Consider the following 144,179-nt stretch of genomic DNA (forward strand, 5'->3'; position numbering starts at 1 on the left):
ACTGACATAATTTAAGCTTGTTGTTAATTTCATTAAGTCACAGAATTTTAAAGAAAACACCCTCGGCATGTAGTCACAAAGCTCGACATTGGGAAAAGACCTACTCCCACATCCCACTGTACAAGTTTGAATCGGAATTCTGCCTTTGGCAATATTTTCTTTGAATCAAAAGTTTTGAAAGACATGAAAATAACTGGTCTAGTAATGGGTATTGAATCTGGACAGTTCAGATGTACTAGAGCATGCTAAAATTTTCAGAAAAATTACACTGAAAAGCTCCATAAGAAAAATTGCTTAGCAAAGAACAAATAGCTTTTAATATCTTATTTCATTTTTAATTAGAAAATTACCAGTGTTGTAAGTGATGAAACATCTTTCTACAGTGTCTTGCTGGATTTAGTCAAAATGTAGGAATATCCAGTTAACTCACAACTTTATTGATGTGTATACAGGAATTATAGATATGAACTACCCTATAGATATGAACTAACCATAAGTATGGTTACTTATAATTCAGCAAATAAAGATGTTTTCCACTGTAATAGCAGTGTTATTTGAAAACCATCTTCTCGGCACTTATATATTACCTATATCCTATATTACCTGATATTTTTTATATCAATGTTTTAAAATGCTTTTATTCAATAACCTATGTACAGAATAGGACTCCAGAATAGAGGCTGATAGAGAAAATTTGTGATTGGCATACAAAGGCACAAAGAAAGGAAGGAATGTGAAAGGTACATATGTTTAAATACAGGTTTTCTTTGGTTTAATGCAAACGACTGTGACAACAGATAGTACCAGACTCTGTACGTATCCATACTTTTTACTGTGTTTCTCCAGTGTTTCAATGAATGTGATATGAAAAATCTCCTATTGTTTTCAACTGAATAATTGTGTAGTCACTGTGTCAAGCCTCACTCATAAGATGTCACACAGTAAGTTATTTTCAAACTAAAATGGAGAAGTGGAGACTAGCTTCCTCTCTGTTATTGTCTTTTCTTTGAAGAAAACGGGTTGTGCTGATGATATATCAGACTGAAGAGGCTGCAGACTGAGTTCTTATAATTAGACACTGGATCGGCATGAATACTGCTCACCTGTCTTGGACAGAACTGCTTAAACCACAAGGCTGGTTCTTCCTCCATAGCTTTTCTTTCTGGAAGATTTTTGCTGGTAGCATCAGGAAAGGATCTGGTTAGTCACAGCTTCTGCAATGGTTTCCCAATATGTCATCCTGTTTACTGGAAATGCAGGTCTTTAAGAAGTGGTCAGAAAGAATTTCTCGTAGAATTTCTTTAGGTTTCTTTAGGTAGGAGAAAAGTAACAAAAATCTGGGCTAGGAGTTTCTAAGGTGAGACCGAATCTCTTTGAAATGCCTACAATGATATATTTATCGGAATAGTTTTACATTGCTGGGCTGAGTTGTAGCATTCCTCCTGCTCTGTATTAACATAAAAGGAAAAGATCAGAAAAGGATTAACCTTGTCTCTGGTCCTCATGGTCCAGTTTTCAGTTTCTTATACTTGCGTTTGATGATCTACTGAAGACTGTTTTAGCAACCAGTCCAGGAACTGAGTTTCACAATATTAACCACATTTTCCTCTTTCTGTCATATTTATAGGTTTTAGGGCAGAAAAGAAGTAAATAAATCCCTAAAAAGGAGAAAAGGAAATGCTGATTATAGAAACTAGCTCACTGTAAGGGCTCTGTTGCAATAGTTTGCAGCTACATATGCATATTACACACTGGTCAAAAAATCTGAGTGGCTCAGCACAAGTCTATATTCCCAGGCTTGCTTTCTAACAGCTTTTTACATTATGGAGCTGTAAGATCCTCATGGAGTTTTAAAAAACAGTGAATTAGAGTATTATGCTAAATGGCTAGTGATATTTTTTAGGTCTGGGGATGCTAAGTTTGGGGACTCAAGTTCAGGCAGAAGTTCATACCCATGCAATTTTTTTGTTTTGCTATATCAGGGTCTAATAGAGGGTTCTTGAATTTGGGGCTGCAGGTACAGGAAATGAGGTCTTGATTTCTAGATGTAAGCTTCTATCTGCCCAGCAAAAACTTTCATGACTGGGGAAGTTTGGTTCAGGAGCTCAGGCGGAATTGAGGACTGTGGCATCAGATGCTAGGTAAAGAGAAGGACACCCACATTTGATCAGCTCTCTAGGCTCTCATTGATTAGATCTCCCTGTGGACACCTATATTAGGTTTAGACATCAAATCAAGTATTTGAAGCTGGAGCTCCAAACCAGCTTAGGGATGAGGTTCAGTTGTCCACACATAGGTACGTAAGGACATCTGAGGTGCAGTATCTCAATTGACTTCTGGGAGCTTCGCCATAAGGACATGGGCCTCCTGTATATTTTGTCATGTTTCCCTGTTCTGCATGGATGTTTTGGGTGCCAGCAGACCTGGGTACTTTGGCATTAAGTACATGGCACTGCGCACCCAGGTGTAGGCAACTAAATCCTGCCCCAGGTGTTTGACTTCTAAATAGAGAATGTTTGATTCAGTTGCCCAAACACAAGCATCAAGTGCTACTTGAAAGGCCCTGGGGGAAATTGCCTGGCCTTCAGGTGCCTGTCTAGAAGGCATGGGCTTACCATATGTCCTGTCTCATATCTGCCAGCCCCATATGGGTTTTTTGGATATCCTCAGACCTTGAATTCCTAAAGTTAGACAGGCTGAACGTAATACTCATAATCAAACCAGGGTCTGACCTGGTTTAATGTAGCTCTGTAGTCTACTCTGGTTGCAGTGTAGCTCAAAGACAGCCAAGTCGGCTTTAAACTGAATTGCCAGGGTACCATTAAACATGTAAAACAGTAGTTTGGAGCTCAGTGTAGCTAAAGATTTACCCTGTTCCTCTAGCATGCCTTGCAGGTTGTGCTGAGTTCAGTGCTGCTGCAAATCTAGGCTGTTCCTGAGGTGCTTCATCTAAACGTAGTTTGAATGCCAATGATATGTTTGGGGAAGGACAGACAATTTCTCTCTCATGCATCTTTAAATTGCTGTCATGAAGAAGAATCTTAGCGAAGAATTTCTGGGATCAAATCCCATTCTTGCCACATCCCATCCTTACTCACACAATGCTCCCACTGCTATCTGCAGGCTAAAACATCTGTTGGCAAAACCACATGTATGTATTTGTTGTTGAGTTATTGAGAAGGGTTTCACAATCACCGCTAGACAGAGCTCCCAGAAGCAGTTCCTGCTGTGGCCCATTGGAGAGTTTGAGGTGTGAACCTTGGTGAGCACCAACTGATGTTGACTGATTGATACCTGTAAACATCTGAAGAGTATTTTATGTGTTGGATGCACATGAACAACTATTGCTACCTGCCACAGGAAAAACTATGTTCCCTTGGCTCTGACTGATAGTCTCCAGTCTTTTATCTCTTCAGCATTTTCATGCTCTGTACAACCACAAAGTCATTAATATATAGATTTAAAAAAATTATCTGCTCTTAGCTAAACTCTTTCTTTTGGCTAAGGGTTGTTCATTTTATAGACTTTCAATCTGGGAGATCCTTGACTACTCCTTCACTGCAGTGGTGGCCATCACCTAACTACCTTGCCTCAGAGACTGAAGTTAGACAGCTAGCCATCATTCAAATCTGTGATGCCCAACCACAGTTTTATTAATAGCTGGGCTGTTGACAGGTAGCGGTCACAGGTAGCACAGGCTTGGTTTCCCAGGCTGCACTACCAGTAGCACAGATACATTCATTGTCAATCAACCCTTTTGATTATAAAATGCTGGTAACACTCAAAATGAACAACTTCTTATTAACATCTGTGGGGGTTCAGTGTTGACCAGCCACTTCTTTGTTTGTTATAGTAACTCTTACACCAAGAAAAATGTAAAGTCTGATATTTGCGATTAGAAGCTTCCCTGCTGGAGCTATATGTGCATGAGATTTTCAAGTCATTTTCAAGGTTCTCTTGTTCAAAAAAGGCAAAATTTCCAATCATACAATAAAAATGTATACTACTTTTTCCTAATTGGAACCTGATAGTTTTTGCACGCTGTACCCTTTCAGCAGAAAACTGAAGAGAGAGAATATTAAGTTTTCCTCAGCAGTTTACAACTAAAATGGAGACAAATGTAAAATTAAATGCAGTGAAATCATATGATAACTTAATAGCACAGATCTGAAACTGATATATTCCAGAGTCTCTGTTAAAACAGCTATATGGGAAGTCTACTTCAACTTCTTCACAAAAATCAAGCAATAAAGATGTTATTTTTAGAAACAGACATTGTGTTTATATTACATTCCTTGCTTTCACAAGGGATTAACTGGCAGGGTCAGGCCTGTTTGCTGTGTAGTTAAATATTCACCATTCACCTCTACTGCAGCATCTATTTTGCTGCTGATTCCTACAAATTCTTCACCAATATGCTTTGGACAGTCTTTTCCCATCTTTCTTGTGTCATTATAGCTTTGGAAGAAGAGACAACTGTTAAATGAGATCTAAACAGTGCTTTTGATACAGAGCTTTGGATATGGGATATCAGCAAGTGGGCATGAGCAGCTCTTTTCTGTCTTTTGCTGGTGAATGAGGAGGAATAGGGCTGCTAAATAACCTCCTCCGGCCTCTGCTTGCTGACTTGCCCCCAGGATAGCATGCAACCCTCACACTTATGCACTCCCTGTAGGCCTAATATGGTTGCCTGACTAACATATGGGAGCCTTTACTCCTCATCCATGCAACTGGATTAAGAGAGTCTTACTTGGATTGGGTTGTATGTATCCATATAGTCTGTATGAATGCAGTGAGACATTCTAGTACCTTACACAAACGGACTGCATAGGCCAGAAGAGGAAATATTTGAAGATTTAGGTTACACGGTGAGTAGAAAATCTACAGGAAGTCATAAGAAACTGCTTGATCAAAAGAGTTGTAGAAATCTTAAGTAAGAAACATCATTAGCTTTAGGACAATGGAAATTTCAAGGACAGGTAGAAAAGACTCATCAAAATCAACTCAGTGTCCATTTCTCCAAGATCGGTGGACTAGTATCCACTAATCTTAAGGAAATGGACACTGAGTTGACGTCAAGTCAATAAAACAGATGTCAAGTCAATAAAATAGAAAATCAGGTTAAAAGCTTTAGTGTTACTTTTAATATTAGTCTTCATGGAAAGTCAAATGCACTTCACAGAATGAATAAGTTTAGTAAGTACTAGCTGCAGTAGCATAGACATTTGATTTGGTTCCATCCTTATTTATTTTATTACCCATGTCTGTGCCAGAAAATACATATGCTCTTTATTTGTCAAGTCAAATGACTTTAATACCTCCTATGAGGATTTTACAGCTTTTCCATATGTGGTTTCTTTAGAATGAATCAATGTGTTTGCTTAGTGGTTTGAGCAGCTGTAACAATATTGCATTCACTCTGTCTCCTTATTTTATATGCTTACTAAGTGTGAACTGATTTTAAGATAGATGGGTCAGAATTCTCCAGGAAACTTGTCTTGGAAATGTTGTGGATTTTTTATTGACTTTTTTTGAGTATCTACCTCTTTATTCAGTTTTCAGTTACCATTTCCCCACCATTATATTAGGAAACAGGAAGAGAAAACAAATTAAATTATTTAGACAGATGAGAAAGATCTCGATTCATTAGATAAAAGAAATAAATAATAAAAATTGTTTAGAAAGGCAATGACATCTGAAAATATTTCATTGTCTTCCTACTGGGATTCTCTTATCATTTTACCAGTTTTAAGACATTTTTATTATTCATTTCCTTAACTATGAGCATTTCAAATTCATTTCTACTAAAACAAGGCCAGACAATTTTAAGGATGATTGATACTATGTTAAGCTCAGGTTTGATCAGACTGGCTTCTAGGCTGTTCACATTACTCCCCAGCATCTTCCTAGAGAGAGAACAAGCAGTATGAGGGAGGAAGAGAAGCTCATGTTAAGGAATCTACTGTATGAATCTAACAAATTCTTAGCTGTTTAGGACCTAGGACTTAGGAGATCCTTATGAAGTCTCTTGCCATCTTCCTCTGTTGCAGTTTGATTTTTATGAAAGATCTTAACCTGAATAGTTTATTACAGCACTGTTTGGTGCCTTGAACTACTTGGAGGTGTGTGGAATAAGTATTTTGTGGATTCTTCTTAACATCAACCCTTAGTTGCCTGAAACTGGAGGAACCAAGATCTGATGAATCAGGTAGCTCCCATCTGTCCTTTGCTTTGTGTTTAGCTGTGACATCTGAGTGTATCTCACTCTGCTTCTGAAATTGGTAGCCCTGGGGAAGCCTGGCAGATGGCAGAACAATCTCTATTTGGCTTTAGCTCTGCTCAGTGGAGGCACACTTCACATCATTATTATTCTGAAGTCAGAGGAAGTCACAGATCAAGACTGATTATAATGGGAGCCTTGCATGAACAATTCAGATGTGGACATATACATTGCAGACATCTACATTTTGTCAGATGTATCCTACTCTTCTAGCGTTTTTTATTTTGTCTGTGTTTCTGTAGTGGAGAATAAGATATTTGTTTTCCCATAGAACCCAGAGTCCAAAAGTGTCAGACAGTAGTGAATGCACCTGTAATATTCATCTCCCACAAAGAAGAGTGTCTCTTTTTCATCCTTTAGGTAGACTATTGCATCAATGAACTGCATTTTTCTTGAAAACCCGAAGTCAGACATGGTGCAAGGTGGGCCCTGCATTTGAGTCACTCACTAATGAAGACCTGAAAAAAGGGAAAGGCATTATACAAAAATTGTCACTTTCCCAGAAATGGAGTTACATATACAATTATTGAATCTGAACTTGAAGAAAAATGGCATGACTGCTACGGTTCAGCAGAAGTGAAAATAAAACTGCTATATGATCCAACTGGTGGAATGATATCTTGTGTGACCAGTGCAGTCTGCACTGGTGCTCTTATATAGCCCTAGGATCTGACTGATAATATCTAAAGCCCCAAATGGCCTTGGATTTGATTAAAGAAGTTTTACTTTTCTATGAAAATTAATAGAGAATAGTTCAAATACTAAAGCATCTAATATAAAGAATTAGGAAATTCTCTGTCACTTGATGTCTTTAGATAAAGATTGGACCCCTTGGATCCATTGGACCCATTGAACCCATATATAAAACATATACTCAGTGGTAAAGCTTCTTGGGTTGAAAATAGAAACTACTGGAGGAATTCTATATAGGAATTTTGTGGAGGAATTCCCCAGGCTAAATGAAATGACAGAATAGTCCCTTTTATATGTAAATACTCTCACAAATGATTTCTTCCTTAAAAAGCCATTCTTCAGTAATCCTCTCATCTGCAGTAAGTTCTCCTCTGCAGGAATAATGTTGCTAGAGAGAGACAAAGCTTCTGTGCAAGACACAAAGTTCTAGCTCAAATATAACTCTTCCAGTAACAGTTTAGGAAACTTTAGTATATTGCTATAAATTAGCTAAGCGTGGACAAAAGTTCTTAGCTAATATGGATAAACAGTAACCTAAAATAAGGAAGGATTTGCTTTAATTTCCTGTTGTGATTGCTAAATATAACCTTTACTGTCAGATCTTTCTCCATCTCTAGCTGATACACACAAGAAGACATTGAATTGACAGTTTAGCTCTAGAGATTCCTACTTTCAGTGCTGGATCTGTTCTTCAGGTATTCTAGCAATCCAAACGCATGATCTAAGCTATGGACAATTGTGCTCATCTTTCAAGAGGCTGGTAGGCTTGAAAGCTTTTTTGCTCCTATACAATTTTACTCAGTTTTTTCAGAAACGACTGATCTTTGAAAAAATAAGCCACACTCCTCTCAACAACTTCATAAGCAGCATCAACCTTTACATGAGCTTAGTCCCTTGTATTTCTTAAGTTTATTTTAGCCAAGGGAGGTTTGGGAAGGTTGGTAGCTTGTATCTAGGTTGCTCTGTAGTTCTGCCTGCTAGAGGCTTGTTTGTAATGGCCTTGTTCAAGAAGCCTGTCAGAGTTGCACCACTGGACTAGCAATAAGGCAGACACTAATGTAGATTATCTTTTTGTCATACTGTCATAAGGAAGTTTTGACATCAAGGATGGCTTCATCTGTCCTAATTTTAACTATCTGCTTTAGAAAGAAATGACTGACTCCCCAAAAGTGCTGGCATTAAGGTGTAGATGATTAACTTTCATGTAATCGCGTATATAATACATATCTAATGGTTAGGTGAAATGGATGTCACCTTCTAATGTCCTCTCTGTTCTACACCATCTGCTGCTAGAACAGTCTAGGCCAAGGCTCTTAATCATAGATAACCTGGGGCAGCACAAGGTTCAGGTCCAGAAAGCATCCTCTTCCATGCTTGAATCTGAACATGTGATGCAAGTAGATTCATGGAGTCATATGTGAAGGACTGATTTTGTAAGGCCTTCCTGATGACAGAAAACAGGATTTACCCTATAGAGAATCCATAGAGAGGATTCCACAGAGAATCCTCAGTATATTTGTCACTACCAAGACTGTAGCCTTGGTCATAGCAAACCCATGCACACCAAGATGAAGTCTGGGTGGAGTGGGAGGAGAAGGAACAGAAGAGGGCTACCGCGACACACCACTAGAGGGGCGTCCGGGAGCCTTTCGGATTCTGGGGTTAGTTGCACTGAACTCAAGAGATCATCATTTGTCAAACATAAGAATTTATTAGAACTAAGCCGTTCTACACATATGATGGACACTGGACAACACTAAACAATTAACACCAGACAATCTACCAGTATAACAAAGCTAAAAGGGATAGTAAAGAACTAGAAATCTAACAGAACTAAAAATAGAATACACATATCAGAGCTCTATGGTTAAGCCACGGATGCACGGTACAACGACCACTCTTGACCTCTCCTTGTCCTTATTGGCCATGCCTCCGGTGTAGTTTTCCCCGGATTATTTTCATCACACTTGAGCTGCATCAAGATGATTCTTGTTCTCCCTGGCTGTTGGCATCAGGGGCCTCCCCGCTGATGGGTGGGTTGTCGGGTCTGCAGGCCAGCTGACGGTGAGTCCAACTGCACACAGAGGTATGTGGCTTACTTTCTTTTATCCTTCCCGGGCTTAGTTCATTATCCAGTCGATCAGTGTCAGACCACAGTTACACTATAGAACAGATGGCCTCAGTTGATAACGGTATGGATCCCAACAGGATGCTCACCAGGATGCTCAACGGTATGGTTACCAGATAACAGTATGCATAGTCAACAGATAACAGTATGGATGTTCAACAGATAACCCCCTGTAAAATTCCACAGTGCAGAGGTGGTTACGGTGTGAGTCTGCGGTGTCACTTCTCCTTTGCTGACTAGGTTCGCTCAGCAATCGCGGGGTCATTGGAAGGCTACAGTAACCCCACGGTGGGGTGACTCTGGCCGTGGTGTACCCGGGGTTCCTTAACTCTTGGGGAGCACCCCAGAGCAAACCCCTCTTCCATGGGCTGCACCATCCTGAGTCCCATGCTTGCCTGTGTGGCACCTATCACTTCACCCCTTGACATGGTCAGACACACACATTTTTATTTTCAGAGCCAGTGACTTGCGCTTGATGTGCAGCAGAAGGCTTTCTTGTAAGCACAGTGTACTGGGGACCGCGCACTGTTGTCAATGGACGTTGAAAGCAAAGCATCCTTATTTGTAGTAACATGTAAACAACTGTTAAAATTAATAATCCTAATCCTAATAGCAACAAGATTCATTTAGTCCTTTGAAATTCGGTGTCAAGGATGTCAGCCAGTTCCATGCATCATGAAATCCTGAGGCAATGTCAGGGAAGGTAAGAGGATGTTCCTCCCCCATGGTATGCAAAACTTTAGTGAGGTTGGCTATACGGTATATATCAGTAGTGGTTTGTTGGGAATGATCCACATAAAAACAGCAACTTTCATGACTTAAGGCACACACTCCTCCTTGAAAGGCTAGCAAATAATTGAGTGCGAAACGATTTTGTACAGCAATTTGACCAATATTATGTACATCTCGATTTAAAAGTGTTAAGGCAGCGATGGTTCTGTGTTCTGTTGCTTCTGTGGTTACAGAGAGATTCACAATTGCTTTTTCTAGTTCAGCTACTCTCTGCCAGGGAATGAAGGCTCGCGTAAATGTGTGAAAGGTAGTAGGTCGTTCCACGAGTGGCTTCGAAGAACGTTTATGTCGGAGCAGATAGTGATTATGCATAAGGGTTGCAATCAGTGGATTGTCCCTGCCCATCCTGGATTAGACAGTGACAGCAGGTATTATGGCCCCCAGGGTGCAGGTGCCCCACCATCCCTCAGGGAGTGCCTTATATGCAGTGGTATTACACAACCAGAACCAACCTTGGCCCTGAGGAACGGGCCATGGGGAACTACAATATGGTCCTGGAGACCCCATTCATGGTGGTATTGCATTTGGTATAATTTCCAACAAAGACTGTGTAATTCTTACTGGGATTGCTGCCTTTCCTGCTTTGGGATACACGCTTGGTGTACTCTCCTCCTTTAGGTGTCACGATGGGGCAAGGCAAGGGGTTAGAGGAAGTATGGAAAGTCAAATTAAAGATGGTATTTGTCCACAGGCCTACCCAAGAGGTGTTATGAGGCAGGGGAATCCCCAACCAAGGAAGTCCTTGTGAGAGATAGTTAGGGCCTTGGACACAGATCCAGCAATCAGAATGACTGAACTGTTTGGCAGCTGCTTGCATGGTTTGTATAGCAGCATTATGGGACCACAACCCATATGCTATTTTCAATTGGAGTACAAAGATTATACTAACATAGAGATAACAGGGAACACAGCATCCCAAAAATGAATTTTGGAACACTATTGATCTTGTTAGGTGTCACCTCCTAGTGACCTTAAAACCTTGGTTTGCAAACAATCATAAAAAGAAAGAACAATGAAACCACAGTGATAAGAAATAATCACTCCTTGTGTCTACTCCAGTTCGGTGTAGTCCTGAGGCTCAGTCCACATGCGATTCATGAGTCTAGAAGGGGGAAAAAAAAGAAAGAACACAGGTCTTGGACAGGTGTTCAAGCCAAAAAGGTTAGTGGCATATCAGTTTAATGACCATGAGAGGATCCACCTCCCTGATAATCCAAACTTTGTTTCTGGGTTTATATAACCCTTGCAGTTGAGTTTTAGGGTTATTCAGCCCTTGTAGTTAGGCTTAGATTTTAGAGAGGGGGAGGGGAGAGAGGTTATGTGAGTTTGTCAGTAATTTCTCTCTCTTAACATTGTTCAGCTTCTTTTGTAAAATACATAGTGATACTTATAAGTACACAGATATGCATGGACATAACATACATATATCAGTTATCTATAAGATTAGAATGTGATACTCAGTTTCCTGTGTTACTTATTGAAGATAAGAGATAAAAGATTGTTATTAATAGTTATCTTTCTTCTCCAGGCTGAAATATTTCCCTTCATAGAAACTTCAAATATGGTTGGTATAGTTGGTCACCTTTTTTTTTTTCAATTCTTCCATATCTCCCTGTCTTCTCTATAATAAACAGTCAACTTTAACTGTAATCAGCAATTGTTACACATATGCATAGATTTTACCATCTTCTTTTTCTTTCTTTTCCTTTTATTGAGGGAAGGTGTTAGCACCTTACTTAGGATCATGAATTTTTGTAAACACTAGAATATAGTCGTTAAGTTTGGTTATCAGCCTTGTATGAGTATCCTCTCATACTTACATATGCCATCTTCCTTTGATATTATTTCTGTTCTGGTTCCTAGATTCATTGTGTTACTTACACAGGTAAGAACCCCCCCCCCTCCCCCCCCCCCCCATTACTCAGCCCAACAATTCTATCACTACTTCTGGCTGTTTCTTTTCAAGTTGTTGTTCCTCAGAGGATCACTCTGTAAAACCCAAACAAACAAACAAACAAAAGGCCTACCAAGGCCATAAAATTGTTATAGTTTGGCTTCAACTGTGACTGTTGAAACCATTTATCTTAAGATTACTCAGTTACATCCATCTATTAACAGTTTCTTTGCATTGACTTTTCTTTGTGATCAGAAACTTTTGCTACATCTTGGGGCATTTTCCAGCCTCTTCTGGTTTCTTGTGTAATTAAAAATGCTGGCTTTCACATTATAGGTCTTTTTTTGTTTCGTAACTGTGCTCCTAGGGCTTTTATCTGTTTCTCACATCCTTGTGATTAGCCTCTGCAGCAGCACGGCATGCAACAGCTGTCACCTCTCCAGGAGCTTTGACTCTACCCTCAAACATTTAACTCTTCCATCTCTGCTCTCCATTCCAGTAAGCAACTCTTTATCATTGCATTTTTTTTCTGCACTCATGCTACCTTCTTTCATAGGGTTATAGAATTAAGCTTTGTACCTTTTTCCTCCCAAAGGCATGGTTTTCAACACAACTGGGAGTTTTGATTTCCTCAATTAGAAGGAAAAGTTAACCTATATGGGACAAGGCATTCCTTCTGCAATTTTTATTTCTTATGTAACTGTTTATCCAATTTCTAGTGAGCAGAGTACAGGGGGTTTGGCCTTAGCCTATTTTTTTGGGCCTTTGCTTGCTCTGTGGCCAATACAGTTGGCTGGTTCAATAGTTGGGGTGTTCCCGAATATATTCCTTAAGTGAGTTATACAGTTTGCTCATCTGTTGTAACATTTTAGGTACATTTGCAAAAGCATGACTCCCTCATGCTCTCACACTGAGCTCTGTCCCCGCAGTCTCAGGGACGCTCTCAGCTGCGCTGTCAGGGAGCGGCAAGTGGGACAGACTGCAGGACCCAGGGAATCCCCTTCCCCTTGCAGCCCACTGCTGCCCTTTCATTTAAACACCTTGGTTAGGTTCAAGCTGGTTTACAGGTTGGCTAGGGGTCGGACCCAGTTGTAATGTGAGGTTCAAGCGTAATGGTTACGTTCATGCACACACAAGAATTCTGGTGAGGCTCTGATGGACCCCGACTAGTTGGTAGACTCGTGTGCTTGCTGCCCAAAGGTGTAATGGTTATCAGTGTTACAATGCAGCGCCTGACACACACACTCACACACTCTCCTGCTGGGGGGACTACTTAATAGGATTAGGGCTTTTGCCCTATTTGATTTTTTTCACACACTCACTTTCCCACATTAGCCATTGCCCTAGTTTTTGCCAGTAAGCTTCAGCAATGGTTTGCAGTTCTCCTTGGGTGCAATCTCACACAGACATCCTGCGCTGAGGCTGCCCAGGGGACCCCTTTGCTTTGTTCATGACTGATGGTCCCATGGTCCAGGATCCCAGGCTTTGCCTTGTACTTGCTGCCCATGAGCCACACACTGCCTACCCTGCCCCCAGATGGCATGGCCAACAGCGGGGTCCTTTGACAGCGTTTCCTGGTGCTGGGACACCCGCACTAGTTCTTTTCAGGTTTTATTAGTCTTTTTTAATGTCTCATATTTGTTTTCCGCCTGTGTGATGATTAAAGGCTGTAATTTCTTTTCTAAATGCTTAATGTGGTGGCCCTGCTTGGCCAACTTTTTTTCCCAAAACATTTTCTCCATTTTGGCTTCCCTCCTGCCACTGTGGGCTTCTTCTAGGATGTTTTTAGCCTCCTCTAATTTTTCCAAGGCTGCTCTAAGGCAGCTACCTAGTAGCCAGTATATGGCATATTTGCCTCTTCCTTTCTTTAATTTATTTATATTTCTCCACTTATCGTACTCATTCCAAATTGCATCTGGATCCCTGCAATGGTTCTCTACCCACTGCGAGTCCCACTTCTGTTTTTTCCACCCCTCTCTCTGGGAGCGCTCAGCAAGCTGTTCCCAGGCTTCTTGTGCATTATGAACTTGGGAGGACAGCATGACTAACGTCTCGGAATCCCACTTCCGACGCCAAATATGTGATGCGCCACTAGAGGGGCGTCCGGGAGCCTTTCGTATTCTGGGGTTAGTTGCACTGAACTCAAGAGATCATCATTTGTCAAACATAAGAATTTATTAGAACTAAGCCGTTCTACACATATGATGGACACTGGACAACACTAAACAATTAACACCAGACAATCTACCAGTATAACAAAGCTAAAAGGGATAGTAAAGAACTAGAAATCTAACAGAACTAAAAATAGAATACACATATCAGAGCTCTATGGTTAAGCCACGGATGCACGGTACAACGACCACTCTTGACCTCTCCTTGTCCTTATTGGCCATGCCTCCGGTGTAGTTTTCCCCGGATTATTTTCATCACACTTGAGCTGCATCAAGATGATTCTTGTTCTCCCTGGCTGTTGGCATCAGGGGCCTCCCCGCTGATGGGTGGGTTGTCGGGTCTGCAGGCCAGCTGACGGTGAGTCCAACTGCACACAGAGGTATGTGGCTTACTTTCTTTTATCCTTCCCGGGCTTAGTTCATTATCCAGTCGATCAGTGTCAGACCACAGTTACACTATAGAACAGATGGCCTCAGTTGATAACGGTATGGATCCCAACAGGATGCTCACCAGGATGCTCAACGGTATGGTTACCAGATAACAGTATGCATAGTCAACAGATAACAGTATGGATGTTCAACAGATAACCCCCTGTAAAATTCCACAGTGCAGAGGTGGTTACGGTGTGAGTCTGCGGTGTCACTTCTCCTTTGCTGACTAGGTTCGCTCAGCAATCGCGGGGTCATTGGAAGGCTACAGTAACCCCACGGTGGGGTGACTCTGGCCGTGGTGTACCCGGGGTTCCTTAACTCTTGGGGAGCACCCCAGAGCAAACCCCTCTTCCATGGGCTGCACCATCCTGAGTCCCATGCTTGCCTGTGTGGCACCTATCAATCAGCTACAGATTTGCCTAGTATGTAGCTTGCCAGTGTGCAGCTACCACACACAGAGCACCTCGGCAATACAGCTGGGTCACCCTTAAACATATTGTTGTGGTTCTAGTAACACATTGTGTCCAGCACTTGTTTGCAGGCATATATATATATATATATATATATACACACACACACACCCCTATTTGCATTTATATGTAAAAGCATATATACATAAAAATATGCATATATATAAAAATGTATGTGTGTGTGTGTGTGTGTGTATATGTACACATACATACATGCATATGTTCATGTGTGTGTATAAAAGATCCTGTGCAATCTTTCTGGGCCAGATCTTCAGAGTAATCTTGTGTCTATTCATCCTACCACTAGATGTATGTGTTTCACTTCTGTTTGAGTAAGCAGTAGCATTCTCCAAAAGATATCCCCCTTTATAAGTTCTTCCCTTTTTTTGTGGTCTTGTGGCTTCATGTGAGCAACTGTTATTTTGCCTCTTGTGAAATGGTTGCAGCAGCTGCCGCTCTGATTCAGATTCTTGTTGAAGTCATCTAAATTCTCTTGTGTGACTTCCATGCATAAAATTAAATAAGAACATGCTAAAAGAAAGAAGGCTAGGTGAGAAGAAAGAAAACAGGAGAAGGTACTTTGCCTTGTGAGCCTCAGTGGAAGCTACTAAACTGGCAACTGTGGTTTTGGTGTTCAAAGGAGTTTGAGAGAGACAGATGGATGCTCAAGCTATATCTAGTATTAGTAAATGTTGTGATGCCAAGAACAGAACTCAATCCTGGGTACTGTTAGATTGAAGGTTTTGTTTTGGGCCAACCCTCCAAATAATTCCCAGGCCCTATTCAGTACTTGTCATGGATCAGGGATCATTCCCAATAACCAGGTGGCTGTAGCAACCCTGTTTTGGAGGATAAGACAGGTTAGCAGTGTAAGCACGAACTGCTACGTGCATGTTGGCCTCAGTGTCAGAAAATGGTCTCCAGAATATTTTATTTGCTGCTGTAGATGTTACCTTAGGTTTCAGGCTCCATTTGAAATGCTATCTTATGTACCACAAACCAGCAACCTCAATATATCAGTCCTATTATTTTTGTTTGATCTGGTCGTATCAGTTATACCTATATCAGGAGATTATTCCCAGCAGTGATTAATGCATTAGTCTAGCAACAGTCATGTTACTTCTGGTTTGTCAGGCACTTTTCACAGGAAGTAACTCCTCTATTAGCCCCGGTATGAGAAACTGGGTGATAGCAACAACCAGAATTATTTTTTCAAAGTCTTCCTGCCACAGTTCTAGGAGATGACTCACAGGCCACAAACGATACAGAAAACATTTTATGAAATCTGGGACATTTTTCAGTTCCTTTATAAAAAGATGAAATGAAAAGTAATATTAAATCACATTTTATTTTATGAAGTTTCCTTGTTTTCCAAAATAGGATTTCATGGCAACATGACAATTCCTCAAAACAAGAACATTGTGCTGACAACCATTACTTTTGGCAAGCTGCTGTTAAGGCACAAGTCCAATGAAATCCTGCCTAACTCCCTGCCGACTCACGATAGGCTGTGGTGAATTGTGCCTTGCACAGTTCATGGCTCTGTGTCACGCTGTCTAAATTGCTCAGAACCTGAAGTATCTAGGATTTCAGTGGGCTGTTGCTCTAAAATGGTACTAATATACTGACTGCTTTAAGTATGGAAAGCCCAAGGGGCACAGTGATAACCACACTTTGAGCAGACTTCTGTTCTACTGTTATCTGAAGGAACTTGAGAATTTTTCGCAGAACAGATTCCTGGTTCCATTCAGTCCCTGGTTTTGCACTAGCCAAAGTGTCAGGGCAGCAGAGAGGGAAAAGTCACAGCTCAGAAGAGGAACTGGGGTTTGACCAACTCCACTGTAAACTTGGGCTGAAATAGATCCAAGCAATAATTTGCAGCACCTTTCTTCTAAGTGATAACTTACTTCAGGCAGAAAGGGAGTGCATTGGTCCTCATCCTCCGTAGCCTGTGAAGTGTCTGCTGTGCAGATAACTAGACCAAGTGAAACTGTGGGCTTGCTTTCAAAGGACTCCTTATAATGAGGAATGCTCACCTGTCTCATGGTTCATATGCCATAGGCTCAGATAGATACAATTTTTAGTCAAGACATAGTAACCGTGTGCAAGCAAAGTCTCTTCCCTGATCTAAAGGAATTTATGACTGACTTTAGCAAAGTCATGATTTATACCTGTTTTGGTGAAAAAAGTGTTCATCTCCTCTATCACAGCTGGATAACAAGGTCTTAAGAAAACACACAGCTTTTGTCTCTACAAAAAGCTTGTTGACAACAAAGAAACTCAGAGTTCAACTATCCCAAGGTGAAACTCTCTTTTAGAAACTTTTCTTGAGTCAGGACTGTCACAGATATTAACACTGGATGGCAGAGTGTAAACCTTACCTGTCTCTGAAGAAGATAATTTCTTTTCCCAGCACAGTAACAGCACTGAAAGAGGTGCTAGGATCACAGCAGCCTGGGTTTGATGGCTTGGTAGGGTGCTGCAGCAATTGGGGTTTCCCCAGTCCTGATTTCCTACGACCTGGAACACCACATTTTTTTTATTGCAAGGCTGAAAACTACTATATATGAGCAAGACCAGGTTCATCTCACCTAATTTCAGCTACCTAACAGTCAAACATCTATCTGAGCTATTTGTCAGGGTTTGTTCTACAGACTCTGGAGGGAGACAGGCAGAGGGCAAGTAGGTATATAAAGTGTGTGGAATGAAATGCCCTGAAGAGGTATCTGTTTCTCCATTGAAGCTTAGATTGGTAGACTAGACCTTGTGCCTTACACCTTACACTTTATGCCTTCTGCCTTTTGTTTAAATTTCTAAAGTTTTCAGCTTATTTACTCATTCTTGGTAGTTTCCCTCCCTTCCTCTCCACCCCAAACCAAATTAATAGAGTGTCAGGGTGCTACTGCAACTTCATAGCTGCAGTAGCTACCTAGTGCTATTGTACTTCTAGGACAAGTAATTTTGGCCTTTTTAAACAGAGTCATAGCTTCATCTGCTTCAGTGAGTTAAGGCATGATGAAGATGGCATCATTCTTCATTCTTGTCCAGCAAACAGTAAAATATATTTCCTTTTCTAAGGCGAAATGTTACAGTGTTTCTGTCTGTGCATGAATACTGACTGTCAAGTTCTCTCTGCTTCTGTGCCCCTAGCCATGTTTCCCTCAGTGCATGCTCTGGCCAAAATATGTTTGCCATTTTCTCTTCTGTTCCTCATTCACATCATCTTTCGCTGACTTTTCTTTATGCCCTGTCTGAACAGAGCATAGAGCGTTGTCTGTGTAAGGTGGTCAAAGAATGAAAAAGTTAAGCTATGAAAGAAGTAGAAGTGTGCATATGTGTTCCTAAGCACTAGGAAGACATTGTTCCTGGTGTGTACACCAGGGCAGTGAATACAAGAACAGATAGAAGCCATATATCAGTTTCTCAGCCACAGAAATGGTATTTAGAGAAATGGAAAGGTCTGCTACTGCTTACCATTTGGTTCTTAAATGAAATTAGCAGTGTTGGAATTGCATGTATTCACCTGACCCTCTTATCAGATAGTTCTTTTTTAGTGTCCTGGAAGAAAAGGAACCCTGGGATGCCATATCCAGAGAAGAAAATTTTTTCAACAGTTTTTAGTAGTAGGTTTTTCTATTAATATCTAAAAGGAGAAGGCTGATGTATTCATTACTATATTAGTAAAAAATGATGTACGTCAAACATGACATCTGTTAACTCCCTGTTAGGTTAACACCTGTTAGATTAATAACTGTTAATCTAACCAGGTCAGAAACTGCCTGCAATTCTTTTCATTTCATTCATAGCTTGTTCATTAAGAGATATATAGACAATACCATACAGTGCCTGGGTCCTTTTCACATTGCCCTTTGGTAGATGAAATCCAGATGGAGACCGGTATTTGTAAGCAGGATACATAAAAGCAGATGGATCGGTGGAGTGGCCAAGGCCCAGAACATGACCGAATTCATGGGTCAGGATTGTAAGTTAACATAGATTTTTGGAAAATTTTCCCCAGTGACAAACTATCTCAGAAAACCCAATTCAGTGAACATTTCCAGAAACGTAGAGGAGAGAGTGGCAACTTGTGCAAGTGGTGATGTTTGTGGTCTTGGGAGCGCTTTCACTTGAGTCAGTTATCTATGACTGCATTTGGATCTATCTGGTAAACTGAACGCCTGGAGAAATAAAGTGGGACTAGTCTCCTAAATGGAGCCTATAGATGGAACAATCTATATGGATGCTGGAATTAGACAGGTGAAAGCTGAGTCTCTGGGCTAGACTAGGAAAAAGATAGTCTAGGGCTTCAAAGAACATGAGACTTGTCAGACAGGTTTATAGACAGAGGCTTGTCAAATGTCTTGGACAGCTTTGATGGGTTGTTGTTTTGACTAAAGTCCAAGAGTTAGAAGTGACACAGTGATAGAAGACGTTAGTCTTAAATCTACCTTACAGAGAAGGGGTTTATAAAGAGGGGGTGGCTAGCAGCCACTGAACAGGGCCTCCCATGGCAATAGGTTTCAGTGACACTGTTCAGTTAATCCAGCCAAATGTGACTGAAATTAATGTGAGGGTATGCTTTCAAAAAAGCTAGGTATGAAGCAAGGGAATACCAGGAAAAAAGGCTTTTGTATTGGGGTCTGTAGGTTGGACCTCTGACTTCTAACTAAGGGTCACATTTGTTTTCCCTGCAAGTCCTAAGAAGAAGGGTTACTGAAAACTGGACATGCTACCACATGCCAACCTGAAGGGGAAAAGATTATGTAAGACCTATCAGGTGGGAACTAAAGCTGATGGTATAAACAAGAAAACAGGGCCAGGCATGTCACATTTACCCACAAGAGCGTGGCAAGACATCAAAGTGTGAAGAGCAAACACTGTCTCTGTACCAGTAAAGTAAATAGGCCTGGAACCATTCTCTGGCACTGAGGCCAAGTGGCCTGGGATAGCCAGCATCCAAGCTCTTACACTGTCTTATCTTTCCAAACAAGGCAGCCACATGCTGACTGCTCCTTGAGAATGGTCCCTGAACTGTGCTGACTCCTGAGTCATATCCAAATGCTAGTTTGTATGGGACAAAACTATGCCAGGGACCAAGTTAATAATTTAACGGTACAGATTATCAGTTCTCTGACACTGCTTAGTTTACTAGTACAGATAAAGAGCCAGTAAGTCCCACAGATATTTCAGGATTTTTCTCCTCAACACTACAAGCTGATAAGCATTCTAGCTGTGATCCAGCAAAGCTCTTAGCACAGGCTTAGCATGAAACCAGCCATCAGTCACATTATCATCATACAGCCTCATATCACACAACAGGGAAATTGTTATTGTATCCAGTGTCTCCTTAGCAAAGGCACAAAAATAAGCAATGCAAAGAGGTTGTACATATGTGGTGATCCTTAGTGGCCAGTAAAAAAACCTGTGCTATTTTATTAAGTTATTGTCATAGACAATACTATAGACCAAACTGTATACTTCCACCTCTCATTATACAAGGATAGGTCAGAAGTAGCACTTTCAGAAGCTGCTGAGTTAGTCCAATTTTGAAAGAGCAAAAGTAGATCCTTTGTTTTTCATATTTGTTTCAATGAGTTTGCTTGGGTTTATGGCTTATCAGTCTGTTTATGTAGTATGTACTTTCCAAATTAAACTCAAATTTACCCCCTAATGGAGGATTTCACATTTCACACTTCCATGTTTTAAACTGTTCTGATATCCCTCATTGTTATGCTGTTTCTCCCCATGCACCTCAGGAAAGGGCTGATTTCTGGATGTTGATTTCAAGGATTGTTTCACAGGCAATCCTTGAATCTTCAGAATTTATACGCTATTTCCATGTACCATGTGTTCCCATGGTCCACTTCTCTGCATTGTCAAAATGAGTGTCCCCTCCTAATCCTTCACCGGGGCAAAAGTGTGTGCCACAGTCCCACATGGGCTGTTAAAGGGATAAGAGTCACCATGATATAGCAAATAAAAGCAGAAGAAAGAAAAAAAAATTAGGTTTCAGAAACCATAGCCCATACAAATACCAAGGATATTCTTTCTGGGAAGGAAAGCAGGGATAGCATCAACCTCGGAAGCAGACTGGTGTGAGAAAGTTCCTTTTCAGAACTGTGGCTGTGAACAGGGACTGAAGGACCCCATGACAAAGGGCTTACTTAGATACTTTTCAGAAGGGGACTGAACACCACCTGATGTGGAACCAGGAGAGAATTCAGGGAGAAAGGTAAGGGGGCACAAAGGAGAAACAGTACCTGGCAGACAAAACATACCACCCTTTTGCAACATGAGTAACAAACTAGCTGGTGAAGGCCAGAAAGTTTTATCCGGTTGCATGGCAGAGGAGGGAGCAATATGAAGGTATCACGGTCCGCCCCTGATTGCATAGGGTTGCATACCAAAAAATTTGCTGATCACAGACTAAATGTTGACCTGTAGTGCCCCCAGCCTCATTATCCCTGATTATCATATTAAAAAACATGCCCTTCACTGCATAAGAATATGTAAATGGGGGGGGCGTACCCCACAACAACCACACAAATGGCAATCTAGCCATGAAGTATGACTGCCACACTTCCACATCCCACCTTCAGCAACTATAAAAGAGAGGACAGCCCACTAAAGTTTTTGGAAGGGAAGAAAACTGAACCCCCGAACTGTTCACTGGAGATTGCTGACGAGCAAGGCTCCTTCTTTCCTCCCCCAAACAAGGACACCTCTTTGGCAAGATTTGCACCTCCGGCAACGTCGGACGTTACCTGGGGAAATATATTATTATTGAAAGCACTTAATTGTTAGTTTGAGCTCACAGAAAGAAAATTTGTAGCAGCAAGTGCATTTATCAGTGGCAATTCCAAACCTGTTGTATCTGTTGCTTTAATAAAATCTTATTCTTTTTGCTTTGTGAAACTGACTCAGTGAAAGTCCTCAAACAGGGGGCTCTGGCAGGCAAACCTAAATTACCGAGATAAGGAAGGGTCTTCCTTCCCTCCCTTTCAGGCGACACCACCTTTAGAAAAACAGGTCATATCCCCAGTAGCACAAACACAATGATTCATGTTCACTTACAAGCTGAAGGTATAAGGCTGTGCAGTGTCATAAAATAACGTTGCAGTGTGGTTCTAATGCAATTTGAAGCCCCTTTGTCATTCTCAGTAATTGACTCATGATTTCAGTGTTTTATGCATTCTGTCCCAGGGCTTTCCTTCTAGAGCTAGGAAGGGATAAGTCTGATATCACCTGTGGTTTCTTATGGCTTAGATAGTTACCTCCAATCTCAAACAATATCATAATATCTGCTTCTCCCGTGCTTGTTCTGATGAAGTTCAACAGGGCCAGATTACTCCTATCTCTACTGCCATGCCCACCTCTTCATGACTCAGGTTGGAAGTGTGCTTTGCTATCCTATAATGATAAGAAATATGTTAGTGTGGCTTCTATGGTTTTGTGTAGTTCTTCAAGGCTAAGCATTCAAAAAATAGAGTAAAACAGTTTTATAAAAGTGATGGCCTTCTACTTGTAATTAGTATAAGGTTCTGTAACTGATTTGTTTTTCAAAAGCAATCGGAATCTGATGGTGTTTCTCAGCAATTTCAGTTACTTTTTCCATGATTGGCAACTTCTAGTCATTTCTGAGTGCTACGCGGCAATGTCAAGTGTTCCCATAAAATCAATGCAGTCCTCATTGATTTATTTCAACCTCCTGATATAATAGTGAAAGTCTTGGGGTTTAGGACTGATTTTTAAGACTCTTCCCAAATGTATTAGGCCCCAGAAAAAAAGGATTCTGCAGGGTTTCTTGTTCACTATGTCTGTCAATGAGAAATGTCCTGTTCTTTTTTTTTTTTTTGGGGGGGGGGGGATGTCATCTGGCAACTCAGGATGTAGAGCGGGAAGAAAGAATATTTTTTTCCAGTTGTTAAAGGAAATATAGCCTCAATTTTTTGACAATACTGGAACAAAATTCTCAGACACAGTCTGCACTGAATTTCAGTGTTTATGCAGCATACAGACTGGGGACAAAGATACAAGCAAAAGCAAAAGGAAAAAGAAGCCTTCTGAGCATGCTCATGAGATATCCACTAAGAATTTACCACTGCATAATGAATCCCTTTCGCTTTTGGGTATAATTGCACAGTCTCTATGTCTAGGATGCCAGTTATGTTGAAATGCTGTTGAGAGAGCTTGCATGGACATCCACATTTATATGTGCTGCTTGGATCCTCTTAAGCTGTAAGAGAAAAATCAGTGTGAAGGGAAGCGAAAAAGTTGCAAATAAAACATAGCCACTACATGCTATGAGGGAGCAGGGAAAATTGGGGGTAGGGGAACAGGAGCTGACCATGTATTTCAGTGTTTTTTTTGTAAATTTTGCTCCATTCACTATGTTCTTCATATTAAAAGACTTAACAGTACTTTAGTTTCATTTACTGGTCAAAATTCATTTGCACCATTTCAGTTTACACAAAGTAATAGAGGAGAATGAAACTCTTTGAAGCACACATTTTTAATTTAAATATTATTATATTTAACAAATAGATAGAACAACCAGATTTGATTGGCTAAATCACAGAATACAGAGCTTGTCCCTGTATCCTGATGAAAGTGGGACATTTTTTGTTTTGTACTTCTATTCAGAATATTGTCTTTTCCCCATCTCTCCCCCTCTCTAGCTCTGGCCCTGGAAAGTCGTTAACCCCATGACAGAGGAGCAGGATTCAGGATCCAAGGCTTGGTTCTTCTGCTGGGTCCCAGGATCCAACCCAGGAGCTTGATCTTTGCACCAGACCCCTTAAGCTGCTGTGCAGAGTATTCACCAACTCCTTGAGGTGGCATAGAGGGTATACCCAGTCCTCTTTCCTTTATAGTATCCAGTTTGCCATCTTGCTCGGATGTAATCGTAACATGATATTTCATCACCAGACCCTGTTGTTACTATAATTTAACTGTGAGCACAGGGCTGAATGGCAAGGCCATTGAGCCAGTGGAATTGAAAATATTGGTAAGTCTATGACGATCGAAGGAACCAGATTTGATCCTTTATTTTTTCTGTATATGATTTTAATTTGCATTGGGTTTTTCAGCATTTCTATTTTCCATCTTTATTTAGTGGTATTTATAATTGTGGTAATGCCTAGGAGCTCCCATTATGAATCAGGATCCATTTTGAAAGATGCTTTAAAAACACTGTAAAAAAAAACAAAAGAAGGTGGTTTCATGATCTTTCCTGTATTCTTGGGTCACAACTGTAGATTCTTCATAAAAGACCCATCATTTCATACTGCCAAGATCTAAGGATCAATAATGTTACCTCTTTTCAGACATTTCACTTATAATACCCTGTGCAATACTTGCCTCATTCTTCATTTAACCAGTCAAGCATTTGTGGGAAATAATGGAGTCTTTTTATAATGTGACATCTAGTGGCAGTACTCTGTAATAGCAACTGGGTGAAAAAACCTGAAGTCAGAGGTCAGAAATGTTATATCATGGAAAAATTTTAGCCATTAGCATATCATCATTTTGTGATCCAACATACTTTTTTTAAAATGTAGTTTTCTTAACGTAATGCAGTGTACTTAATAGTATAATAACAGAATGTACTTAATAGTGTAGTAACAAGTCTTTGCTTCTCACTGAAAACAGATGAAGAATTCTTTATTTAAACTTGTGACACGTCCTTTTATAACACAGACTTCTCTTAATTCCAAGTATAGTACCTTCTGGAATAATCATACAGACTCACTATGAAGTCTTTGTGCTGAATTCATAATGGAGATAAGAGATTTAAATACAAACAGGAGAGAATATTGATAAAAAATTAAAAATGCTTAATGGTCCATTTAAGTTATCCAAGCAATCTCTATTGACTTCCAAAGCCAGAAATCCCAGAACTCATTACTTGCATGTTAAGGTATCCTTTTTCTATTTGGGCTCTCCTGGAAAGAGGTAGCATTTTGCTACGTCAAGAGCTCTGCATCATGGTCTCTGAATTACCTTCACCGTGCTGGAGTCTAGTTTCCTGGTAGCCTGGAGGTCTAAGGATGCCTGCATGTCTCTAAGCTTCCTTGTCACAGGTGAGCCATTGCCGTCTTCTCAGCCTGCTGCCTCTGTGGATAATATTTGTCAAGGTACTCGTAAAAACCCAGAAAAATCCAATCAAATATTGATGACATGTCAATATATTAATTAACATAAATGGCTTAATTTCACATTTTATATTGTATGAAATGCTGATAAAAAAATAACAGCTGAACATATGGTTAATAGAAAAGTCTGGCAATGAAAGCAGACCTATCGGCACAAAGAGAGTATAGGTTGTTATGCTAAAATTAAGCCCTGGATTAAAAGCATCAATACTCTCTTTAAAACCCCTTGCCATAGACCAAATTTCATCATACAGGATTTAGCTTGTATCACTAATCCTCCCCTTTCCCTTAAAATCTAGAAATACTTTCTTTGGGGAAAGACATATAAACACTTCCTTCCTTTCAGATATGCTACAAACTCCTTTAATCATCCTATCAAACTGATGGAAAATGAAGGGCAACATTTATGCTGCTGACCTATTTCAATTTCCATTGGAATACATTGTTTTCAGCTGAAGTGAAATTTGTGGTGTGTCAAATCATTCAGTCATTTTAATGTGTCCCTGCTTTCCTGTCTCTGTCTTACCTGGTACCTGTGTGATGGTGGCCGCCTTGCATGCTGCACCCTGGGAGATGTGCTTCAGCCAGGAGGCCTCATTCTTAGAGCAGAAAAGAGACATGTTATGTTGCATTCAGTCTCCATCTCCCAGCTGGCAAGAAGATTTAAAATTATTGCTTAACTTAGCCACACTCTGCAGAAATTTGGAAATATTTTTCTCCTAATGGAAATATCACAATGAAAAATGTAGACATGCCTAATAAGATGTGATTATATTTTATTTTCGTTATATGGCATTCATAATGTTTTCACTTTTTGGTTCAGTTCAGAACCAAGAAAAAAAAAGAAAAAAGAAATTGAAATTTTGGAGTTTCCTATGAAATCAAATTTTGAGGTTTTGACCAGCTTCTCATTTGATTTACAGGAGTTTTCTCTAAGGCAAGTAGAATTTGGGCGAGGGAGAAGGAGATCTAAGCAATAATTTCGTTCTAGTTTGTTGAGCGATTAGCAGCGTGTAGACAATTACTGCACTGCTTTCCTATTTCAAATAAACAAACCTGTTTGAAGGGATGGAAGTGGAGTTTATTTGTAGAATCATCTTGCAGGGAAACAGATGAGTTGAACTGATGAGGTTTATTTATCTCCCTTCCATAAGACTTTTAGTTAGGTTAGAGCATAGTGACTAGAGCTTAGGCTGGGAATAAAGAACAGCAGATTCTCTCTTTTCACTATTATTACTGTGGGAACTTGCAAAGCTCACTTCCCTGAAAGTCAGCAGAAGTCACTTCACTGCTCTTTGTCCATCTTTCTCATTTGGACTACAAACACTTTGGAGGGGAGATGTTCTTCTACCATTTTTCTGCATAGAAATTAGCACAACAGAGCCTTACTGTAAGATGGAACTGATAAAATAATAAAAATAATATAAATGGAATTTGTACTGAAATTAATATATATCTTATATTACTAAGGAACATTTTATATTTCTGGAATATTTTATGCATGTTATTAAAAAGAAGCAAGACTCATTGAAATCTTACATCAATATCTTTCCCCGTAAGTCACTGATTCGTCTGATGAAATGTAGCTATCTACAGTGAATACTTCTCTGTCAGAGCTAGTCACCACAGATTCACTTTATATTCAGTGAAGAGAAATAACTGCAGGGTGTATTCCATCTCATCCTGAAGTAGGTATTTGAAAAAATGCTTATTTCTTTTCACTGATTATGAAGGGAATCCTGCATAATTAGCTGAGATGTAGTCATCTGCACGGAAGATTTCTAAAGGCAGGTGGCATGAATCAAAGTCTGATTTTTTCCTACTACTGGAGTATCCTGGTTGTAAAACTTCTGCTGAGGTACCAAGCACTAAGGTATTCACTCTCATTTTGGATTAAATTGTTCTCTTGGTGACAGCTGTGCAGTACGGGAGAGGGAAAAGGGGAAAGAGGAATGGGAAATGAAGCAGCTGAAAGCAGAACCTCAAAGCCAAGCTGAAGCTTTCTAGGAAAGAACAGCAGAAAGAAAACTAAAAATGGTCAGCACAGAATTATACAGGTAAATAGAGTGTCTTAGAGTGGCACAATGCCATCTTTGATTTTTGTTTTTCTCCTCTGAAGAGAGGGCATGATAACTTTTTTCTCAGAGGAGGAAAAAGGAAGGAGGTTGATGGCAGAAGGGTCTTTTCTCTGAAGGACTCCTCTCCTCCCATTTTATTGAAGTAGCTTCAAAATGTGACAGGTTACAAACCTCACCTCTACTTCCAGGTTTCTAGTAGAAGGAAACAGTGGAAAGAGCATGTGTGTGGGATCTTATTGCTCAGGGAGAGGTAGGACTGAGCTGATATTCATTGTAGTAATTCAGTGGAGGTGTGATGAGAATGAAAGGTTGAACATTGCTAAAGACTAAAGACCCAGAAAGAAACCTACTGCTTGTGTGTATAAGTCTAAATCAGTAATTGCACAGCTGTATACAAGCATGATGTGAAATCCAGTGAAATTGTTTGGAGTGTGGCCAGCCATAATATTCACTGGTATAGCAAGTTTTGTAAATAGAAATTAGTTATGCTATAACCTACCCCGTGACTTGCACAGGCCCTTATGCAGCTGTAGCACAGGAAAGATACTGCTATTATTTCTGCCACATATTCTGTCAAAAGAGTGAGATTAACTTATTACTATACATGGTGATGAAATAAGACCTTAGCGTCTTTAGAAGATATCATACCACCCTGTGCAATTCCAGCTGCCAGTCAGGTGGTTGTACTGATAAATGGTTCCTTATTACTGCTGGATAATGATGAATGGACTTAGTCTGATGAGAGAAAAATTATGAACTGCAGTGTCCTGCACACTGATGACACATAGCTGTGCAATAGATTAACAGTACACCGTTTTCTTCAGACTCCAAAAAAAGTAACCCAGTATGTATTAAACCCAGAAGATTTCTCTTAAAAAATCAGCTCAGCTTTTCAGACTACCAGTAGGAGCAGAGCCAAGGTTTTAGGCTGTCAGTGCTTCCCTGAGCACAGTTCCTGGCTGGCTGTGCCCTTGGAGGGAAAGGCATCCGTAAGAGAGCAGTAGACAGCTCTGTTCTGCTGCTTTGGGTGGTGTTGCAGAAGCAGATTGAAATAACTGGCTTTTGTCCAGCAAATGATGAGTATATATTTCATTTAGGGAGTCAGATGAATTGTCTTTATTAATAGCCCGATGACTGTAATGAATAGATATTGTGTTCACAAAGCGCTAAGTTCTGTGCAAATGCAAACAAGAGAATGGCTTACTTGGAAAAGCTTTTTGTAATATATCATATGAAGGAAATGAATCCATTTCCACTGTGGAAGTGGAGTGAATATTCTGAAGAGAAGCTCTAGACTTTGCTTTGGTGAATTTTCCCTAAAGAACAAATCACTGTTTGTTAAGGACCTTGCCGACAGTGCCCTGTATGGAGTGTGTGGTCACAGTCAATACCATTTTTCTTATGTTTTAAGAGAATCTGCAATGACTTCTCTTTTTCTTTCCACTTTAGCCCCTTAACAGTAAGAGTCTTTCACATGTGGTAATTCTAAAGAGTGCTATGAAATTTTGGACAATTGTATATTTTATGTAATTTGTCTATATCTTTCTCCCAGGAATATTCTATGTTTCATACCCCATGGTTCGTTTCAGGCAATGAAATAATTGCCTTTATTACAAGCATATACATAGTTACAACGCTGAATAATGGAACTATGATTATGAAAATGATATTGGAATCCAATCAATCTGCATTTCTTCCTTAGCCATCTCCCTTCATTGTCTCATTTTGATTATATCTGCTACCTTAAGGTATTATCTGCCTTTTAAAAGCTAGTACAGTAAATATCCCATCATCTGAATTAACAGTTTACCTGTCTCCCTTGTTCAGATGCATTTAGCTGTACACAGCTTTGCTCCGCTGCTCACATGGAAGACAATTCTTTAGTGTGACTGATGAATTACAAGAGCAAACAATTTTATAGACACTTCTGAAGAGTAACACTATTTTAGGTACATATGGGATTTGGTTAGAGCTTTATGGTCCAACTGTGGCCTAAATATTGGATTTAGATGCTTGCAGACTGAGTTTCTGGGAAACTGCCTTGGGAGCACGCAGGAAAACAGCTCAGTCTCAAGGGCTGCCTTATTTCTAGAAGGACGTGTTAGCAGTTATTAGGCATGGTCAGTACTTGTCTCTAAAGCTATAGGGGAATTTCCCATGAGGGCAGTCTTGCATGTTGTGTACGTTCATTATCAGAGAACTGAGCCAGTTGGAGTCCATAGAGTAAAAGGCTTAAAGGCAGTCATAGAAACCAGCTCCATGAATTTGGCAGCTTGCTTTCTTACCAGAAATGAAGAGCAATTCAGCCCTTAGCTCAATAAATGGGACTGTCTTTCCAGTCACTTTTGCTGACAAGATTATGCAGGGTAGGGGAGAGATGTGACAGGCTACCACTGAGTCTGGTTTTCTGCTCAGTATAGGGAAAAAGCGCATGCAGTGAAGCCATTACATCAGATCAGAAGGGTCAGTATTTGTATACCAAAACACAAGCCAGAATACTTCTGTTAAAAACTAGTATCCAGCCATGAGGAAGTTTATGCAAGATCACAAAGAGACAGACAATTATGTGTAAGAGTTAGCAGGAAGTCTCCTAAAGGACTCTCAGACTGTGTCTACCCCACAGGGTGTCAGAGTTTCTTTCCAGCTTTCAGACTTAAATTCTCAGTGTGAGGGAATGAGGCATACTATGATCCCTCTCCAATGTACAGTCCACATAATGCCAAGATGCCCTTCCAGACTTAACAGTGTGGAACAGCTTTTGCACTTCATAGTAAAGACATAGTCTTATAATCAATAACATTATGGTAGTTTTCAGCTCCAGATGCAGACACTCAATGTAGGTGTCTATAGTGCAGGCATTTACATCTGAGGAAGGTCTCAGACGTCCTGTTATAGCCAGTAGAGGTCTAGGCAGTGCAGGCAGTAGGGGCTTTGAATCAGATGCCCACATGTAGGAACCTAGGAACATTTGAGATTCCCTAGTATATCTCACCTGGACTCCAACTGCCAGTCCAGAAGAGTATAAAACTCCCATAAGTCCTGTGTCCTTCCCACCTACCAGCATTTTGAAGAAGTCTTGGATGCCTTAATGTATGTCAGATAATGCTAGACACCTGTGTTTAGGTAATTGAATTGAGCCCAGACTGGAGAGAGTAGATCAGCTGACCAAACACAGACATTTTTTGAGATGAATCTCTCTCTAGATCTCCACTGACTACAACAGGACATTAGGTAACTAGGTAACTAACATATAGCCATTTATATGTAGAAACCAATACTTACACATCCTAAATTGAATTCTTCCCTTAAATTTAGGTGGCTGACCATGGAGGTAAATCTCATCCCTACATTCAATATTTTTTGTATTATACTTACTTTTTTCTTCTCAAAAGTCCCGGGAAGGCAGAATTCTGATTTTTGCAGTAGGACAGAGGTAAACTGAGGAACGCAAAAGAGGAATACACAAAAGAGGACGTTACTGCAGCATCTTCCAGCTGCAAAAGCTGTGTTCATGTAGTTGTGCCCTTACGTAAATCTCTCAGAACAAAAGGAAGAATTTAAATCCCGACCAAAGTCATGTCTATAACTGATGGAAGAATGATACAGCAGCGTGAGGGCTCACCGGCATATGTCCCATCTGTCTGTCTTCCAGCGTATTGAACTATATGACAGTCTTTTGTGTTTAATGGTGGCAGGGGAAGCTTAGGCAAATCTTCCATCTGTTTATTGTTCTGACATACTTATAGCTTCATTAATTACAGTAAAGGTAGGTTCACTGATTTAAACTTTGATGGGTGTTTGGGAGAGATCTTTCTTGCTAGGGTGAAATATTAGAAAAAAGACATTAAGACCACATTTTAGTCAAATAGGAGACTTCCACATTGTTTTAACTTAACAGTTTGGCAAATTAGAGGGTAATCTAAGCTAAGATCTCAATACGTTCTAGGAGTCAAAGTTAGAGTTTTCTACTGTATCATTAGCCTATGTTTTTAAAGTAAAAATTGGAAACAAGCTATTTAATTCCCCTATGAGTGCTGAATATAGTTACTTCTCAGTATTTGTGACATGTATGATAGATTCGCAGTTATAATAAATTATAATAAAATGTACAGTGTTAAAATCTGTTCAGTTCATTAGGAACCTGTTTTCATCAGGAACTCACACTTTAAAAATACAGGCTTCTGTCTTGTTTTTCTTGCATCATACTCACACAGCTTGAAGTGCATATTCTTCCTGCTGCTTTTATTTTAGCTGCCCTATTATGCATGTTTTTATGCCCTGGAAGTTTTGTTTTAAATGAGCCAGTATTTTAAGCTACCTTTGCAATAAAAAGGAAAATAAAATTTTGGATGAGTGCTAGCCTCTTCGCCATTGATTTAGAGAAAACCAGATATTTTTGCTTGGGTTGAAGATGTTTTCAATAATTTCAGTGAGAAAAATACAGTTCTCAGGGAGAGGTTTCTAAATGCCATAATAGAACTATTTCCCATCAGAATAGGAGGTCTGCCTTTCCAGGGAAAAACAACTACTTAGGATATTGCTGTGGGAAGCAGAAGGCCCCACTTAACCTTATTGGAGGCATGGATTAATTGTGTGTTTTCCACAGTCCAGGTCAGGCTTTGAGCAAATAGGTTAGGAGTCAGCATCTATTAGAGCTACTTCAGCTTGTACATGTTCAGTATTCATGAGCCCAGAAAGAGAGACTATTGTTACTGAGAGCTGACATCCAGCTCTGTCCAATAATTTCCTAACTACAGGCCCTTCTGCAGAGTTTCACAAACCATTTCCAGAATAACTGTGTTAGATCAGTGCAGAAAAAACATGGAATTTTCACTGATTTTCATAAAATGTAAATTCTGTTTTCTGTACAGCTCTAGATCTGCAAGTAGTTAAGAACATTTGAACTTACTTCTGGAATAACAACTCTCTAAGCAGGACTGAAATGGAAGTGATCTAGAATTTGAGTGCTCTATCTCCAGAATACCATGTCCTGTGTGGTATGTAGTTCATAACTATTTTATCGATCCTTTGTACACAGCTAAGCCTTTTCTGCTTTCTTCTGTTAATCAATAAAAAAGACAAAAATAAATCACAGAATCACAGAATGGTTGAGGTTGGAAGGGACCTCTGGAGATCATCTAGTCCAACCCCCCTGCTCAAGCAGTGTCATCCAGAGCCGGTTGCCCAGGACCATGTCAAGCTGGGTTTTGAATATCTCCAAGGATGGAGACTCCACAACCTTTCTGAAAAACCTGTTCCAGTGCTCTGTCACCCTCACACTGAAGAAGTTTTTTTGTTATGTTCAGATGGAATTGTCTGTGTTTCAGTTTGTGCCCGTTGCCTTGCGTCCTATCGCTGGGCACCACTGAGAAGAGTCTGGCCCCATCCTCTTGACACCCTCCCTTCAGGTACTTATACACATTGATAAGATCTCCCTCTCAGCCTTTCCTCATAAGAGAGATGCTCCAGTCCCCTAATCATCTTTGTAGCCCTTTGCTGGACTTGCTCCAGTAGTGCCACATCCCTCTTGTACTGGGGAGCCCAGAACTGGATGCAGTACTCCAGATGGGGCCTCACCAGGGCTGAGGAGAGGGGGAGGATCACCTCCCTCAACCTGCTGGCAATGTTCTTCCCAATGCACCCCAGGATACCATTGGCCTTCTTGGCCACAAGAGCACATTGCTGGCTCATGGTCAACTTATTGTCCTCCAGGACCTCCAGGTCCTTCTCTGCAGAGCTGCTTTCCAGCAGGTCAACCCCCAACCTGTACTGGTGCATGGGGTTATTCCTCCCCAGGTGCAGGATCCTGCACTTGCCTTTGTTGAACTTCATGAGGTTCCTCTCCGCCCATCTTTCCAGCCTGTCCAGGTCTCTCTGAATGGCAGCACAGCCCTCTGGTGTATTGGCCACTCCTCCCAGTTTTGTATTATCAGCAAACTTGCTGAGGATGCCCTTAGTCCCTTCATCCAGGTCATAAATGTTCCCATATTTTAGCAATATTATTGTATATGTTATGGAGTTGCTATTTCATGTGATAGTTGTGTATATTTTATTCTCTAAAGTGCATCTTACACTTCTAATAATGAAACTTTATTACTCTGAAAGTGAGAAAGGGATATATATCTATAAATGCCTACATTCAGATGCCCTTGCCCCTTCCTCCTGCTGCATTCAGATCCTCATCCGCAGTAATCTTCAGTGCCTTCCTTAGTCACTGCCCTACTTTGCTGGTAACGTGGGCTGGGTTTGCGGTGGAAAACAGATAGAAAAGGTAAACCAGCTGGAAAGGGACTGATAATCTCCATGACACTCAAATTCTGAGAAAGGGAAGGGGTTGTCAATAAATTGGGGTGGATCTGAACTCTGGGAAGTGCTAAGGGACAAGGATATCAGCCATCCATTGATTATAACAAACACTGTTATGCTTTGTCTGACAGCCAAGGCAAAAACGCTGAAGTTTTATTTTTCAACCTTACACATTGATTTTTGGGGAGGGGAGCAGCTTTGATTCACAGTTTTCAAGGTCTGTGGATACCAAGCGCTAGCTGCAGTGTTTGAGGTCTTGTAATTAAACTCTGAAGAATGTTTTTGTTACTTATCTCAAGCCTAGTCATGATCCTGGGAACTCTACTGTTATTCCGAAACCCTGTGATTTATTTAGTCGGTGGTGTACTTTCTCTTGCTGTTTTTCTTGTGATTAAGCATGGTGAAGGGTGGGCTGCACAGGTAATTTTGAAAAGGAGCCTCCAAATCAGCACAGCCCTTTGTCAAAATCAGGACAGGACAGATCTGGGGTTTGGACAGCTTTCCCAATGAAGGATGCGAGCTTGGTAGGCAGGGGAAGAGGTGCTGGGTGCTCCGGGACGGGCAGCCCTGGCGCTGCACAGGCCAGCTCCCTCCTGGCCTGCGAAGACAGGGAGGGAGGGGCAGGGAGGGAAAGCACAGAGGGAGCAGCCGAGGAGAGCGAGGTGGTAAGTGGAAGTGGCCCATGAAAGAAGTAGACCCAATCTTTGACCCAATAAAAACTTTTAGAGAGAAGTCTGCTAAGCTGGATCAGGGGAGTGACCATAGGAATGGGGAAGGAACATGGGATTCCCAGGTCCGGGTTTCTTACACAGATTTCGGCAAGCCACTTCACTTTCCTTTGGCTCAGTTCCCTTCTGTGTAAAAATGAGTGCAATCCCTTAATTCTCCAGTAGGGTTATAAAAGTGGATTTAGCTAACCCTTGTACAGTGTTTGAATAATGACGCAGTACTCAGTGCTATTCTTATGACTTTAAATTTGGATCGGAAATAACCTTTTAAAGCACAGCACTGAAATGAAGCTGTGGGGCTCCAGATAGCCATAGGCAACCCATGTGGGGTTGTTACACTGCCTGACTGCAGGCAGACTTCAGTTTTCCACATTTCTCTTACCAGCTTAGCACAGGCTAAGCACCTGTGCCTTACACTGAATATTTACTCCTACCAGACACTTCAGAGTCATGTGGCTGCAAAGATGACTTTGATTTTGTAATTTCTAAGCAAATAGAAATAAACTTGGAGATTTATACACATGATATCAATTTAGGTGATTGTGGTTGTCATCAGCAAACAAAACCAAAATGTTTTGTCAGGAAAAGCTGCCCAGGCCACGTATTCATCTGTTAGCCTTGAATACCACAAACATATTTCAGCCTGATTCAAGTCATGCACAATTACATTTACGTAACTGCTGCTGATAGAAACATTATCAGAGGGCCAAATCTATTCTGTTTATGACTCCCTGCTGTTGGCTACACACAGGCAAAGCACTCAATTGGAGACCTGGGACTGACTTCCAGTGCTAAAATAGTTTCCTTTGTGTATGTCAACACTATGAAATAATTCAGTGCAAAAGAAGCAGATCAGTAGGTCTAAACAGTTGGTGCTGTGGCATGTGGCACACCTGCGGTAGAGCTTCAGGGCAGTTTTCTCTAAAAGGAATCTAATTTTTTTATCCCCAAACTGCTCTGCAAACTGAAACAATACATGGGAAAGTGGAGGCAACCAGGAGGCTGGCTTCAAAAGCACACTAAAGCTCTGAACCAAGATGCTAATGTGGATGCAGCCTCTCCAGGCACATTTATCCATTTACACGAGCCAGCAACGCACCCTCGTGGCAAAAGAGGCCAATGGTATCCTGGGCTGCAATAGGCAGAACATTGCCAGCAGGTCGAGGGAGGTGATCCTTCCCTCTACTCAGCCCTGGTGAGGTCACATCTTGAGTGCTGGGTCCACGCTCGGCTCCCCAATACAAGAGAGACACAGAGCTGCTAGAATGAGTCCTGCAAAGGGCTACTAAGATGATGAAGGGACTGGAGCATCTCTCGCATGAGGAAAGGCTGAAAGGGCTGGGACTCTTCAGCCTGGAGAAGAAAAGACCGAGGTGGGATCTTATCAATGTGTGTAAGTATCAGAAGGAAGAGTGTAAAGAGAATGGGGCCAGACTCTTCTTAGTGGTGCCCAGTGACAGGAGAAGAGGCAACGGGCACAAACTGAAACACAGGAAGCTCCATCTGAACATAAGAAAACACTTTTTCACTGTAAAGGTCCTCGAATACTGGAACAGGTTGCCCAGAGAGACTGTGGAGTCTCAATCCTTGGAGATATTCAAAACCCAATTTGACACGTTCCTGGGCAACGTGCTCTAGGTGACCCTGCTTGAGCAGGGGTTTGGACCAGATGATCTCCAGAAGTCCCTTTCAACCCCAGCTATTCTGTGATTCTGTCCCAGTTTATCAAAATTTACAATTCCATTGTGTCTTACCCCCAATAAACTCTCTAAGAGATAAAAATCTTTATTCCTGTCCATTGTCACTGTATTTCCAGTCAAAGTTCAGGATCTTTTTTCTGTGAGTGTTTTGTTTCACATTTGCTTAAAAGTTGTCAGGATGGGGTCTTGATGGTCAAAATCCCCCTGAATTGCTGAGACACATATTTTCCTGATGATTAAGCATCTTTGAAGGCTCAGATCCAGTCAACAGAAAACCCAGACACAAGGATGTAGGTGGAATTTGGCTAATCAGAACTTGGCTTGAATGGTCTGAACAAATTCTTAAAGCAATACAAGTGTGCAAAACTTTCACATAGCATAATCAAAAAAAAAAATTCTATATTGCACTGTCTATGATCTGCATTTTATTTAGCCTTCCGACTTTAAATAGCACAGGTTCTCGAAAATGTAACCTCAGATAACATGCAGCTGATGATATCCTGTTCAAAACCAGAAGCAGAGGCAGAAGGGTTAGTGGGGTGGGGGTCAAGCAATGGGGATGAGAGTCAATGGCGGAGAAGATGGGGGGTCCATTTCTTTTCATGCACCATCAAATAACCCTGTGCTGCTGAATTCAGTCTTATAAAGCCAGTAAGTAGTTCTCTAGCTACTACCATCCTCCTAGATTTTTTGTAGAAATTTAGCACTACATTTTATCTCCTTTTCTCAATATGAAGAATTCAAAGGATATTGAAGGAAATCAGAATTTGGTAACTTCATTCTGAACAGACTCTGTAACATATTTTGACATTTGCCTATGTTGATAAAATATCTTCCAAGCAAGTCATTAAAATGACAAAACTCTTCTCACTGTTGGTTGGCGTAAAGATAATTCAGAACATAACTGTTTGTGAACACTGATGGGAGTGTACATTTGTTCAGCCAAATACTTGGGGAATGGCAGTGCTTTGTACAAGCTTTGTTATGGCAGGACATTTCTGTGGTCGTAATGAGCACAGATGGCCTCATCAGGACTCTGACTGAGGAAAGGATTTCAAAAGCAGTATTACTAGAATAAAGGTTTGAATTTGCCATGCACTTGAAGGCTTTGCTGAATCAGGACCTTGACCTTATCCTCTATTTAAAACCCATCCTCTTGCTTATAATGATGTACACAGACTGCACGGGGATCCTGGAAATGGGGAAAGAGTTTGTCACTCTTGGAAATAAATTAAAAAAAATCTTTAATTATAACAATCTTCCCTCCATATTCTACGTATGTTAAAATACATGTCACAGTGATGCTTGTGTATATTTCTAGTATTGTTGATTTGCAAAATTTTGCTACAGAACATACATGTAGAAGTTTAATTCCCTCCTAAGGTCAGTGTAGTCTCTCCCTGCTTCCTTAAAGAGTATTTCTTTTGTACTAAGAGTGTAGTCTGCTAACAGTAATCTTTGCAAGACAATAGTATAAAGTGCTAAATACACTGTTCAGCTACTAAACAAAGTATAATAGCCTAAGCTAAATTATACCATGATTTAAAGAAAAGGGTTCTTATATTTATTGTATAAATCACTTCCTCTATACTCGAGTGAAAATCAAAAACAGTGCTTGTAAAAGTAACTAGGATAGTCTGAGATATAGCTAGAGGTAAAAAAAAAATTATTTATATATATAGTGTATATTTGTACTATATATACATATACACACATTACTGAAAAATATTTTCCAGTGCTGTTTGTAAACTATATATTTTTCATTTGTATTGCCAAGTTCTCCTCTTTAATAAATAACCATTTACCATATGTCCGTACATTTTTTTTCCAAAATACCTTCAGTTTTAAATATTGATTTTTCATCTTCATGAGTGCAACCTTAGCAATCTAAAGCAAAACAGCTTTTAGCACTACCCACGCTCCCTGCTGACCATTGGGAGGATTTAATCCTTCAGGGTATAATTTCTGATATCCCATTTACATTTTTGTGCATGTTTTCTCCGCGGCGGCTTTGAATCACCCCTTATATGGTAAACACCCTGTGTTTATTTTCTTTGAAACGGCAGTGCTAAGCAGCCTTAAGGAAGCGTTTTCGGTGTGAGAAGGTCTGTCGCCGGGCGCCCGTGAGGCGGCGCCGCAGCGCGCGGCGCTCAGCGCGACCCGGCCCGGCCCGGGCAGCGGCAGCGGCAGCGGCGCGTCTCCGCCGCGGACCCGTCGCCTCCCTGGCCGGCCCTGCTGAGCGCTGAAGGCTCGCTGCGGCCTTTTGCCATGGGATGTGTACGCCAAATTCTCTGTACGAGGTCTGTAGCTCTATCATATTGCAAGAATCAGTGTTTCCTGATGGCCAGTTTTGATGGCCAGTGTTAATCTTACATATAACCAGTAACTGCTCAGTAGGGCATTTGTCAGTACAGGGTCAAACAGCAGCCCCTATTCATGTAAGGTATTGAAAGCCTGAGTTACCCACTTCCCACCTCATCCTCACGCTTTCATGTTCATTTTCTGATTGTCATGCTGTTTTAAACCGTTAAAACCTTGTGTTGTTCACTTATAAGGGAGCTCTATTTCCTTAAGGCCCAAAAGCAGCAGTTGTTTGTAAAATATATAACAGCCCTTGCCATTAAGTTGGTGATCCCCCTAGTCCGGCCCGCCCACAGAGCCACACAGGGGTTGCACAGACCCACACACCTGTGGGCGAGGTGGTCCGGTAGGGATGTGCACACACACACACACGCACACGCACACACAGTCTCTTACATACTGAAAGGCAGCAGGGCACAGTATTTTCAGGTCATAAAAGCACATGATGCTTGAGGAAAAGCCCCACCAGACCCACCAGCAGAAGTTGATCAATTAATGAATGCAGACCGACCATGAATGACTGTTTCACAGCCAGAACCATGTCTCAAACCTTTAGGTCCTGTCTGCAAAGTAGGTGTTCAGGACACACTGGATAACATCACTGAGATGGTTATCATGCAAAGCGGCAGCTGGCAAGGGTCTCTGCCTCTGGTTGCAGCCCTTGGAGAGTGCTCTCCCCTGTTTTAGCAGGGCATGTTATGCAGTTCTCGTGCGAGGGCCTGAGTTTCTTGCCTGCACCTAGTCTCAGCGTCTGCAGTAGCTGTGCTGAATTACAGCCCTCCGCCTTGGCATGGTTCTGGCATTCTTGGAGGTTTGGCATTCAAATGGTTAATTGCATTAAGCTGTTCAAAGAGCTTGTTGGCTCTGATTGCTTAAATATAGGCCCAGCAGCTTCCTTTTCTGTTATAATTTGGACAATTCACAGCACCAGGCATGAAATCGTGACTGAGTGCAGGGACGAGTGGTTACATATGTCCAGGGAGTAAGCTCTAGTGATGACATTTTTCTGTTTGCATTGATGTGAGGGGGAGGCAAAACTGCATCAGATCAGAACATCATTACATCACATCACACCAGAAAATAATGTGCCCTGTGCAGCACTGGGGTGGCAAAGGTACAGTTCCTTGGGATACACATTATACTGGGACTGCTAGTGTCTACACTGCTCTTTATAGCGTTCCCATGAGCTTGCCCCCATGACAGTGATGCTGGATGAAGCCCTGCAGCTGTGTCCACTCAACAGACCCCAGGAGGTGTCAAGAGGCCCAGCTGCACTGCCTGCCTGCGTAACCCCCAAGGGACAGGATGAGTCTCCCTGCAGGCGTGACCTCAGTCAGCATCCCTGCCTTAGGCATCACCGCCTGGGTGTAAGATGCTCCTACACCGTTGGAGCAGCCACCCATGAGAAACCTGATGGTCTTTGCCTGTGCCATACCTGGCTGCCCGCTTTACACTCTCCTCCTTTCTTCATTGCTTAAATATAGACCATGCATCTTCCTTTTAAGTTATTAGAATTTGGACATTTAACAGGCCTGGGCATGAAACTGTGACTGAGTGCAGGGAAGAGTGGTTACATGCCTCCAGGGGTCAGCCAGTACTTTCTTCATAGGTAGGCTCCGATGCATGTCTTTGCTCTGCTTTTAAGGCACCAAATCCTTACAAAGATTCAGTATAAGTTTTCTCAAGTATTTGGAGTCTGAGTATCTTCCTTTTACCCCAGAGCTCAGAGGTTAGGTAATTCATCTGAAAGTGTAAAGGAAAAAGGTGAGTTTAAAGCCTTTCTCTAGTGAATATTTGACTTTATATAGTTCCTGCCCCAGTCTGGTAGCTAGAGCACTCCCAGCCAAGTGCTGTGAGTCCATGTTCCTGCAAGTAGAGGAGGGAGCAGGACTATTTATGACAACCTACCAGAGATGTGGTATTTTTTTTATATATGTCTCAGCAACACAGTAGGATGCAGAATGTCTTCATTTCCTAACCCAGTCTCAACATCACCGTCTTATGGTCTGTTTAAAAAATAGCTGTTAAAACAAACATTAAATATGATTTGGTAGAGAAACAAATGACCATTGTTTCTTTGTGACATGAAGGAATTGGAAAGACAAGTGTGGATTTGCTTTCTCCTTGTTTTATATACGTTTTCTGCCCTGTCTTCCCTTCCAGACTCCTCTGGTTAACAGTTTGGGGAATATAACAGTACAAAAGCCAATGGAAATGTGCAGTGGAGAGCAAGAGAGATGTTTAGTGAAAACACTGAGAAAACTGTTTTAGCCTGATCACCTGAAATCGTGTTTTCTCTAACACTCCAATAGTAACTTTTGAACATAACAACCAATTTCAGCCAAGACCAACCTAGACATTGAAGTTCCTACCAGCTTTGTGAAAATGAGCAGCTGTTAATGGACCTGCTGAAGAGAGAAGGGGAGGAACCCATCGCTGCCCAGGGACCGTCTGGCCAGGCAACCTGCAGCAGCCACAGCATTACCCAGCTGGCAATCTAAATGCAGCATGGGGATGTAGTAAGAAACTATATGCATTTTGAGGAGTTATAGGTGATATAAGGGAGTGCTGAGAATGTGATACTGGGAGTTCACTAGGGTTATGGGAGGGTATGAGGATACAGTGAGCTACAAGACCTAACCCATTGTAGCCACACTCTTGGCAAAGAGTTTGGGGAAAGGATCACCAGCAAACATTCGTCACTTATTCTTCTCCTGCTATGACACTCCTATTTCAGTTTCTATTTCTCTAGAGAAACACTGAAGAGGGAAAAAAAAGTGATCATGCTGATATGCATATGTAAAGATTAAGCTCTTTTGTGTCGCAAGTGACTTTTCAGGCTCTCTTTGAAGATAAAAGAAAAATAGTACTCATTGATTTATTTATCTTTGCAGATGACCTGTTAACATGCACCCTATTGATAGACTATCAAAGCCGCCAGTAGGAAAATGCTGTGAATAGCATTTTACTGTTAAAGATGAACTTTTCTGAAGACAAGGGATTTTTTCAAGTTAGAAAACAGTGTTTCACCTGAGAAAAGAAGGGAGTAGAGAATAATTATGATTTTTTTTATGCACTTGAAGATAGAGGAACTTGCCAATATACTACGAAACACTGATTAATTTCCCTCATGATTCAATGATTAAACTTGTCTTGTAGCTACAGTTACTATTGTATTACGCACCAAGCAGCATGTGTGTAAAAGAATAACCTTGCCTCTGAGGGTAAACATTTGGGTGTAACTGGCTTGGCAGCTTCTGTGAACTAACTGTTAAGCTGTGTGCTCTAGACGGTCATCGAATGAATTATGCTAGAGAAGAGTTTTAGCAGGCTGCAAATGCAGAAACAGAAAGGCACCCTTGCGGTGTTCTGCTCTTGTCTCATGAGATACCGCAGCCACTCCAGGGGCAGTGTCAATCCAAACAGGTGCCTTCAAACAGCTTTATCATTGGCTTGTGATGATATATAAAGCTTCTGGTATCTTGCCAAGAGGGAACATGAGAGAGAATAAAAAGCGGATGCCCTTCTATTCTGGATCACATGAAAACTAACAGGTAGCTAGCAAAGACACTGTAAATGTCACCAGATTTTAGCTGTCTGAAAGTAAGTTACTCTAGGCTAGCTGTTTAGACTTCTTCTGCAAAGAGACGTTTTCTCCAAGGGGTGGCTCATCCCGAGTAGCCCAGCCATAGTCTTTGAATGAGCTGAGTAACTTTGTGCAAGGACATCTGCCCTTTGGTTTGTCCACTCAGATAGAGCAGATATGTTACTGTCAGACAGATGGCTAAAGTGAGGTCAGATGAAGCTCACCCTAGTGTTGACCATTTTACCCCATTTTAAGTTTAAATTTTGTTAGGGGTCTGGAGTGTGAAGGTGTTCACCATGACTACTTTTGTAGACCAGTGAAATAAAATACATGAGCCTCTATTTTGATTTCCTGGTGGGACACAGGCCAATGGGCTTCTCATAGTGATGGCAATGACATAATGATACTCTCATTGTTTATATTAAATTAGGCTGGTAAGGTTCAGATTGGGATCACTGCATTGCTCTATCTGGTTGTGCAAAAAGAAACTCAAGCATGCAACAGGTGGATAAAACATCCAGATATATGAGAATTAGGGAGTAGGAGGACAAGCCAATATTAATTAGAGCATGTTCTCATATATGTCCAGCTGTGCACATAATATAACTATCCATTTTGCAGTGTGTTCTGGACCTCATTCCAGAATTAAATTTAATGGAAATATTTGAAGAGGATAGAGTTGTGACTTTATAGATTCTGTTTGTTTCTGTGAGGATTTTGTTCCATGTGCAATGGTAGCATGTAATAAATCTCAGATATATTTGCACTTGTGATACATGCTTTTGCTAGCAGAGCACAGATTGTGCTCCACAACATGACAAGACCACTGTCAAATGAATATATTTCTTGAATAGGACAGGGCTGATTTGTGAATGGATGTCATTCATAGATTCACAGTGATTTGTGAATTGATTCAAAATATCCACTGATGGAGCACTAGTTGATGCACTGGAAAGACAGATCAGGATCAGAGAATCTATTTGGAGCATTAGGGCAGGAAGATGATTTTCGTGGCAACATACTGACTTAATGTGAAGAGGGCAAGGTTGCAATTGTCAAAGATGAACAGGAGAAGATGACAGGAGAGATGACATGGAAAAATAAACGATTAATGAAAAGCCTAGCTCTTGAAGATGCTATGAAAGAAAAGAAGCAGAATGAGAGTATCATATGTTGGAAGCATATTTTAAAATTATAGTCAGCTTATTAATGTGAAGTCTTTCACACATCTTTGGAAATATGAAACATCTTCAACAGATGAAGCAGAAAATAGTTAACACCAAACTTAAAACTGTTTATTACCAAAACATTTGAAAGCCCAATTGGAGTATAAAACAATAAATTATGTTGGACATTCTGCATTTAGTCACTTTGCAATTTGTTCTGGACTTTGGAGGTAAAATAGAGCTGACATGCTCATTTACTGAAAACATAGACATACATGAAAACTAATCCTGTTGTCTCTCTCATACAGCAGCAAATGTATGAACAACCTTTGAGAAATCTAGTGTGATTTTTATTCCTACTGGCAGAAAGTTTAATGATACTAACATTTAAACCAACTGTTACTCTTTATCTCACGGATAACTTTTTTAGCATTAGGGTCAAACTCCTGCTGCTTTGATCCGTGGAAGAAGTAGAAGAACCCTGGAAATAAAAAAAGCGAAATTTTATCTTGTGCAAACAAGAAGCAGCTTCATTCTAACAAACAAAGCTGGGAACATCAGCTTCTACACATAAGGAGAGCATCTATTTGGTTCCATTTTTTGCAGAATACAGCAATAATGACATTAATAATAACTCTAAAATATATGCTGTTTACAAATAAACTGATTTTACTTAAAAGTTCATTTAATTTACCTTTATGTTGGAAAACAGCATCAACCTTCTGGCTAATTCCTGGGAAGTCATCTACTATCTGTCTAGGATAACCCTTCTCTATGGATTGGCTGTTTTCATCATACCTAAATCATATGAAAGGAGACATTTAATTTGACAGAGTTTAGACATCAATTCTGCAAAGAATTAAGCAGATGCTGAATTGTATCCACCATCTGTAGTTTGACTGACTTCAATGGGACTGCAGCGAGTAACGTTAGCTGCACACATAAATGTTTGCTGGACTCTGGCCTTAGTGATTGCTGTAAGGAGGTTAGTTCTTTGCTGATAGAGGCTGGCACAGCTCCAAAGAAGTGTCTGAAGTGAGGCCAACTGAAGTAAGACACACATTTTTAATAGCAGGGTTGAGATTTACCTCCCGTAACTTCAGTACTATGAATGTTAGGTTGCCCATGGAAACTGGTTGGGTAGATTCCCTGTATAATGAGCAAATGAATTTATTGCATGAATCTTAAACACCTCTTAGACTCTGATATAGTGTTACACATTGTCATCTCCTGGCTGATGGATTTAGAAGGAAGAAAGGAAACTGACTTATTTCTAGTCAAATCAAGTTCCTGACAGAGCCAGGAGATTTGTTACAGGATGGGGCTGAATTTGTGGGCTGAAAAGGGGACCTAAACCTTCTTGAAGATTTGAGGAACCCTCCCATGAAAAAAAAGGAAACAAACAAACCTTTGTTTTACTTCTTCAATACAAGAAATACTTTTCACAGGGACTCGAGATTGAGAAAATCACTGTTGTTACATAAAGAAATGCATGCTGTGGCTTTCTTGCATGCCTTTGTCTTGTGACCAAGGCAGTAAAATAGCAGGGCAAGATATTGTAAGTACTCTTTCCAAAACTATCAAAAACAAAGGACAGGAAACCACATACAGCTGAAAATCCAGCTGACAATGTATGCCTCACTGAGGAACCCCACAATTAATCACCATAAAGTATCTTTAACCCACACTGTGCTCCTGGTTGCCTGCAGAAGGTCTTCGCAGCAGTTGTCCTTGCACACAGAAGCAATCTATCAGCTTGCCAAAGCTGATTTTTTTTTGTTTCTGTTTGCCTGGTATTTGGGTACTAACAGTCACTCATACCAGAGGGTGAACAGGATTTAGAAGAAGCGTGTTGCAAATCCAATACTAACCAGCGAAAGAAAGGGAAATAAACTCATTTGCACCTTTCTGGGAGAGATAAGTTGTCTAGAACTTTTCAGAAATTCCAGAAAACCCACATAGGCTGTCCAAACCAGCCTTCTGCCAAAGAAGATTAGCTCTCAGTTCATTATTTTCTATAGATGCTTTTGTCTGTTTTATTTATAAAAATTATATATATGCTGGAACTTTTTCAGCTTCCAGGTATAATGTATTAAAATGAGTCTGTATTTTGAATGACTGTTTTAGCACACCATTAAACTCTCAAAAGTCACAGCTATATTCTCCTCCTAGTGCAGGAGTCAGGTAAACAAACACTTTCTTTGAAAAGTAGGATTAATATATTTGTGTAGTTACCTATAGTTACCTAAAGTCCTAATTTTTCCTTTATGACATGGATGATTTTAGTTGCATGCAGGCTACATTGGGGTCAATCATAAGAAAATGCTCATCATTTTTTCTTACCTCCAATACTTATCACCTGTGAAAAAGTATGTCTTCCCAGTATTTTTATTACAAACAGCTGCATCAATTTTCTTCACACCTTTAGGGAAGCCCAATGTGTTGATATTCTTTGGGTAACCAGGCAATACCTGATATCCACTGATAACCCAGAAATTATTGCCTATTCAAAAAAAAAAAAAAAGTTTGTGAAGTTTCACCAGTGATTTTGACAAGCTAAATGAAAAAGATGCACTTTCTCAGTGTAGACTGTAGAAACTAAGTGAAATGTCCTATAATTTTTTTATTTGAAAAGTTAATTTTATGCACATATAGCTACCCTTCTTCTCTCCCATTTCCCCTCAAATTTAAAGATAAGAAGAATTTAAAGAAAGCCTTATACATCACCTTTGAAAAATAGGATCTGGTCTTTAATATTCTCATATGCAGCTTGAATACCGGATGGAAGAGATGGCCAGAAGGCAGAAATTAATTCAAGTTCAACTTCTGAGGTATCAGGATACAGACGCCACAAGTGTCTGATTTAAATATGAAACAATTTTTGTAGTAAATAATAAACCACAGATATTTCTATATATTTATAAGAATGTGAACAACATTGTGACTTACAAGCTCTTTCTTGTCAGTGGAACTACCTGGATCAATGTGTCAGAAAGTGAAACGCTAGCCTCAGTGGGAAGAAAAATCATGTTCTGTCTTACAGTGAGCTGTACTGACTTTTTTCTGGAAACACCCTTTTCATTGGTATTGACTGATTAATGATAGCTAGAAGCTTCAGCTAGAAGCAGCAGAAAAATTCAGATTGTTCCTGTATCATATTATAAGAATAAAAGAGTTATAGGGTCCCAGATGAATTTGACTGTAAGCTATTCCCTGTATACCCAGCTGACTTCCAACTTGCATAGGTGACTGGAGGAGAGATTGGTCCAAATGCATTGTAGAGCATATTGATTTCTTAGGAAAAGGCTGCAGTATTTATTCATGTCACTACTCGGTGTGACCACCTATACATTCGGGAATAAAACTTTGTTGGGACTGGGATGTTTTCTGGAAAAAAAATGAAGCGTATTTTGCATGGAAAAACATTAATAAAACTCCTATTTGCTAACAGTTTTGTTTCCATGGAGAGTTGTTTTTGAAATTTATCCACCGGTCCCACTATAAATTCCATTGATCATGCTAACCACTGCAGTGTTCAATCTTTGTAGAAATCACGAACAGATAAACCTCACAAAGACAAATGTCATATCAAAAGGGATTATATTTACCTGCCTTTCAGAAACATGACTTCACGTCGGAGTGTAGTTACAGCATCGAAAGACATTTGGGAGCCGCAGGTTTTAGGTGATGTAGGGGTGGCTGGCCTCTTATCTGGGGCATTTGGTGGAGATCCTAAGGAAGACATTTTTAAAAAGAATATATAAAATTTATGGAAACATTATGTTTTTCACTTATACACTTATGATATTTTGAGAATATAATGATTTTAATGGTCTAACTTTGTGAAAGAGGTTGCTTCTCTCTTGTTCTGTTCTTTTTTTAAACAATAGATTCTACTCACCATAAATGGACTGAATGCCACTTATGTCATCTGGAGAGAGGGGAAATTCACTGGGGTTGACATAGGCATAGTTGGGGAACATCAAGGCCCTCTGGTCGCTGGAATGGGAGAGACCCAATGCATGGCCCACCTCATGAGCAGCAACAAGGAACAAGTTGAATCCTTAAAAAAAATGTATATAGAGAAAAAATCAGTCTAATTTTGGTCTGAAAATGGCTAGTATACTGTGAACACACCAGGGCCATTACGCAGTGGTGGTTTTCATACAATATACTGAAATTCATTAGGGTATGCATATACATATATTTTATATAGGACACCCACAGGAAGGGAGTGTCTCTTGGCCATCTTTCTTGCTGTTATCTCTGTTAACAACTGAAAGTATGTCTGTGGTGTGAGTAGATGGCTGGGGGTGAGCGTGGGTGCGGTGCTGAGGAATGTCCTGGCAGCATTTCCCAGCTGAGCTAGAATGGATTGGATGTGAGTCAGAACAGACTAATAGGAGAAGAGAACATGCTCCATGATGCTTGAGGTACCAAGCTGTCATTCTGTGTGTCACACTCCTCCATACAAACCAAAGAAAGATGAGACCACAAATAAACAAAGAAAAAATAATATCAGCAGGATGGTTTCCCTTTTTATTAATAGGACTTTTAAACTTATGGTTTCTTTAAAGCCTTGTCAAATAAAGTATCTTTTTAAATATTGTGCCTGTGCATGCTTATCTCCAGTAACATATGGTAGCACTGCAAATAGGTAAAAATGGGATTTCCTCCAACGCATATTTAATTGCTTGAGTTCATCAAGGTAGCACACCTTTCTGGATTGGGGAAGAATGATCATCTGTCCTACAGCAATAACAAGAGCCAGCGATATCAACAGACTTTGGCAAGATCTCAAGTCTGTTGCACAGCAGAGAACTGGATACCGATTTCCCAAGACGGGCCAACTGAAGCCAAGAACTCCATTTCTCAAAAACAAAACAAAGCATCAAGTTTTCCACATATATTTCCATTCCTTCCCTCTCATGAGTCCTCTGAGTTCTCCAAAGAATTCTGTAATACCTCGCTGATGGAGTCATGGTGCTGAAGAGCAACACTAAAATTGGGGGTTGACCCATTCAACCCCAGTGTGGGGGAAACATTACATTTTATCAGCATGACAAGTTCACCCCTGATCCCTTATTTTTTTCTGGCACACTAAACCCACATCTCTCTTCCTCATACAGCACTCTTACAACACCTTCCTGTTTTTTAACTCCCTGCCTTTCCTGCTTTGTGACCAAGACTCTCCTGCTGCAGTTCCCCTCTGTTGTTTCCCCTCCCAAAAACCACGGATAAGAAAAGGGTCTAAAGTACAACAGGGTGATTTTCTTGCATACTGACAGATCTGTTGGAGGAAGTATATGCTGTATGGCCCACCTGGGGGGCTGAGGAGACTGCATAGGTCCCAGCCAGATGGTTGAGCACTTGACATTTGTCTGTCTTCTGGCCTGAAGGCATGCATTTGTAGTCAGCTCTCCATGCTGCATCTCAGCCCATGGGTGGCCCAAACAGCACGTTCAGACTCCCAGCTGCTAGCAGGAAGCTCACATTGCTTTGAGAACACTTTCATATACAAGCTAATTCTAGCATGAACGTAGGGTAAAGCTACAGAAACCTCTATTTGGACCTATCTTGACATTATTAGTGAGGCCACTCTGTAATTGCTGGCAGCTCTAATGTTTTTTATCCACTGAGGATCTCTGCTGAAGGCTACTACACAGGCACAGTATACTTCCTTTGCTGTGTGTGGAAGTGCCATGCTTGGCGCTATGCACTCTTAGCAAACAAAGAAAATAAGAGTCAGAAAGATTTTACCAAAGATTGTGAATTTCTGGTGTGGATGGGCCCCACTGTCCCCAAGGTAAGAGCTGCCCCTGTCTGTAATGTTCATATTTGAAAAGGGTTTTCCCACTGATATATTTATGAGTGATAAATATCTTCCAGAGTGGATCAGGCCAGTTTTTATATCATCATCACTGTAAATATCCTAGCTTGAGGATGCCCTCTAAAATCCTTAAGCTATTCTTAGTGTTAATGTTGTGCTTCATCTCAGTGTATTCTTTCACCTAAATAAAATCAGAAAGAAATTTATGCATCTGCAAAATGCTCTAGAAACCTTTTGTTACCTACCAGCTGAGCCTGTTGTCCAGTCTTCATCCTCGTCAAAGTGCACATCACCACCAAAACCAGTGCCAGGTGGAAAGGCATGAGCAAGCACACCAAGGGGGCCATCAAAATAACGAGGACAATGTCCATGAACTAAATACAATGTTGAAATAACACTGAGTTTGTGTCATGATTATTGGAAAATATTTAAATTAATCTTACCATCAGTATGCAGTCAATATGTTACCTTTGGTCCCAAAAGCAATCATTATATCTGCTATCCCCTCATGAATGCGAGTGAAAATCAGTGGGGTGACAGTGCTCCATACTTTAAATGCCTTCTGGATTGCTTTATCCACATCCTCTTTTCTCATATCTGGTGTGTGGTTCACAATTCTACAGTTATAAAGGTTCAAGTAATAATAATACTTAGTGTTTGCATAAAGAATTTCTTGCATATTATCAAGATGATGAACTGAAGTATTTAAGAAGAAATTTAATCTGCAATCCAATAGTTCCCCCAAATCATCTTGGACTGTGTGAGCTTGAGAAATGTGATAACTGTCCAATATGTTTTTTTCATAATAATAATTATGGACACATTATCAATTTTTCTCTAAATGGCTCCTAGCCAGCAGGTGCTCTCTTGGGCACGATGAAAATCCTCTCCTCAGATTTCTGTGACTGCTAAGCTGTCAGTCTTGACACATTTTGACCATAACAGGGTTCATGCAAGGTGCAGTTGATGTTTCTATTTTGCCCGCAGAATATTCATTCGCAAGTCCAGCGAAGGGCTACAAAGATGATTAGGGGACTGGAGCATCTCTCTTATCAGGAAAGGCTGAGAGAGCTGGGCCTGTTTAGCCTAGAGAAGAGAAGGCTGAGAGGAGATCTTATCAACGTGTACAAGTATCTGAAGGGAGGGTGTCGAGAGGATGGGACCAGACTCTTTTCAGTGGTGCCCAGAGACAGGACGCGAGGCAACGGGCACAAACTGAAACACAGACACTTCCATCTGAACATGAGGAAAAACTTTTTCACTGTGAGGGTGACAGAGCACTGGAACAGGTTGCCCAGAGAGGTTGTGGAGTCTCCTTCTCTGGAGTTATTCAAAACCCGCCTGGACGTGATCCTGTGCAATGTGCTCTAGGTGACCCTGCTTGAGGGAGTTGGACTAGGGGGTTGGACTAGATGATCTCCAGAGGTCCCTTCCAACCTCAGCGATTCTGTGATTCTGTGATTCATTAGGAGTGATACACGAGAGACAAAATATTACAATTGACTCAAGAAAGGTAAAATACTCAGCTTGACTCTCAGAAATTTCTCTGGGGAATATGCATGACTAACAGTAGGGGAGAGAAAAACATTTTTGTTATCCCAATTGGAAACAATTGCTATATAAGTTATTTAAATACAACAAATGTAGATATCCACAAAACCACAATTTAAACACAGAAAAGTAATTATGGAAATACTACCTGTATGTCAGCTTGTTTTTTTTCCATCCTGGCAAAGTAACACCATAGAGACCCACATCAGGAACTCCACACCTGGGTTTCTTCATCATTTCCAATGTCTCAGTGTCTAGTTTTCCAGTCACTTTCAAACCAAAAAAATCTTGCATTTTCCGGAGTTTTTCAGTTGTTGATTCAGCATTTCTTTTCCATCCAAGTTGATTCGGATCTGGCTCAACTTCATAAAATTTATTTAAATAGTCCTAGTGAAAAATTTAAACAAATACATTTCACATTTTGTTCTGTTTCTTACATAAATACCTCAGGACTGATATTGTTCATGTACTGTGCTAGCATAATCATCTGCCTGTGATTACTTGGAGCCAAAACAGATGTTTTCCTCATGGTCTTAGCTAAACAGAAACAGACAACTTTGTCCCTGATTCTTATTTACTTGAGATTTCCAGTATGTACAGATTTAACATACTTTAGTAAAGTCTGGGCATCAGAGTTGTGTGTAATAGCATCACCTCAGACAGCAAACTTCTGTGTAGGTTAGAACATGCAGATTATATCTAAAAAGAAAGAGCTCAAAAGATCTCAGGAATGGACAATATAGTTACCTGTAGGAGCTTTATATCTTCTTCTTCGTTGTCTTTCTCTGGGTGCATAGGAAGAGCAATAGAAACAGCCACATAGATTAAGAGCAGAAGTGAGAGATTCTTCATTCTTACACTCTTTTCTGCCCTAGTACAAGAGCAGTCCTGCTTTCTGCTCCATATGCATGGTCTCACACATCCCAATTTGTACGATTATAGGGTGTTTCGTAAAGTCAGCTGTGGACTGACTCACAGTTTATCATGCTCTGATTACCTCCAGACATTCATAATGCTATGCTGGCTGACAAAATAAAACTTAACTAAACCCATCTGATTTACAAACATCTGAAGTCAGTTAGTATTTGAATGCTCCTAAGCTGCTTGGATACCATTTCAAAACTGGCACCCAGTTTTAGAGACTTCACACTGAATTTTAGGAACTTGAGCAATTTCACACCAGATGAAATGGTGGACAAAGCAGAACCTTTTAGACTGTCCCAACCCAGGTGTGTGAAACTGAGCCTCCAAATGTACAGACTCTTAAAGATGTGGTTGCTAACAGTCTCAGTCTGGAAAATGGAAGTCATGCACCAGATATGAATCCCATCCAAAAAAAATTAAAACTTTGGGAGAATTTATTGCCATGTGCAAGCAGAAAGTTTTCTATTTGAATTGATCCATAAAATCAGAATGGATGTTTTGAAAAATGAATAAGAAGCTCAAATCATCCTCACCTCTCTGCTTCAACTCTTTGGAAAGGCTGTATGTTTCCTTTTATCATAATGGTGAAATCCAAGGTCTGCATAAGTAAAAAAGATTTTATCCCATGCATATTAAAAGAAGTATGAAGGTGCTGCTTCACTGAAGTTTTAGCAAGGTTAAGCTTGTGCCCAACCTAAAGTATGTGAGTAATCTTATATCTCTATCTGCCTTTATTTATTTACCTATCTGTCTGTCTATCCATCTATCTATTTAATCTATCTGCCATTTCATCAACAAATCTTTCTTCAGTTTAACCACATTAACCACAGGGGATATGATTATTTCCTCTCTTAAGTAATTCATGAGAGAGGAAGTTTCAAGAGTCACACAAGCTGTGACAAATTATGGGATTTCATCCTGCTGCTGGCTGAGCACCTTCCTCTTCCATTGGTAGCAATGGGAAATGAAGGTGTTTGGCACCTCAGAGGAGCTCTGATGGGGTGTGCTCATCATTTGAAAAACTTGTAACAAACATCCTCATGTGGCTGTAGCTTTTTCAGGAAATCCTTGATTCCGTGTTATTTTTTTTGTCGTCACTTTGCGGCCAACTTTTCTCCAGCCAGAGGTATTAATGACGAATTTCATTGCCCAAATTTCACAACATAGCCTTGTTTATTAAACTTCATGCCATTTATCAGCTACAATAACAACAAAAAAAACCCTTTGTCATTATTATTATTGCATTGTGGTAACACTTGAGAGATCCATGAGACTTGGATCCCATTCAGTTTTGTTATTGATGTACAAACTGCGACAATGATTTTTCTCACATGGTGAGTGTGACTGAATTGATACTGGAAATGAGGTGCATTTATCCATAAGTAGGGGGAGTCTTTTTTGAACTCTGCCTTCCATTATTAAACTGAAAAATTTGTTTATCTCAAAGGTTTTAAAGTTAGATGGAATTACCAGGGTGCTATTGTCTGACTGTATACATGACATAGGTCACGAACACAACCCCCTGCTCAGTGGCTTTTATACCAAGCATAATTTCTGATGGCACTAGAACAAATTTTTGGAAAAGATATTTATGTCTGATTTGAATTTAATTTTGTAAAAATCAAGGCAGCACCATGAGCAGATTTGATATGAACCAGGAGAAGTGGTTATCTTTTTTCCACTGTGGCTGGTCATCCATTCCCCACAGCTGTCTGCTGTGTAGTACTGGAAGGACAGAGCCAATGAGAGCGGCTAGGTTAAGATTAGTTTCATATAACTTTAAATACTTACTGTTTAAGAATTCTTCTATAGATAACAGAAATAGGTATCTCTGGAGAGTCATTCAACCAGCTATCTTAGAAAAGGAAGAATTAACCTCCCTCTGTCTTTATTGAATGTAGAGAAGCTGACCTTCATATTTGTTCAGAAAACACTTGGGTGCTAGGTGGCAGAGGCTACATCATTCGAAGCCTGTGTTCTTACTTTAAGGTTCTGTGCTTGGCCATCTGCACAACACAGCAGCCAGTTCCAGCTGCTCCTGGGAGAGATGCCAAAGTGCACATTTTCTCACAAAGAAAAGTCTGGGAAAAGAAGAAGTTGTAAAGCAGCTGTTGGTTATGGTTCCCTAATTCTTCTCTTTAACATTGGTTAGAGTTGGTGGATTCTCATCTGCCTCATGACTTCTTCTTCTGGTCCTAGGATTGGTTTTATCCAGACTGTGGTAATGAGAGCCATTTCTTGGAAAGGTCACTGCCTGTCCTCACCACATCGGTAGTACCAAGTAACACTCCACAAAGAGGCACAGAAATCAGCAACACTGCTGCATCATGGTGATGATGTCAGGAGGGATTCAGCAGTCCATAGTGTGGATGTCTACATATGAGATAACTGTCTAGGCTTGCATAATAGCCAACTGAAATCTAATCAATATGGTCAAATGGCATCAAGAGGTTGTTTAATCTGACCACACGTAGGAGTTAAATTTAGGATGAGCTGCATAGCTCTCAGGAGTCCAAGTGTCTTGACCAGCTCCACTGACTATGACGACAACCTATGCCTGCGCTCACACAAAAACACTTAGGCTGCAATTTAGCTGCCTAAACACCTATGTGCCGTGTTTTTTGAGACAATCTAGTGAACCTGAGACATTGACGGAGGACTGGTGAATGTGACCCAGGATGTAGAGGCGACCTGTGCCTCTTAGACTGGCAGTTGGAGGCCAAGTGCAAGACCCTAAGACATCTTAATGGCATTAGATACCTGTTCAGGCAGCTAAATTGAGGAGATACTTAAAGCTGAATCCCACCACAGATTCAACAAAGCCAAATCATCACTCAGCTTGAATGAGAAAACGTGGGACAATGGCAAATGGTTCAGATGATAATTTATTTGATCCCTTTCAAACCTTTGGCAAAGACTGCAGTCTGTGAAGGCAGGATTCAGTCACCTAAAAATAGGTGTCTAGCAGCACTGTGGGCTCTGGAGCTCGGGGAGTGCTGATCTGCCAGAAGTCATGTTTCATACCTGCGTGGGTGTCTTGGATACCCTAAAGCATCTCAAATACACTAGATGCACATATTTAGGCATTTGGATCCCACCCTGGGTGAATCTGTTTCAATTAACAGTGATGTGGGCTAGGACTACACATGTAAACAGTTACCACACATCAGGATGTGGTACAGTAACTACAGTACAATAATTAGCAAATAGGACCATAAAGTTATTAAAAGGGTGTAAAACAATTGCAGGTGATTGCATGGACTGAGGCTGGTAACCTCAACCACATTAGATGACTCTGCAAGAACAAAATTCTTGGAAGCAGAGCTTTTGCTTCCAGGAATGCAATATAGAGGTCCAGGCACCAGACCTGCCCTTGTCATAAATGTGTAGGTGAAGCTGAGTAATCACTGCGCTCATAAAGATAACCTACAAAAGCACTCAGACAAGCATGGAGGAGTGTTTCTCACAAAGAAATCATTTTATTTTGAGCCCTCAGTCTTCATGCTTGAGGGAAATCCAGGATACTTTACAGGATACCAAAAATCACAGACTAAAAATGTTCCACTATAAACTTCCTCCTCTCTTTAACCTCTTCATGTTCCACAGGTTATAAATTACCCTTTTTTTCTCTCTTTACTCCAAATGATAGTCACTTCCTTACTATGTCCCATTCAACATTCCCTCTACTCCAAAAGTACCAGCTACTTTTTTCCTCTAGAGAGAGATTAGTAGTTCCACTTTAGCTCTGAGGAGCAGCTCTTGAGTCGCATTGGGGTCTGCTGCTTCTGTTCCTCATCTGAAGATGTCTGCCCCAAAGTTTGTTTATTTTTTAATTTATAATAGGTCTAATAAGAGATATTATCTTTCCCTATAAATATTGTGTTGCTATGTCTGTAGACCATCTCTGCTATAACAACATAACCAATTTAATTTATATACTTTTAAAATAATTTTTGGTTTAATTGTCATTGGTAGTTCAGTATCACTGGCTTACACAAGAAAATATGATTAATTAGCACTGTTACTAAGACTTCATATTAAGAAATTGGTACCTAAATCACTTCATGAGAACAGTATACACATAAATGAATTTCTTCATTAAAGGCTTTGATTTATTGTAATTTAATATTTTACTTTTTTAGGATTTTATAAAGAATATCATATATTCACCTTTATTTTCAATAATGCAATTTCTTATTTTTGAACTGAACTGTATTTTGACTAGATTTTTTTCCTGAAATTGATAAATGTAAGAATTACCAAGTCTGTTCTTTATTTCCATAACATGAAATTTGATAAGCTCCTAATATAGACAGCTAACTAATGAAAAGAATTCAATATTTCTATACTGTTACACGTTCTTTTCTCAAAATCCAATTACTTCTGTTACAGGATCCTGATACCTTTCTCTGAAGTATGTGGCATGCTAGAGATGATCTATTTGACAGGATACATTCTGTGATTGTCACATTACCAGCAGAGCTACAAAAAACTAAAGTGAAAGTGGGTAACTGTTCAAACATCATTTTAATTGAGGATATTTGAAAAAATGCAGGTAGTCTGGATATAAAGCTGACTTTTTCATGAGTTTTTTGAATGGGAAATATTCTCAGGGAAGAATTTTTTTAGCAAACTTCTCCATCCTTTATCCCCCTGAAATCAGGAGGAACTTAGAAACTGCTAAAGGAGTAAGGACCTGAAAGAGCTTTGAGCAGGGAGGTTTATCCACCCATTATATAATGTGACTACCTGTGATAGCAGGGGACTGGTTTCAGTGATCTCAGATGTCCTTTCCAATCTTTCTTACATTTTTTCAGTCTTAAACCCAGTTCAAATCCCCAGGCAGGAGAAAAGCATCTGTGTTGCTGTGATCTATGTCCTGGAGGAAAGGCTAAGAATGGAAGTGGGGCAAAGGAGGGCAGAAAGCAGAAGTATGATTTGTGGGCTGATGATAATAAGCCCCAACTGTCCTAATTACACATAGACTTTTCACCAGGGCTTATGTGGGGTAATGGAGCTCAGAGCCAGCTGGCTACTCCTTTCCCTGACTTGAGAAAAGGATTTGATATTTCATACCAGAATACATTTTTTAGTGTTTGGAAGCTAGACTTGACTCTTGAGTATTAGTGCAAATCAGAAAGCATAGACACAATAATATGGCAAATATAATTTATTAAGAAACTTTAATCTAGCAAATGAAAATATAATAAATTATATAACCGCATTTATATTAAAATTTTCTATTAAAAATGTTAAGATCATAATTCCACAAAGTCTGGTCAGAAAACCACTGTGACCTGATAGTCATGAAATGCTGAAAAATCTGTCACATAAAAATGTATAATGTGCATATGAAATGCCATTGCAATTAGCAATCAAACCAACTGTTGCTCTTCATTTTTCTGACAATCCTTTTGACACGAGGATCAAACTGGAACTGTGTTGTTCCATGGAAGAAGTAGACATATCCTACAAATAAAATTAAAACTAATTATATTTCATAAGTGGCTTCTTTTCAGTACTTTGAAAAAAAAAATCAACATAAACAGTCTGTGCATGCTTGCTGTTTTTTAATTTCCATCTCAATTAATAGAAGCTTTTTTTGAAAATAAATGCTTCTATCTACAGAAGCCCAAATATTCAAGTAAAACCAGATTAAAGATATGTTTTACTCACCATCTTTCTGGAAGGCAGCATCAACTCTGCCAATTTTTCCAAAGTCTGAAACTATTTTCCTGGGATAACCATGATCCATGGATCTTTTGTTTTCATCATATCTTAACACAAGAAACATCATTAAAATTTCTAGGGAATCAGGTAATATTTTAGAAGTCCAAAGCAAATTCAGACATATGAAACTCTACTCTTACTGAAAAGTCTATTAAAGGTAAGCTAAACTAGCTTTTTGATTTTTCCTATTATTTATTAATCTTCACCTGTTATAAATGTCATGACATTTGAAAATCCTGCCTTCAGTGGAGTTTGTAACAAAGCTCTCAAGAGTCTTGGGAGCTTAGATCAGAAATATATTCATACATTTCTGGCCTATCTAGAGCCTTGGCCATGAAATGCATGTAAAATGATTTTCTATTACTAGCTATGGAATATTCAGTTCAGTATAAAAGCAAAGCACAAGGCATGGGAATAGAAAGACTGTAGCACAACCCTGAAACATATATGTATTAGTGTCAACCATGTACTTATTAAACAAAATTACTGTCTGGAATTTATCATGAACTTTTCATAAATTATAAATACTACCAGCTGTACGATCACAGATTATATATAACTTAACTGTTCATAGGGAAATTCAATTACAACACTATTTATTAGCAGTTTATTTTATTTGAGGTGTGAGTGAAAAGTGTACACTATCATAACATTACACAGAAAAGCTGCATTGTTGTGGAGAACGAGCGAGTGGTTTAGTAGAAAACAGTTCTTTTACTAGACAGATGGTTCACCACTAGCAAGTAATTACATTCCCACTATATTAATCTAATGAATGTCAGAAAATCCCATAGAAAAGTTGGTATTTCCTAACAAATACTTCCTAACAAAATAATGTTTAAACTTCCACAGAATCTTTTTTAAAGTTCTGGGGTCTGCCTGATTTAAACATTATTGCATTTTCATTTTATAATAATACACCAGTCCTCTGGGAGAAAATACACTTTATGGTAGCTGAACATTAAATCTTACCTCCAGTATCTGTCAGCTATAAAGAAGTATGTTTTTCCTGTAGTTTCATCACTGTAAGCTGCATTAACTCTTTTAATAGTCTTTGGGAATCCCAAACGATAGATTGATCTAGGATAGCCAGGTGCAATGTCATAACCTCTGAGAACCCAATATTTATCCTCTGAAAAATATAACCATATTACATTTAATTGTTTTTGTTATTAATAAACAACATTTAATTGTATTTTAGATGGGTTGAAAGCAAAGTTTTTTAGATTTAAGTATTATTTCTTTCAGTTTATTACATTAGAGAATGGTTCTACCCCTTAGAAGTCAGTGGAAGTGCCCTTTGCTTTTATGAATAAAACATTAGACTCACAGGGTGTATGGATAGTATTTTCCCCAGATTTTATTCGAAAAAATAAATTGTATCCAGGTAACAACTTGGGGAGGACTGAGAGTTCAACTGTTAATGCACTGATGTTTTTGAATGGGATGCTGGGAGCATATTAAAGTCCTGTAATATGTTATTCATTTTTAGAGCCATATAATACTTTGAAAGCTGGATAGATGTGCATGAAATTGAACTATTAATGAGTGCATATGTCTAACCAAAATTCCTTGGTAATTATAGATGCGTTGATCCTCTTTGTATACTCTAATATATCATAGACTGTAATATACATGTAGAGAAGATATTTAAGACATGAAAAACATATTTGAGACCTTTAAAGAAAAGGACTGATTGTTTTTTCAGTGAACACACAACTTTCCTCCCACAGTACACTTTTCCACTAAGTGTTGTCAGCCCTATGTTCTTTTCTCATTTGTTGTGGAAAGCAGTCAGTATTCCTCATCTGTAGTCTACTTTTCAAAAATGTGACAAAATTCTATTAATAATGTTAGTTTTCCAAAGATCTCCAGTAGTCTGTCTTGGGCTTTTGAAAAGTAATTTCAAAAATTACTTTTTGAAATCTTTTTCCACAAAATACATTTTTTTTTGCTTAAGTCTATTAATAATTTCCTCTCATTCCTTTTTTAATCTAGACTGCATACATTTTTTAGTAAAAGTCTTATTATTCCATGCTGCAATATATGTTTAGATGTGTTATCGGAGTTATCAATGCTTTCCATGTTAATAGTAACAACAGCAATAGTAGTGTCCAGCCAGCTACATTTGCCAATTGAATTCAGTGTTAAGACTCAGCAAAACTCCTTCTGTTGTCAAATGTTGTTATTCAGAAAGAGCTAGATCTAAAGATGGGAAGCTATTCTCATGCCTTGTTTTTCCTTAACCAAGACAGAGGAGCAAATTTTCATGTCTATGACCTCTGGAGATCCCTTCTACCACTATGACTCTGTGATGCTCTGGTTTAATTATTTGCATGTCTTTTTAAGAACCTAGTCAGATAACTCCTTTTTTACACCAATCTTCTCAAAAGAACCGCTTTGACTTCTGTAATTGCACAGTTTGCAGGGCGAAATTAGAAAAAAGTAGAGATTTTCAGACCCTATTACCTTTAAAAAGTAAAACTTCATCCTTTTCGATGTTTTCATAAGCAGCTTGAATCCCTGATGGCAACTTTGGCCAAAACAGCGAGATAAAATTGAGCTCTGCCTCTGTCCTCTGAGGATGTTTGCGCAGGATATATCTGATTTAAATAAAATTTATATATTGAAATAGTTTCACCACTATCATAAATGTAAAACAATAATTATAGCTTCTGGAGTATGACAGGAGGGAGATGGGTATCTTTACATGGTGATTTATTCTGTCTAAACTCATAAACACCTTCTGGATATGAATTTCCCTCTCTGCCGAATGTCAAGGAAGTCAAGGGCAACTGCACTTTTAATTTTAGCACCTCAATTAGATGACAAAAATCAGGCAAGATAAATATGAGCCCTTCTATTTCTCTGTACGGTAGTAAGGCTGAGAGTTGGCTTCAGCTGCCACCTGACAGAAATCTTTCTACCTACTGATGTTTTCAGTTCTATTCCTGCTCTTTTATTGGGGTCTAGCAGAAACATTATGTTATGGGTCACATGAACACATTGTTAAGGAATATATGAACGCTGCTGCTTTGCTATTAATAGAATCTAGTTTGGTGATAAATCTGTTGTGGCCATGGCCAAAATAGCAGAATAGTCAGAAAATAACCTACAGTTCCTAATCTCCTTCACCAGTATGGTCAGTTAGGGCTCTTTGGAATAAAAGATTAGAGAAAGCCAAGGAACATTTTGTCTAAGAACTATTCCTTGTGTAAATACATGGTGGTTTTCTAGTGCTTTACTTTGTACTATGTTCCAAAGGGACACCTTTCACTCAGGCATTATATATATTTTTTTAACAACTGAATGCTTTTAAGAGATAGTATCTATCCTTATTGTTGTTACCTGCCCTTGAAGAACATCATTTCTCCACGCAGTGTAGTAATAGCATCAAATGTCAAATTAGGGTCACAGGCTTGTGGAGTTGTGGGTCCTGTTGGCTGTACAGGAGCATTAGACCGTCCTATAGGAAGATCAATGAAGAATATTTTACCTTTTAGTACAGAGAAATGTAGAATAAAGTCAGTGTTCAGAAGGTCTGTAAGGACACCAAGACCCTTCCTTACAGGGAATTATAGGCAACTTGGTTTTAAAATGAGGGTTTGTCATTTAAAGTCAGTCATTTAACATTGCTAAAATCAGTTGTGTAAAGCTATTCATCTCTTTCATCTCTTCCAGAATGAGATTTTTGCAGAACTGGATTTCAGCTGAAGTTAGCCTCATGGACTTTTCCTTCTTTTTTTATTGAACAATGATTCAACAACATTTACACTTTTCATTTTGGTAGAATAAACATATTTTAAATATAACTTTATTATTGTTTACCAGTCCCCAAAATAGAAATATTAACCAAAAATAATGAAACGTTTATTTTTTTTACCATAGATGGCTTGAATGCCATCAATGTCGTCCTGAGGAAGATGGAATTCTTTAGGGTCAGTGTAAGCATAAGTTGGATACATCAGTGCTCCAGGATCAGTGGAATGAGACAGCCCCAGTGAATGGCCCAGCTCATGGGCAATAACAATGAACAAGTTGTATCCTGTGGGATAAAAATCATATGAAACAGGTAAGTCTTCAGCACAGTTGACTAAATAGGAAACACTTTTATGCATCTTCCCAAAACAGTGTACAGGTAGAAGAGAGACAGTAAGTAATACTCTTAACATTAAAACTGAAAAAGATATTGTAAGAGAAAAGTTATATGAGTACTCAGGGAATGTCAGGCATTAATTACGGTCTCCGTGCCCTTTAACTAGCGTCCTTGCGTCTCAAACCCAAAGCCTATTTCTCCTCCTATTACTTAGGCTGCTTAGGATCAAGGATAGTTCCAGTGATGTGTGTGGCAGTTCAGTGATACAATAGAACAGTTTTTCATGACAAACGCTGAGAAGACAGCTTTGGTGATGTACAAACATCCTAGTTAGCACCAAACTTTGAACGGCTAGATTAAGAAGGATACAGATTTTGACCTGAGAACTTTTCAATCAGATCTCTCTGTACCCAAGTTTAGGCTTCATTTGAAGGAAAAAGTATTTTTAAGTACTGATTTCTTTGCCATTATAAACCACTATGATCTAAATATCCCTTTTATCACAATAGATTCCTACAAAGAAATCTCTGGAGAAAAGGGAATAAAGCAATTAAAAAGGACAATATCTGCTGCTTTTACCAATCTTTTGCCTGAAATCAGTCTCATGAACTAAGTATTACATGAGCAAACATTGTAGGAGGTAAAACTGTCTAAATAGATACAGTTACAAAGTCCCTACCTCTTCCATCTTTTGTCCAGTATTCCTCATTATCAAGGTGCACATCTCCACCAATAGCTTCACCAGGCTGAAAAGCATGAGCCAGCAGCCCATTGGGGCCATCAAAAGGAGAGTTGTCTTTGTGGTCTAAAATGAAAAAGGAAAAAATGGATTGGGATTCTAAACTATTTCTCTCATTGCAGGTGTCTATTTATTGTAGATAGTGATAACAGTATTACCTCTAACAACGAAAGAGATCATTATATCTGCTTCTTTGTCCTCAATCTTTTCGAAGGTGAGTGGTGTCACGTTGCTCCAGACACTGAGAGCCTTTTGAATTGCTTCATCTACGTCAGCTTGTCCCATAAGTGGGGTATAATTCAGAATCCTTCAAAGCAAAACCAATATGTTAAGTTTTTATATAGTTCTAAGAATACAGCAATTTAGTTGAAATCTGGGCAAAAGTCAGAAACCTTAAATATATCTTTCATGAGTAAAAATCAATGGCCTTGTTTTAGATCCTGCCTTCTAGAATGTCTGCCTCTTTCCAGAAATCAGGTAATCACTCTAGATGTCCAAATATGGCAGAAAGTACCTTATTTTAGGCCCATACAATTGGAAAATGAGGTTTGTATCTTTTTGCACCAAATTAGGGAATGTTACCTGTATGTGAGATTATTTCTCTTCCACTTTGGGTTCCCTTCTGTAAACACATATCTCCTTATATCAGGGACACCGCATCTGGGTTTTTTCATCATCTCCAAAGTGTCAAGATCAGGTTTTCCAGTCACTTTTAGTCCAAAGAATGCCTGCATTTCCTTGAGCTTTTCAGGAAGAGGGTTTACACTCTTTAGCCTTACGTGAGGCTGGTCATCTTTTTGAAGGTTGTAGAAATTCTGTAGATAAGTCTGAAGCAGAATTTAAAAAAAGAAGAGCATTGTAGTGCATCAGTATTGTGTTCAGTCACACTTAATTTTTTATAAACTGTCCAGAATTGTTCCTATATTGACATGCCCTGTGTTTGCCAGAAGCTAGAGCTAGAACTGTCTATATTCTCCAGAAATTTATACAGAGAGTCGGATATGACTTACAGTTTTCATTATACTTACCTGGATTTTTTGTTTTACTGATGGAGTACATGGAGAAAATGTCCTTAGAATCTAACATTTACTATTAGTAATTAATTCCACATTTATTTTTGGTGCCCTGTTATTTCACTGGCAAAACTTGCAAAGGGAATAAAGACTGGTAGTGAGACTCCAGAGAGCCAGGACTCCCAGTGAAGCCAGTGGATGCTACTAGAGGGTCAACATTTGGCAAATAAAACTATACATTTTAGCAGCTAAATATGATTTTATGAATCCAAATCTTCCTATTAATTTTCAACAGTTTTGATGCCAACAGATAAAGTGTTGCATCTATACAAGTGTGTTATTTCTCATAGATTTCTTTTTTCTTTCAGTGTTCCTTGAAAGGTCTGATTCAGCAAAATACTGAAATGTATGTCTAACTCAATCAAATGAGCTTCCTCCCCTATGTTACTGACACTAGTCATGTCACAAGTCTCAAAGCACATTCATAAATGTAAATTTGTTCCTACTTTTGACTATTTCTGTACAGTCAGAGGAGCCTTGTTAATAGAAATCATGCTTCTGCATTATTGTTATTGTTTTACTATATAATGTCTGGCAGAAATAATCACAAATCACAACATCGGAAGAGAATTTTTCAATGACTTTTAGGTGAATAATTGTCACAAGGCCAGATTAACAAGAAGAGCTTTCTCTTGAAACCTCTGCAAAATAATACATCCTTAATATCGAGTCACAGTCTATGAAAAGAATTGCAATTATAGTTATCTCTCAGACTACCTCCTGTTTCATTTAAAACTTAATTGAAAAATATTTACCTCCACAAGTGCTATGGTTTTTCCTTCATCTTCTGCTTCTGGAGCTACAGGAAAAGCAGAGGAGACTGCCACATATAGCAACAGGAGAAGCAAAAGGGACTTCATTCTAATCGTAGGTTCTCTGCCTCAGTTACACTGCGAAATCTTCAGCTGTTGAACATGTTTCTCAGCTCCGTTTATATAGGTAGCACAAATCAGTGACAGTCTGACTCATGTTTTATAATATCCTCTGATTAGTAAAAATGATGCATAACAATTTCATCATGAAGAGTGACGCAATGTATTTAACTACTGTTAGTGTCCTTATTTTGCCTGAGACTTCTGTTTGGGGCTGTTCTGTAATGTGTTTAGTAAATAAGGAAATGCTTTTCAGATAAGAGGTGGTGCTACATTTCATAATTTTTTTGAGTCATAAATTCAGAATATTTATGGTACATGGAGAACTGGAGGAAAAAATAGGAAATAATCTATAACTCAGTAAAGACAGTGCAAAGATCTCATCTTAGCTAAGAATAATCAACATCATAACTCCAGGAGAGCAGTTGCCTGTTAGCTAGCAGTTCTGTCCAAAATAGTCTTGTGATGTTAGCAAAACTGAGAGCTAAAATGATTCAATATTTTTCTACTGTTATTAAAAATATCAGTCATGAAACTGAGATGCATAAACTGGGTTTCCATATGTAAGACATGCTTACACTCTTGTCAGCACTGAGAATGCCTCAGCTACAATGCTGTGTTTGATATGATCAGCTAGAAAGAGTCCATGAAGCACATCAGGAATGTTTGCAAGTCTAGAAAAGACAGACTGAAAGAATTGTTCTGTGACTCTGTGATCAATGTCTCATCTAGGGAAGACTGAGGGGAGGCATGGTAAATGTTGTTAAATAAATGAAAGGTTGTTCCTAAAAGGGAAGCAGTAACGCTTCCAAGACTCTAATACAGTCTTAAACAAAGGTGATTAAGTTTAGACACTAGGTTTGGGCTTCAGATGCCTGAACATCTGTGCTATTTGAGATGCCCTAGGGAATCCCACCTGGCCTCCAGCTATCCTGGAAGGATGTAAAGTCTCCATAGGTTCTGTGTCATCACAGCCAGCCCCATGTGGATGTCTCAGACAGATATGGGCAAATGAAGAATGCCTTAGGTATCCACCTTTAAGTGTTTGTACATGTAGGTGTCTACATGTGACTTAGGTGTCTAAACTCCCATTTTGGACAATGGATTCGGACAATGGAGAGCTATTCAGCTGACATACAGTATCGATTTTAAGATGAGATGAATCACTCTCTAGACTCCATTGACTATGTCACACAGATCTATGTTGACAATGCCAGAATTTAAATACCCAGAACACATACAGGCCACTACAATGTAAACCCCTAAATTCAGGAAAACACTTTTAACTACAAGGATAGCTAAGCCCCAGAGTAGACATCTTGAGGTGGTTGCATATTTTCTAACTTTGGAAGCTGTCAAGTACAGGCTAGACATCTTTTGGAATGCTTTTGGTATTGCTGTTCTTGCCTTACGTAACCAGCCTCAGTGGAAAACCTTTAGAGGTCTTTCCCAATATAATTTTTTTGTGATTCAATGTCTTAAAGGAATACTGTTAATGTTACTGTTAGAAGAGGAAAGGCAAATATGAACCATTATCATTTATTTCTGGTATCTGAGCAGGTTTTGCTCTGAAGAGGCTCAGTGCAGGGTGAAAACTTTCTTAATTGGGCTGGGAAGTATTTCACTTATATTCCCCCAAATCATGGAAAAAATAACGTACTTAGTATATGACTCGACCCTCACTGCAGCATAGCACCCCATCCCTTCCAACTTTCATTGAGGTTCAGCAAAGTACACGCCACTCCTGGGAAAAGTGAATCTCTTTGTGCCTTCCAAAGTGCAGAGTGACAATGTTTTTTTGGAGTGATTGAATAAAGAGAATACAGGACATTTCAAAAACAGAAGAAACTATATAGTACTGGTATTTGAAATAGCTGGTAAGATAATTCTTCAAAGTATACAGCTTTCCTAGATGTAAAGAGATTCAGTCTCACGAGTCATTGTCCACGAGTTCTGTTTCTAAACTAGCATTTTCCCTGTAAATATTTCTCCCTCATTTGATTCTATAAGCTAATTTATATAGGTCCTGCTACAATGCCTCCATTTCTTTTTTAGCAGCTCATTTCTTATTTCTTTATCCTTTTCTTTTATTTTCTGAAGGTATAATAGGCACAGTTAAACACATGCAGACAAATATCAGAACCAGATTTATTAGAAGCATCCACTGGCTGACGCAGGATTGCTAACAGATCACGTGTCACAGATTGCACAGTGAGATTCTGCTGCTATACAGCTTCGTGCGTAGGGTCTTCTGCCAAATTTTAAATATGACCAGGAGGATATTGAGTAAGGCAAGGGTTGGGAAGGGACAGAGTGTTATTTTCCATGTAACTTTGACTACACTCTTTGAGTAGAGAGTCCTGGATTCTAGCACTAGCTGGCGGAGCTGTTTATGTATTGGAAAGGTCATTAAGTGACCTTTCCTGAGCATCAAGAAATGGAAGCAGAACCAATCGCTTCCTTCTTTCTTTGGAATTTCCACAGTTTTGGGTTGCAAAGCCGTGTTCCCCTTTCATGGGCTTCCTACTGCGTGCCTTTCTGCACATCTTCCTCTAATGGGGAGGGGGAGTTCTGCATGGCAGCTGGCACATTGCCACCCTCTCCTTTCCAAGCACTCACCTTCAGAAAAAGCCTTGGTGTTTAAAACTCAATAAAAGGAAACATGAATATGCCAGAATGCAACAGATGCTCCCTGCAATATGTGAGAATTTTTGCTGAGCGCCAGCTGGTGTCCACACAGTTCCTGACTTTGCTTGTGGGACCACTGGGGTAGGTTATGCAATTAAAGGCTACTCCCCAAACACGCAAAGGGGTGCAGAGGCACAGTGGCTGGAGGGGAACCCAGTAACCCTGTCCAAGCCATCCCTTCCCAGGGCTGTCCCAGGGGAGCTGCCAACCCCAGGGCCGGGGCAACGCTGGCAGAATGAGCTGGTGGAAGAGCCTCCCCTGGCACCAACTGACCGTGGGGCACGGCCGAGGAGTGGGATGCATGAGGGGTGCTGGGGAAGGGCACTGGGGGGTTGCACAAGATTTATTGTGTGGTATTTGGAAGAAGGACCAAAGGTGGCAAAAGGGAGGGATCAAGGTGGTTTGGAATAACAGCAGCTGGTTGTATGCAAGCAGGTTGCTGGTCAGTCGGCTCATCCGGCCCTGCCCTGCCCTGCTCAGTGCAGTCTGGCCTCTCTTCTCACCAATCTCCACTTCCCACCACTTTCCCAGATGAGCAGTGCTCTGCTCCATGGGCATGTGTGTGTGGAGGTCCAAGCGCAGCAGCGGGAGCAGGGCCATGGGTCAGAGAAGCTGAGTGAGGGTAGTGGCAGCAGCTGGAGAAACTAGAGTGCATGCATGTCATGTAGGTACGTATGGCAGCATGGGATCAGGAATATCAAGCTGGATTAGCCAGTGAGTAGGTTAAATGGCTGGGGATCCAGGTATCGAAGCAGTTGAAAGTCTGGGCCAGATACTGGAAAGACCAAAGGGTCTGCAAGTTGGCTACTGGAGGGGCCAGGGGGTCCAAGCCAGCTCCTGGGGAGACCATGGGGGTCTGGGTGTCAACAGAGAGATCCATTTGCATGTCTGGCTGTGCAGGAGGCAAGGCAACATTGGGGGTCCAGCATTAGCTGCTGGGTGGACTGCATGTCTAAGGCGAGCTGCTGGAGGGATCCACACTGCACATATTTCCCACTAACAGACCTTCATCCTGAGCTGCCAGAGGGGGGTACAGGATGAAGCCAGTTGCATCATCTGCATTTGCATGAGTGTTTCTATCTGTGTTAATCTGTGTGGCTGGCCATGTATATATGTATATATGTGTTGTGTGCGTGTGTTTGTGCCTACTGGGAATACAGGCTCAGACTCGCTCCTGCTTGGACCTGAGGGCAGAGAGCTGTGGCAGCCTTGCCTCTGTCAGGCTACCAGGTTTGGCAGCTTCTAACACTTTAACTCTGTCCAAAGTGCGCCCAGACTCTCTGTACGGTCAGTGGAGAGAGGTGAGCCCTGCACTTCCCTGCCTGGAATTGCTCTCCAGAGGCAGCTCTCGCCTGGACTCTGAGTGTGGGCACCTTGCTCAGGTTGCTCTGAATCACCCTGCCAGGTCCAGCTGTTAGGTACTGCTACACCTAAATTGGGAGCTTGAACAGGGATTTGCTGTTGTTGTTAATAAAGGCCGGAGTTTTTCGGGATTCATCCATTCTGCCCCCAGAGAGTATTCATGCGTGTCTCCCTGTATTAGCAATAATCCTACTTTATACACAAACATCTTACTCAACAAACCTGCATCCCAGCTGTTTGTGCTGAGGCAAGAGACCTGAAATATTCCTTTTCTAGGTACTCTACTCATCATTCCTCTTTCATTAAGTTTCCATAGGAACATAAGAACTGCCAAAGGTCCATCTGTGATATTTCCTGTTTCCAGCATTGACTGAAAAGGACATTTAGGCAAGGTATCAGAGGAGAGAGATAGAAATAGTTCCTCAGAATAGTTTTCCAGCCTGCAAGAATTATTTTTGACTTTGATTTACTCTGGGCCTCATTTACTTGGGGTTGTATTTGACTGTTCGGGCTCTCTCCCTCTTCCCCCAGTTATATTTGATAATATTTTAAAATGACTTCTCTCCCTAAGGTGAAACTTCCAGCACAGTCCTGACTAAATAATGAAAAAATAAATTTCCAGGGTGAGTCATAATGGGATTTCCTCAATAAAAGTCTCTCATTACAGAAGTACTGTAGAAAGGGGAACTTGAATTGGTAGTTCCATATTTTTAATATTACAAAAAATAAAAATGGCAATTCATAATTGTTTACTAACTGTTTACAGCTTGTCACATTGATGATTGCAGTTGAGCTTTCTCCATACGTGCAGGCGGCACTAGAAAGTACAGTCGTCATTCTAACAGGAAGTACTTTTATGACTGTTCTGTGCTATTAAGCATATCCTAATCCCTTCATGTATTTCCAACATATTTTGAAGCAACAAAATCCAAATCTTTCCGCAAAAAAAAATGTTACGCTGAAGCAAGCTCTTTTCCTTGGAGGAAGTCAGTTTTTACTGAGAAGACTGAAACATCAAAGATGTAAATCATATCATTGTGTAGCAATATTCAACTGGTTGCCAGATATTTCTGAAAGTTAGAAAACTTATTAGGAGTTCTCTCCTAATGAGCCATGCACATTTTGAAGCTGAGATGAAAAAGCTGAAGGTGCACCTCAAGTCAGGTGTTTCACAGTTCTCACAAGCTCCTGGTGTGCCAATAGCTAATGTTCAACATTTCCTTTAAAGAAACACTGTTGATTGGGCTCCAAGAGTCTGATCAGTCTCTCAGTTACGAATCAGGAGGCTGTGCTGGGCCGTGCCAGAAGGCCACTGCGATAGGGCTCGGTATGGCATCTGCTGAATCAGTTGTAATCATTCTATTGTAGAAAAACAATGCAACCTGACAGGTCATAGACTGGGGCAGTCCCTGAGTTACACCTAGTGACTTGCACCGTCTCAGACATGACATCATCACTAAAATCAGTAGAGCTCTAAGAAGAAGGGAAGGAGTGCCAATCTCCATGCCAAGTACCTGTTTCCTGAGTACACAAAGAAATCAAACTGGATTTGCTGTCCTTGCAGGAGCTGCTGCCAACACCAGGGACGTGGCCTGCTGCGCCCCAGCTGAATTTCCCTGTTGGGAGCCAGGCGTGGGGTGGCCTGGCAGAGCCGACCTCAGCCTGTTCAAGTCGCTAAGCCTGGCGGTTGGCATAGGAGTTGCATAGATGCAGAACTTGCCCCAAAACAACCAGCAAGACAAGGTCAATGCCCCTGCACTGATTCGCACAATAAGTCTGTGTATGCCCAGGGGCTTTGGCACATTTGAGATGTATTGAAATCACTATAGATTCACATATCTCCAGCTGGATATGTGCACAGTAACTCCAAAACAATCCAGAGAGAGCCACTGCTTGTGAAACACACTCAGTTGGCTTGCTGGCCGGCAGCGAACACAAGCAGGGTGGCTGGAGACCAGCCAGGTGGCAATTCAGAGGCCATCAGGGAACCATCTAGAAACAAAAGTGCACTTTGACACCTTTTTATCTGTTTTCTCTGGAATACCAAGGGCACCTCAGAGAAGGTCTCTGCCATCTTGGCAGTTCTGGGTGGCTGTGAGTCATTGTGAATCCACAAATCCACAGGTGCTGTCGCTGAGGGAAGGGTTGTTAGTTCCTCACCTCCTTAGGCCCATTTTGAAAATTTTTACTAGGAACTTTCAGAAAATAACAGTTAAATGGCCTCACTTAAGTTTTGTTCTTTTCTGCCAGCACTTCTCTGTTACTTAGGTGGTAAAGCCTCTGGGATCTTCTTGTTCTGGGAGTACAAATCATTACACAGTTTTCAGTTCACTGCCACAGCTCGTAGGTATTATGGTAATAAAAATATAGCCATACCAACAACAGTCATGAAAGAGCTATGACAAACCCACTTCACTCTCAGAAGGATAACCCCATTTGAAAGAGAATATTTCAAAAAATTTCTGAAACAGGAGATGATGCAAACCAGAAGAGATTATAATAAAAATAAATATAAATAAATACATAACAAATCTACTATAAATATATTTACATACTTAAATATGTAAATGTATATGTTATAAATAGATATAAATAAAATTATCTAATCCAGTTAACCACAATAGCAGTGTTATGGAGGGTACAGATACTGTAGAGGAAGTTCTACAGTAGGAATAACTAAAAAAAACACCAGAACCTCAGAGATAGTTAGAAAGCCCCTTTAAGAAATAAAGAACTATGAAGCATGAGCCAAACTAGTCATGCATCTTTTCATCTTTTACTGTTGTAGCTGAGACAGTGAACTGACTAAGACACTAAAACGTCTTGCTGTTATGTGACCACTTAGAAAGCTATCATCAGAACTGTGAAGGAAAAACAGAAACCAAGGAAACAAGAACAGAGTAAGGTGAGTAACAAGGAACAAAGTAACACTGAACTCTTTCCTACTAAATTCAATAGAATGATCAAGTTAGGAGACCTGAACCTGCTTCCCTAACCATATCAGACACCAATCAGAGCTACTTAGTCCTTTTTTTGGAGGTGTTGTAGCTAAGATCCACACAGCTGGAAGAAGCATTTTGGTTCCAGCTCTGCCTGGCCAGCAAAGCCCCGTTTGCCCCCTCCCTCCGTGTCAGGAAATGGCAGCAGTATTTGCACTGTTCCCTGCAGGAAGAAGAGAGTGGTAGTAAATACCAGTGTCTTGCAAGACTGAGAAAGCTATAAATTTCAGATAAAATTTGCCCATAGCCTAGATATCCACTGGAGTCTTCTATTTGAGTAGCCCTGCTACTAGGGGTTTTTAAAACTAGATCAGAAAAGAAGTTCCATAAAATACATTGAAATAACTTATTGTATTCTTGGAGCAGAGGAATTGAAGGGAAGCATCTTCTTTTCTCTAACTCAGGTGCTGTTTTTTTTTTAGGGAAGCTGTCTAACAAGGGAGAAAAGGGGTACTGTGTCAGTATGCAGATTTGAGAAGATTTTTCATATTCATAATACAAAAAACAATCTTTAAAACCTTAGATCCTGCTAGCTGTCTATCTATATGCTTAGGAGCCTAGATATCTTCATACGTCCCACCTGTGGTATGTTACCAGCAATGCCTGACTGCAGTGGCTGGGAGAACACTGCTGAACTGGCAGCCTGGTAGATGCGAGGCTGCTGCGACTCTGCCCCCCAAGGTCCAGATGTTGGCAAGGCTGAGCACATACTCCCAGTACGCATACGCAAGTGGACACACACACATGTGCGTGCAAACACACGCTATGCACACATGACCGGCCACAGAGATCAATGTAGTAAGGAAACGCGCAGCACTGACACCAATGGGAAAAGCACAGATGGCCTGATCCTGTTCCTCCCCTGCTCAGGACTGAAGTCCGCTTGTGCAATATAGACATGGAAACGGGGAGGGGATGGCTCGGGGCACCAGTGGCTCAGATGAGGTTACTGGGGTCCCCCACTGCCTCTGTGCCTCTGCGCCCCTTTCATGTGTGTGGGGAGGAACCTTTAATCGCATAACCTAACAAAAGCCAATAAATGTCTCAGGGTAGGATTCATCACATCTAACTTTAGTAGTAATCTAAAATCAGATATAAACTGCTCACATAGGCTGCCTCTACAATCAATAATGAGAAAGGAGCACTTCCATACCCAAGCACCTATCTTAGGTTGGGAGAAATTGCTTTCTGGAGTTTCTGTTTGTCTTTCCATAAATATGAAAAGAAGCTTTACTAGCCTGGTTGCTTAGCTTTTAATTTTATAAAATTGGCTGAAAGCAATCCTAGCCTTAGGAACAGAAATGCTATTCCTAGTCAGCTCCTGGCTGGTAGGGCTTAGGGTAGGGTGATGTATGACACAAAGAGTGAAAAGAAGACCATGGAAAAAATGAAACAAGAAGCAATTTTGTATCAGAAGTAAAAACTGTGTTGTTCTTTGTCAAGTTAGCAATTTGACAAGTATGTAATAATGCTGATGTTACTTATGTACATATATACAGAGCCGTATGTTAAATACTATTCTTCTGTTGTTACAGAAATGCAGATTGTGCAGGGACTGAGGTCTGATGACTGAAGTATTTAAATATTACATATATTTATAAAAGAAAAACCCTCTCTAGTACAATAACACTGCATTCTCTCCTACACCAGCACAGATTTCATTTTCTTAACAAGGAAACCAGAAGTTCGTCTTTAGGAGGCGTGTAACTCTCTTCTTACCAGGGTCAAACTCAAACTGCTTTCTTCCATGGAAGAAATAGAAGAAATCTAAGGAGAAAAAAGCCACATGAATTATGATATTGCAGGTATAAAGATTAATATGCTTTAACAAAAGCTGGTGAGGGTTCAAAAAGACTTTGGCTACGTTTACACTGCTAACAGCATCTACTCCCAGGTGTGACCTGTGCAACATGGTGCACAGTAGCTTGGGGACACACTGCTCTGGGCTAGTGCCTTAGCAAACCAGCCATGTACGTGCTGCATAATACAGTTAATGAATTCTGTGAGGTGACCCTCATGAATCTCATGAGGTGATTTAATCTGTGTTTTGCAGTTTAAAATGTTTGCTGTTATTAAAAGGCTGTGTTGAAACCCTCTGGAGGGCTGCTTTTCTTCCATACAGGTGAGAGCATGTGTTGCATGCCCCGGAGCGTGGCACAGAGTGCGGTGGGGTGGTTGTGGGCACAAGTACGCCGTGATGCTGCAGGACACAGGGCAGGGAAGGAGACACACAGCCCCGGCGTGCTCTCATCCACCCTGCCCTCTGAGAGTCATGGCTGCAATTGCGGATCCCCTCACTGTCTGTAAGACTTGTTTTGGAGAAAGTTGATAGATTCACTGGGAAGCAATTAATATTTAAGTTTTTTGATGATCAGGAGATGAGGACCCAGGAGTGAACTGGGAAGCTATGCCATTTGACAGTGTGAATGTACCCTGAGGCTGTCCCAGAATTTCCCTATCTAAATAACATCCTCCCTTGCACAGGAAAAATGAGTGCCAATTATTACTCTCCAAGCAGTACTGTTTTATACCATAGGGCCAGGCTGTGATAGCCTTACTCACAGCAAGTAGACCTTATGTTGTTGAGACCTTGCTGTCTTGAGCGGTGCTCTTCATGGTGTGGGATGCAGGTCAACATGAATATGGATATTGCAGCCTGTCCTGTAGAACTAATCTTTCTAACTGTGAATTCAACTTCAGCCTGTCACCAGAAATATCCCTGTTTTTCAAATGGGTAAGGTGAAGCATGGAAGCATTACATGACTACTTCAGGGCCTTGGGGTCACTCTCAGGGCTGTGAGTAGCATGCAGAAGTGCATCTTTATGTCCAAGCTCTCTCAGCCTTGTGACTCCAAGCATTTAGCACAGATTTATTTGAGAGCTCTCACTCACTTTTATGTTGAAAAACTGCGTCGATCTTCCCATTAATTCCTGGAAATGCATCTCTTATCTGTCTGGGCTTCCTGTCCATGGACTGACTTCTTTTATTATAACTGAGAAAAATGAGAAACAACCTGGCATCAATTAAAAATCTAAACAAATCATGTTTAATTCAGCCCAGCACATTACCCTGAACCAACTAATATGGAACTAAGCTCACTGAAGTCTTTCAGTAGCTTTTGGGTAGCCTTGACCCAGACTTTGCGGAGTCAGAAATCATTATAACACTATTAGCTGCACTGGAAGAATTGTTTCTGTATACGTCAACTCAAGACATGGTCAAAGGATACCTAATATTTGAACCAACATTATAAATCTCATCATTATTTTTCTGAGACTGTACATGAAGAAGAGATAGATAATCTTATCTCAAACAGAAGTTAGATTTGTAAAATTATAAGATATTTATAAGATCGCTGTCATGTTCCCTCTTTGTAGGAAATGTTTATCAGGAAAAATCTGAATTTTACTTAAGTTAAAAGTTATTTTTAGTTATTTTATTTAAGTTACTTATAGCAGTCTGTTACATTTTGAATGAAGTACAACTTATCTGTCAGTGCTGTAATAACAAGGCTATAACATCTTCATTCTAATACCTTTGCTCAGCAAGAGATTTAATGATTAAACAAATGACTCAGGTGAAGTTCTTCAAACTGTGGCAATTTGAACTGAAGATTGAAAATCTATTCTTCTGCTTAAATTGTAAATATGTGGCTGACTAGTTACTTCAGAATGATCACTGTATGTATGATTGATCGCTTGGGAATTCTCACAGAGACAGAAAAGATAGAAGTTGTAGCATTCAGCTCTAAAAGTTGCGTTTAATTGCCACTTCTCTTATAGCAGCACCTCCTTCAGTTTTCAGAAATGCAAGACCTGTGAAAAAAACCTGAGCAGTAGTGATTGAATGGAAAAGAGAAAATCATAACCATGCACATGGGATAATTCTTTGCAATACATGGCATTTGGCTGCAATTTCATGGAACTACCTGTTGGTAAGTGGAGATAGAATGGGATACTCCTTTTTACCCCACAGAAATGGTTTTGATAAAAATAGTGTGTCTTTATGGCTCTGACTGATTTCTTGTCATGTGTGGAGCTGTAAGATGGCTTTTTTCCAAGGCAGTCAAATAAAAAAAATTGAGAGGACTGTTAAATATAATTAAAGCAATTGAAAAGAAATCTAAAGCACTGTTTCAGCTCCCTTTCAAATATTTTCCCATAGACAGTTGTGATGGTGAAAGAGATGACCAAAATTGTGTAACTAACTAATTCATCCTAAATCATGACATAATCACACCATGTGATCATGTTTGCTTCAATTTAAGAAAGTAGCACATGAAATATTACCTCCAAAACTTGTCCGCTATGAAGTAATATATTTTCCCCTTGTTTCCATTATAGAAAGCAGCATCGATTTTGGTAACATCCTTTGAAAAGCCCAAGACATAGATTTTTTGAGGGTATCCAGGAAGTATGGTATCTCCTCTCACAACCCAGAATTCATTCCCTATCAAAAAATGTTGATGGAAATGTTATCAGAACCTTCTGCTGAGAATGATGCAATTCTTTCCATGAAAGTAGTAGTCCAAAATATGCAGGAATGGTACTGTGCACTGCATTATACAAAAACTAAAACTTCACTCTTTCATCCCAATTCACCTTAGTTTTCCACAAGCTAAGAACAAATGTGTGTTATCATTTTTAATTTTTATACATAACTCTCCAGAAAACAGAAAAATAATGACATTTATTTTGGCAGGGAATTCTTTTCCTTATTGACATTAAAAAAAATAAGACACATGCTTCTTATCTTGGACAAGATTTTTGTTAACTCTGTGATTGAAAAACACTGATTTGTTGGACTAAATTAAAGCTTGTGGAATCTCGCAGAAAGAGCTTAAGTGGTTTTCAAACCAGACACAATCCCTCAAGACTACATGGAAAGGCAACAGAGGAAAATAAAAAGACAACATTTTACCTTTAAAAAGGACAGTTTCATCTTTTTCAGGAACTTCATATGCAGCATCAACACCAGATGGCAGCCGTGGCCAGAATGAAGAAATTAAGTTAAAGTCAACTGCTCTGACTGAAGGATGCTTGCGCCAAAAATGCCTGATATAAATACAGTACAGGTTTTGTATGAAATCACATGTTTATACACACTAATGCATGAAATGACATCATGGCAGCAGGGGCAGGGGGGATTTTTCTGACTGAACGTAGCCATCTTCCCTGTGTTAGTCACTCTAACAGAAATGTCAATGGAAAAATGTCCTTTCCATGATGGGATTCATCTCATCTTGATGCAGACATCTGAAATAGGTCAGATGAACTGTGCTGTCAAAACAGCTATTATTTTTCCTTTGCACAGAAAAGGAGCCTAGAGAGAACTGGCTCACCTGTAAAGGCTGGTACAGGATGAAATTTTGAGAATGGTTCCCTGCCTCAGGGTTGCCAACACCAGCTTGGAGAAAGGCTGGCATGAATAATGCCATCTTCTGCAAAATAGCATCTTACTGGTTTTGTGGACTCTGGAATCCCTGAGGTTGAAATTCTGCCTTTAAAGATGAGTTTGGGGAGGGTCCGGAGCAGGGGAAGCACAGCCCTATCACACAAAAAGGAGGAGAAGTCAGCTCTTTTGCACCTTCTCCTCAAGCCCTTGGGCTGTCATGTCTGTGGAGGGGGACAGTTTATGCCTTGGGCAACACTGAGGAAATCATCGTTTCCTTTTATTACTGTTAAATTGACATTACAGAGGGTCTTCAAGTGGATATTGTGCCAGGACTGGTAAACCCTCAGCAAGGACAGCAACAAAGCTGACAAGTGTCCCCAGGCTGGTGGTGCCTTTTTCAGAAGCTGAATTCTCCCAGATGCTGGGACTTGCTCACAACCTAAAATAAAAACTGCCCGTGTTTTCAAATGAGCTATCTTTACCCCATCCTATTTATATCATGTCCTGTTTCAAATGTGATCTTACTTCTTATACTTATCTCTTCATTTCTCCATCGCCCTCTTCCTTTTGCCTCCCACTCCTTATCCTAATTTCCTGTCCTGCCTGCTTCCCTAGAAGTGATGATTTTTGGTGTGGGAAAGGTTTCTAATCCTTGGAGATAATTCTTTGGCTAGTTGTTTTAGTCAACGACTGCTAAGGAGACATGGTTGACCCCAGTCAAGAATCACCAATTTAAGCACTTCAGCATAAATTCCACCATTAGAGATTATCATAGTGAAAGAATCAGACTTTACCAGTAGCTGCTAAACTAATGTGTCAGGTTAACACAACATTAATAAGTCAGAATACTGCACTTGTTTCAATTGTGACAGCTGGGCTGCTGTTATATTGCCATCCGTTGTCTGTACTAGGGTAGTACCTGTGGCTTAAAAAGTGGAAAACAGCAGGCTAATTTTTCTACAGATAAAAAGTCTCTGTACCAAAGTCCTGATCTTAAGCCATAAATATCCTAAGAGATTTAGGCACCTTGCTGCCACTGAGATTAAAGAGAATAACTTGCAGTGATTAGCAGAGTGACACCTGGGCCTGGGGAGAGACCCAAGATAGGATTTGTCAGTATAGCATAGACCTGAGCCTACTGTCGAGTGTGGACTTCCCTGTTATTCCCTCTGTGTACAGACACATTTGGATGTGTTCAGGTTCAGATTTACCTGCAGTTAACACTAAAGAGAGAGAACTTGAACACCTTACCACAGCCCAGGGCCTTTGTCATGGGCATAGGGAGCATTGAGGTTACTGCAGGTGTCCTGATGGGCCAGCGCTTGAGCCCAGCTCTCCCAGTGCCGGCTGAGACCCTTCCCAAGGATGCACAGCACTTGGGTGGCAATGCTGGAGTGCACTGCCCAGCCAGCACCCTGGTACCACACTGTATTTCAAGGAGAAAGGCTAGCCTCCCTTAGGGGGATGTTCAGAGCACTGAAGCTAGGTCCCTGCTCTGAACTGCCATCTGGAGAAATATCTGTCTCCATCAGCGTGAGGGTGCTAGGGAATATTACCTAATTTAAGTCTAAAGTTGGATAATATCATCCAAGTTGCTAATGGGCTAACAACAAAAGTGGATAGAAACACAGAAATAATGAAATTTGGGTTCTCAAATCTGCCCTTTACCTCAAAGTGTAGCTATACCTCTCATCTGAACCCCTTTTTGACCACATAAGAAATCCTAGCTTGGCAATATTCTGGGCAAAGTTATTTTTCCAGATTTTTGAGCATAACTTAAAAATGAACCCCTGTTATTTTACTTCCAGAGAGATGACTTACTTGTCTTTAAAGAATATTATTTCTCCACGGAAAGTGGTAACAGCATCAAAAGTTAAATCAGGACTGCAGGTGTCTGGCAGTGCAGGTTCTTTGGGCTCAGCTGGTTCTTTTATCTCAGCAGATTCTCTTTGGTCATTGTAGGTGTTAGGAGAATGTCCTAAAGCAGTTAACAGAAGATATTAAAATGACATCCCATTCAGGTATATCCATTGCACAAAAATGTCACTGAAATGTATTTCAAAGTGTTTGAAATTATAAGCACTGATTGATTAATAACTGTGAATTACCATAGAGGTGCTGAATGCCGTTAATATCATCCTGATGCAGTGGGAACACTGAGGGGTCAAATTTCCTATATATTGGGTACATCAGAGCTTCAGGGTCTTTGGAATGGAAAAGTCCCAGTGAATGGCCAAACTCATGGAGAGCGACATAGAACAAATTGGTGCCTGAAAACAGCAAATAAAATGCATAAAACAAGAGCTGTGTGTTTTCATATCTCCTGAAAACATTAAGGCCATAAAGCAGATCAGAGGCTTTTAGAACCACTTTCCTAAGCAACTGAAGCTGTTTTTGGTAAACTCAGTTGGAGATGAAATTCTGGCCGAGAAGAAATATAATGAAAACACTGAAATCCATGGCAAGTTTCAAAAGCATAAGGCTCAGAGGTTTTTTGTAACTAGAGAAACCAATTGCCCAATATTCCTTCAAATCAGTCCCACTTTTCAGCACTTCATAAGGGAGATAGGAGACAAACTTTGAGTCCTTGATTTCCTGTATGTCCTGCCTTAGGTAGGGTTTGGAGAATTTAATTTCTTACCCTCTGTGCTTTTGGTCCAGGTTTCGTCCTCATCAAAGTGAGCATCTCCACCAAAGTCCTTGCCAGGTGCATAGGCATGAGCGATGGACCCTCCTGGGCCATCAAAGGGGAAGAAATCATTGTGACCTGAGGAGCGAGTACCACACAACTGACTGAGGGTGACTGAGGGTAACAGACCTCAGCCATGCACAGAACTTTCTGTTCTGCTGATTTTGTAAACTTTCAAGTTCCTCCTCCAAAAAGACTTGCCAAAAGCCCTATTTTTCACTAGGAAAACTTGGGAAAATTTGAACTGATGAAATCTTGGTTTCCCCAAGCAGTGGTTGGATGTTTACCCACTGCTGTTGTGAGGGAGGAGGAGCAGATATAGTTTTGCTAGAAGTATATTCCCTTTTTTGCTCCTAAAGTTAAATTTTCCTAAGCTCTGGGTCAACAGCCCTCAGGTGGTTACCTGAGCCTGACTGGTAAATTAAGAGCTGACGGCAGAAGCAAGACCCCCGTAAGACTGTAAGCTCTTCACTGGAGAGCCCTTGGATGTAATCTCCGAAAAGGATGCAAGAACACTGGTTACACGCCGTGCCTGCACAGGCTGCACAGCCTGGATGAGTGGAGATGTGTATCTGGGGAGGGAGCAGAGATGACCAGTAGCGTGCATGCCTGTGGGATGCTATTAATGAAAGAGGGGAGGCTGCTGGTAAATCCACCCTGAGGGCTAGGCCAAAAATATAAGCCTTGGGTCTGTCTAGAGCTTATTTAGCTCACATAAAGCACATGACTAATCCCAGGGGTGCAATTAGAGCTACCCGCTTTGTAATGCTCTAAGCCTGAGCATATTGCACAAGCCCTATGTCTATTGTGTTTCATGCATATATTGGACATTATATACTAGGCATAGTTCCAGTGAGCTACAGGCAGCGCATTACATCATTTTCTCTTTCCTTCTCTCCATCTCCCTCTATGTCCTCCTGCAAAGATCTTCCAGACCATAACCGTTTTGTTTTGAGGAAGAATTGTCGTCTTCTGTGTGATTGTTCAATCTGACACTGAACTTTGCACACGCTATAGAAAAGAATAAATTGTTACTGTTTCAGGTTGACTGCTTCATGGAGTTTTTACCTCTGGCTGCAAAGGAGATCATTATATCTGCATGATTTCTGTCTTCCTTGACGAACTTCAATGGAGTTACACTGCTCCAAACGTTAAATGCTTTCTTGATGGCTGCATCCACATCTGCTGGATGTAGGTCTGGAGTATAGTTTAATATCCTTTAAAATATAAGATAGAGAAAATGTTATGTTCTTGACAATTATACTGTGCAAAACACTGTCTTTATTTTAAGAATTCCACTATAATTACCTATATGTCAGAACTTGTTTTGCCCATTTTGGCTCTCCTGCAAAGGTGGAGAACCCAGCTATGTCAGGGAATCCACAGCGTGGTTTCTGTATCAGGTCCAGAGTGTTAGAATTCAATTTTCCAGTCACCTCTAGCCCCAAAAATTGCTGCATTTCTTTAATTTTTTTGGTTATTGGACTATTAGTTTTCCAAATGAAAGGAGCTTCCCCATCTTTCTTAAAGCTGTAGTAATTTTCCAGGTACTTCTAACAAAAATAAAAAGAAATCATTTTAGAACTGTTAAATGTGTTTACTTCTGGAGCTCTTAAAAATTATACTAATATCACTTCAAACCTGTACCTTTGCTAATTGTTCTTTCTGACCCTTGGGAACGTATGTAATAGAGCTCTGTTAAAGCCATGTATGAATATTTTTCTCTTAATGATGGTGTTTTTGTATTATGCTATATCTACTTTTGCAGTTTACTCAGAATATATTCAGAATTAGCATTTGTTCAATAAATTGCTTATTTTCTGGTAATGTATCTTCCACTTGCTATGTGCTCCAAGATTACACATAGTCCTTCAGAGCAGGCAGTGCATGACGTGTTTGAAATACATGAATGAATACAAAATTTCAGCAGTAGTACCTGATTTTACCACATTTTTGAGAGTAATGATTCAGACAAAACAAAATCCTGATCTTGTGAAGAGCTATGCCTGATAATATTATAAGTCACATAAATAACTACATTTCCACCCAAATTAATCAAACGTAGACTGATTCAGGTGTTTAACTATTTGTAGAATCAGCTCCTAAATGATTCAGTTTTAATTGTTCTCTACAAAAAAATTAGAGGTAAAACAAGAATTAAAGAAGCCTTTGCTGTTACAGTTCAGAATGGAGCCCCTTTGCTTGAGAAACATTGGATCACATTATTCATTCTACTGGAATTTGCAGAACTAGCTCCTCAGCTACTGTATGCTAGCATCATTCCAGAGACTGAAATGGATACTTAATAGTTGCTAAGACCTCATCCTTATGGATCTACCTTCCTCACCTGGATAAGCTGCATACCTTCTTCTTTCTTCTGTCTTGGATCTGCAGGAAAAGCACAAGAAAGTGCTGTGCACAGTAACAGGAGAAATGGGAGGCTCTCCATTTTCATTTTCCCTTGCCTTTAGAAACGTCTTTTTCATAGTCTGCAGCACACCTGCTTTGCCTTTATATAGTACTTGTTTGCTTTATAATGCTTTCCAAACCCTGACTCACTGATTCTCACAGCCTCTAGTTAGCAGCAGAATATATGCAAAACAATGATTTTACCACAAAAAGATTAATGCTATCTTTCATCCTGTTCCACCCTTGTGCCAGTTTTGCAACATAGGAATATGATTAATGAGAAGAAAATAGGTCTGTAGTTCTTTTTAATAAGCTCATTAACTTTTTAGTTATTAAAAAGTGGTCTTACTTTCCAAAAACCTAATGTATGTCTCTAATGTTTTGCATTCAAAGCTCCTGTTGATTTCAAATGCATTGTTGAAGCACCCAAAAGAAAGAAAAAAAATTCCCAAAAGGTTATAGAACTGTAGACTGTTTTATAATTTTTTCTTTTTTTCTAGCTTTTTGTAGTTGTCTGTACAGTAGGAGGCCTTTTCGGAAATTATTATAGTACCATCACCTCTCCCTTTGGTAGAGTCCTTCAAAAATAAGAGGTCAATGTTATAAATCCCTCTTTGCTGAAGTAGTGCTTTGTTTATACAGTTTATCTTTGATACAGTTCTCACCTGGATGAAACTAACTTTTGTCTGCAGGAAAATGTGGAAGTCCCACAAGGAAATGAAAATGCTTTTCTCAGTATAGTCAAGCTAAACTTAGTAAAAAAATGAGGCTAAGGTACTTGTATGGCACTTTTATTCAGTAGTTTCCACCATTCTCAGAAGATTGTCTGATTACTTTGTATTTCAGTTACCCTCCTGCATACTGAATATAAGATTTTAGAAAGCACTGAGGTATGCTGCCTCAGTCTCTGATGGTTTTCCCCTCTGTTCTCCATGCCTGCTGTTGGCGATAAGAACTGCTGAGACTTAACATCAGGTCTATCCTGGCACTGAGCCCACTTTTGCTCCATACTCCATAATACCCTCCACACACTGCTGCAAAAGCAGACAAAGTAAAGGTGACTGCTGTCAAATGTCCTGGGAGTCCTGAACACCGATGTCTACTGCTGTCAGAGACACTCTACTGTACCTAAGACTTCTGCATGGGACTGCTCGATAAGACACAGGATTTAGAGGACCCTCGCAGCAAGTGGGATGTTGCAAGTGCAGAGGAAATAAAAGCCCTTCCACAGAGCTGGAAGCAGAATAGAGTGATGAAATGAGAAGTTAGAAATATGCTATGTGCTTGAGACATTTGCTGAATTGTTTCCCTCCCAAGAACATTTTCTTGGTGCCAAAAGGATCTGGAGAGCACACCATCAGCAATGAGAAATGGGGGACTCCTGACATCTAGGCAGGTGAAGTGTGGTCAGAGCCGTGCAAGTAGAAGTGAGAGGGTGGCTGGTGGGGGCTTGGAGATGGAAAGCCTGGGCTGAATTCTTCATCTGAGAGTAGATACCTAATTGAGGCATTTATGTTAGGGAGAGAAGCCCCCTCTCTGGTTGTGGAAGGAGTTAGGTACCTGCAGAAAATGCCTCAGATCTGGGGTGGCTGAGCCACTGTAGGGAAGTGCTCTTCTCCTCGTTAGGGAGCTCATACAGGGAACTTTTTGTAACGACTCTCCTCACTCTGGACAGTTCTGTTAGGGGCCTCAAATAAGGTGAGATGAATCTAAAAATTGCGTGGAATGTTCTCCTGCGCAGCTTAACACCCTTTTGCTTTCTCCCAGCAATACTGCTCTGTAGAAATAGCTTCTTGCACTTGACACCCCACTATAGCTTTCCAGAACTTTGTTCTCTTCCCAGACAAAATTCAATTTCTCACCAAGTGTACAATGTCTTCATGTGTACAATGTCTCTATGGTTCTAGAGGAAAGAAGTAACTTTTCAACCTGTAGGACTTGGTAAATTTTCCTCACTCATCATTATCTCTAATGGAGTGGCCTTTAGAGGCCATTAAAACCACCCAGGAGGGTATTTATGAAACTCTTGCAGTTCTCTGTTAGCAGCTTTCTCAAATAAATTCTTTTGCTACTTTGTTGTCCTTTTTCTCAATGTTCTTGATACTATTTACCATCACCCTCAAGAATCTTTCAATAACCTAGAATATGAACTAGAAAATTCCCTAGCCAGAGAGATCTCCTTTGACATTGTCCTTTGAGGAGACTTTATCTCGAAGCAGTGCAACATTTAATGGCAATCGCTTATTGGCTTAGAGAAGCGAGTATGAAAATTGCTATGCTCATCATCCTACATGGGCATAAGTGTTAAAACATGCTTCTTTTTTGGCAAAGTTTATTCCTGGGGGACAATTCCTACACTTAAAAACTAATGCAAACTTCCTTAAAAAAAAAAAAACTTAAAAAAAGCAGTGAAGAAAAAAGGAAGGTGAAAGAATATGTCTTAGGGCCTGGACAGGATGTAATTAAGCTGCTTTATTCTGAAAAGGAAAAGGGCTTAGTTACGTGGAACTAGGAACCACCCTGCTGCACTGCCGTATCCCCCACTGGGTCCTGGCCAGGCTGGGTCCTGGCAGCAGTTGAGGACCCCCAACAAAGCTCATCCATGGAAACCTCTGCACTGCAAAACTGCAGCCTCAGCCACTGCTGCTGCTGCTGAGTGGTGCATAACTCAGAGCTTTTGGCACCTCCTGCCTGACTCTGCTGCAAACCCCGAGGCCAAACTGCATAAACCTAGCCTCGTATGTGTCATATTGCTGACGATGAGGAGTATGTGACCTACTTCTGGCTTTTATATAACAATCGTCCTTATCCAACACAGTGATGCTGGTTCACTGACAGGCCCCCTCTTGTCCTGGTCATATTGCCTGTGGGTCACCATTTCTCTCCAGTGCTGCATATTCAGGGCTTCCTGGCAGCTTAATTTCTCTTCATTTTCTCTGTGCTGTTAACAGTGCTGTGTCCCTGCAAGTAGAGGCTTGCTTTATATGTAAAAACTGTGCAGAAAGATCTTAAATACCAGGCAAAGAGGACATGTATTAGACGTGTATTACCAAATCTCCTTGGCTACCAGCCATCCTCTGAAAATCAGTCCAGGAAGACAAAATACACTTCTATGAAAATATCTTTGTCATGACGTCTCCAAAGACTTCCCTATAACACTGTTTCTCCTTCCCAAAAAGCAACATATGAGAGCCATTGCTAGCTGTTGGACTAAACCAGTCTTGCAGTTGTAGAGTGAATATCTGTGATTGAACTAAATGACATCCTGGTCTGGAGCCCATGGATTTGTTACAGCATTCAAAAGTGTCTGGTACATGTGACTGAAGTGACAGACTCTGCTCAGATGCTTTTATCATGTGACATTTTTGTATTAGTTTGTACTGCTGCAAGCTCTCACAGCTAATACACTGTCAGGGTAATACACTATCAATAAGCTGTCAGTGAAATCATTAAGAATTTTCTGTGTGAATTTCGATATGCAGGAGATTGGGTCTAGGAGAAGAGTTATGCAAGAATTTCAAATGTAACTGGTGATTTTGTGTGTCTCTATTTTTGCATGCCCAGTCTCAGACTGCTTGGAAATTTGATATTTTTAGAGGATGAGTGCTTGAAATTATATCCATGGGCAAATTTTCCCTGCTGGTATCCAATAGACCTTTCGTTACAGCAAACATTGATGAGTTATAAGAAAACCATAACGACAAGAAATCTTCTCTTGCCCACTAAGTGCAGAGAGGCAGCTCCAGCACTCCTGTTTCCAAGCCAGTCTGAATTATGCATTATTATTCTATTTGCCAGGAATTTCCTTGCTTTTCTCAAACCAGAAGTACTCTTCAGTTGCCAAAATCTAAGACATTAATAAAGCAGAAATACAGATGGAAAATCCATGGTAAACACATCCCATTAATCCCTCTGTCCAGGTAAAATCCATATTATCTTCCACTTAGGGTTCAGGTTAGACTCAAGCAACAGGAAACTTTCTGGATGTTCCTCCACAGCCTAATACATATCACTCATTTTTCAGATACTAGTGCTTTAAGCTAACTTACAGCTAACAATACTGGAGGCGGGGGGGCGGGGGGGGGGAGGCAATTGTGATTTTATTTAGCTGTTTCCTTGAGGTAGTAATTAAAAGTCACTGTCAGCCTTATGTAAGAGAAATATTGAGAGACTGGAAATGGTGAGTCATTGTAAGCATTGTCAATATTCTGTTTCACCATTGACAAAATGTTCTTTTTGGTTCCTCTTTCACCACTTTCAAGCTTCAGCCAATTACTTAGGGCCTAAAGGCCTGATTTCTGAAGGTAGAAGGCAGCCTTGAGAAGCAAGTAGGTATCTAATCAGGATCTCAAAGGTGTGTAGGCACTTCTAAAATCAAAAGGAATTAACCCCATTATTTAGGTACAAGTAGCACTCACAAATACCCTGCCCAGCCCTGCAGGCATCTACAGTCCTGGACTGAAATTTCTTCTGTACTTGTGAAAGACACTGGCAGATACTGAGCCAGCACGATTTGTAGCTTGCCTCTTTGCCCTGCCTGAACTCCAGCCAGGTGAGTTCACCCACTTTTTGGTTCATGACTTCAGCGTGGTGCTCAGCTGCCTCTGTGGGGATGCTGAGCTGCTCAGGGCCTCCCTAACATTTAAGCTTTGCTGAGATTCACAGCATAATTTCTCACCGTGGTTGGTTTTAGGCCCCCTCGTAGCAGTGCTCAGAGTGTATCTCACATCACACAAAGCATGCACAGGGGTTGGGTTTTCACCAGAGCAGAATGTGGCAGAGAAGGGAGCTTCATAAAACAGGTACAGAGGCACCTCGTCTGCCTGTGTCCAGTCTTGTCTCTTGTAACAGTGGGCCTGGAGGGTGCGGGTACTCTGGGAGACAGATGGCTTCTTCTGGCCCTGACGCACAGTGGAAGAGAAATCAGTATGTGCTTTGACCAGATGTCTGAGGGATCAGCTTACTTACACACCGTGCAGAAGACCAGAAGCAAATCTCAGCTCTGCCTAATGGGGTCTGTACTGCGGTACCTGAAAGACTGTCTTCATCATTCGTTCTCATCCTCTCTCGCTGTCTTTGCCAATTCTGCTAGAGAAAGAGGAACAATGAAGAGGAGTAGAGTTCCTCTTACAATCAGGTCATGAGGGCATTTTTCTAGTAGACAAGATCAAGTCCCTTCAAGAAGAGGAAGGACTTCAGCCAAGCTTTCCCACAGACCAAGGGGTGCTTTAATCACTGAGATGTCACTCTGTGAGGATCCACAGTACTTTGTGTATTCTGGGAAAATATAGCTCAAAGCTCCTGAGCTTCTATCATCAGGGCTATTCCTCGGGTACCATGCTAGTCCCCTGAATCTTGTCCTTAGATACCTAGATCTTCTCACCGCCTTATAAACAGCCTGGTGCGTAAGCTAGAGTACAACTGCTCAAACAAGTGCAGGCAGGTTGTGTTTCCTCCACCCATGCTCCCGGCTGACTCACAGTGCACCACCTCCAGCCCAGAAGCACAGAGCTGGGTTAATGCTTCCTTTTCCTTGACGGGGGGTTGCTTGGGGGGCAGAGCACACATGAGCCCAGCTGCGCGGCTTCCCAGCCTGCGCTGCCTCATGTCCAGCCGGTTGGTGTGCAGACAGTGGGAGCAAGCAAGGCTGCACACTCATTGGCATAAATGCAGCCTCAGGCACTGGGCATGAACCTTAGATCGGGTGAACTCAGGAGCAGGGAAATCCTTCACTTGAATGCTGCTCTGAGCATCTAGCTGCAATTTAGGATATCTTCAGAAACCTGGCACTGACTCTCAGATGATTTTGGGCTGCCCTAAACTTTTCAGCTCCTCCGAGAAGGTGAATTGAGAGACTTCCATGCCTCACAAGGCTGGTCTCTGGAATATATCTATTCCAGTGCAGAGTATTTCTAATTAGTGCCTTTTCTTAGAAAACAGGATTTTCACAGTCCTTCCTAAGGATGTGCAGGAATAAGGCCTTCCCTCTCTTCACTTTCACTGCAGTTTGAGGCAATCAGGAAGGAAGATCTGATCACTCTTCACCTCAGAGTCCCTCCAGAAGCCGAGGAGGCAGGAGAAGCCTAGAAAAGGGAAGACCACACAGCTCCCTGCTGTGTTTTGATTTCATTGGCTGACTGATTTAAAAGTCCAGCAACTCGCTAGTTTAGACTAGTGAAGGATTATGACTCTCTCTGCTGACTCTGAGGAAAAGTGAGTAAAGCTACAGTCTGGCTTTTTATTGTTTTGAATGTATATATACTGTGAAGGGAATACAATATGTGTTTATGAACATTAGTTGCATAGCATTTGTGAAGGGTATCCACAAGCTCAGACACACTAAGTAACCCCAGAGACTCTGATAACAGTTCTCATTGCAACATAAATGTGGATGGCAGAAGCGCATGTATTTGTCTTACCACTGCGGCCCACTCTTTCTCTGGAAGAGTCATCTTGAGGGATTACATGAAAATCCCTTTTTATTCTTTAGCTTTTGGCTTGTTTGCTATTGGAAGTTGTCCTTGTGAAGGAAATAACTGCATTACGAACTGGACCATCAGCTCTGACCTCATTCCTGCAGTCCACCAAAGCACACCACCCGGTAACAGCTCAGCTGCGGTAATCACTTGACTCCTGGGACCCTGTGCCCACACCTCCTCTGCTTCCCACCCTCCCTCTGCAAAGCCCCTTCCCAGCCGGGGCACCAACCACTTCTCCTTGGTTGCTCGTTCTCCTGCCAGGGCCCTGACTCTTCCCGCTGCACCTGCTCACCAAACCTGCCCCTGCAGCCCTTTGCTATACTGCCCTTGCCCATGCAGGGTCCACCCCAGGGCAGCCCGCACCTGCCCCATACCTGCCCTGTAGGAAGCATCGCAGGGTGTGATGACTTCACATGCCATCGCCTGGGAACGTCCTCCCTGAGACCTGTCTGCCTTCCTCCTCCTCCCTGCCCTATTCAAGGGAGCTCCTGCCCCTTCCTGACTCCCCGATCATTTCTTCTGGCCTCTTGAAACTGTCCAACTGCTTCTGCTTATCTTTAACTCCTCCCTTTCAGACACTGAGCCCTGTGAAAACCTGAGGTGGAGTCCTAACACCACTGAGACTTGAGTGCAGCCATATCAAATTCCTTGTCCCAACGAACTGACCCAGAAGACACAAACACTGTCATACTCAAGCAAAATACTTTTATTACTCAAACATAATTTGCTTAATAAATAGTTGGAAAATAAATTAAAACTGTACATTGTTTTACATGTTTATGATTTTAAATTAGATTTATCAAAGGCCACAACTCATTTCAGATTGAGACACACAGTCAAAGATGAATGATATTGTTTATAACCAAGGAACATGAAAAAACATTTCTAATATAAATTCAACCCTACACTGTCACTTAATATTTCTAGCAGTCAAACCAACTGTTGCTCTGCATTGTACGGATAAGCTTCTTGGTCTTGACATCAACCTCATACTGCTTTGATCCATGGAAAAAATAGAAATGTCCTAGAAACGGGAAAGATAAAAATAACATCAAATGAATATTTGCTTCTTTTGTAGAAATGTTGACATACACTTGCTATTTTATTTGGTAAGTAAAAAAAATCAGAATAAACATTTTTTACATATATAAGTATATATATATATTGAAATGTATGCTATTTGTTTTGCTTTTATTGGTGGTCCTTTGTTTTATTTGTAATTGCATTTTAATTTGTTTACCATTTTTCTGAAGGGCAGCATCTACTGTGTGGTCAATTCCATGGAAGTCAGCTGCTATTTTTCTTGGATATCCCCTTTCCATTGATTGAGTGTTTTCATTGAAACTAAATGAAGAAATTGAATGAAAACATGAAACAAACTGTGAAGTTCAATACAGAGACCAGGTGGAGTTTCTACTGAACAGGCCTACTTTTGGCTGAAAATCCACTAACCATGAGCATCTGTGAACTTGCTGAACTGTGTAAATCCTGACTGTGTGAATACTCACATCTTTATTGGGCTACACAAGGTTGTTTTCAGAACATCTGACTAAATAGTTGACTTCTATTCCCCAACACTGATAACAAGAATAGGTGTTGCTCATAGTGAGCAATAAAATTAAATAATTATTCAAACTGATTATTTTAATTTGACAGTATTCAATCTATGAAGTGATTCCATGAGTGGAATGTGAACTTCTAGTATAATAACACTGTTACAGAAAAATTATTACTGGTTAATTATTAGGATAATATTACTGTTTGGTTGAACTGTTTCTTAAAAAATAAATATTCCAATCTGCTTCCACAGTTTTCTTGATAGATTTGTCATTTATATATTTCAAAGAGCACTTCTGGCCTGTTAGTAGCCACTGAATGAATGAGTAACAAGAAAGCAATGCCTACTCATATTACATTATTTTACTGTACTAATTTTATGTAATACTGCTTTCTAGTGGATAAACAAGGCTTATTTGCTTGTATCTCTTAGTCACAGGTTTCTAACAGTAAATGGATGTTGTCTTTATCTCAAGTTTTACAAACTTTGTTCTGTGAAAAGATAGGAGTAATTGTCTCCAACTTTCAGCATCATATTGTCTAAGAAAGCTGTCAATAAGAGACCACAAGCATATTGCATAAATTCTAGCATTAATTAGCTTTTAAAAAGCTATCTTGATTTTCTGCCATACAAAAGAGGAATTAGTCTTACCTCCAGTATCTGTGGCCTACAAAGAAGTAGGTTTTCTTGGTAGTTTGATCATGAACAGCTGCATCAATTTTCCTGACACTTTTGGAGAAGCCCAGGTTCTGGATAGGCTTGGGAAAACCTGGCTGTATATTGTAGCCGTTGACAGCCCAGTACTGGTCGTCTATCAAGAAAAACAGAAAATCTTAGTAGGGATTTCCAAAGAGGCTGAGCTCCTCTCAAATAAAGCCTCAGAGTTTTCTATGTAGCAAATGTCACCAAATAGCACAGGTTTCCTGCTGAAAACATTTTCCTCTAGGACACATACAATTTTGAATATTTCAGAGCTGTTGGATTTTCCATTTTATAAACTCATTACCTATTTTCGAGGTGGGTTTGGCACCTTTAAGAACACTTTTAAATTATTTAATGTAGGCAGTCACTTTTGTCTCAGCTATGATCTTCCCTCTCAGTGACAAAACCAAGAGTAATACAGGGCTGTCGTATAGGGCTGTTTTGAAACAACGTTAGTTAAAGACATTAAAGCAGCATTTTGAAAATGAAAATGGATTTAAATATTAAGAATCCCTTATATTATTACCATTTTTATTATATTACATCTATTATCATTACATAACATACACAAGTGTATGTAAGTTATCAGTACTACTGTAAGTTTATCCATGCATAAAAAGGACTGATGGAAATGTAAGAGAAATACCTTTAAAAAAGATTACTTGATCCTTCTTGTCAATCTCATAAGCAGCATCAAAGCCAGCTGCCAGCGACGGCCAGAATGAGGAGATGGTGTCATGCTCGATGCCTGTGAAGTAAGGACTTTTGCGCCAGACATAGCTGATCGAAATGAAAACAGCAGTATTTCATTGTTGATATTTCACTGGGTCAGTGACGCAGAAATGTACTTTAACTCCTGCTGCCCAGGCACTGGAGCTAGTCCTCCCCCCAAGGCAGAGCTTTTGGGATGCAGTGCACCCTTTTGTCCTCCTCCCTCTTAGACGTTTGCCCTTTAGTGCTGGTTGTGCAGGGGTCGTCAGGTCTCCCTCCACCCGCACGGCTCTGTACAGGAGGCAGCACGAGCTGCCAAGGTGACACCTGATGCCTGCAGTGGTGCTGACAATTGAAGCCAGGTCTTCACCATGTCTCATGCAGGTAGGCACAGCTTCATTCTTAATTTCAGTTTGGTTACAAATGTGCATTAAACATTCGTGAGAATCATGTAAGGAGGAAGTGCTCCCTCCTCCCCTTTCCTAACAATACTGTGAACAGCAATAGTTTTCTGACGTGTTATAGAAGGGGAATTAGAATCACTTCTTCATGAAAGGAAGTTTGTTCAATCAGAACACGATTACTAACCCAAGAAGCCAAATACTGGGTCTGACATCTTAATCTATTTCTTCAGGGTGGAAATGCATAACTAACAACCTGTTAGAGAGTTCAATATCAGAACATGTCCAAGAAGCAGACATCCCTAATAGCAGGGGTTCTCCAAAGACAGTGCTGGGCCATAGGTCCAGAGCTGACTCCTGGGTAAGGATGACGCTGCCAGTAGTGGCACTTTCTGCAGCCCCCTGACCCTTGTGTAGACCCAGTCTGACCAGGATAGTGCTTCATGTGAAGCAGGTTGAAGAATGACTCTGTGATTATTCAGCCTTGCACAATTCTGACAGACCAGGGTGCTGATGGATGATGGCTTAAACATTTTACTCACCTGTTAGTAAACCACATTACTCACCCAGCCCCAACGGGCTAGTAAAATTTTGCAAAGTTGCCTTAACATTTTCAGAAAGAAATATCTTCAGTTGTATCAAAGGGAAAATAAATTCCTTTAACTGAACTTTATGCTTTGCCATTTTGAGTCTTACAAAGAGCTGTTACAAGACATGAAATTACTTACCTGTCTTTAAAGAACAGTATTTCCCCACGGAGAGTGGTGATAGCATCAAAAGTCAAATGAGGGTCACAGTCGTCTGCTCTTGTAGGGGGTTTGGAGGGTGTCATTTCTGTTGGTTCTTTGTGGGGTGACGTTTCTGTTGGTGCTTCTGTAGGTGTCATTTCAGTTGGTTCTTGTGAGGGAAATGCTTTGGCTGGAGATTTCCTAGGGGGTCCTTTGGGAAACAGATAAATGTGGAACTGGAAGGTGAATTAGAATTTCATGTTGCAGAGCTTGGAGATAAACCATACCAAGTCAAGTGTATAGGTTCTTCAAGGTTGCAACTCAACCAGTAAATTAAACAGGGAAAGTTCCTGGGCAATTTGACTCAATTGTCTGTGTTGTTAACTGTTAAAAAAGTCTCTGGCGTGGTTTTGCCTTTACAACTTATTGCTCTTTCAGTTTGTATGTGCTCAGAAGTTAATACAGACCAGACAACATTCCCAAAAGGCAGTTTTGCGTGGGACCATCCTTTTTTGGAAGGTAAGAGAGGTTAATACTATGGGCATGGGCTGTTCTTCCGGTAGGACTAGAGAGTGGTCCTTGGACCTTCCGATTTACTGGCATAGATACAGCCCCCAGATTCCACTTTGCAGGTGCAGATTCTTAGCCACAGAGGAAATGAAATTTGCCCAAAATAACATCAGGAAATTAAAGCAGATACCCTAGCTACAATAGAAAGGTTATCACTTTCTAGCTGTAGAGTAAAGCTGACTACAAAATGCTTATCCATTCCCCCAAACGATGCTTCTTGCTTACCATAGAGGGACTGAATGCCATCAATGTCATCTTGAGGAAGTCTGTAGTTTCTTGTATCCCTGGCCATATATACAGGATACATCAAGGCACCAAAGACATTAGAATGACCAAGACCCAATGAGTGGCCTAACTCATGAGCAGCAACAAGAAACAAGTTGTATCCTAAAAAAAAATCCAACACAGAGAACAAACAGTAAATAAATTTTCTTGCATAACAATAGGATGCAGATGCCATCCTCTTGGGCATGATACAACATTCAGGGTGTTAATAAAACAGCAGAATTTAACTATGTCCAAGGTAAGAGGTCATCTGCTTGCGTCCTGGAAAAGAAGTAAGTTTCTGGTTATAAATGTTTATCTCTCACAGGGAGACCAATCTGAAGACAGTGTTTTCTCATGCTCCAGAAGTTTTCCTGTCCACAAAGTATCAAACTTTCCTTAATGTTCATGAAGATGGAAGGTTGGATGGGAACATTTTAATCATCTGGTCAGATCCTGGGAAACGTAAATGACATGAATTTCATCTGTTAACTACTTTACAGAGCCCAGTAACATGTGGGCTCTGATATCAACCCCGGACATAGCTGGACACCAGAAAGACTCACTTTTATTACTTGCCAGCAAATTCAAGACTTTTCCCTTGGCAGAAGTTAAAGATTTTCACAACTGTAAATCATTTTATTAAAAAAAAGTGATCTCAATATCACAGCTTTTAAGGATATTACCTGGTGGCTAAAATTCCCTGCCTTAAAGTGCCCTGCTCACGCTATTACTGTTTTGTGCTCATCTCGTTTGCTTCACTGGACCTGCAATTTCAGTCTATGTATTAAGTTTGGGAACTGCCATGATTGCATCCCAGGTAAGAATAGGCAGAATCATTTTGCTAAATTACACTGACATTTTACATCTCAGTAAATCCTGGAATTACTGCCAGAGCATCTGAAACTTTCCAGTGTAGTTAAAGGTCTTCAAGACAAATGCCGTTTAACAAACGACATGCAATGCAATGCTTAAGGCTACCTACCATTATAGGTAGTAAATTTGGTCCAGTTTTCATCTTCGTCAAAGTGGGCATCTCCTCCTATGCCTTTGCCGGGGGCATAGGCATGAGCCAGAGTTCCTCCTGGACCATCAAAGGAATAGAAGTCACTGTGAACTAAGAAAAGAAAAGAAACGTGATGTTTTTCATCAATTCTGTAAAAGCGATAAATATTTATCATTCCTAGGCAAGGGGACCCCCTTACATCCAGATGCAAAGGAGATCATTATATCTGCTTCACCACTGTAGAGTCTGGTGAATCTCAAAGGGGTCACACTGCTCCAGAGTTGAAAGGCTTTTGCAATTGCTTCCTCAACATCATCTTGTAGCATGTCTGGAGTGTAGTTCAAAATCCTGTGAAATAAGGAGAAAGGAATTGAAAGCAACCAGATCACATGTGACTAAGGCACACAGTATTGAGGTCAAATATTTTGCTCACAGGTTATTATTGTTCATATGTCTTGAGTTGTTCAATTTCTAATTATCCGCTTACTGGGATATAACACAGGAAGTTTTCATAGTTTTCTTTCAAGCACCCTAACTTAGACAACCTCAATTGCATCCCTTCTCCCTACTGACTATGTAACTGAGTAGACTCTTAACTAAGCAATGTAGACTCCTATTTTGGTCCCTTTTATCATTATTTGGAAGCCTAAAGCAAAGGATTTGAATATTCCCCACCTTTATGGTCCTGTGACCCTGAATATGACTCTTACAAGGATATATACAGGAATAAATAATAAAGAACTTGTTGGCATTACTTCTGCCTGACAATCACAAAGCTTCCCAGCAGTGTACAGTGAAGCATATTTTAGAACATATTACCGATATGTCACATCTTCTTTCTTCCACTTAGGGTTCAGAGGGAAGGTGCTGTATGAACGGACGTCTGGTATTCCACATCTGGGCTGCTTCATCATGTCCAGTGTCTGAGAATTCAGTTCCCCAGTCACCTCCAGTCCAAAGAATGACTGCATTTCTCGGATTTTTTCAGACATGAGATTGAGGTTCTTGGATTTAAAGAGAGCGCTTTTCTCTTCTTTAAAATCATAGAAGTTTTCCAGGTATTTCTGATGGGGAAGAAAAAGAAACAGTTTAGTACATAAATGTTTCTTTTCAAATGTAGACTTACTAATAAAATATTCTATAGTTATTCCCAATGCATGACTATATTCATTTTATCAATAAATTAATTCATAAGTTCTGCTTACAGTCCTTACCTGGGCAAACTGTATATCTTCTTTTTCCTTCTCTGGAACCACTGGTAAAGCACAAGAACATGCTACGTAGAGTAACCCAAGGAAAGGAAGGGACTTGATTTTCATCTTTGCCTCTCTGTCCTGCCAGTCCTTACTAGAAGACCTCTCAATCTCTTCTCCCTCTGTCCAAGGCTCACCAGTGTTTCTCTATTTATACCAGTCCTGTGCTTGGCAAAATCAACAGTTGCATGACTCAGATTATAACATCCTCTGATTTCCCACAGAAGCATAGAAAACAGATTTTGTTTTAGAAGCAGAGTAACGTGACAGCTTACCTTTTCCGAAAACCCCCTGATTTTGCAACCATATTACTGGACAGTGTACCTTTTTTTTTTCTTCATTCCTAAACTGGACCAGTACTTTAAACTTACCCAAATCTGTATAGATCACCTGGATAAAAATCACCTGATTTTTGAGAGGTGCTAAAGGGGCCTGGTTCTCTGTGAGGTATATCAATCTGTAATTCCTTGTACCACATGATAAGAGACCTCAGGAAACCTTCCCTCATCTTTCTCAGTGAGGCACCTCAGCAGCACCTTAGCACATCTGGAACGAATCCTTTTCTTTAGCCCATCTTCCCCCTGTTAATTTTAGTGATATAGATGGTTATACAAATGACCCATTTGTTTCTCTTCTTGAAAAGTCCTAATATCCTGATACAATTCCATGGACATGTGCAAAGAGCTGGAGGGAGAGAAAACTTCTTCCAGTGCTATACAGTGCTATTTCAGTGCTGCTCCGCAGCACAGAGGGTTGGGGCCATTGAGGCTGTTACACATTAACACAGGGCCAGGTACCGAGGACTGAATGGGGCAGGTCTGGTGATGGCAACGCCTTGCACTGGCAATGTAGGGCCAAAGCGGGGCGGGCAAATCAGCTGTGGATCACTCCTCAAAGTGCCTGGCTTCGCGTCTGATGAAGGTCCCTCGGGCAGGGGGATGCCTGGGGTCAGGCTGTCCTGAAAAAGTGCGGTGCATAGCGTATGCGAGCGCTAGCTTGCCATATGACTAGAGGGACTGCTGTGCAGATAGATATGAAGGATTGGTCTCCAGTTACCATGTTAAACCCATGACTACACAACCATCATCTGTGCTGCTGGGTGGCCCAGGCAATCATGGATTCAAGGCTGCATCCTGTTGTCCTCCCGTACTCAACCCAGGCAACCCACACACCAAAATGTTAAGGTCTCAGTAGAGCACCCCAGATCATATGTCATGGTCAACCTAGCCTGTCAGCCAAGAATATTTCTGCAACTAAAGAAGAAAAGGCAGAAACTGTCTTAGAGAACAAGGGGCACCCTGAGGTGGGGGTGTTTCAGAAATTTTTATTCCCCTTGGCTAGAAATACACATCTCCAAACTTAGACAAAAGATGACAGGAGCTTTAGGTTTCAGATTCCAAGTTCCCAAACTTGCCACAAGTCCTACTTTCAGTTCCTAAGTCCTTTTCTGAACTTAGTGTATTGCACTGAATGCAGAGGTTGCAGAACCGCTGTCATTCAGTTCCCTTTTTCTTGTCCATAATTCCTGAGACTTCTGCCTTTTGAAGCAGAATCATCCTGTGTTGACTTAGTGCCCAAATGAAAATTTGAAAGGAGAAATATGAGCTAAAAATAATTCACTTGCTTTTGAACATGAGAAAAAAAGAAGAAAAAGAAACCACTTCTCCAGTGAGAGCAAATTTATTGGAGACTTTAAAAAACAACCTTAGCACCACAGTAGCTGAGCTCTGCAGTCTGAGAGGTGGCCTGGGGAAAAGGGCATGGCCTCCTTCCAGCGGAAACGGGAGCTGAGCTGCCAGACCGGAATGGGTCACACTGCATGCATGACCCAGGTCAAAGCCCAGGGCCCTGAACCGTGGTGTTATGTGGCACAGACATTTGGTGTTTAAGGCTGAGGTGGGATGAGTGACTTTGCCAACAATTCGCTGCTTTGAAGGGGTGCTCCTGCTCCTCCTGGTCCCTCTCTCCCATCCTGGCCAGCACTGGCATACACTGCTGTTTCCCTGTGCTGTTCCAATATCAAGTGCCCCCTCTGGCAACTTATTCAGATAGCTGAAGCTATAGGAAACTAGCACAGAAAAATAACCCAACCTCCCCCACCCCCAAATAGTTTTTTGCTAGGTTAGCAAGCTGCACTGGCTCCCCAAGGGTCAGAGGAACACTGAAGCCAGCACAAAGGAGTGGTGGGACAGTACAGAGGGTAAGAAGGATGCAGGGAGGCAGCCAAATGTGAGGCTGGGATCTCTCCTTTTGGCAGCAGCAAGGTAAAAGATTGTCCCAGCTGGTCATTGCATTCCAAATTGAACTCATTGCTTATAATGGTGTCTGCATTTACACAAAGAAATGCAGACATGAGGCAAAGACATTTAAAATACTATGGTTGTATAACTCTGCACACAATAGCAGCTGTTATCATATGGCAGCTATCCTCTTTGCTTTCAACTAAATATTTTGTCAACAGACTGCTTCCTGCATCCTGAGTATCTGGGGCTATGCAGTCAGAGGGGAGAAGTGTAGGTAAAACAAATGGCAAACTTTTGAATAAGCCCTTTTTAATATTTAGGAAATATTTCTCACTGCCTTTAGCACAGCTGCTGATAGGATGCCACAGCTCATTTGTAGCTGTTGGCTTCCCCTCCCAGAGGCTGTGTCACCTCTGTGCTCAAGCAGCAGATGACATTTATGGAGTGGTAGGTGAGTACTGGGGCGGGTGAGCGCTGGATGCTGTCTTGCCAATGTGTTTGGCAGCACAAGTGGGGAAAATTCACAGCTGAGGGAGCCTGCATGACTCTGAGATATGCGAGTCCTTGCTTTCTCATTGCATGTACATCCAAGAGAGGACTTGCCTCCTTGTGCTGACCCAGAGGACATTAGCAACTTTTAGGGCCCAAACTAATGGGTTCTCAGTCCTGGTCTTGGAGATTATAGGATGTGAACAGGAACTGGTTTATCACTTGAAAGTAAGGTTTAATGTGCTTGCAAACTGTGTCCTCCATGGACACAGTGGAGATTTGTCAGCAACAGACACAGCCCTGATTTAAACGGCTTGAGTTGAACAGAAGAAGTGATCTGACACAGCACTTCTGCATATACCTACACTGTGCTTTATCTATAAGTCTATGGGTTCATGAGTTCTGCTTCAGAGATGACCAGAGGCACTTCATTTGTGGTAAAGCTGAGCAAGTCGGTGCCTGTTTTGTGCCTCGGCCCCACAGGCAACCCCGACCTAGACACTGAGCTTCACATCTTCCCTGAGAGGCCGATCCCCTAGACAGTTCTCTGAAATGCCTGCTTCCCTCCCATTGGACTGAGTCCTCACAAACCGCAGTGGTGACTCTTACCAGCTTATACAGTAGCAAAGAGGCTAGAACAGATTTAGGAATACTGCTCACTTCTTTCAGCTTGTAGGCATTCAGACTCGTATGTCCCGTATCATGGGCGAGTGCCTTAATCACCGTACTGAGGGACAACAGGAGGTACTTTCCCAGGAAGACCCCTATGGTAGAACAGAGCATTTTTCTGAAACTCTCCTAACATCCAGGCTAATACTCCCTCACCACAGAACTGTTTGTCCTCTGGCAGTATAATTCATATTATGCTATGAGGTCCGGCCCAAGCTTCAAGCTTTTTAGCAGATTTGTCAAAATTCTAGCTGGGAATTTTGCCATTTCTTATTTTTATATGGTTGAAATTCCATCTGGAAATGTCAAGCCAGTTTTGTTTATCAGTTTTGACTTGTGGAAAGAAGAAAGAGAAGAATACTCAATATAGATATATAAACAACTGTAATTAACTGTACTAACAACTGCAAATTAAGTCAAAGGAAACTTGAACTGACTAAACACATACACACTCTGATTTCACCTCCATAATTTATAGAAGGATCTGTGAATGTCTTCTCTCCCACCTCCTCCACCCCCATAATGTTTCTAAATTCTCTACTGTCTGACTTGCCGTGCCAAAGAAGCCAGATGGAGCAGCAAGGTCTTGGACATACCAGACATGAAAGAAGCTGCTATGTTTTTCCATTTAAATGTGATGGTATGATAAGTTCAAGAGAGCAGGTTCCGGTGCGAGAGGAACAATAACTGCACAGCAAAAGACACAAGCCCTTTGTATCACTATACAGGCCAGAGTCTATGTTAGTTAACTGTGCATGCAAAGAGGTGGTCAGGCAAGCAGAAAATTCAGGAGAGCCTCACATGCTCATCTGAATATTCCCAAGTGATAATTGCTTGTGTTATGAATGAGATTCAGTGAACTAGCTTTACAGAAACTGAACATATTCTGAATAATATTGGAGCACTGCGCTGCACTTTCTGGATTTTCTAACTTATCTATTGGATATGTGTCCTTTTATTTTTTTAAATAGTTTTGGGAAAAATAGGTTTAGGAAAAAAACAGTATTTTTACCTCTCTTTATCCACAAGGAAAGAAAAGCAGGTCCATTAAATATATCTGCTATTCAGAGACTCAAGTAAACCAAAGAATATTTACTGAAAATGAAACACTTTCCATCCGTCACTGCAAGATGATAGTATTTTGAGAGTATTGAAATGGAGTCTCAGGTAGGTATTGACCTGAATTCCACATGCCTGTATATTTTGCCTGTATATCCATATAGTTTCATTAATCAATGGAATCTCATCATCCTAGTCCTGTAATATACAGATGCTGTTCTTACATGAGTAAATTTTCTACTTCATCTGGGCATTTAGTCCAGGTTCTGTTGTAAACTGGAAGATGGCACGTAAAGAAAGCATCAGGGGCTGATTTTAATTAAACAGGAATTCAAAATATTTTTTGATGTCCTCTCCTTGAGTATTATCAACAATAACAAAGCTGAAATCATTTCCGTACTCATATTTAGCTGATGCATATAAACAAGTTTCTTAAGCTGCATGTCATTTCCTGGCAACAGTGTCTGACTTCATAGGGGTTTTTTTGCAAAGGCATGGTCTCAAAGAGCTCTGCGGTTCATTGATGTTATATCATCCATCACTGAACAAAAGGTAGGTCAGAATCCAGTGCCCCAGAATTTCAAGGTCTGCAGGAATTAAACTCAAATACAGACTTTGAAATTTTTGCCCCTTGCAGAAGACTTCTTATTTCATCAGTAGCAATATTTTGGGGCTACACTGTGAAGTTAGTCATAGCCCTGGGCAATGGGTGAGGCAGGAAGCATTACGGTTGTGAGACACAATTAATTCACTGTTTCCTCTTTACCTTCCTGGCCCCTGCTAGCTTCAGTCTATGTCACTGTCCCAAAATATGAAAATGTGAAACATGGGCATAAGCCCACCTTTCTTACTGAAGGAGAAGGGTCAGTAAAATGCTGAGCTGCTCCCTGCTACATTTATGGGCAGAGACCTAAAACTGTGTGATTCCTATTCCATTACAAAAGGCATCAAGAAGTTTTCAGATCTCTGGTCTGATTGCTCAGGTGATAGTAGTTTAGTCTCAAGAACATGTACTGTAATTTCTTGGTTCTGTAGAACAGAAAATATGTCCACGGAAAATGCTTTTCCCTGTGCAACTGATCATCTCATCTCTTAATGGCTGCTTAAACATCAGGGTCGTTTAGCTAGACAGTTCTATAAACCATAGTATTATACAGTTAATGTTATATGAATTTGATTGCAATGCCATTGACAGAGTATTAAGAAGAGATGAGGAATTTAATAATTTAAAGGCGCTCCAAACTTTTCTGGAATTCCTTTTGGTGTGGAATAGGAAAAGCCTACCACTGATAATTTGCCAAAGAAGCCCTGACTTAGACGTTCAACCAGCCAAGATGGTATACACCCTACATGAAGATCCAGATGCCTCCTTTGGAATCCTGAGCTCTCCGATTCTTTTGGTCATGAGTAGGGAAAGCAGGGAAGTTCTCTAGAAAACTGTCTGTCATTCTACTATTATATATAACAGCAATCATTTGAAAATTTAGGCAAGCGGCTACTGGCCATCTTGGTCTTCAATTCATGTTGCATATTGTAATATTGGTATCCTGTACAATATCCACTATTTTTTAAGGTATGAATCATCCATATGGTCTCTGAATCAATGTTTCTTAAGCAGAAAGCCTTCCTGTATACAGATGACTTGTAATGGATACACCATATTTATTTACTTAGGTGCAGAGATTAGAACAGTCATTTCAGATATTGAATAATGAACTTGACAGTGATTAGCACAGTTCTATGTGGCTGTGGTGGTAGGGCTCCTTTTTTTTTTTTTGAGGAGAGTATTGCATATAGATAAAGTTAGAATTATTTGAAATCTTCATGTTTCCTCAACCCCCTTTTTGTCTGATTGCCATCACTACTTCATATAGTAATCTACAGTGACCCTTAAGTAGCTGTCAATAGATCATGGCCACTAAATATGAGTTTAACCTGCCTTTCTCATCTCCTTAGCTGGAGGCCAGCATCATTTGTGCAAACAATGATTTTTTTACTTTGAAGGATTTCTGTTATAGAATGTATAGTACTCTAACTCTCCCTCCGTAATAACATATGTAATAACATATGTGAGGCCACTAGATGCATTGAAGACATTTTAGGCTTGGGAATTATTGGTATGCGTGTGACAGCTGCTCCTGCCTACATCTTGTCTTTACCAAACCTGCCTCCTGTGTTGGCTCTGACTTCTGAGCCAGTCCCTGGCCAAAGAGGAAGTTGGAGGTGGTAGGAAAACAAACAAGACAGTGGAAGATACTATGATTTGTTTCAAAATTTCTGGTGTGTCCATCACTGACAAATATTTATTTTTTAAATGGCCCATACTTCTGAATCAAAAGGCTTCTTTTCTTTCATATAGTACTGGAATCACAAGCAGGTAATATCTTTGAAGACACTCACCTGGACAGAAATGCTAATGGCTGCCATAGAGTCCTGTCTGCTCCAAGCAAACCTGCACCCACAAAGAGCTCACACAGTAGAAGGACGTCTTTGCACAAAGTGATGAAGAGGGAAACCTCTAGATGCTACTACAGGAAGTGCATAAGCTCATTTCACTGCTCTGGAGCAGCCAAGGGTCTAGCTCATCAGCTTTATAGTAACATTGGCAATTAAGCTGTTCTAGGGATGTACTTAAACAGTAAGCCACAGCCCACAGGATATTTGCCACAGGTAAGCAAGATAGCCAGAATTTTTAAATATTCATTGTATGTCTAAAAGTAGTAAAATGTAATTTAGTTTAAATTCCCCTAAAAAAAAAAGATAAAGCTGTTCCATTTTCCAAAACCCCTTTTTTGTAGATGCTCACTACAGTGAAGGTTCTGTCTTTGTGCAACTGTGGCAATGCTAAGCTAAAAGAAAATGATCAACTTTTCACATTTTTATTAAACCTGGATACCAAGGAAAATGTTTATTTTGAATACCAGCTTAAATAATCAAGCATCAAGGTTAACACTTATTACACTGCTGTGAAACACAGTTCCAGGAATGCTTCCTGACTAAACCAAAGGCTGACTTTTAATAAATACTAAAGTTATTAAATTTGCAATCTCCATACTTTACATAAAAATTACTTTAAAAATATGATTCTTGTAGTTAATGTAGACCCCACCCCCAATTTTCTCAAGAATCATATTCAGGCCTAAGCAAAGAAATGTAAAAGTCTTGTTAATAGAGTGCTTTCTGACAGTAGCTTCTTCCAGCTCACCACTAGCTGTCTGCACAGAGGTTACTGCCTTCTCAGAGCTGACATATTCATATGAATTCACATTATTTCGGTCAAAATAAGTTGGGCTATTAAACCCCTATAATTTTAATTGTTTAATCAAATTCAGGTAATTTGACTGAAGCAGGTTGGGGAGGCATCAGCTCTGTTGTATGGCAGAGTGAGCAGTTTGGAGTAAGTTTCTTCAGATAGGACTACTGATAATTGAGCTTGAGACAACATTGTGGGTGCAATCATAAACAAGGGCAGGAATTAGTTTTCAGATGTTAAATGAAATTACATTTTCATGCTGACAGTGTTCTCAAGTAATCTGACACACATAACTTAGCTGGAAGGGCTCATCCACTGCTTCACTGACATACAGTGGTCTCCAGCTAATTAAAAATGTACAAGCAGGGCTCATCAGGATTTTGCTCCACTATAGTTTTGTAAGATCTGATCACAGTCTTTTCTCTCCAAAATCCATTAGGATGATGCCTCACTTCTTAAAGACCCAGTAAACTGTTCCCAGAGTTATGAGAAGTAGCTCAGGTGACAGCAGACAGGAGGAAGTGCTACGGATAGTCACGGAGCTCTAGAAATGAAGTTGTAGGTAGTTGTGTTAATGAAGTTTTAGGCAGCATAATGAACTCATAATGACTGATTTTTCCCTAGACTGTGCATTTACAAGACACACAAAGCTTGTTGACACGTCTCCACTCTCCCTACAGTAAACACCTCATAACAAAACTGTTATAATCTCCAGATCATACATGCACTTCTCGCACTGGAAGACACTTTGTCTAGTGCACCATGTGCTCTCTTGTAGGGCAAACTAAATAGCCGCTCCCCAGCTCTTTCTCTCAGAGTTTCAATCAATCACCGAGGAAGACTTACAAAACACGTTTAAAGATAAGATGGAAACTAAATCATATGTCAGTGCTGAATACCAAAAAACACAGTGTCAACAGAAGTATTGGCTTTATGGCATATAATCTCCCTCGCCATCACTAATTTCTCTGCTATCCATAGGTCTAAATTGTTTTTCCCTTTCCCCTAGACATAACTAGGGAAATTTTTATTTCCTTGGGGAAATTTTTGTTGGCCTTCCCTGTCTCTTAATAATAGCTTCTCAGCTCTGCAAATACAACCTATCTTTTCTTACAGAGATGTTTAATTGATACACTTGTAAATAAACTCTAATTAAAGGATCTCATCTTATATTTGATTCTGAAGACATTTGCCTCTATTTCATACCTGAATAAAACTTAGTAAGCCTAAAAGTTTTTTCTAATTTTAATTGATTTAATAGTGAACCTCACTTTTTATGGCATTTAACAAATGGATACTTAAAACAGTAAAAAATAGTAATCATCAGACTCAGTTTGATTTGTATTAAAGAATATATAAGTCCAAAGGGAACAGGTTGCAATCTGTTTTTTATGTATTTTGTATCATTTGTTCAGATCGTTGGTGTTTCTTGAACTAGTCATTGATCTTTGGATTTGCACTGCAAAGTACAGAAGTACAATTGCCTCAGGTGAGACTGGAACATCCTTTCAGACACTGATATTCTCAAATTAGTTACAGTATGGGGAATTTATATCTTTGTAGTATCCAGATTAGAGCCAGGATGCTGTGTCAAATGGATCATTGGTTCATTTCTCTAACATCTATGCCTTACATTCTCTTTTCATTTTACTTGAGAATACATATAATATCTGTGAAGCAATAAAAATACAACATAGAAGAGAGCAGTATTATTATATTCACACTGTATGGAAGAAGAATAAAATAAGGTAAATTATTTATTAGTTTTCCAAGTATTACTGTTAATCAGAGACATGCAGTAAAATAAGAACAAGATCATTAAAAAGCTTGATTTCTTTTTATTTTCCATCTGAAAAATCTCATTCATATCACATACCAAAATCCTGTAAGAAACAGATCTGTCTTCCTTTTTATACCAGAAAAAACAAATGTAGAGATGAGGAAAAAAAATCAGAGATACATTCTAAGACACATTCATCCCAAGACATCTGAGAACAATTTCTAATACAACATCTAGCAATTATTTTCATTGTTTGTTCAGAGTTTATTTCAAAACAGGTATTTTGTATTGTTAATTACTGAGTCTTGCAGTGAAAGGATTTCTCTTCTCATTTGATGAATATCTGAGAACATATTTACATGTTATTGTGGGGTAAAATTTAGAATAGTTTAATGGAAATCATAGACTGATCATTTAATACAAAATGAGCGAGAATCAGGTCTGAATTCCCTTTGACTTTTATAGGAATCTCACCAGTGGAAGAGGGAAAAAATTCCCTGAAGTTTTATTGATGCAATAAGGGCTCAACCATGATTCAATTTTAATAGCAATCACAGCTGGATAGATAATGAAGGAAGTTGCTAGCCATTTGAGAAATATCATGTAATATGTATTAGTCACTGAATATGTGTAAAGAGTAATCATACAACACTGCTAAACTGTTATTAGAGAATTTTTCATTCTTTGCCAAACTTTCTTTTTTTTTAATGCCTATTCAGAGCAAATGTATTATGCCAGGCATCTCCTTATTTTTCTTTCCTCCACAACAAAGTTTATTTTTCCTTTAGAAAAAATACTAGTCAAATATGTTCAGATTTCCCCACATTGTATTTTGGTCATTCCAGTCTTTTACACCATCTATTACTTCATGGATTTAGAAAACAATTTCCTGCCCAAAGCTGACAAAAAAGGGGGGGAAAAACATATTTATAGCAGATTTTGAGACCATTTGAAGATCAGAGGTTATTGAGAGCCAAGAGCATTGAAAACAGTTGAGGTTATTTTTTTCTCCTGAATTTGGCAAGTCTTGATATCTGGTTTTACATGCATTTTTTCTTTTTCTTTTCTAACAGTATTAGAAATAAGGCATTAAGTCCTTTTAAGTAAGTATGGCTTGTAAAACACATTTTAACTGGAAAAATCTTATTAACATTTTTTCTTAAAACACAGTACATAAAAGAATAGGTAACATTCAGCTAAGTGCACAGAAACGGACAGCCCCAGCCTTTAGAAGAAGAAAGTGGTGACACACATATATGGGTATACACACCCATCCATGATGTTTACCCACGAATGGACTTCATACACAGAGCTATGCAGTAAATGTAAACACAGGCGTACAGATTGTTAATTATTAAGAAAGCATAAAATACAAAGAGGAAATTAGCATCATGTCACTGAATAAATGTCATAATGTGCTCACATGCTGCCTGCAAATAAAGTTTCCTTTCCTCAAAACTGGCGCTAATTTCCATTGCTGGAGAAATTCTGGAACAAATAATCAAAAAATTCGTAAGCTTTTGGACGAAAACAGGGAAAAAGCATGCAAGTGTAACACAATGTATAATAAATAAACATAACTTAAAAAAATGTGCCACAAGTAGGGTAAAAAGGGTTAGACAGATCCACAGAGAAAAATTCCTTGTCTGCTATTAAACATGATGGCCCAGATGCAGCTTCTCTCCCACATTGTGCCTAAATCGGAACTTGCAGGCAGTGGGGGTGTGTAGTACCAGAAGATTCACATTACATATACACTACTTCTTATACTAATCTCTAGCAGAGTCAACTACTGCACACAGTCTGGAGATGGAGCATCGGGCTGACTAGTTCTTGCTCTTATTCAGTATGGCAGTTTTTGTATTCTTACCAAGAGGTTTTCTTCCTCTCTATTCATTAACTCTTGATGCTTTTGCCTTTTCACACTACTTTTCTTACCTTCAGGTCTTTATTTTGTGAGAAGGTTAAATATGCTTTTCTTTGCACTATTCGTCTGAAGTTCAGACTAATTCAAAGAAAGTCACTGGAGAATTATGTAATGCATTCTTTTACCGATGCAGCATCTGACTATCAAAATATTAGACCTGAAAATAAACACAGATGAATAATCACAAAAAATACATGACTAGAACACAACTAAACCAAAAATATGGAAGCTGCTTGCTTTAAAAAAGCTACCTTGTATGTTTTAGACTTTAATAATCACATCCATCAGAGTAGGGGGAGACAAAAGTTTAAGATGATACTAATGATTTAACCTATAAAGGTCTCACAGCTAATGGGGAAAACTTTAACACACTCTGTACGCACAAAGGCAGACTAGGAATAGGAAGATCTGAACAACTACAATAGCTGCTCATATATGTTGTCCTGGATCCTGTCTATCCCTAATTCTTTCTTTAAAAATATTAATAAGATTTCAAGTAGCTGGATGCACAGTTGACCTTGGAGAAGAGATAAAGCATAGGTGAAGGGATGAGAGGGGGAGATTCCTCCACTGCACAAGCAGACCTAAATGGGGAAGGGTATGAAGGGAGGTCTTTGTACCCACAGACAAACTGCTTTGAAGAACCAGATAAAGAAGCTGCAGCTATGCCCTTCGTTAGCACTAAAAAGCCAGCACATTAAGGATGGGATTCACTTAAACTACCTTTGCCTGTATAAAGTCAGGCATCCAGTCTGTTAATAGTGTAGACTCTGATCGCTGTCACAGGAGTGTAAGAGGCACCTTGGGAAGGCAGTTCATCCAAGCTGTCTTAGGTAACTCCCTTAGGTTGGGCTGAGCCAATGCTTGGAGAGTTTCCTCTGTTTCTCCATTGGCTATAGAGAGTGTTTTATATCAAATTTTAAAAGCTAAAGTGAAGTGAGATGAATCCTTCCACAAGAGACAACATTTTGGTGCAGCTGTACAAATAATTCTGTGTTTTCCTTTTAATAAAAGAGATAGTGCCAAGAACAGCTCTCTGACGGGTTAAGTACTTAATCATTAGCATGGAGAATGGCAAATATAGACAAGAATAGATTCTGCTCACAAGCAGTTTCTAGGGGACTCAATCTAATCAATTAAAGATAGAAGTGGTCTGCTATTGGTACAAGATGGACAGTGAGAAGAAAAGGCAAAAATATCATCTGTATTGTTAAACAAAGAAAAATGCAGAAAGTGCAGTAGGATTTTCATCATCCTATAGCATCTTGTCACTTTGGCAAAAAAAGAAACATCCTTGGTTAATTTCCCTAGAGAGGTCACCAGAAAAAAAAAAAAAAAATCTCCAGTGTAATAACTGCTACCAAATTACAACTGTGGAATTAACCAATGTGCGCCACTGTCTGAATTCTTCCCAGCAGGCATTTCAGGAAACAATTATTTAATCTAAAATGCACTGTTGGAAAATGAGTTTGATTCAGTAATCCATACCAGATTTCTTGAAGCTACTTCTTTCTTAAGAGCATTATAATGGCACATGACTAAGGTGTTTATGGTTATTTAGCACAGTGATTCAATTATTAGTATCTGCTTAAGGCTAAGTTCTTGAGCAAAGACTACTGGCAAGTATTTGCATTTCCCTGAAACTGTCACGTACCTACTTTCCGCACCAGATTGAACAAATGCCCAGAAGACACAGGTCTACGGGAATGAGGAAACACAATTAGAATGGTGGAATATACTAAAAATCACATGTGCTTTAATGAAGAGCTAAGCATTTATCCTTCTTGAGCAGTATCCAAGGCCAGCAGTTATTCCAAGGAATTTTCTTGAACAAATAGATCCAATTACAGCTCCCCAGAGTCTGACGTCTGATGAGGTTGGTACCGAAAACAATGCAGTTGTTGCAGCCCAGACCTTACTGGCAGAAATCTGTATTAACTGCCAGGTAAATAAATTCTATGCATCCATAATGAAAGAGTGGTTACAAGCTCCTGGTGACATCTATTCTAGTAAATAAGAGGACCCAGAACTGTTCTCTGGTCCTGAACTGCATGGTGGGCCTCATGTCCTGATGTGGCCAAGCTCTCTGTCCCTCCCTGCCCCACAACAGAGCCTTTTCATTCACGCTGCCAACTGGGGGCAACTTTTGGCTGGACCTGTGCCCTGCACCCTTCTGTCAGGGTCCTGAGAGCACCAACAGGCTTTGGTGGCCCTGATCAGCTTCGCCCCAGGCCTCCACCCACACCTGGCTGTGGACCAAGACCCCATTTCAGCTTAGGGTGGTGGGACAGGAAAAGCTACCATTTACCTATCCTTAAATCTGGAGTTATTGCCTGTACAAAACTGATCTGTCTGGGCTGTCTCATTGCATTGCAACAGCAATAGCAATAGCAAAAGCTATATGGGAAAGAGATAGAAAATTGAAAGAATTGGACTACAGTAATCCCTCTCTGGAGATCTGCCTTTCTTTCCTTCCTTCCCTGTTCTCAACGTCAAGCAAGGATTTGGATTCTCTCTGTCTTTTCCCACACTTTCATATTATTTGTCTGAGAGCATTATTGACCACAGAGGCTTCCTGAATCTTTCTGCATCATCAGTTTTTTATGACCAAATGTAATTTGAAAACATATGTTCATTGGATATTCACTTATTCAAAACAACTGCTTACAAGCAAATGTATTTACCTTCTTCCTTTTTGTTATTTTATGTCACTTATTTTATACTTTCTCACCAATCCTTATTCATTTTTTTTCTGTTGCAGCATATTTCTGAATTTTAAGAACTAAATTTTGTAATTCAGGCTTATCTTTAATTTTTGACTGTAAAAAAAGTTTTTAAATATATTAGATAGCATCTGAGAACAGGAGTCCAAAGGGAGGGACAGCAATAACATGACAGAACTGCAAGTATGACTGGAACATAAGTACTAAAGTGTGTGTTCTGTGGGCAGAAGGAAGAAAAGGAAGGTAAATTAGCCTTGAACATTATGATGTGACAGAATAAAAAGAAACAAGTCACTTCAAAGAAAAAGCAATCTATCTGGATCAAAATATGCTTAGTTAAGAAACTGATTGAGATCCCTAAGTAGATTATGAAGATATCATTTGTAATGATTTTAGAGAAATAAAAACTATACAAGTTGTCATTATAAGAGACTTTAGGAAAGAAATTAATCTCTCTTAATTTTGGATGAGCTCCTTTTGACACTCATGCATACCCAGAATATAATTCATCTTATCCTAAACTACACTTAAATAGATCAGGTGAATTGAGTTTTTAAATCAGAGAGTTTATTTCTTTGTTTTAACTGTAACAGAAGACTAAAGGTGATTAACAGAGGTTTAAACATCTGTACTTCATGACATGGATCTCATCCTAACTTCCTAACAATATTAACAACTGCAGGGTCCAGATGAACCTTGATATTATAGTCAACACTGTTTACCAATAGTCTTTGACCCAATATGAAGTACTGGTATTTTATCTCTGGTTTTGGTAAGTACCAAGGACATTAAAGAAGACCTGACTACAAAATACTTAATTGGACTGAGTGTCCAGAGTTAGGGGTGTAAATAATGGTCTTAACTTGCAATAGGCAAAATCAGGGAACAGATCAGTAAAATCAGCTGGAGTAAAAAGTTCAGCTACTAGAATGACAGGAGATTTAAACTTTCTGTGGATCAAGTGTGAAAACAAACTGGATGTCCAAACAAAAATAAAAATCTCTCAGAAAAGGACTTCAGTATATCAGAATATTAATAATTTGATTTAGGAAAAAGCAGAAGGGATACATATGAGGGATAGAAAGAGGCTAAATCTAAGATATATCTCATAAATGCAGACACTTCATAGATTTGTCTAGTTTAGGGGAACAGTCATCTTTATTGTAGTCAATGGAGAGATACAGATATCTTCAGGCAGAAGTTCAGATATTAGTGGGCTGAATCACCTTCCAGCAGTGCCTGTCACTCTTCACTGACTATATGGGAAGCACAGAATAACCGTACATCTCAGCTTTTCATTTAGATACCTAAAGTTAAGTGAAAAAAGGCAGGCATTCAAAGCAGGCTCTAATTTGGAGGTTAGGATATGTAGGGGTAAAGTGAAAGCTGTCAAACCAAATCAGATCTTGAAAAGAAAATTAAATAGCAAAAGACTTGTCAGTCAGGTTGAGAGAGGGGAAAAAAAAAGAGAGGAAGAATAAATGAATATGTTATGTGTAAAGAGTGGTAGAGATTTAAGATAGTCTAGGTATGGCCTGAAAGCAAAATTTGTCATCTCACTTTTCAGAAGAAACACTGGCATCGAATGTATGACCAAATACCAGATGAGTAAGAGGATGTGGGCATCGAGTGGAAAGCACCATCTTTAAGATGAAACATAATTCTGAGCGAAATGTATGAACTGAAAATTCTGAATAAATCAGGAAGAAATGTTTGGAAGAAGTTTACCAAACTGGAGTGGCATAGAATTACTAGAATATAGTATACAAAACATCCATATTTACATATGGTAGATCAATTGTCCAGGCAAAAAAAAGCCCATTAATCTAACCGTACTAGTATGTAAGGCTTTAAATGAATTTGAAGGTAAGAATAATTAGACAGGGAAGTTAACAAAGTATAAGATAAATATGTCATGAGCTTACCAAAATAATATGATAAGTGAACTTAATATCTTTCTTTAATTAATCAAATGTTTTAATAGACAATGAAAATGTTGTAGATCACATCTTCTTGGGCTTCAGTAAAGCATTTAAGGCAATACCTAAGGAAAGTTAGTTAAAATGGAGAAGATGATTAGAAGAAGAATTGTGTGATGAGCAAAGAGCTAACTATAGTGAAGATAGCTACGGGATATACTAAAGGAGGAACTGAAGAGCTTCAGGGAGCAGCTGGGTTTTGGGACTATTTTTCTTCATCAACTTAATTAAATACTTGGGCACAGAAAACTAGCACAAAGTTAGGAGGCACGCTCAATACGATGATGCAGGATGGCCTTGAGAACTTGTGTTAAAGAAATAGAGTGAAGCTACAAAATTCAAATTATGTATAAGACTGACAGGAAACTGATGTGATTGCTCAATCATAATCCTTCAAATATCCCTCAGACAGCTTGCCAAAGATGGTTTTTGGTTATCTGCCCGTGTCCAGATTCCCCAGCATAGTAAGCGCAGCACAACACAAAATACGAATACACATCTGAGCTCTAGAAGTCTTCTGCATGTTGTATTAGGCACAAGATACTGGCAAAGTATGTCTGCCTGTCTGCCTTTTCATTCTTGCAAGAACAGAGCTTCTGCTGGACAAGTCAGCTCCACTTAGAGAACACACTTGGTGTCCAGAGAGCTGGATACTTAATATGAAATTTAAGAATAAAGCAAAGACTACAAATTACAGAGTTATAAAAGATAAAATAGTAATCCATACCACTCCTTTCCAGCTGATATTTTGAGCCTGTTGCTCACAGTTCTTTCTGAATCCTCAGCTCATTATCTTTTGCCTGAAGCAGAACTGAAGAGAGAATTCAGTATCTTGACAGGCATCCTGCCAGGTGGTGCTTGTTAGAAGTGATCATTAGCATATTATATAGCCCCTGATGGGGGTCTGATTCCCACAACATCTCTCCACTACTAGGTGAAATATGAAAAAAAAGTGAACAGTGAGGTTTATTTTTTATAGATTAGAAAACTTTGGGAAATGCATGAGAAAATGAGTAGCTTAATCATCCTTCATTTTACTTCTTAGTTTCAGATAATTTTATTGTCTATTTACCTATGTTAGGATGGGCTGAATCACCTTCTAGAGGTACAAATTTCTCTCCCTCGACTATAGCGAAAGCCTAGATAATTTGACCTTCAGATGACTAAAGTCAGGTAAAAACTAGTCCCCAGCCTAAAGGTGTTAAAGGTAATCATTTTAATGTATGCTGTTTCTGGGGCTATTTCAAACAGTGACCACTGGCATAATTTCAGCTTCTCCTCTCCAGATTAGTCTGACTTCTCACTTGTTTATGCATATGCCCCTAAAAAATTCTAAAACAATTCTAATTTCACTATTTACTCCCTTTTTTCACTTTCTTTATAATTTTAGCTTCCTAGAAAACAAAAAAGGAAGAGGAAAATGCAAAAATTAATTGTAAAATCAAAGTTACAAATAACTCCCAGAACTTGAAAAGGTCGTCTAATATACATTTAACGCAGCCACAAGCATCAATATTGTATATTTTTAAACTATGGCATGTTACTAAGAAAACCCCAAGATGACTACTGTAAAATGGCAGATAGTATGTTGCTTTTAATAGAAATGCCTCATTAAATAGTTGTTCTCACCTGAAACATTAGTATACCGATCATTTGCTTTTTGATGAGAGCAAGCAATATGAAGGAGTAGATCTCATTGCTTTAAAAGGAAACACTAAAAATCAGGAAACTATTTCAAATCTATATTCAATATCATTTCTGATCTTATTACTCCACATCCCCAGAACAAATTAGTTTCCTTGTAATGTGACCTGACAACATTTGGCAATGCTGGAACAAAGAGGCTTTAAAGTGTGGATATTCTTGTATGTGGAGTGCGTTACCTACCTGGGTGCCAAATCTTGACAGAGACTAACGTACATATGTGCTCATATGTGTGACCTAGATATATTTAAACATCTGTGTGGGAAACTAGCTGTTTATACTGCCAGACTGACTTGCCTTTAACTGATGAGATTATATTCGTGAGAGAAAATACAAGGCAGAACATTAGATAGTCATTCCACCTAAATCAGTCTGGACTTGGGCTATGGAACTGTGCGGAGGGCTCGGCTCATAACTCCCAGTGAAACTTTCTTTGGGAAATTTCCTATAAGAAATTTGCAGTGATGCAGTGACTTAATGCTCGTGTTTGGGTAGGGTAGTAACTACGCCTGCGCTCACAGCAGCTCGGCAGGAAGGGGCGGACAGCCAGCGGAGGCAGAGCTCCTGATGCACCACCGTGCTGAAGTCCCAGCAGGGCTGGACCAGCAGTGCTGGGCAGGGACAGAACTGGCCGGCAACAGCAGGGCAGACTGAGGAGAAGGGCCCTGGGAGACATCTTGGAGCAGTCTGGGCTTAAGCACTGTTCAGTGGCTCTGCAAGCCCTTTCGCAGGTAGCAACATGAAGATGTAAGAAGTCATCTTGTTGCAGGTGGGATTGGAGCTTACGGTTAATGATCTTAGTAAGGAAATGAAAACCAAGCATCTATTATTTCCTTTACCTGTGATTTCCTCTAATAATCATTTTTCTTTTAACTGAGTCACTTTTACAACTTCATGATAAGCCATGAAAAAGCACTAATTTTTAATGTCACAAAACCATCCTTGATAGAGAATCTATTAGCATTGACAAAATAAGCTCATAAATGGACATCTTTTTACAGTGTTCCACAAAGAGAAGAGAGCAAGAACTGAAGTCCTGACTAAATTCAGTTACAGAAAGTAGCTCCACAAGCATCAATAAAATGAAAATCATAGTTCCTATTATTATGTAAAGTATGCCTTGCACTTTGGTGCAACGGTATTTTGTGTCTCTCGTGTAATTATTCTAAACAAGCTTCCTGAAAAAATAGCTTAATAGAGAGAATTATCTATGACTGAAATAAAACATGGTGCAGGATAGTGCTGACACAGGATGACACAGAGGTCCCAGACTCTAACTTTCTGTATAAGAAAAGAGGTAGATACTCAGAAAGTATTTTATTTTATTTTATTTTTATTTTTTAGTATAACAGTTTCAACTGTACAGTTGAAGTTTTTCATAGATGGACTATGAGTGGATATTACTGTGAGTGGACAAATAGTTTGGACTAATACACTGGCAAAGCATTAAATGAACTGACAATACATTCTTAGATCCATAGTCCATAGGTCTAGTTTAAACCCTCTCACTATTGCTAATAGAAAATATAGAAAATTTATTTGCCATGGAATGTGTTTACTAGCCACTACCGTTTTCACTATGCCAATCACTCAGTTTCTTTCCACAATTTCTTTTTGTTACAGATGACAGCATCCTGGCAGATAAACCATTCTCTGACAAAGGAGTTAAGGAGTTGTGGTACTGGTCTGATCTTCATGGAGGAAGATGGTATTGACCCTCTCTATTTCAGGGTTGAAAATCACACTAATGTCAACAGGACAAGACTGAACCATACATTGTCAAATACTGGAGGAAAAAATTGTTTAGTTTTTGAAACTGATGGTTGTAGGCATTCTCCTGCACTAAGATATTAAAAAGATATAAGGAAGATCTTTGTTCTTAATATCACATTCAGTTGACTGTGATGGCTTCAGCATTTTAAATCTGCTATGACTGGATCCTCAACTTGCTGAAAAGGAGACGCATGAAAAGTGAGCTGAGAGAAGAAAATCTGCTGACCAATGGAGTTGATTAGACAGAATATATAAATGCAGAGAAGCTCCTACATAAAGCAAAGAAGCAGTAAGACTGAAAACCAGCCAGAGTTCCTTGGGCAATATAAATCAAAGTTAGCATATGAAATGGGACAATTCTAAGGCTATACCCCATTTTGCATTATACAGAAGAAGTATCTTAATGTGTTAGCTTTTTTCAGAGCATTCATCCACCTTCAGTGACAGGTGAAGCTTTCCCCTTTCTTGATGCATTTGACCATAAAATTAACCTGTTTTTTTCTGGTGCTGGAGATGAAGAACGTTTAATTCACATAACACATAATGCCAATGTGATATAAAAGGATAGAAGCTTACTTCACCAGTTCCCATTTATTTAAAAACTTTTAATGGGTTAACATCGTAAAGACAGTCTTCATGCTGCATTGGTATTGTCTGTTCTCTTGCAACCGTATAAAGCCAGCCAATACCCACATAAATTTTGTATTGTCTGCTATGTCTAGCTTATTCACTAGAAATGTGATTGTGTGTCTGCTTTCAATCTGGACATAATTTGTAATATTGGGCAACCTGGTATTTCACAGATCTGGTATTAATGATCATAGAACCCTGACCTGTGAATCAAAGATATTTGATTGCCATTTTTCAAGTTAGCCACTGAACAGAAATAGCAGTTAATTAAGCAGCTCTAGTCAAACTGTTCTCATAAGGAAACTATATAGAACTCATAATGATATACCTGAGGAAAATGGAGAGTAAACCTACATTCTGGGGGTATATGCTTAACAATCTAGCCAACCTATACATATAGAAACTAAATGCTAAACCATTGGGTTTTGCCCCAGATCAAAAAATAATAATTATAAACCAATTCATTCTTTAACCAAAATAATTTCTACCTTTCCAAAAGAGTAATTTATTAATTAATATTTATTAATTAATCAGTTTTATTTTTGAGGTCCATCACTTTTTTCCTTAAGCTCACATTAAAATTAGGTGCATGATGTTTCATTTACTTGACTTCAAGTGAACCCTGGTTCAATGAGTACAAAGAAGAGAAACAATGTTCATTCAGAATTGATTACATGAACAGAACACGTACTCATTATTAATAAAGAAGTAATTACTCCAGTCTGCTGTCTTTGCCATGTCAGCTGAGTATGAAAAAGGAATTTTACAATTTGTTCTGTATTTCTGTGACACAAACTGATTTGCTTATTTCTATTATATATGTAGCTTATTTTCTCATTTTTCTGTAACACCCAAGAAGCATTTCATCAGGTCTATTGAAATATATCTCTATATACACACATGTTGTTCTCTGGGTTTGCAGTTTCTCCTCTAGCCCTGAAGGTTCTCCTGTACCTTGCTTCATTGCCTAACACCTGTTTAGCAATCTTAGGTTTGAAGAAACAAGTCCCTTCTGTTCCATTCTGCCATCATCTGCCATCACATATTATAACCTCTTCATTGCCAGATGGTTTGGGGCCAAGCCTCTAACTGAGAGATGTTTGATAAAGTCCCAGGACATTTGTAGAATATTTCCTTACCTGCAGGGTGCATTCCAGGGGATAATACTTGAATTCTAGGCCCTTTGAAAACGAATGACAGGAATGATTTTAAGGCACCAGGGCTGTGATGAAACTAGAGAAGAGTAAAATGGGATGTGCAATTCATGTTATTTATATGACAGCAGTGCTCAGGGGATCTAATCGCAGTTGGGGTCCTGCTTACTTGGATGGCATCCAAATGCAGACACTGCCACAAAAGTCTCACATAAACACATTTGCACACTGAGAAGTAGAGTTGCTCTTTCAACGCTGATCCATACTACCTTAATCCTCATGCAAGTTCTAGCAAGCAATGTTTCCTGTTACATAATATGCCCCTAGCCTTGCACATTTGTTCTTTTGCTGGGTGCAGAAAGGCCCTCAAGGTCTTAGCCATTTACTCCACTCAAGCAGGAAAATGTCTGCAGCTGAGATGGCTGGCCTATTTTCTCTTAAATCCTATTCCAGACCTTCCCTAAAGGGAAACTTAAAGGAGGTCATTAGAAAGAAAAGTAGCTGATTTACAATCTTTCTGAAGTGGTTATGGCTGACAGAAAATTACAAGATTTGTGGGCTAACATAGGGACTTGAGAGCTGAAAGAAAATTAAATCAGTGCAAGCTGCTTGATGGAAATATCTAATGATTCAAAGTGAGGAAGTAGACTAGTCAACAGGATCATTCTAGACAAGTATTACACCCACGCACTAAAACTGGGATATTCCTAAGAAAAAAAAGCAACAGCCATTTAGGATGATCTCCAATATCAGAAATAGCCAGAAAGACTGCCTGAGCACCATATAGCAAAGAGTCACTTTGTCAGACTTCCCCAGAAAAATTGTTTGTATTTAGATAAGTTCAGGGCAACTAAGAAAGGGGTCACAGTCCCCTGCTGTCAGGTGATTTCCCTAAAACTGGGCAACAGTATCACTGTCTTCTGCCAAACTTAATGAATATTTGGTTATTTAAGCAAGAGCAGCTTCAGTGGAAGGGCTCAAGTAAATCCCTGTATGAGAAGCTCAGTAATGTAGATTTTCAGGAATTAGATGACAGGAGTTCAGATCTCTTAGGAAAAGAGGATTCTGAATCTGGATCTCTTGTATTCTGCATAAGTGATCTAACAAAAATCAGGTGAGCTAAGTGGTTCTGCCCTCTCATCAGCCTTGAAGGTTTTTTATGGGGATTGACTTGCTTAGACCACAACTAATACACAAGGTGACGAAGACAATTAGAATAGGTTAAAGAATGTATAGTTTAGTTGCTGTGTTTTAATTTCATAACATGTAATAAACTCATTGTATGTCTAAGCTCTTACCTCATTCTGACTATGTTCAGCATCAGAAATATCAGGTGCTTATGGACTCATTGAGTTAGCTGAAAGTTTTGCAAATGCAGCTGACATTTAATTTTGTAACTGGAGCACTTAAAGAGTCATTCAGCTGTGTAATGCAGAATTTCTGTGTTATTAAAAGTTGTGGGAGTAACTGAAGCGATTCTGCCTGTGAACACACATCCTTAGCAGTAGCATACTTCCACTGGGTTACTTATTCTTTCCTTGGTCTCCATTGTAACAGGAAGGAGCAAAGACAATGTGGCAGCCCAAAGCTACTTCTTAATTAATCCTACAGAAGGGTTTCCTTGGCATTATTTGTGCTGAATAACAACAGAAATTTTGGGGGGAAAGATAGGTCATTGCAAACTTAACAAGACGTTCCAGTAAGTCACTTCTTTTGTTAAGATGGGGAATGCAGGATTTGGTAAACCAACTCATAGAAATGTTTACTATTTACATAAAATGACCCATCCTTCTTCCTCTGAATCTTTGCCCAGAAGGAGTTCAACTTTATTCAGAAATATTCTGAGAGAATAACAAGCAGACTTGGAAATCTTTTCTCTGCCTAGTGCTGGAGAAAAGCCTGCCATTTTCCTAACAAAAGATCCAGTAGAGACCAAACCCTACCAAAAAAGCTCTGTTAACAAGCACTTTAATATGAAAATTTGAAGATACAGTGTTGAATCATGCAATTTAATGTGACTGATAAGAAGTCAGGGCATTTAAGCATCTCCCCCATGTCTGACCAAAGGGATGTGGGAGCACTTCCCAACTCGCAGGCCTGAGTGTGCTCCCTGGATGTCTCTCCTCCCTCCTGAGGTGATATCAGGGCACATATTTTCTCCCACACAGTTTGGTTTCCATAGAATGGAAACTGGGGCTGCAAAGGATCTGCTCTAGCATTTCCCTGTTGCAGATGACAGGGTGATCAGGCTGCGTGACAGCATCTACCTGTCCTGCAGTCCAGATGTAGTCACAGAATCACAAAATAGTTGGGTTTGGAGGGGACCTCTGGAGATCACCTGGTCCAACCCTCCCGCTCAAGCAGAGTTACCTAGAACAGATTTTCCTGGGCCATGTCCAGATGGCTTTTGAATATCTCCAAGGCTAGAGACCCTACAGCCTCCCTGGGCAACCTGTTCCTCAGTCACTCTCACAGTCTTAGTCTTAGTCTAATCATTCATAGCCTTAGCTAATCATCCCACTTATCCTACTCATCACCCCTTTCTTGCTCTCTTCTAGCCCCTCTTTTTCATGGTCCTTCTCTCTCCCTCTCTCTCTCTCTCCCTCTCTCTCTGTTATTCTGTGTAGCTAATTCTCTAGCTGACAGAATGTCATCTAAAAGTGGGGAAAATAAATAAACCATGGAAGCATTCTGACTCCTGCAGGCTAGGGCTCTGCTCACACTGTACTGTGGGTTATACCTGCAAGCTCTCTGTGTATTACATCTATTTACTGTATAAACTCTTTGGTTGAAGAATTGAATCTTATCCCAGACTGGAGTTATGAATACTGCTCTTACCTGGTCCACAGGCACCCTTGCAATAAGCAGCATGTCTTGGCCAGAGCAGAAAGCATTTCACTTTGTGTTCTTTGGCCTCTAAAGCCTGCCTCTGTCCCTACCCTGGTATGTCAAAAAAAGCAGCAATCCCTTTTTGTCATCGTCAACACGAGTAATTAATGATACAGTAATTCTCATATCATATAGGCTTGTAGCTTGCATCTTGATTAGGCAGATATGGAGTTTGTTATTATTTAGTCACCAAACACAGAGGAAGTAAGGCTAATTATGTCACATATTTTTTTAAAATAGATATTTTATATGTGCACTATATTCAGTAACAAACTACATTATTGGAAATACTGTGGATAGTTTTCATTACATCATCTCACCAAAACCTAAGTGCTATTCAGAGCCTAAGCACATCTGTGCCTCTTAAAGAGCTGTGGTTGTTGTAAGGTAGAGGTGGTGGTGGCAGAATTACACCTCAGTAACCTTGTAACCCTACAGGGTGATGATAATTTATTTTACCTGCCTGTGGATTTCCTCATGGTATCAAATCTCTGGGTTTCACATATTTTTCAAGGTTGGCTTGGCATTTATTGCCCCTGAGAGTTTTGCTTTTATGTATCCTCCCATTTAAGGATAACAGCACCGGCACAGTTAATTGGTAATGATAACCTTCCCTTTTTTCCTGATGCCATGATTTGTTCCTATCCTACAACCCAAAGTTTTGCACTCCAGACATTTGTACTCTGTCATGAAATGGAGCTTATTTCCCCAAATCCTTATATTCTGAGAAACATATTTTCAGCAAATTCCTTCCTTTTTGCTGTGTTTTACACTCATTCTCTCAAAACCTGTCATCATATGATTGGCACGATAAACTGAGCTCTAAATACCTTGCCAGCAGTTTATTTGTAGTAGGATACATTCGGGGAAGTCCGGGTTTTGTACAAGTCCCTGACTTTGTCTAATGCTAATATCTATCTATTACCTTAATTCTGAGTGGTTCTGTTATAATAGGATGACTGCACTTTTTTTGTAACTCCTTACTGGCAGATAACATTGATCCATACTGATCGTTACTAATGGCCTATGTTGATCCATGCTGACTCCTGGGACGTGAATAGCTCAGTACCTGTCAGCTTCCAGTTGAAACTCCTGCAAAGCTTTGTGGAACCAAGAAGGAATATCCTCTGTTATAGCACAGTGGATAGGGCAATCATTTAGAAAAGAAAGTCCTTCGATCCTGGCCATGTTCTGCTAGATGGTCAGTGAATAAAAAACAAAAATTTTCCTTGAAATCGAAAGCAGTGCATTCTTTCCATGCACTGTATAAAGAACATAGATCCTAAACCTAGGAGTTTTCATTTCTCTCAGAGGCTTAAGTGCTGTTAGATATTACAATACTCCTTATTAGATGTTATATACTCAAAAGTATATAACATTTGATGGTTTTGTAGTTTTTCTCTCAGCAGGAATGAGATCTTGATAAAGATAGCTGATGATCCCTGAAGCATTTAAATTCAGAGGACTCACACAATCTGCAATCTGGACCCACCATTATTTGTGGATAAAAGCCATTTGCAAATTTTAGTTAAGATAAAATAAATCAAACTTGTCTTAAAAAAGGGCATTATAATGTTTAGATATATTCAGAGTTATTATTTAAGCAAATTCATCTTCTGGAACATTAGTCCTGGATGCTATTAGAGCTTTTTTGCATGAAAGAAACGGTGTTCCATCAATACTACCCAAAGCAGCTGTAAACAGAATTTCTGAGAACTAATTTTTCTGCTGGCAAATCATGATTTTATTCATCCTTTTACCATCTGCTTTAAAATTTGATGATTAACATGTTTAGTGTTTCAATTAAGCTTGTAATTTATTCCATTTAATTGTTATCTCTTCAAATGGATTACACAGATCTCTGACCTTAATAAGCACAAAGCCAATGGTAAATAGCAGACAAACAATCTTTGAAGTAATACAGATGATGTTCTTGGCTCTTACTTATTTTTTGTTTTGGATGAATTCATAAGTTTGTGTTTCCTTGACTTATTTTTCCTTATTAGATGGCATCTCTGATAACAGCAGTTAAAGTAAACCTCTTAAAATACAGCTGTCTATGATAAATAAGATATCAAGGTATAGAGAAAGAGACTGATGACAGTATTAGAAATGTAATGACCTGGTTCACTTCAATCTGAATAGTGTGTCTAACTGGTCACACAGTCTTAAAAAGCAGATAGCAAGAATAAAAGACTGTCAAAACTGTTACGAAAATCAGAAAATATTGTTCACATCAGGTGGTAGAAAATTGTCCCATCAGTTTTACTTTTAAAACAAATAACGTTAAACAAACTTACAGAAAGTAGGTGGTCTTTATTTGTTCTGTTTCTTAGTAGAAGAACAATGACACATTCAGTGAAATAGGACATTAATTTAAAAATAGATAATAGGGAGGTACTCTTTCAAAAAAAGCACAAAATATCTGTGGAGTTTACTACATCATTTTAAATCTGGGATTCAAGTGAGAATGTGGATATCAAGTACACTGGTATTTATACAAGACAAAAATAAAGAAAAAATAATGAAAAATCAACAAACAGAATCTGAGGAGACATTTTACTTCTGAGCATTCCATGGCGAGATTTTTTTTATATTTTACTTCTATTAATGATAGAGACAAACAGGACACTGTGAGATAGCCCCTGATTTGGACAGCTGGACTTCTGATGTTCTGGACTTCATGCTTTAAACACGCAGCAATATCATCATCAAGTCATTACTTGGATTGCCATGAAAAATCCAGTGCAGAGAGCTGTGAATGGAGCAAGAGGATGTTTTGGGACTATAAAAAATGAAATTTCCAGTGTTTATTTAAGGCTGCATGAGCAGTACCGTGTGTGTTCGAGCCTGAGCTTTCAACAAGTTTTTTTCCTCTGGAGTGGATGCTTGTGCAGCTTCACACGGGGATAGTAAGCCCACATCCGATATTTACTTTATGCATCAAGTGACTCATTATCGGAGTGTGTAACTCATACTCTAAGTCCCAGGAACATAACGACGAAAATTCCCAAATGCGAAGTTGTGAGCTGCGTGCTTCCTGCTTGGCACCCATAAGAAAGCCGCTAAAGTCCTTCTGCTTTCATCTGCTCGAACACCACATTAGCAGAGCCAGGTGCTCTTCCAGCAGCATGTGAATATGTTGACAGCATTTTCTCTCAAGTTGTTAGTAAACTTGACTGCCTGCATGTAAGGAAAAAGTCTCCCAAGTAGAGTCTGCAAAGCAGCTATTTTCTGGGCAATTACTTCCTGAATCAGTCAATTTCTGTTATTTTGATTGATTTGGGGCCAAACCCTGGAAGATTTCCTCACTGATTATTTCTTTCTCAGTTCTCACACTTTAGATGCTCGTAGAAGTGATTGATAGTAGTTAATTAATTGGAAATAAACTGGTGATTTTACTTCCTGCATATTTCCCACCACATCCTGATTACGATATCTCCCTGTTATATTACTAGCCCGTCATTCAGTGTTTTGTGTCATTGGAGATAGAGCCGAGTGTATTTTACTTCCAGAAAATCCTGAGATCCTGTTGCTTTCTCATGGCTGAAATGAATTTGCATTAGGATTTCCAATAAAAGAAGTCAGGACACTTCTGTGGTACAAATGACAGTCTCATTTAATTTTTGATCCTCTTAATTTGGAATTGGCCTCAGTTGGAAATCTATACTCTGGATTCTCATATGCAAGTTAATTTTTGAACTGCTGAATTTTTGGAGCTTCTTTCCTTTTGTTTTGGAGCATAACCTTCATGTTGGAACTATAAAAATGTTCCTGAAGCATTTTGTCAAAAACAGTTTCTGCAAGATTATTAGCGCAGCACATCAGAATTTTCCATGAGAAAGGTTCTACTGAAGATTCCTGGAAACTACCGCTAGACTCACTTGTTTTTGGAGTTAAAAAACTGAAAAGTATTGAGTTTAGTGAAGTGGAAAAAGCACAATGCCATGACAGGACACCAGCTTGCAGATAAACCCACATTCTTTTTCTTGCTTTGTCATATATATCATGGATGATTTGAGTTAAATCCCTGAGGACTAAAGCCATGAAGGGACCTAAATCAAGCATCAAACTGAGTTCCTTAAAGCTTCCAGTGTCCTGGTTAAAACTTAAGGTTATTGATGCCCAGCCCAGCCATCAGCTAAGTTTCTGCTACTAAAATCCTAAGTGTCTACAAACCAACCTGCCACCTTGTGTCTAGACCTGTCAGAATTTTAAAACTACAGATTTCCTTTACTGCTTTACCTGCAGGGTATAATCTAATAGACTGAAACTAATAGACCGAAGCATGTAGCTGGAAGGAGAGCATGCATTTTACCAAGGAATTAGTTCAATTATTCCAGTTGCCTGGCCACATCCTCACTGCGCTGGTGAGTCACCTTGTAGGGCTCTCCCTTGTTGAAGCTGCACTCCACAGCACTGCAGGTATCTTCTGATTGTCCTGGGGTACCCACAAAGCAGTCTGTCTTGGCAGCCCTCAAACACGGCACCTTACCCCATCGCTCCTTGCAGCTTCCCATGGCCAAATTCTTCTGTCATTTGTCTTGCCCTGATTTCCCTGCACCACTTTTGACCTCACCAGGCAGTTCTGCCCCATTTACTTGTCATTATCCACCCATGCGCTGTAACAAAAAGATACATTCGGTGACCAGGAGGGACTTGTGCCAGAACCTGGAGGCCCACCAAGGGTTAGACATCTGGCTTCAAATGCTCAGGCTTGACTCTCAGGTTTGGCCTCTGTGAGTGGTGACATCTTCTCTTCTCCAGTACTCTGTGGCAAGACTTCACAGCATGACTGAAGCATTCTGTCATGTTTCTGATACCTGTTGAAAGGCCTGTATATCTTCTTCTACTGAAGTACCCTACAGGCCCAGGCCAGAGTCAACTGACATCAAGAGTATGCAGAGCCATGGTCAGTGGTAAATGTGTGGGGAGAGATAATTCTCTTGACCGTGTGAATGGAGAAGGACTTTTGCAACTAAGGCTTTTCCCTGAATCCATAGTCATAAAACAAGAAGCATGCCAAATGACATGATTTCAGCCCTGACAACAACAAATCTGTACTGCTAATGTCCAGGTTAAAATACTACTGCTCTGTATGTGAGTAAGGAAAAAGCCCTCAGCCAGCCCCCTAAGGAACAGCACTTCCTGCACCTTCATGTCTTTGACAGCAGCAGGGACCATGGTTGGAGAGGACTCGACCTCCTGATCCAACTTTGCACACCCTGGAACTATGTGTTTAGCGTAGGTAGGATCCATCTAAATTAATTTGGTCCCTCCGCCAATGGCAGTGAATCCACCAACCAAAACTACAGTTGCCCAAGTCTTTGGGCTGTCTGCATGGACTCCTTGGGGGACACCAAAAAACAACACAAAAAAAAGCACCCCCTAAATGGACCCCTCCTCCCAGCTATATCACTCTCAAGTCCTCCTTAATGCTAGCTAGATTAGTTCAGGCTACTATTCTTGACTAGCAGGCTTTTACAATACTTGAACTCTTTACCTCTCTCAGGATGGGGCTTAATGATGGCCATGAATTTGGAGGCAGCCTAAGTTAAGTCTGCAAAAGATGTCTGTTATATAGATGTGTGGTAGGGACACTGTGAACATCAGACCCTTCAGATTCAGCTGGTTCCATACAGGCTCTCCCAGATTCCTCTTGGGATGATGGGCACTTAGGAGGGCTAGATCATTTTACATTCCTGTGAAAATTATATTCAGAAGATAAAAAACCGCAGATGTAAAAAGGAATGTTTCTTGCTGTCTTCCTGGTGTGGCAGCCCACACAGTGGTGAATTTACAGAACACCATAACAGCGTCATTTGGGCTGGACAAAGCAACACTGACCCTGGAGACGGCACATCTGCCTCTTTTAAGAAGAGCAGAACAAGACCACATGTGATCCAGGAGACACTATGCAATATGGACATGACCTTTCTTAGGACACTACTCCTAAGCAGAGTGGATGTGAGCCAGTCCTGACAAGTGATGATTGGACTCTGGTGTAGTCCATGAGAAAAGTAAAGATATAACTTGAGTGGCTTGCTCAGATACACACAGAAATGTAACATATTTTGTTGTTATGGCAATAGGAAATTTGTTATATAACAAATAAATAAGAAAGCAATCCATGGTTCTTTGCTGCCTGGAAAGATTTTTCTTAGAGCAAAATGTTCCCTCATCCATCTTCTATGTGGAAGACAGAAAGGGGTTGACAGTACACTTCATAAAGTACTGCATGTTCGCTGACTGCCGGTTCACTGAGACAGAGCATGGAGGTGATAATGTCATAAGATATTGTGAGGATAGCTGAAGTGAGTGCCAGAGATATTCCTAAACAGCACTGATTGGAAATGCACCATGTAGTTGAAAGGCTGTGACTAAAAAGGATGTGCCCACCACATGAAGGCTAGGCAGAAAAGGTGGAGATCCTTGACCAGAGTGAAATCTCTGTGGGCTTAGTAACTTCTGCATCATGTTGAGCAGAACTGATGGAGTCTCTTCTGAAAATGCCATTTTTCCATCAGAAAAAGCAGAATCATCAAACGCCCCAAATTGGTGTGGACCCACAGTGTATGTAGACATATCACTCTGTACAAAAAAATGAATCGTGACTGACACGAGGACTTGATCCTACATCCCAAATGGGCTTTCTGAATAGCGGGCAGCCAGTCTTTCCAGCGACTACAGTTTATTTGTATTTGTGTAAAGAAGAAATATCTTCAGCAGAATAGATGGAAAGAAATTCACCACAAAAAGTGAATAGTCAGTTCATTCATTCATCTAAAAGGTAAGATACTGACGTCTAGGCCCTCTTTGAAACCAAGCTAAGCAAAAAACTGAAATGGTATATTCTTTCCACCAAAATGCAATAAGTATCCTGACTGACAATATGGCTACAGACTATCCCAGAGGACAATTTTATGTTTCATTTTCTTACATTAAAAGTTTCTGAATTTCTTAACTTTTTTCTATTGCAAACAGAAAGCATGTTTGAAAGTCTCAAAAATATCTGCAGGATAGGAAAATCATTTTCTGTCTAGCCCCAGATCCTGAGTACTCTTACTGATCTTGGCAGTATTAGGGATTCAAAGATCAAGGCCATATTCTCCATCTGTTACATATTCACACAACTGGAAATACTAGCACAGAATAACAGAAAGCCGCTCTCTAAACTGTCCTTAGCACTTTGAAGCAGATGTGGTCACATACTTGATACTATAGATACTATGGACACTTCATTCATTCCAATGAATGAAGTTCAGCTAAGGGATCATATTATTCCTGGGACTATCCATGAAATACAGTGTTTCAAGTGCATGGCACTGATGCTGAAGACAAAAAAAGAAGCCAATAGACTGAAAAATTAGTGGCCTGGAAGCGAACATATGTAAGAGAAGTTCCCTAAACATTTTAGTATCCTAAGTTGTTTCCAGAGATCCACATTTCAACACAATATAAGTCATTAAATTCTACTTATTAGTGTTGTATGATATCTTCATCAAATATGAAACTTAATTTGCTATTTATTGTTTGCTAACTGCTGCAGCTTCCTTACCCACAGAATCATTTTTTTGGTCCTGCTGTCTCTGGCTGACGGTTCCTGTGCAGGTCCTCTAAGGAATAGAGCTGTCACTGCCATCTAGTGACCCCAGAGGAGGTTTCTGGTGCTTATGCAAAGAAATTGCCTGCATATTAAAAGTGACTTTTTTTTCTCCAGTTTCTCAGCTACTGGCACACCTGCTATAGCTCAAGTTATCTCTTACAGTACTTGTTGTCTTTTCAACATATTATTGAATTAAGAGGACTGCTGTCTAGTTCCTCCCTTTATTTAAATGAAAGTTTAAATGACGTTTGCTCATTTCTGTCTCTCTTCTTGAACACATATATGCACCTTCTCAGTTCTGTTTGGTCAGGCTGATGCAAGATGAGTTTCTGCGCAGCCCAGAAACTGCTCCTGAAGAAGCACCTTACCAATTCTGTTTCTGTGTTATCCCCTCTGCCCCTGCCAAATGAGCTTTCTTAGCAGAAATCAAAATAGATAGAAAAGGCATATTAATTCACAATAGTTCATGTACTATTAGGTGGAGATCCACATAAAAACTGGCAGCCTTCTGGGAATCTATTAATTCCACGTGTATGGCATTGTGGGACACTGCTGTCTCAGCCTCTCACGGTCATTTCCTGACTCACAACATCTCAGACAAAGCAGTCACCTCACCTCCTGTCTCAGGAAAGTCACTCTTATTTCTTTTCAGTACTTGATGGTCTTGGGTGAGACCTCATGTGACCACGGGAGATCATCTGCGGGCAATCACCGCTCTCATCACAGACTCGTATAATGTGACTCAGCGTGGTGGTAGCAGATCCCAAGGCACCAAACCCCATGGAGGGTTTTTCTTTCTATCTGACTGGCTGCACGACTCCAGAGTCCGTCTGGCTCTGACCTCAACCTTGCACAGCACAAGCATTTTTGTTTTCCATTTTTTTGCTGAGCAAAATTCCAGTAACTGACAACCTTGGTACTTTTCTCAACTTAAATAGTGCTAACAGCAGAACAGTTTGTGTCTTTCATTAAGGATGCAGAGGCACAGGCTGGAGCCTTGTTTGCACTGCAGCCAAAGGCTGCTTCTAGTCAGCCAAGCAGCAAGCAGAAATATGACTGTTTGGGCTGGGTAGCAGCTGGATATGTTCACTCTGAAGCCTCTTGAAGATCCAGCTTCCTGTGTAGTACCTTTCTCCCCTGCCAAATGTTCAGTGTTAACAGAAATTCAGATAAATATGAAGGATATTAACTAGTGTCTCCTTGCTAGCCTGTGCACCTTGGCATTCCCTGCTCCTGTTAGGTAAAGGACAGACCTTTGAAATTCAGAGCAGTCAGAATCAGCTGTCCTTTACACTAGACTCTCTATTATTCTGACACAATTTTCTGCCAAGCCTCTATACTGAGAATAATGAGGACTAACATTACATGTCCAGACCCTTATTTCATTGCAAAATGATTAAACTAAACTGCAGCCCAATGTCAAGTATTATTTTGTCGGGTATCATGCTTTCAGGAAATGCTTTCAATATATAAATGAACCATGTGCTGTTTATTATGAACATACAATAGTACAGACTTTTTTCTAACATGGTATTATCAATATTATTTCATAATATGACAGAACTTTGATTTTACCCTATTTTGTGTTCTTCCGTTTGTAAGGTTTTTCTTCAGCTCTTTTTTCCTTGCATTTCTTTTAAGCATTTAAAGGTCAGGTATTCATTAATTCATAGTTTTACAGTCAGAATGGGCCATTACTGCTATGTTACCACATCTGATCATCTGTGTCATGTAAGATATAGAATTAAACTCACCTAGTGCATTGTTGGCCAAGCCTGGCAATTTTTGAGGGGAAAGAGAACAGGGTAGTTAGTTTCAGTTAATTTTTTAATGTTTACTATTAAAAGTAATGTGGAACTGAATTTCATAGAAATTCTTAATCAATTCTGATATTTTCTATAATAATGACTAATTCTAACTTATTTCTTAGTTCTGCCTCCCTCTCTCCCATCTTTCCCTCCTTCTCTCCTTCCTTCCTTCTTTCCTTCCTTCTAAAAAAAAAGGATGAAATTTTTAATTATTAGAGGTAAAAATTCTAATGAATAAAATGGACAGGCTAGGGTTCCTGATTTCTTTTGTCACATATCTGTCTTGTTTTATGACATGCAGTGTAGGATAATTTAATGAAGTAATTTCATAATGTCATTTTATTCTTCCCGTTTATTTAATACTATTTTAAACTAAGGAATAATCACAGTCTTGCATCATTTGCGTTGATTGGAAAAACCAGCAACTTACATGGTTTGGAAACAACTGAAGTAGGTATCCAAAGGGTGACAAACATGAAAAAAAGTATTATTTCAATTATTTTGAATTGACTGTTCAAGTTCTCTGCTATAACCTCTACAAATGTCACTTAAACTATTTCATTTTACACCAGTTTAAAACTTGGGCTGTATTAATGGATCTAGATTCATACAAGATTGAGCTCTGCTTGATCCTTCTGGTGCTGCTACTTCTTTCTGGTCTCCCAAATCATTCAGGCTGATGATTTCTGCAGGGCTGCAGATTTCATTAAGGCTTCATTCAGATTTTCATTCAGGCTGGAGATTTCTGTACATTTTTCCTGCTTTATTGTCGGCTTTGAGACCTCTCACTGCTTCTATACCTTCTGCTTCTTCCAAAGATGACACAGGCATCGATTTCCAAGGAGACATCCCCATTCAAATGAGGATACATTCAAATACCTTTGCATTCTCTAACTTCAGTGGGGTAGTCGTCCTGACTCATTTTTTACACATCTGAATCCCCAGTGCTTTAATGGAAATTTTACAAAGAATTTAAGGATTAGTTTAAAAAGATAAAACTCCTGGGCTTATAAGCACTACTATTTGGGAGATGCTAACAGATCTAAAAAGATGTCAGAATGCACAGATTACTGGGAATTAATAGTGCTTATGATCATGTAGGATGCATCCAGCACTTCACAGAGGAATCCGGCTTTAATGCTAGATGAACTTTAAATGGTGTAATGCCCCTTGAAATGCTAATCATTTCTCTTTTCCTTTCCTATTAAGTTAATTCAGTTCCAGACTGACATACAGCTATATAGTTCCATATATACAGTATACATTTGGTGGTTGGTGGCCAGTGCTTGTTCACAGAACCTCGTTTTCCTTTAATAAACCTCTATTTCCATATTATTATTTCCATGTACTACAAGCTGCTCCACAGCCTATAACATGGCCCTCAAGAATAATTAGCACCAAAATATGGAATTAGTATGCAAGACACGGACAATTCTTTTGCTCCAGATGCTGTATTCAAACTGCAATGATCCATTGAAAAAGTAAAGATAACCTAAGGAAAAAGAAAATTAAAATGAATTATTTCTGAGAAATCTGTGTTGTTACATTAAAATTATCCTTCAAATAAAAATTGTCCTGTTTTGATTTTTGAATGACTTTGTTAAATGCAATATTTAAGTTTTTAAAATGCTGAGCTTAAGGTCCTTATTCCATTTGACAAACCTGGATCAGTGTTTTAAAACAACCAGTATTTTGATCCAGTGTCAACCTCTGCACTTTTATGTATTGTTTGCTTAGGAAAATCCAGACTGTGCCTGTTAATGTTTAATTCTCTGACTTGGAAATACTGGATAGGAAGAGTTGGACTCTGTTGAAGAGTTGAAAAGGAAGGGTCTGGATTTGAAAGAAAGGATACACTATAATATTTCTGTATTAACTCTACCACTTTAGGTGCCTAAGCAAGGAGGCAGATCTCCCTTGGCTTCTCATATAAATATATCTCCACAGTTTATAGAGAAAGACTTTGCCAGAAGGCACTTTGGATCAGAAGCCTGGTTCAGTCAAAAGCAGAAGTGTTGATGTCACACAAATCAAAATTACAAATGACAGAATGGCCCACAGAACATTAATCTCAAATTTCAGGCATAGTTAATGGTAATAAAGCATCATTGTCAGATTATATACCATTTCTTTGATAGACTGCATCCACTTTGTCACCAATTCCTGCGAATTCTTCCTCTATCAGTCTGGGGTAGCCTGTTTCCATAACCTCTTTCTCTTCATCATAACTATATTAGACATAAAAAAAGAAAATGTAAATTCAGAGGATTTAACAGCCTAGGGGTTTCAATCTGTGCCCTTCATATGCTCTGTTTGAAGTTGCTCATGTCTGGAGTAGGCAGCAGCCATTAGGTTTCTTATGTCTAGGGCAATAATGAATCTCAAGTCAATAAGCAGGGCACTCTTACACCAAAAATACAATCTCAGTAAAAACGAACCCAATAAAGGTATGTTTTCAAAATTGAGCTATGTCTCATATGGAAATGATTGTACCTGTACTTATTGGCACTACAAGCCTACCCTGAGGGTGTTTGGCACAGAGGTACTAGGAAGGGAGGGTAGCATCTTTCTTAATGATGTGTCACTGTCCTGGCTGTAGGTCCTACTCACAACCAGCAAAAAACAGCCAACATAGGGTAGTATGATTGTTTTGCTCTCACGGACCAGCACTGATAATCCATTTTGTGCCACACAACTAACTGAAGGAAGCAAGGAGGGAACTCTGTCTGGGATATATGTCCATGGTATAAACACTCCTGGAATGGATCAGTTTGTTCTCCTTTCCTTTCCATCACACTTATGTTTAAAAAAGGCTTGCTAAACGTGTCTTTATAATATATCCTACAGAGCTGTAGAGTCTATGAAACCCACAGACTGGCAAAGTGTGACCCACAACTAAGTGCCTAATTTGAAACAGCCTGCTGATCTTTTGGCACTTCTGGACAGATTATGACTATGGAAATTAAAAAGAAGCACCAGTCTGTCCCATCTTACCTCCAGTACTTATTTCCAGTAAAAAAGAGAGTCTTGCCAGTGTCTTTTACATGGACAGCTGCATCTATTCTTTTCATTTCTTTTGGGAAACCCATTTCATATATCTTTTTAGGAAAGCCTTCAATTATGTCATAACCATTCATAGCCCAGACTTTCTTTCCTGAAAATAAGAACAAAGTATGCATTAGTATTTTGTAAAAGCTCACGTTTGACGATAGGGTAAAATGAGAATGCCATAATCCTTATTTTCGTACAGCTAACAGGTTCTTAGGCTGTGTTCTCACCTGGTATTAAACAATTTATGCTAACTGTGATCCTAGACATCTGAACTTAATTGTATACCTTCTAATCCACTGAAAATTTTGTAGGTTTGCGTGGGGTGAATCCAAAGGAAGTTGTTTTTTGAGCAGGAAAGGAAGGATTTTATGTTCTTCTATTGAATGCCTTTTCTTTGCTAAGTGAGCTTGACTAAATACCTTATTTTTTCTGCCAACAACAAAATAAAAGACTTACCCTTAAACATGAACACAAGATCTTTGATGGGGTTTTCATAAGCTGCATCAATTTTGTTTGGAAGCTCTGGCCAAAATGATTTAAGTAACACTAGTTCTGCGTCAACCATCTGAGGGTGCAGTCGCCAGAAAAACCTAGTTTAGAAGAAGAAAATATATTGTATGTTCCTTATCATGCTACAGAATGGCAACATCTTTGATGTGTTATATTAACAATTAGTTAACAGTGAATGACCCTTTTTTTATAACAGACAATATTATCAGTACATAGAGCCACTAATAGGCTTGTCCTTTCCTCCTAGTCACAGAGCTGCAGACCATTTCTGTCACTCACACTGTGATCATCTTAAAAGACCTAAAAAGTTTGAATCTTTTGTGCATTAGGCTGAGAGACACTGCCACCTTTTGTAAGCTTCTGAATGAAGTCAACTTCATTCAAAGAAATGTTAGTAGAATTCTGTATATTGAAGAAAGCCCTGTGAAATGAAAAAGGTGTACAAATGGGGTCAGAGTATTCAGCCACATCAGCTTCACTTCATATTAAAGGCAGTCAAGTCTGTAATTGTATTATAAATCCTGTCTAAAAAGATATACTGTGTAGCATCTTAAAGGCATCCATATTGATTTGTGATCTATTTTGTTTATGGCTATTAAAATTGTGAGTAAAAAAGTGAAATGATGTTTTTTCTTGTTCAAATTTTATGCAGTATTTTCTGGAGAGTGACTTCTTTCATTTACCTGAGTCAGGTACTGTACACACCCAGCATATTCCACATACACACTTTCCATCATTTGTCAGTCTCTTTACCTGTCTTTGAAGATGAGCATTTCTCCACGAAGTTCTGATATTGCATCAAGAGATAATTCTGCATCACATTTCTCTGGCGTTTTTGGATGTTTGGGGTTTGGATCTCTGTCTCCAGCACCTGCAACCATATACTATGATTTAGGTTTAAAACCTTTAATTCCCTTTTTGTGGATCATAATATTGAATAGGATATGGAAGAGTTTCCAAGCAGCAGGATGAATACAAGCATAATGAGCAAATCATTTGTACTGGAGAAAGTCTATTCTCCCTTTCTACCTTTCCTTTAGCCCAGATGATACATTCTTGGACTTTGTGGTTCAGCTGTGCTGCAAAGATGTTAAATGGACTTGCTTCCTGTACCCTAAGTTTTGAAGGTCCCCAAAATTTTCTTCTTTCCAGGATGAAACATTACATTTCTGTTTCCCCCATTAGACTCTATTTTACCTTCTCTTTTGAAACAGCTCGAAAAGCATCAGACCTCTTCCCAACCCCACCCTTGTGAAGGAGACAGCACAGCTATCAACTGTGCTCTGTAATGTTGCTTCCTGTTTTTCTCTCTGAACTATAAAATCTAAGCATCTTCTGCTCCTAAAATCTGGTTGCCAAGAATCCAGTGATTTGGTCTTAATCAGTTGTGATTTTTGCTGTTGAACATCTGCAGCTCTTTGACAACTGTGTGGTGTATCTGCAGGAAGTTATAATGACACAAGAAGTATATATTGTATATTATACAGACTTACCATAGAGTTCTTGGATCCCTTGCACATCATCATCAGGAAGCACAAAACCAGTTCTTCCAGCATATGTGTAAATAGGAAACATCAGAGCTCCAGGGTCTCTGGAGTGTTCAAGCCCAAGTGAATGACCAAATTCATGGGCAGCAACAAGAAACAAGTTATACCCTATAAGAGATCATAGTAAAAGTGAATGTATACCTCCCTATGTCAATGAAGTGGACTAGGACTAATCAACATCTAACACTGTGCCTTCACATGTGGGGCAATAAAGGAAACAAATGAAGAAACAGAAAAATAATGTGTAATTACTTGTTTTATTTCAAGCTGATGTGAGTTTTGCTTTAATAAGGGCCTAATCGATTCAGTATCTCAGTGCTGGTGTTCAAAATAAGCCTTATTTGACAATGTCCTTCTTCAGCCAGCTGCAGAGTCCCTTAAATTTCTTAACAACATTGGAAAGCTCTAGAGTGAAGCCTTTGTCCCACTCAAATCAGGAGAAGTTTTTTGGGGAAGGTACCTCCAGTGGACAGCCCATATTGTTTTCAGCATTGCATCAGTTAGATGTAATGCCCGGAGGGTGAAATACCACCGTACTGAAAACATAGTGTTTTGTTCTGTTAAAGCTCTTTTTGGGATAGGCACAGTGAAGAAATTTCATATTAGATATAAGAAGCTGATTTTCAGCGGAGATAAATATATGCATTTCCTATTGGCTTCAGTAAATCTATTCCCACCAATATTATCAGAGCTAGCTGCCTTTGAGCTCAGTGAAGTGCCAAGCCCACAGAACTCCAACATCCCAAATTGCCTTGTTTGCCAAGTTTTTTTAATCACCTCTACTTAGGAAGTGTATATCTTAAAATTTATGCTAGGCAGGTGTTACACTGCTATTTATAGTTGGGGATTAAAAACAGCCTCCTAAAAATAGACAGTGAACATAATGATTTATGAGTAGTAAACAGACAAAATAACCTGTTCGTAAACATCAAGCAGGTGGAAATTGTCCGTCTAACACCATTTCAAACAAACTCTGGAACTTATGTTACCTCTAGAATCATCTGACCAAGTTTCATCATCATCAAAATGGGCATCTCCTCCATAGTCTGGACCAGGAGGGAAAGCATGAGCCAGCAAGCCAGAAGGTCCATCAAAGGGGTAAAAGTCACCATGTTCTATAAAATAGCAATCAAAACAATGAAATCAATTATACCTCATCTTATTAAACTAGTAACGATATAACGATGACATAAAAAGAAAAGTTTGTTACCTTTAGTCCCAAAGGAGATCATGATATCAGCTATTCCACTCCGTATTCTAGTAAAGTTAAGTGGTGTCACATCAGACCAAACTTTGAATGCTTTTTTGAAAGCTCTGTCTACTTCAGCACGGCTCAGATCTGGAGTGTAATTCATAATTCTATCAAACAGATTAATATCTCCAGTTAAATTGCGTAGATTGAAGTAACTTTGTAATACACTTTTATGAGACTCTGCACCTAATTAGCAAGTTGTTGCTTGTTTCCTCCTTACGTTCTTATCTAAAAACAAAGAGCTGGGCAGCTGAATATAATATTTATTACCAGCTACTGGACTGATATCTCAGAAAGAGTTTAGAGAGTTCATATTTGCAATTTACTAAAGAAACTCAGGTAGGAAATGGTCAAATCCCCTATCAATGATCTTAGGTATTTAGGGAGAAGGAGCTAGCATGTGATCTTTCAGTACCATAGCTTCCTAGTGCTAACTGCCTGAGGACACAGTGTGGAGTTTTGTGTGACCTAGATAAATGGGACCTACATGGGAAGTAGTCACCCAGACCCCTTTTAGTCAATGGAGAGAAATAGGTATGTTCAGGACGTGTTCACCCTAAAGAAATGTCAAAAATATCAGTCCAGTTGCTCCCTGGAAAAGCTTGTCTCTTTCCACCATCTGTCAAGGAAGTTAGGGTGACCAAGGTCAGATTTGAGGTGAGATAATTTCTGCCCTCTTGGTGAGTACTGCAAGGGCCTGAGTGGGCTGGAGCTCAGTGCAGTGCTGGTTGCCCTGAGGGCACCTCAGTGGCACTTCTACTGCAGCTGAAGAGCCTGAATCTGTACTGTGAAACGAAAGATGGACAACGGTCAGTCCCTGGTCTCACAGCCGTGTTGCACAGACTGGTTTGCATCTACACTGCTTTGGGATAACCCCCTCTATAGCAGATTTGTTGTGGACAGACCTCACCAAAACATGTCCAATACAAAACCATGAAGCCACCTAAGATTAAGCAGTGTGAGGATCAGTGGTGAGGTGCACGAGCTCCATCCCCACCCTTCTTTCATTTAGCACCATAGATGTACCCAGAGTGTTCACAGGTGGGCCAAACTGGGAGTAAGTAGCATGCTGTGCATCTATACCAGCTTTCCCACATTGACAAATTGCAATGGAAAAATATATATTTATTTCCTTAAGTTTTGGCTTAGGACCATAAAGATTTTAAACTCCAAAATGAATCTTTTCAAACTTGAATGTGCCCTTCTCCCATCAGCTTCATATACTGAGCTCTCTACTGTACAAGGTAACTGGATAGAAGGAACAGTAATAATACTCAAAATGCCATGCTTTTACCTGTATGTCAAATTAGTTTTTGACCATTTGAGTTTTCTAGGGAAAAAGTTATATTCCCCCACATCTGGGACACCACATCTTGGTTGCTGCATCAGCTCATATGTTTCTTCATCTAATTTTCCGGTGACCTTGAGGCCAAAAAAAGCTTGCATTTCTCGAAGTTTAGATGCCACTGTGTTGGCACTCTTTCTCATTACGCCAGCAGGATTTGGACGGAGATCATAATGAGTCCTGAGATAGCGCTAAGAAGGGAAAAAGAAGCAATAACCCTAGTTTCCAAAGAACAGTTGTAACTCTACAACTTACTATAAAACATGCAAATTAATTACTATAAACTGTACCTCTGCAAACTGAAGATCTTCCTCTGTGAATTCATGGCTATCTTCAAGGGGAATAGGGATTGTCAGACAAAATGACAAACCCAACAAGAAAAAGAAAACAACTGAGAATCTTGATTGCATCATGCTGGATTTCTGAAGTTCTGATGTTTTAGAGAGCAGTTACCTTTACTTTTATAGTCCTAAGTCAGTGAGTCATAACTTAGGGACAAGTTAGAACTTCCTTGTCACTGAACGTAAACATGCTTAGACAGCTACTTTGTTTCCCTCCACAATGTGGTTTAGGCATCCGTTGTCCCACTGAGGGCTGTGAAACTGTATCTTCATATAAACATGGTCTTGGAATATTTATATAGGTTGTGGGAAGAAATGGATAGAAACAAAGTGCTATTTTGATTATTTTGCAATAACTTACACTGGCTTATTTCTTTTCTCCTCTGCTAGAAAAATTGTTTTTCTATTATTTGACAGGCAACAAAAATATATAACAAGATTTATGGATTTTTTTTAAGTAAAATAATGCAACTTTTCAATACTAGTTCAACCACAACCTTTACCAACAATAATAGTTCAAAAATACTTCAGTCATTAATAAATATTGCCTGGCTGGTAAGAAATAACATTATGGAGTATATAATAGGATATTACATTTCCTTGTTTCTGTAAAGAAATAGAACTCTAAAGCTTTAACACAAATTTTACTTCAGGGATCCTTAAAGTGACTTCCTACCTATTCTTCAGAATAGATTAGAGCTTGAGATGCACCTAAAACAGAAACATTAAAAATCAGGAAATAGTTTTGAATATCATCCAATAAAAATGTCTTTGATTATTAGTCAACCAGGTCATGTAAAGTGACCAGTTGATAGAATTTGTCTTCCTTCAAAAATGGGAATTTAAGTTACTGTATGGTGGGAGCACAGCCACAGATGGATGAGACAGCTACCAGTGTGAGAGGTACACTCTAACAGCTATAGGTAGACAATGAATCTGTGTGTATTGAATGGCAGAAATATGTGATTTTGATTTACGAGGTGGAAAATAAATGCCACAAATCCAGTATTATGACAGACATGGGTGTTATTATGCTTTAAAGCTCAAAGTTGATCTGTCTCCCCAAGGTCACTCCAGTCTTGGCTGCTGTTAAGTTTTGTATCATATCACATACCTACAAGTGTGGATCCACACTTTGTGGAGACTGTTCCCGTATGGAAATACCTCACCTAGCTTTCTGATACGCACCGTGCCACGGTGAACGTCGCCTTGTTGACAAAACAGGAAGCAGACAAGAATCGGTGAAGCTGAATCAGTAAAAGCTCAATTTGTTACTCGAACAATATTAGCCTTCTATCTTATGATGACAAATAGCAAAAGCAAATAAAGCTGGGAGGAATTTGGCATTTAGGCTGTTTCTACCTCACTGCCCATCTTGGTCAGTGCTAAATATGGTTATACCAGTTAGGGGTAGACAACATCTGTTAAGACATCTGGAAATTCTCCTCTACATTGCCAACTCTGGTACTTTCTATATACATTCAGCAATGGTGTCATAAAGACTGTTGACTATCCTCTTTTCTTAAAAAGCGCTGTGCCCTGAAGTGTGTGGGAAGAACACTACATCAATATTGCTGATATTTCTGCTATACTGCACTACTTGCTAATGTAGACACAGCCATTCTTACCAGTGCAATGCCAATAATTATGCATACATCTTATTTCTTTCCTTCCAACATTTCTTTAATGATATTTGCAACATTGCTTTCATTAGTGTTAGGTATTAGGTCATGTGATAAGGAGAATGAAAAGCAATGAATCTTGCTTGCTTTGTGTGGAGCTAAGAACCAGTGGCTCTGCCTCATCATGGTTTTAGTGGTTGTAAGAAACACTTTCCTGAGACCTTGTCTCCTCCATAACTGTGAAGCTATGAGTTTCACTGCTCTGCAGAACAGCAGCAGATGTGTCTCAGAAATCTGTAACAATGAATAGTTTAAAGCTCCACAACAAAAATTCCTGTGAATTCCAAATTCTCTGAAATTAGCTTTCTTGTGCCTAAAGGAAAATAATTGTCTACCACCATTTGTATATCTTTTGCAGCTCTGATGTTGGTGTCTTTGCTTTTGAAATAAAAGAATTTAATTTTCTAACCAATTGTTCCTGCAAAAATGTGATCAGCCCATCAATGTTTACAACAGAATTATCCCAAATTATTCCTAAATGGTTGCAGGGCTGTTATTAGAGATATAGCTTAGTTACCTCATAATTAAATGTTAAGTCAAATAATCAGACACAATATTTGAATGATAAAAATGTAGAACAGAAAGTATTTATTTAGCTAGGCACAAGAGCAACATTATAGAGGGGTGTTAGACTGTAGAATAGTGCCCCAAGACAAGTTTGTAATGAAAATTATTTTGAAAACTTTGCCCTTCACAGAATTGTTTTAAGACATTTCCAAGGAATATTTGAATAATTGGACAATGTAATTATAGGGGAAAAATTACAAGGGGGACAGCTTTTCTCCAAACATTTAATTAGATTTTGGTAAGAAGAGGTGTGTGCAAAGATGGGTCTTTTTCTATTATAAGACAGCAAAACAAATAAACAAGTGAAAAGACAGTCAAGTGTTTTGAACAGATTCTGTATGTGAGTAGAAAAACATACAAAGAGAAGAAAGGAAAAGGGTCTGTAATTATTTTGTCAGAGGTAGTAAATAAAAATGCTAAAATAGAATTGATTTCTGAAAGACTATGTGTAATGAGCCATCCAAGAGCGGACTATGGCTGAATCCTGTGTTTTCTGCACATTCAATTGATTTCCTTGGGAGCCTTGGCCATGCAAATATACATGATCCAATATGTTTTCTTATACATTTTATTATTATTTCTATTTCTATTACATTAGTGGCTAGAAACCCATATTGAGGCACAGACTTTTTTCTGCTAAATATAAACTGAAGAGACACTGGTGAAGCACTGCATAAACAAGCAAGCACATAAAAGGGGGGTGAAAATCATCACTATCCCCCCTTTTCAGAAGAAACAGTCTCACAGAAGTAGTACATGAATTTTTTTGTAGGGAGACAAAAAGCCTTTGGCAGATCTCTGAAGTTGCTGTCTCTTGCCTTAATATTCTGAATCTTTAAAGTCTTTTCTAAAAAGTGAAGTTTTTTAAGTTGGCAATGATATGGGACAATTTCAAAGCCTGCCAGTGCTGGGCAATGTAAGATATGAAATCTATTGTACAGGCTCAAGTGATGCAACTATGTGAGTTTTAGACGGGGATTAAAAGTTGTGAAGACAGATGTAGATGATGCTAAAAGCAGTCAGCAGTGGTTCATAGACCTTATGCTGACCCCACTACAAACAAGTAAGCATGAAATGTTACATTTCATAAGCATGCAAACCCACAAAACTGCTGAATAGTAAAATTTCAACAAGCACTGCAAAATTTCTGTAATTCTGGCATCTTGTGGGTGTGGGTAAAGTTAGCTGTATTGATGGTAATTTTCACAGACACATCAGAGGCTGGAACAATCATGCCATTTTTTCCCCGAAGGAGAAACCAACGAAGAAAGACAGGAGAAGTGGTGAGAAGAAATGAAGTGCCCCAAGCCAGCATTTAAGTGCTAATTATTTGAAAATGAGAATCATGCCAACCATATGGTTTCAACATACATTTCACTACTGTAAATAATTGTAAGGTGTCATGTTTTGATTTACCCTCTGTGTTTGCTGCTCAAAATAGCACTGTATAGTGAATATAGTAAATGCTCTGTGACATCGAGACAGCAGACACTTCACTTAGGAAAAATAAACAAAAGCCAATAGGTCAATTTGTTAATCTTTTTTACAGCAAGTTTTATTTCAAATTGGAATGTGTCTGGTGCCTAGGGCTATGCCATCACATTTAGATCAGCTTCCTCTGGGAAAGGAAATTTTGCAGCTGGGTAAATGGAGTCCCAGAGTGGTTAAAAACACACTCTCTTTATGGTGCTGCATTGAGTCCCTTGCAGCTGGGCTCCATTGACTGTAATGACTAGGTGACCACTGACTGTGATGGGAGCTTAGCCAGCTCGTGCATATATAGGCACTTCAATTTAGGTGACTTGTTCTAGAGCTGAGGCCTGAACAAAGCAGGAGCCACCACATCACACAGAGGTAGTGCCCTGCTGTGCCAGGTGGCATCTCTGCAGCATGAAGGCAGTGGGGAACTATTCACCCTGTGGCAGGACAGTGCTCCAGCTCACCGGCTGCATCTGGCCTTGTAGGAAGAGTGTCTCCCAACTACTGCAGACAGCAAAACTCTGAGAGAGAAGTTGCCTCAAAGAGATGCAGAAAACCAAGTTTCCTCTGTCCAAACAGCTCCTATCCAGGCCAAAACTCAGGGGATGTGGGAAACCTGCCCCAGAAAAGTGAGCTCTCCCCAGTCTGCTGCTCCATGCAAGGCAGCGACTACTAACTCCCACGGGGTTCAAACCACCTTGAATGCCTGCCAGAAGCCCTGTGTTCCAGCTTTGGTCTAACCATAGTATGGGAGATACCCACAACTTTTTCTGCTTCAGGATAAATGTGGGATGCTGACCTATTAGTTATTAGTTGGCAGTTGTTTCCTTTTTAATGGTAGTTTTTGCATACGTGTGGTGGTATATCACTAAACATTAACCTTCTCAAGACCTGGCTCATTTATTATGCTCCTGACTACAAACAGGATAGTGCTACTGTACACAGTTTGCACTAACAGTTTGAGGAAGATGTCTATAGCATTTGCTGTCATTGAATTTTATTGATTCATGAAATAAAGGAACCTGCAAAAAGATAATTATTTGAAGAATGACTGCAGTCATTATGTTTTGAGATTGTAGAAGTATTTTATTTAATAATTCTGGTTACTTTAATACTTTGCAAGATGTGGTACCTAGCTGCCAGTCTAATACCCTCTGACCAGGTTCTTTTAGATATGCCACATATAGAGGGTTTAATGTTTAATACAAAGTATACTTATCTGAAGTTCGTTGAAGTTGCACAGGATTTTGACTTAGCACAGTGATGCAGCAGTGCACTTAAATTACAAACTACACTTAATGGAGTACAACAATTACAATATCCTTTTCTATTGTTAGCTAGAAAAACAATCAGCCAATCTAATTTTGCTCCTAAATGGGAAGGAGCTGGTTAACAATACAAAAAAAAAAAAAAAGAAAATGAAAACCAGGAATCCAGTTCAAAGATAAAAAGTTATTTTTTTATATTTGCTTTTTAGATATCCAACACCTTACATTTCTATTTTTTAAAAACCTAATATTTACATTTACTCTCACAAAAATCTATTTAAAGACTACCTCTGTAGCACTGTGGCTCTCTAAAATTCATAATTAGATCCTGGTATGTTTTGATGCATTTTATTTCTCATGTCAACCCAGAAACACATATAATATATCTTTAAAAGGTTGTAATTTTAGTTCTTCCATCATGGCAAAATATTTTCCCTGTCTGTGAATTTGCCCTTTAAGTAATAGGCTATACCAATTTTAATCTTAAATTTTAAGGAAAACCTCCACTATAAATGGAGAGCCATTGTTCATAGAAAGACATAATTCAGTGTAGGTGTAATAAAAATGAACATTAGGAAGAAACAAATACACTGGATGATTTTTTTTTAGAGCAATTCAACATTTAACTCAAAAAATTTGGACAGCTTTTGGGTTAAATAAATTGTCTGGACAAAACAGAAATTTTGCATGTTAAATGCCTAACTGGAGTTCGAACTCTAAATTCCATCTGAAACTTTCTGGTTCAGAGTATTTTTTGTTTGTGAAAATTAGAGCTAGCAGCCTGGCAGAAACACATAGACCCTTCTCCTTCATCCACAAGCCCTTTTCTCTGATGTATGTTATCACGTTTATTATTAGTAATTAGGATTCATCATAATTTCTGAGTCAGATTTCTCATTGATCACCATTTAAGAACACTATGCCTTCCATACCTCTTAAATAATAACAAATCAGAACAACTACTAGCACGACTGAGTCCAAATATTTCCAATCAGTGCTGCCTCTAGTACTTAACCCCATGAAAACTTTTCTCATCCTAGGTTCCGTAAGAACAACTGCAGCACATGAAGAGAGCAGATTATGTGGATTTTGAGGAGGTGAGAACAATCTTCTCTGAAGTACCATTGAAGAATGTGAGAGTTGTGACAGCTGCTCACAAAATAATGACCTACATCAGATGAGGTGTTACCAGATACTTTCCAGGTGTGAACAATTACAAGCACAGCCTGATTAAACCATATTCCTGATGCCTTTTCTTCTTCTAAGTTAATGTCCACAGGGATTTCCACCTGGGTGTCCACTCCAGATTTCTTTACAGATTCAAAGCCTCCCATATATGCACTAAGACACAAATAATTCTGGATAATGTCAAATGAATCCAAAAAATTGCATTAAAACTACCAAAAAGAGATGGCATGACAAACCCTAAGGGCAAGTGCTTGTCCTTCACAGAAATGCTTGAAGGAAAGACTTTCCTGAAGTGGAGCTTACTGTAAATTTTTGATTTGTAAGCACTTTAAGGGATAAAAACATACATTTTTATAACACTTAGGAAAGGAAGTATGATGTTTAAAGCCCTGGCTTTTGCTTGCCAACCACATTCATGCTGTTTATACAGCTGGGCTTTTTTTTTCTAAAAAAAAACCAAAACAGTTTCTCAACTCTCTTGCAAAAGCTTTTGGAAAGAAGGGGGGGAAACTAGATGTCTGATGCATACAGTTTTATAGGAAGTGCTACAAGCAAGTAGTAGCTTAAATTTAAGGTTTGAGTTACTGGTAAGAGATTACTAAAAGTGAATTTAAAAATTTCCTATTGCTACCTAGCAGAGTGCATGTTTTCAACTATAAAGGTGGGTGGCACAGAAATTAATATGCCATCTTTTTCTACTACAAAGAAATACAGTATAAAGGTTTCTGTACTTTTCATTCAAAAACTCAGTCCTTCACATGAAGCAAGTTTAGTAGAGGGCCACTGAGATGGTCTGAGCTGGAGCACTTGCCCTGTGAGGAGAGGCTGGAGGATCTGGGCTTGTCCAGCCTCGAGCAGAGGCAGCTTCAGGTGCACCTGACAGCAGTCCTCAGAGCCCAGGGGTAGGTGGTCAAGGAGATGGAGCCAGGCTCTTCACAGCAATGCATGGTGGGAGGATGAGAGACAACAGGCATAAATTGAAACAAGAGAGGTTCAGACTGGATAGAAGAAAAACTTTTTCCCCGTGAGGATAGTCAGGCAGTGGCACAGCTTGACCAGAGAGGTTGTGCAGACTCTGTCCTTGAAGGTTTTCAAGTCCTGGATGAACACTGCTCGAGTAACTTGGTCTGATCTCACAGCTGACCCAGCTTTGAGCAGGAGGTCTAGAGGACCAGAGACCTCCTGAGGTCCCTTCCAACCTGAGTTATTCTGTGATTTGATGATTCTATACCTTAATGTCAATAATCAAGTATCAAAATTAGGTATTTTGAAAACAGTTTGGTGAGTATGCTTAT

At 39.8% G+C, this 144,179-nt stretch overlaps 6 protein-coding genes across 6 annotated transcripts; all 6 read right to left on the reverse strand.

The window, feature by feature from the left end:
- Positions 1-10,943: 10,943 nt before the first annotated feature.
- Positions 10,944-32,870, reverse strand: LOC106495483 (matrix metalloproteinase-20-like). The gene is given in 9 exon segments (XM_067289714.1): positions 10,944-10,995; positions 17,242-17,380; positions 18,697-18,846; positions 20,693-20,779; positions 20,782-20,829; positions 22,135-22,209; positions 22,212-22,270; positions 24,768-24,957; positions 32,744-32,870. Coding segments are annotated over 9 exon segments (927 nt in total).
- A 10,176-nt stretch (positions 32,871-43,046) lies between these two features.
- Positions 43,047-51,211, reverse strand: LOC106495496 (matrix metalloproteinase-27-like). The gene is made up of 10 exons (XM_013955966.2): positions 51,068-51,211; positions 50,469-50,707; positions 49,238-49,386; positions 49,015-49,143; positions 46,841-47,002; positions 46,548-46,671; positions 45,667-45,797; positions 45,283-45,442; positions 43,634-43,737; positions 43,047-43,420 (listed from the first exon to the last, which is right to left on the reverse strand). Exons 1-10 carry the CDS (start codon positions 51,170-51,172, stop codon positions 43,320-43,322), a joined length of 1,404 nt encoding a protein of 467 aa, XP_013811420.2. The 5' UTR covers positions 51,173-51,211; the 3' UTR covers positions 43,047-43,319.
- Positions 51,212-56,612: 5,401 nt separating this feature from the next.
- LOC106495498 (interstitial collagenase-like) lies at positions 56,613-63,742 on the reverse strand. Its single transcript, XM_067289630.1, has 10 exons — positions 63,638-63,742; positions 62,392-62,636; positions 61,968-62,116; positions 61,750-61,875; positions 60,858-61,019; positions 60,323-60,440; positions 59,444-59,577; positions 57,947-58,106; positions 56,921-57,021; positions 56,613-56,713 (listed from the first exon to the last, which is right to left on the reverse strand). The coding sequence occupies exons 1-10, from the start codon at positions 63,740-63,742 to the stop codon at positions 56,613-56,615; spliced, it is 1,401 nt and encodes a 466-aa protein (XP_067145731.1).
- Positions 63,743-72,469: 8,727 nt separating this feature from the next.
- On the reverse strand, positions 72,470-81,342 carry LOC106495502 (stromelysin-1-like). The gene is made up of 10 exons (XM_013955973.1): positions 81,235-81,342; positions 80,196-80,440; positions 79,956-80,104; positions 78,840-78,965; positions 78,307-78,468; positions 78,020-78,176; positions 75,725-75,858; positions 75,094-75,253; positions 73,696-73,796; positions 72,470-72,570 (listed from the first exon to the last, which is right to left on the reverse strand). Exons 1-10 carry the CDS (start codon positions 81,340-81,342, stop codon positions 72,470-72,472), a joined length of 1,443 nt encoding a protein of 480 aa, XP_013811427.1.
- A 7,356-nt stretch (positions 81,343-88,698) lies between these two features.
- LOC106495497 (stromelysin-1-like) lies at positions 88,699-95,034 on the reverse strand. Its single transcript, XM_013955967.2, has 10 exons — positions 94,930-95,034; positions 94,535-94,779; positions 93,915-94,063; positions 93,695-93,826; positions 92,671-92,832; positions 91,876-92,086; positions 90,682-90,815; positions 89,985-90,144; positions 89,016-89,119; positions 88,699-88,799 (listed from the first exon to the last, which is right to left on the reverse strand). The coding sequence occupies exons 1-10, from the start codon at positions 95,032-95,034 to the stop codon at positions 88,699-88,701; spliced, it is 1,503 nt and encodes a 500-aa protein (XP_013811421.2).
- Positions 95,035-130,045: 35,011 nt separating this feature from the next.
- LOC106495501 (collagenase 3-like) lies at positions 130,046-136,935 on the reverse strand. The gene is given in 12 exon segments (XM_013955972.2): positions 130,046-130,146; positions 130,779-130,882; positions 131,649-131,808; positions 132,162-132,295; positions 132,969-133,086; positions 133,709-133,870; positions 134,752-134,877; positions 134,973-135,121; positions 136,309-136,550; positions 136,650-136,789; positions 136,792-136,899; positions 136,902-136,935. Coding segments are annotated over 12 exon segments (1,578 nt in total).
- Between the last annotated feature and the right edge of the window lie 7,244 nt (positions 136,936-144,179).

Source organism: Apteryx mantelli, chromosome 1 (assembly GCF_036417845.1).
Source record: "Apteryx mantelli isolate bAptMan1 chromosome 1, bAptMan1.hap1, whole genome shotgun sequence".
Taxonomy (NCBI): Eukaryota; Metazoa; Chordata; class Aves; order Apterygiformes; family Apterygidae; genus Apteryx; species Apteryx mantelli.

What these genes read in the sequence shown, in the direction of transcription:
- LOC106495498 (XM_067289630.1), bottom strand. Translation starts at nt 63,742, where the DNA reads ATGAAGTCCCTTTTGCTTCTCCTGTTGCTATATGTGGCAGTCTCCTCT. An exon ending in AAACCATAGCACTTGTGGAG is followed by an intron (nt 62,637 to 63,637) that starts GTAAATATTTTT and finishes ATTCTGCTTCAG; the next exon opens with ACTTATCTACAGAATTTCTA. An exon ending in AGAAATAATCTCACATACAG is followed by an intron (nt 62,117 to 62,391) that starts GTAACATTCCCT and finishes TTTGCTTTGAAG; the next exon opens with GATTCTGAATTATACCCCAC.
- LOC106495502 (XM_013955973.1), bottom strand. Translation starts at nt 81,342, where the DNA reads ATGAAAATGGAGAGCCTCCCATTTCTCCTGTTACTGTGCACAGCACTT. An exon ending in ATAGCGGACAAGTTTTGGAG is followed by an intron (nt 73,797 to 75,093) that starts GTAATATTTCAT and finishes CATTTTTCTCAG; the next exon opens with TTATAATAAAAGAAGTCAGT. An exon ending in CGCAGTTTTTCAACATAAAA is followed by an intron (nt 72,571 to 73,695) that starts GTGAGTGAGAGC and finishes TTTTCTCCTTAG; the next exon opens with ATTTCTTCTATTTCTTCCAT.
- LOC106495497 (XM_013955967.2), bottom strand. Translation starts at nt 95,034, where the DNA reads ATGAAAATCAAGTCCCTTCCTTTCCTTGGGTTACTCTACGTAGCATGT. An exon ending in TCAAGTAATCTTTTTTAAAG is followed by an intron (nt 90,145 to 90,681) that starts GTATTTCTCTTA and finishes TTTTCTTGATAG; the next exon opens with ACGACCAGTACTGGGCTGTC. An exon ending in GTAGGCCACAGATACTGGAG is followed by an intron (nt 89,120 to 89,984) that starts GTAAGACTAATT and finishes TTCTTCATTTAG; the next exon opens with TTTCAATGAAAACACTCAAT.
- LOC106495496 (XM_013955966.2), bottom strand. Translation starts at nt 51,172, where the DNA reads ATGAAGAATCTCTCACTTCTGCTCTTAATCTATGTGGCTGTTTCTATT. An exon ending in GTCATGTTTCTGAAAGGCAG is followed by an intron (nt 45,798 to 46,547) that starts GTAAATATAATC and finishes TATTTAAATCAG; the next exon opens with ACACTTGTGGCGTCTGTATC. An exon ending in ACAGGTGATAAGTATTGGAG is followed by an intron (nt 43,738 to 45,282) that starts GTAAGAAAAAAT and finishes CATATGATTTAG; the next exon opens with GTATGATGAAAACAGCCAAT.